Below are 143,684 nucleotides of genomic sequence, written 5' to 3'. Positions count from 1 at the left end.
AGATGCTGACTATTCTCTCTGATACATACTGAAGTCTACCACCCATTCCATCTGTGGATGCAACACGCATCTCAAAGAAGAATGAGATGGTCAAAATCTGGGCTCCAATCCTGACACGTGACAGCTTGGCTCCCTTTGAGTTTTCTCCATTGTAAAGTGTGGATGGATGACTTGAGCCCTCCTCACCCTTGCTTTGAAAGAGTACACAAAGGCTTAGGAAGGCCCAAGAGCAAAGTAAGATTTTGCTCACTCTTTCTCCTTGCTCCAGACTTAGCCCAGCTCCTAGTCAATACAGTGCTATAAGCCCAAGCTCCTCCCATTCCTCTCTCTCCTCTCTCTCTCCCTCTCTCTCCTCTCTCTCTCTCCCTCTCTCTCCTCTCTCCTCTCTCCCTCTCTCTCTCCTCTCTCTCTCCTCTCTCTCTCTTCTCTCTCCCTCTCCTCTCTCTTTCTCTCTCTCCTCTCTCTCCCTCTCTCTCTCCTCTCTCTTTCTCTCTCTCTCTCCTCTCTCTTTCTCTCTCTCTTTCTCTCTCTCTTCTCTCTCCCTCTCTCTTCTCTCTTTCTCTCTCCCCCTCTCTCCTCTCTTTCTCTCTCTCTTTCTCTCTCTCTTCTCTCTCCCTCTCTCTCCTCTCTCTTTCTCTCTCTCTCTTCTCTCTCTCCCCCTCTCTCCTCTCTCTCTCTCTCTCTCTCTCTTCTCTCTCCCTCTCTCTCCTCTCTTTCTCTCTCTCTCTCCCTCTCTCTCTCCTCTCTCTCTCTCTCTCCTCTCTTTCTCTCTCTCTTCTCTCTCCCTCTCTCCTCTCTCTCTCTCTCTCCTCTCTTTCTCTCTCTCTTCTCTCTCCCTCTCTCCTCTCTTTCTCTCTCTCTCTTCTCTCTCTCTCCTCTCTTTCTCTCTTTCTCTCTTCTCTCTCCCTCTCTCCCCTCTCTTTCTCTCTCTTTCTCTCTCTTCTCTCTCTCCCTCTCTCTCCTCTCTCTTTCTCTCTCTCTTTCTCTCTCTCTTCTCTCTCCCTCTCTCTCTCCTCTCTCTTTCTCTCTCTTCTCTCTCCCTCTCTCCTCTTTCTCTCTCTCTCTTCTCTCTCCTCTCTTTCTCTCTCTTCTCTCTCTCCCTCTCTCTCCTCTTTCTTTCTCTCTTTCTCTCCCTCTCTCTCCTCTCTTTCTCTCCCTCTCTCTCCTCTCTCTCCTCTCTCCCTCTCTCTCCATATATATACATGCATGTATAAATAGATATATAGAAATATAAATGTATGTAGACAGATGTAGACATATTAGATATGTATTACATATCAGATATGTACTATATATTTTTTCATAGCTAGGCTAGACTTGAACCCTCTATCTTCCTACCAGAGCCTTGTGACAGCTGAGATTGGAGGTGTGTAGTACCACATCCATTTCCAAGTTTCTTATATGCCCTTAAATTTTTATTCAAAACAAATTTGTCTATAATCCATGAAGAGATATGAAAATTTATTACTTCCTGAAATGTAAATGCTGTCTTTGGGAGAAGAACAAGTATTACAGTTATGATCATGTTAACTTCTTATTAGGGGTAAAACATTGCTGTTTCACTGCTTAGAATGAGTAAATATATTAATAATTGTAAGCAATGATTGTTCATGTTAGGCAAATGTAAAAAGGGAAGAAATCTGTATTTCATATGGTTTATCATTATAAGAGGTTGTTAATAATTATGAAAAATGAACTGACTGTCGCTCCAGAATTTATAGAGGTGTAGCTGTTACAGACACAACTTGTTATAACTTATGGTTGACCGCAGAGCTTGAAGCAGACATTAAAGACTCATTCTTCTGAGAGACAGCTAATGGCGAGATGGTGGGTCGGTCCGTAAGGAAAAACCATTCTATTTCTCCTCTCAAAAGGAAAACCTTCAAAACATGTATTAAATAGTTGTCATGCGTGAGTGAACATTCTAGAAAATTCTAGACTTTAAATTGGTGGCTCTTAATTTGTGGGTTGTAACTCCTTCAGGGGTCAAATATCAGATATCCTGCATATCAGATATTCACATTATGATTCATAACAAATTATAGTTATGATGTAGCCACGATTATGTTTGGTGGTCATGACGACGGGAAGAACTGAAAGGGTCCCGGCATTAGAAGGGCTGAGAACAACTGTTGAAAATGTTTGTTGCCACCATGCTTTTAAATTTATAATTAAAGTAAATCGCCAAACAAATTCAATCCATATACTAATTACAATGATTCATTTACACAGATTTTGAGTTGAACAAAAGCTGCTCAATGAAGTGGTCCAACTCAGGAGAAACTGGAGCAGGAACGCGGCACGGATGATCTTCCTCCAGGGGCCTGGGCTAGAGCATGTGGACTATAAACTGGGAGCGTGAGCTGTAAACGAGTTCAAAGTTTTTTAATGTTAAATATTAGTTATTATAATTAAAAGAAATATTAATGATAAGCAGACTCATAAACTTTGTCTCATATGAGTATAACCCAAGGCCACAAAAAGAAAATCGTTTAAACCATCGCGAGGTACAAAGGCAACCACAACTCAAAAGCCTCTTGCTACCAATTCCCAACTCCCGTAATGGCATCTCTGGTCTCTCACCGAGTTCTCTCACGTAATTCTCGAAGTTTTCACTGGAGACCAGTTTCCAGGTGCCTAAGAAGGGCTCAATCATCGTGCACAGCTTTCTGGGCAGGTCAGGCACTACAACCGAAAACTAAAGAGCGTGGGCATCACTATGCCGCCAGCCCCTGCTTTTGAAGAACATCTTTGTCACGTGGCATTCCTGAAGCGGCCAATGAGCTGCCGGGAATCTGAGATTCCAGGCACCGGCGGTTGACCCATTCTGTATACCACCAACAGAAAACTAACCTGCAAAGCGTAATTCAGGGAGCCTCTCTAAGCTTCTGGCAACGGGATTTATACCCAGGAGTCACCTGATAAATCTTACTTGCCCATTGGAGGCAACCGTCAATGGAGCCCAGATTTTGTACACTAAATGCTGACTAACCCTAAGGGGATAGCTGACAAATATCTAAGGAACACCAAACCAGAGGTTTTCCTACCTCAAACAAGGAAGGACATCCTTGCTTGATCTGACTCAAATATTTTATTTTTTGTTTGTGCAGATCATGGTGTGAAAACTTCCCCTTCATTAAAAATCATTGTCCTTCCGTTGTTTACAGGGTTGATGTATTCATATTTTAACTCAATTTAAAATGCCTACAGTTGCTTGGAGTGAGGTTTACGTTGTTATTAACAGTATCATTTTTGTCCATCAAGGATAGGTGGGGACTGAGAAGAAAGGTGGCAATTATTACTGAGTAGAGCTTTATCATGTGAGCCTTAAAAAGGAGGGATCCAGTGAAGTCAGTGCCTAGAAAACTCATCCTTTATGTTTACAAAGTAAACTCCTCTCCCCTCTCCCTCTCCCTCTCCCTCTCCCTCTCCCTCTCCCTCTCCCTCTCCCTCTCCCTCTCCCTCTCCCTCCCCCTCTCCCTCTCTCCCTCTCTCCCTCTCTCCTCCCTCTCTCCTCCTCTCTCCCTCTCTCCCTCTCTCCCTCTCTCCCTCTCTCCTTCTCTCCCTCTCTCCTCCCTCTCTCCTCCCTCTCTCCTCCCTCTCTCCTCCCTCTCTCCTCCCTCTCTCCTCCCTCTCTCCTCCCTCTCTCCTCCCTCTCTCCTCCCTCTCTCCTCCCTCTCTCCCTCTCTCCTTCTCTCCCTCTCTCCTCCCTCTCTCCTCCCTCTCTCCTCCCTCTCTCCCTCTCTCCTTCTCTCCCTCTCTCCTCCCTCTCTCCTCCCTCTCTCCTCCCTCTCTCCTCCCTCTCTCCTCCCTCTCTCCTCCCTCTCTCCTCCTCTCTCCCTCTCTCCCTCTCTCCCTCTCTCCCTCTCTCCCTCTCTCCTCCCTCTCTCCTCCCTCTCTCCTCCCTGTCTCCCTCTCTCCTTCTCTCCCTCTCTCCTCCCTCTCTCCTCCCTCTCTCCTCCCTCTCTCCCTCTCTCCTTCTCTCCCTCTCTCCTCCCTCTCTCCTCCCTCTCTCCTCCCTCTCTCCTCCCTCTCTCCTCCCTCTCTCCTCCCTCTCTCCTCCCTCTCTCCTCCCTCTCTCCCTCTCTCTCTCCCTCTCTCCCTCTCTCCCTCTCTCCCTCTCTCCTCCCTCTCTCCCTCTCTCCCTCTCTCCCTCTCTCCTCCCTCTCTCCTCCCTCTCTCCTCCCTCTCTCCTCCCTCTCTCCTCCCTCTCTCCTCCCTCTCTCCTCCCTCTCTCCCTCTCTCCCTCTCTCCCTCTCTCCTCCCTCTCTCCCTCTCTCCCTCTCTCCCTCTCTCCTCCCTCTCTCCCTCTCTCCCTCTCTCCCTCTCTCCCTCTCTCCCTCTCTCCCTCTCTCCCTCTCTCCCTCTCTCCCTCTCTCCCTCTCTCCCTCTCTCCCTCTCTCCCTCTCTCCCTCTCTCCCTCTCTCCTCCCTCTCTCCTCCCTCTCTCCTCCCTCTCTCCTCCCTCTCTCCTCCCTCTCTCCTCCCTCTCTTCTCCCTCTCTCTCTCCCTCTCTCCCTCTCTCCCTCTCTCCCTCTCTCCTCCCTCTCTCCCTCTCTCCCTTTCTCCCTCTCTCCTCCCTCTCTCCTCCCTCCCTCTCTCCCTCTCTCCCTCTCTCCCTCTCTCCCTCTCTCCTCCCTCTCTCCTCCCTCTCTCTCTCCCTCTCTCCCTCTCTCCCTCTCTCCCTCTCTCCCTCTCTCCCTCTCTCCCTCTCTCCCTCTCTCCTCCCTCTCTCCTCCCTCTCTCCTCCCTCTCTCCTCCCTCTCTCCCTTTCTCCCTCTCCCCTTCTCTCCCTCTCTCCTCCCACACTCCTCCCTCTCTCCTCCCTCTCTCCCTCCCTCAATCTCTCCCTCTCTCCTCCCTCTCTCTCCTCTCTTTCTCTCCCTCTCTCCCTCTCTCCTTCTCTCCCTCTCTCCTCCCTCTCTCCTCCCTCCCTCTCTCCCTCTCTCCTTCTCTCCCTCTCTCCTCCCTCTCTCCCTCTCTCCCTCTCTCCTCCCTCTCTCCCTCTCTCCTCCCTCTCTCCCTCTCTCCCTCTCTCCCTCTCTCCCTCTCTCCCTCTCTCCCTCTCTCCCTCTCTCCCTCTCTCCCTCTCCTCCTCTCTCCTCTCCTCCTCTCCCCTCTCCTCCTCTCCCCTCTCCTCCTCTCCCCTCTCCTCCTCTACCCTCTCCTGCACTCTCCCTTACCCCTCCACCCCCCCTCCTCCACTCTCCCTTACCCCTCCACCCCCCATCTCTAGCTACCCTCAAATTAGCAATCCTCCTGCCTCAGCCTCCCAAAGAGCTAGGATTAGAGATGTGTTACACCATGGCTAGTTTTCAAAATCATTTTTCTATTAGAAGATGTAATTTAAGATGTTGCAGGAAAATTCTTGTAAAGTTTTAGGCCAGGGAAAGAATGATACCTGGCATCTATAGTCTAAACAGTAAAGGAGAACACCAGGAAGTTAAAGCTTGCCTCATGCTCTGCACTCCAAGCAAGTGAAGTAGGTTCACAGGTCCCAAGTTTTCTACAAAACATTAAGTGAATGGATTGATGTTGGAATTGTCTAACAATTCCAGCTGTTAGAGAGCTAGAAATTTAGATGGTCATGGACAAGAAAATGAGTATTAATTTTTTCATCTGTCCTATGTCAAATCACCCTTCGACTCTGAGAACTATGTCTTCATCCTGTGCATGAAGCCATCTCTTTACACACAAAACAAACAAGATACTGCTGTTTGAGCTCCAGAGAGATATGATAGTTTATGTGGGACCAAGAATTGCTTTTGAAGAAAAGTTATTCAGAAGGAGTGGGATGTGTGTTACATTTTTGTGAATTGAAAAATTGTGCAAGCAAAACCTCAGGAAAGATCATGCTAATAAGTGCCTCAAAGGTCAATGACACAATCAGATTCAAATACAGCGCGAGTCGCATGAGCCTGTCTTACAGCACAAGTCTGCTTTACTGCTTGCATCTGTGTTCTCCAATTAGAAGGCAAAAACCAACTATCTGTGCGTGTTGGCCAGTGGGGTGGTGGGACAAAGCCCCTGGGCAGCTGGTTTCGTTACTCTCCGAATATTGATTCAGAAATGAATAATGCAGTCCCTTTTAGAACTCATTCGGTGCGTGTGGCAAAAGGGACAAGTCAAATTTCTAGCTTCTGTAAAGTTCGCCAGTTCTGGGGGTGGGGGCAGTCAGAGGGAGAAATGGCCCAGAGTCTTCCTCCACACACTAAGGTTTCTCCTGTGATGTTACAGAATGATATCCATTGTGATGCAAATTGAAATTTGGAGCCAGAATCAAATTTGTAACCTCATGTTACCTCTGTTACATGAGGTCACAGTGCCACTGATACTTAACAGTCTCGTGCCTAAGATTTGCTGCTTTCTGCTGTTGACACGCCTTTGTAAATAACTTCATTAAATCGTTACTGTGGCCCTGGCCAATTACTTGTATTACAAGCAGCTAATTTCATGAACGCAATCTCCCCACCTTCACAGACCCAACTCTAGTATATGGTAATCTGGTTCAGAACGTTTCACCACCTATGATAGCACATTTAGACCACAGAAGGAAGTGTATTAGAGAACATAGCTTATAGAATTGCATTTCTATCAGATATCCGAGAGCAATTGTAAAGCTGAATCAAGAAAAGACAATACTTGAGACAGCACCTGGCTGTATATGATGCTATAGATATTAGGCAATACATTTACAAATGAGTAGCAAAAGAAACTGGGGTGACTTAGGACAGTTTTAGGACCTGGTGCTTCTCTGGCACTGGAATAAGCCTTTCTGGTTCTCATTGGATGGAGTGTTGATGCCACAGGACCACAATACCTGACAAAACGCAACTTAAGCAATGAGTGGTTTATTTTGGCTCTCAGTCTCAGAAGTTTTAGTCCATGCTGGAGAGGAAAGCACAGCATAGCTCACAGTGGTGGCAATGTACACACTGGTGGCAGTGTACACTGCTGCAGCAGTGGCTCAAGCACGTCTCAGTAGACCAGGAAGAAAAGAAAAACAGGAACTTGAAGCCAGGTTAATGGCCTTCACAAACCCATCCCTAGCTGCCTGCGTCTGCAGGCCAGGATGCACTTTCTGAAATCACACAGCCTCTCAAACAGCCTTGTGATGTTTGGGAACATTTCAATGCATGAGCCTGCAGAGGACATTTAAAAGTCAAACCAGAACATTTACACTTGGCTTCCAAAAGCTCATGGCTATCTCACAATGTACAATGCATTTAATCCAACATCAGAGAGCCTACAGCTTTTGTATGCTTCAGGATTCTGAAGTCCAAACTCTACTGAGACTGGAGATGATGTTTGGGTATAAGCCACTACCTACTTCCAGTATACACAGTATAAGGTAAGCATTGCTCCCAAAGGGGAGACATACAAAACAGACAAAAAAGGGAAAGATTGAACCAAAGCAAGGCCCTAAGTTCTATGTCCAGTAGGCTACGTCTAGGGCTCTGTGATATGAAGCCCAGCCGACTTAGGCAGCCCCACACGCATAGCCCGGCCACCTGTAGCACACATGGCCTGTTTTAGAGGCTATCTTCTCTGGTGGCTTGAAAGTTTCATCAGCAGGTACTCCACATTCCTGTATCTCCAAAACAATATGTCCTCCATTGTAACTGTAAGGATTACTGCTTTCGTGATTTTGACTATTTTAAGGACTCTCTCCCTCCCTCTCTCTCTCTTTCTCTCTCTCTCCCTCTCCCTCAACCTCTCTCTCCCTCTTTGTGTGTGTGTATGTGTGTGAGAGAGAAGTGTATACGTGTGTGAATGAGAAAGAGAGAGAGAGAAAGAGGGAGAGAAATCACACATTATAATTTTTATGCAGGCTTATCTTGCTTAGCCTATTATTAAAAGCCATCCATGGTTTTTTAGCCTGTCAAAATGTCCTTTTTTTTTTTTTTTTTTTTTAAATACGGTGGAGGAAGGAACTTAAGTATAACGGAGGGAATATAGGAAGGGTCAACTACCACTACAGGTCATTTGTAAAGCCATATAGAAACCTACTACTGTAGAAGCTTTCTACAATAAAACCTAAAGAAAAGGAATCTAAGTGGAGTTCCAAGTAAGAGGGAATGCGTTACATCTTGTTAGGCCAAAGGGACCCCATAAAAAAGTCTAAACATCACAGGCTGTTGTCAAGCCTATTAGTTGCACCCCCACAACCTGCTAGTGAGACTTTATTGCTGAAAACAACACTTGTTTATGTCATTGAAGTGGACAGGTTGAGCTGGTGCCTAACTCAAAGGTCCACCCCTCTTGGCTGGCGCGCACGGCTCTGGAAGGTGTTCTATATGTTACTAGAGGCTAAAGGTGATCATCAGTATCACCTAGCTACAAACCCTGAGATGTAGTGAAGACACATGGATGTAACAGCAGCACAATACCAACCATGTTTAAAATTGGATTTAAGGCCCACTCCATGAGATGGAATCTACACCTGACCCTGCTAAAATGGCCAAGAACTTGAAACTAGATAATTCATGGGACAAAGGAAAAAAACCTATTACTATTATTTTACATAACTCAAGAGCCTAGGGTAAAACCTACTATTATTAGTGTACTAAAGGAACTTATCAATAAAACGATTCATCATGACATTTGCTCATCAACAAAGCTTCCTCCTTGCAGTAGATGGGAACTAGCACAGAGACTAACGAATGGACAATGTTGAGAGACTGGAACACTCAGATCTAGGTGGGATGTCTTTGCCCAAGCCCTCCTCTCACAGCCAGGAATCTATGCAGAAGAGGCAGTAAGATTTCAAGAGAGGAAGTGATGGACAGTTCCAAGAGAACAGTGTCTTCCAGATACAACAGGACTAATATACATACAAACTCAGAGACTGTGGCAGCACGCACAAGACCTGCACAAGGTTCCATCACTGAGAAGAGAAACTGGACATGAGGTTCTACCCCTAACTAAGAAGCTATCTGCAGTTGATACCTACTGGCAAAATGAAAACACGTCCATAGTATTTGTGAAACAGGGTACTATGGCCCATCCTAGCTGTTTCAGGATTTCTGTAGATCACAAATCTACAGAGATTTGTGCACACTGGACTCCCGTGGACTGGCAAGTAGGACTGGTCCACTCCTCTGGGCGTCCCTCCATCACTATGTTACTCACCTAACAGATGCTCAAATGATGAATAGCTGGGGATTGTAAAGAGGACATGTAAGCACTGATATCAACACCAGTGTACATTTAATGCTCTATTAACATGCATCAATTAAACACTAATTACTCCTGTGTTAAGAGCTGACCAATATTGACCTTGGTCTATCATGTATATTCTATTGTGCCTTTTCAAACGTTGCAAGGAGTTCATTGGTGCCAGCATTTTAAAACAGTTATATTGGAAACATTCTTCCAAGGTAATTGGTGTCTACACATGGAGGCCAGTTACTGTGGCCACTCCTGGGCTATCTCCCCAGAGTCTACTTGAACTCTGTCTCTTCATGTTTTGTCATCACTGATGGCTTCTAGACCTGCGTTCTGCCAGGATAACTGCTGAACTTCATAATTCTACAGCCATGCTTTGTCTTAGTGCTCTGAACTCTGAGCCTCTGTTTTCTCATCTTGACAGAGACAGCTCCTCCCATCAGATCACTCTGGTGATCAGTAATACACAGCCTGCAAAATGCCTGACACCTGTAGTTTGTTCTTAAAAATCACTGGTTTGCCACGCCTTGCTCTAAGCAACCCTACACAGCTTAGTGAATCCAAATATTGGGTCTCACTATTTTTGTGATTAAAAAAAATATTCTCATGACCAGGAACCTTCCATGCTAGTCCCTTATGTGTTAAACCATAGTGCTACATATACAATAGTTGTGCAGAAAATGAACAGCTTATAGAAGTATGTTCCAAAGAAGATGTCACAAAGATAATGCTTGCAGCATGCATTCAATACAGTTTATGTATTTACTAACATGTATTAATTACACATATGGATTGAGGTCAGTGTGAGTTATTGTGATATTTGAACATATTCATACAGTGAGTTCTGATCCAATCCACATTTTCTCCTCACCCTGAACAATCTCTACCCAACATCCAGGTGGGACATGTGACACTTGTTTTTCTGTGTCTGGCTGATCTCAGTATGATTTCTGCACTATAGATCTCTTTACTCTACACTCTAAAGTATTTTTGTTTTACTACAAAATATAAACTCATAAATTAGGAATTTTACTCTATACATGCAAAACCTCACTGTAGAGGTGTTCATGCCTCCCACAAAAGAGGCATGCAATACAGACAAGTATATACACACGTCTACACACATACAGTGCCTGTGAAACCTGACTGGTGTGTGTGTGTGTGTTTGTGTGTGTGTGTGTGTGTGTGTGTGTGTGTGTTTCAAACCTATTTTATATTTATCTGAACATGAGTTTTAAACTTCATTGTTATTATATGTATGCATGCATACATTTCAAATGTCACTATCATCATACCTGTGCATGTGCACAAGTGTTTTGATATACAGATTTCATGGAGGTTTTAATTTGAGTAAAATGTACTGCTGATAATAATCATAGATGTTTAGAAACTACTGAAAAACATTGAATATTTATTCATGAACAGCCCTGTCACATGTGCCTAGTGTAAACATTATGACTGGCATGACATCTACAGGGCTCCTAGGTGCAGCATCCTGCTATGGTTTGGGTGCAGTGTTTCCTGAAAGTTCAAGTCCTGGAAGCCTGACCCCAGCGTACTGTGGTAATGTACTGGAACAACGGATGGACCTTACTGAAAGGTCGTTCGGTTAGCGTGGTTGAGCAGGGTGGGCTTGAGGTGGTGAGACTCTCCTCAGGTGAGACTAGAGGAACCGTTAGATCTCACAAGAACATGTTGTTACAGGTGACAGGAATGTTCCTCCCTGCTGCTTATCAGAGAGCTGTCCTTCTTATCATTTCCAGATGACACCATCTACCAGGAGCTCTGCCAAATCTCTGGGGTTGCACTCTCTTGAGCACTCAGCCTCCAAAACTGATAGCCAAGTAAATTTATTTTTTTATGAATCAACAGCGTTAGGATTTTGTTGTAGTAATGAAGGACTGACTAAAACACCTGTTTTAGACTAAAAATTTCAGACTCACTGAACATGGTGTTATATACCTATAATCCTAGTAGCACAAGAGGCTGAGGCAGAAAAATTGTAGTTCAAGACCAGCCTGGACTACTTAGTAAGAAACACACACACACACGCACACACACGCACGCACACACACACACACACACACACACACACACACACACACACACGCACACACACACACTGTGGAGACTGCAGCTCTTTTCTAAAGCATTGTATGCACTGCTGAATCACAAGGACCCAGGACAGGGTAGACACAAACCTGCATGCTTGCATCACACGGATATGGATAATTTCCAAGGTCTTGTGTGCTAGAGCAGGGCTTAGTATTCAGTCCTGCTAAGTTCGGGGACATTGGCTTTTCTATCATGCATTGTTATGAAAGATCATATTATTTGTATCAGAACCAAAAGTAACAGTAATGTAATTTTTCTATTGTCTTCTCTCACTTATGAGTGCAAAATTAGTCACACAATGAAAATATCATTACACAACTTTTTGAGTCTAAAAAGGTTTTATTTAACCGACATAACCATATCCAATAAAATCCAGCTTCAGAAAAAGTTAGTTGCTTGCTAATTAGTGGGAAATCATATCTTTAAAAAAAAAACAATAAATCCGACCAACTATTGTAGAGTTTGATGGAAATTTCAGTCCAGGGCCTCTTCCCTTGGCTCATGCCCTTTCATAAACTCTTGTAGAAGTCACACCTTTCATAACACATTCCTAGACACAAGCACAAAATTGACATAGTCAATCATAGAGATAACAGCATGAATTTAATATTTTTTATTTCTCGGTCTTGGAAAAGAAATGATATTCAACAACAATTTTAAAAAACATGTGTTCTAGAATCTTATCTTATATCGCACATCGGTCCCCAAGTATAGTAGGTTAGGGTGATACAAAGACCAGGAAGATACAGGTCCTCCTCTCAGGGAGCTGGAAAATCTCCATGGTAACTGAGTGCCATGAACAGAATACAGAATGCAGTTCCTTGAGGATGTTGCACTAGGTAGCCTGTGATGCCAGAGAGGAGGCAGGGACTGCTTTCTAGGTGGAAACCGTGCGTGGGTGGAGCCTGAGGCATGAGGGGGTGGAGCCTGACTGACTGCATGAGGGGGTGGAGGTGCAGCTCAGAGGGGTAGAGCACCTTAGGCAAGTGTGAGAACCAGCATTCAACCCTCAGCTCCAAATGAACAAATACGACAAATGAACCTTTTGTTCTACGCAGCAGGTCCATTTTCTAGAGTACAGTCATGGTCCTGAGGCCCAGAGAGTAGGGTGTACAGCTAAGTTTGCACATAACTCACCACCACCAGCTTGTCACCATCTCGTTTTCTCTTTATGGTGGTCGACTTTCCATCCCACTTCTGCACCTGTACCAGGGCCCCGTCATCTAGGGTTATGATGCTCTGTGGGCACAGTGAAAAGATTGCAATTGCACATGAAGGTCGAGACCGGAAACACGGAATCTGCCTTCAAAGGACTATTCTGAGGTCCTTTGTAATTCTACAGGACAAGAACATAGTCCAGCAAGAAAATAAAAAGAGAAACACATCTTTTAAAAAAAAAGTAGAACTCATATATCTGTATTATATATTCTGAATTGAAATAGAAAATAAAATTACATCTTGAAAAAAAGGATAGACTGTGAAAGAAATTAAATGACCAAACGTGTGTTGGTGCGGTGATATTACGGTGAGTTTTATTCTTTTAGTCTCCCTTTTATAAACTTCCTTTTATGTTTTACTGCTTAATTTACTTCACACACACTATTGTATAACTCATAAAACACGCGAATCATTGTTAACATCAGGACAACTTAGTAACAAGAGGAAATGCATCCTCTGCGCACTGATGGAGATCGGTAGGTCTAACAGCTCCGAGGCCGTCAGTCTACCAAGGGAAGCTTTCCGTCCGCTCGTCCTGAAATCATTTCTTGCAGGCTGTGGAGTTAGAAGCCAGGCCCCCCTCACTCTGCACCGGATCCTTGTCCTCACCTTCACTTTCCTGTCATCTGCGGTGATCTCATCGAATTCCACCCCCAGTTTGAAGGTAATCTCCGTGTTTTTAAAAGTGCTCTCTGACCGGATGGTGATCGAATCCCCATTTACACTGATGATCATGTTGGGCTTGGCCATACCGGCGACTTTCCTGGTGGCAAAGCCCACTCCTACCGGAGAAGGAGAAAGCACATAAAGCTTACATTTTTGTGTGCGCCATGAAGAAGACACCAGGGCGCTGGAGGCTCCTTTGAAACAGGCTTCGAAGCTAAGCATGTTGTGTTAATCGCTGAAGATATTCTCTCAAGCCTCACCATTCATCCAGATTCATTATTAGCATGTCCTTTGTCTGCTAAATACAGTCCCTCAGGAAAGTCGTTCTTAATTTCAGCAAGAATGTATAAAGAGAGTAAAACGTCATTCCTCGATGTCTATGTGTTTAATATCTATGAGTATATCTATAATATATTTATAGTAATATAATAACATATGTGTATGTGTACTATCTCTATTTTCTATTTGTGATTGAGGCAGTTTAGCCATTGTATTCTTTCTTAATTATTAAATGTGATATATATATATATATATATATATACACACACACATATATATATATATATATATTTTTTTTTTTTTAAAAATCTAAGTCAAAGACCAGTCCTGATGTAGAGTTATTGTGTTAAAAGGTCATCTATTTTGAGTGAACAAAAATCACATTTCACAACAATTGTTGCCAAGTTTAGTCTTCTAGGCTTCTTTCCCATATTACTCCCTCGTGAGATGAAGATATTTGATTGATTTCCCTAAAGTGAACAATGTTTTTTCTCACATATCATGTCATTTTAGAATGGCGATAGCATTCTCAACAGTAAGGAAAACCAAAAGGGCCTCAGTAAGTATCTTTGAACTCAAGAAATCAGAATTTCAATGTATAGAATAGTTTGGAAACTAACGCTCTGCATCTTGGTCACTAAAGTTGTGAGCTTTGTTTGCTTAGATGAAGGAAACGCTTCCCTGTGGAGGATGAACAACTTCCAGTCTCAGTTGCTCGCTCTACATATGTTACACAGAATCCTCCTGTCGCGGGTGTGCTGACTCCTTCAACGCAAATGCTTAAATAAAGGCTATGTCTTTGATGACAGGTGACCAAGGGCCAGAACTAAGGATGAACTGAGAGAGAACCACAGCACAAGACAAATGATGCAGAGGGTGAGACTTGGTTCTCTGTCTAAACAGTGAGGAAATGGCGTATCTCTGCCTTGAGTCGTCACTCTGCCACAAAGCACAGAAGTCGGTACTTCTGCAGGAAAGAGATGCAGTAATGGAAAATGATTCCAAGGAGACTGTGCTGGGGACAAATGACAGCTTCACTTGTGTCTTCATTTTTATTTGACTGCAGAAGCCAACATCTGACTATTCTGCCTTAATTACAGTTGCCAGTTCCATTCAGGAAATATCTTACTGCCTTTAATCATGGGTCTCTCACAAGTTAAATAGTGTTATTATAATTTAGATATGAATGTTACCAGTACAAAATGTTTCAGTCAAGTGCTAAAAGCGGCTCAAACCCTGTTGTTTCTGGTTCAGTGCATAGTAACTACCACAGTGAACAGTAAATAGTCCACGGGTTAAGAGGTCAGTCACGCTGAAACTCCTGATATTCTTATCTGCAAGCAAGACAACATTGACAGACAACCAAAAGTTCCCACAGTATAACTGAGTGAAGGTCAAGCCTTTGGAGGTTTGGAGGATTCTGTCCTAATGGAGCTGTGCTGTAACATGGAAAGGTCAGGAGAGAGGGGCTCAGTGCAGAAGCTCCCTGATAAAGTGCATCTGGCTGATGGCCCTTGTATATCGCCAGTGTTGTCTGGTGACCACTCACACAGCAACCTGTGGACAGTGCTCACAGAACCTAAACCATTGCGAGCCTCTGTTACTGAAAGGGCACGTTCTATATGTGCTTCACCCGCCTTGATTTCCTTTTGAATTACTCACAAATCATTCATATGACATCACATATCATTCTTAACCGACGAATGTTTAAAGTCCTTGAAGAAAAATATCTCTGGAAGCCAAGCTTTTGTCTACTGTAAAATAATCACACATTCTCATGCCTTGACACTGAGACAGAAAAGAATTTGCTAAAATATATTTTCCAACATGATTTTTTTCTAAGATAAGCAATATCATGGCTTCAGTTTTAAGTAAAAGTTACCCCCATGCTTTAAAAAATATATATTTTTCTTTTTAAGTTGTTGCAAATTTTTCATGTAAAAGAAGATGTTAAAAACAGGCAAAGAGCTGAGAGAAGCCCAGAGGCACGAGCTTGGCAACGAAGGCGACCTTGTGTACTACAGACAGTAAAAGAATTTCTTTTAGACTCTTCCCTGCTGGTTCACCTGGAGGGAGCACGAGGTCGAAGCTTTGATTGAGAAAACTTCTTGGACAGACTTTTTCTTGTGGCTTCTACACCATCCATGCAGACAGCAGAGTTTCCTCCCGTACAGATCCCTCCTGGGCTGAAAGCCAGCTACAAGCCCTGTCCCCAGCCGGGCGCCCCGTCACCCACAGACAAACCCTGCCCCAGCCAGGGGCCCCATCACCCACAACACTCACCCACTTCCTTCATGTAATCATCAAAGTTTTCACTGGAGACGAGTTTCCAGGTTCCCACAAAGGCATCACACATTTTGTAAACCTTCGAGGAGTTCCCTGCCAGGTGAGGAAGGACTGGAAGGTGCTGTGAGCCTCCTGAGTCCAGATACCTCTTTTAAAGATGCCCTGACCATGTGACTGCAGGACTGACCAATGGGGGATGACCCCGGATCATTTCCTTCATGACCAGACCCTGTATTTTTTTTTTTCCTCTGAGTCATGTTTTTAGTAGAAATTTCTCAACTTTGGTTCTCCCTGGCAATGATCAGGACTTAGAGTACAAATTATTTTTAACCATGAACAGAGTATTTTAAACGTTCCTGTTTTGACTGTTAAAATCTAATGCACTGAACTTCCCCCTATTATTCCATATGGATTTACCTCATTGTGGAGGAAACAATTACCTTGTGACACACTTCGACCTTCTTATCTTGAGTTTTATTTTACTAATACAGCAATAGTGTGTTTGGTTCTTTTGAATTTGAGAACATAAAGACTATCTTAGAGATTCTTAGTCTTAACGGCTCTTTTGTTAGGACAGTGTTATCTCAGAAATTGTAACAAAATAAATAGTGACTTTTAAAGTGGCCCAGATTGGGTTTTTTTTGTTTTTTTGTTTTTTTGTTTTTCTTTTTGAGACAGTGTCTCTCCACACAGCCCTGGTAGTCCTGGAACTCACTACCTAGACCAGGCTGGTCTCTAACTCACAGAGATCTTCCCACCCTGCCTCTGAATGCTGTCTATACTGGCCTAGATTTATAATTTCAAATATTTAATATATTTAAATGCATCCTGCCCATTGCTCAGGAATGAGTACACAGATTTAATTAAATTAAAGTTAAGCTCTATTGTCTCCACTCCTAAATAACCATGTAGTACTGATTTTTACAGACCCCTTAAAAGCGGGTCCCAATCCAAAATATGTCCCTCCTTCCATTTCAGAAATATATTGTAAGTTCTCACTTCTCAAAGATCTCAAGGTCGTGGGTTTATGTGAGTGATCAAAAGTAATGTGGTCAAGAGTTATCAAAACCTGTTTTCTTCTTTGACACAGTGACTAATCTGAGATAGCTTTTATAAAGTAGTCCTCATCCTCAGTCTCCTTGCCTCACACCAGAGTGATGGAAGACGTTCTCATGTACACGGATGCCTGCAAGCATACCCACATTTCAGGATATTGGAGAGAGAAGGATTGCTGTGCAGTGTCTTGCCGAGAAGTACCTGCTCCCAAGCCCCCCGGTGCCAGCCCCTAAAGTCTGGGGAAATAGGTACTGCAAACATGTTATTTTCTGTAGGAAAATGGGCTACTGTAAAGTTTGATAAGTTTAGCCTACAGTGACAACTTTTAATCACACCTGCTAATGGCAGGGACACAACGTTCACCCACTGTGGACTATGACTTGAACACAGTGCTGCCGTCTCAGAGTCATCTGTTTCCTACTGAATAAGATCCTTTGGCTTGAAACTCAAATAAAGTAAGGAATTCTAGTGCAGGAATAATTCTGATAATGTTCTAGCTTGTTTTATTTGGAAACATCTGCTGATGCCTAACTTAGGCATGGTCTCAAATGATTATACCACCGTGCTTACTGCATGTGGATTATAACTCTGTGGGTTAGACATGTTGCAGAGAAAGCCCATCCAGTTCATGTCTGCGTACTTACACAGAGGTCTTCTGCCTGTGCCTGGTGGCTACTATAACAATAAAGCTCAACTTTAAATGTTACTTAATTTCAATGAAAAGAAAAGCAATTATTCTCAATTTGCTGTTTATAAAAAAAAATTTACCTGTGAAAAATGTAAAAATAAAATGTGTAGAACAACTTGAATCCATCAACCTAAGTTTTTTAACTATAAGTTTTGTGAACTGTAAATAACGAACAGGTATTTTTTAAAAAATGAGTCTGAATCAGGATGTCTATTAGTGTACAATACACTAATAGTTTTATAACCACAGTTGAAGTTAATATAAAATCCAATATATAGTGAAAATTTCTTACACTGAACATATGTTGGAATAACTGTAGTTAAGGCTAGTTAAGTAAAATGCATTACTAAAAGTCACCTGTTTTTTACTTTTTACTTTTTTAATGTGGTTGCTATAAAGCTGTAATGTCACATGTGGCTTGTGCTGTTTCTCTTGGGAAGGGCTGTGTTACTGCAGCACAGTAATACCAAGCCCATCTGTTTATTCACATGTGACTCAGGCACTGTGCTGACCACTGGGCATCCAACAGTGAGCTGAGCTTGCTCTCACAGAGCAAGGAGCATGCTCCCCACACCGGGGAAGATGGTGGACAAGGGGACACTTAAGAAAGCCACTATGCACAGCATCCACTCATCATAAGCTTACATGATGACTAGTTTGGGGGTTGGTGACACCAGGAGGAACTGCCAGAACAAAAGAATTGTCAGCTGAAGACAGATGACAACCACTAGAAGACTGGGGAATGAGCGACTGCAAGATTCCTGGCTTAGCACCATGTTAATGTCACTCACATATGTCCACGGAGGGTATCCGTAAATCAGGACAAATGTGTGAGTTTGTTCTTAGTAAGCAATGACCAACTGTGAGGCAGTGACTTTTATCCAGATTCATTCCCTGTGAGAGACCATCAGATATCCCATAAAACACACCAAGGGAATCTTAATTGACCAGGTTCCTGAGAGTCCACTATTCTCCTGTTAAAGCAAAAATTCCAAAAGCAAAACAAAAACAAAGAAACAAAGAACTACCACAGGAGGCTGAGACACCTAGGTTCACGGGCTGCCTGAGCCACAGAGTGAGTTCAAGGCCACTCTAGTCAATTTTACAATGAGTGTGACTCGAAATTAAAAGCTAACAAAGAACCAGGGGTGCACAGCAACCACAACAAAGACGCAGCAGGCTGAATACTTCTCAGAGCTGTGGGGAAGGGTCTGCAATGGGAACGGCCTGGCTTTGCCTGGGGATGTGGGGCTGGCTCACATCTCAGAGTCTCAGGGCTGACAGGGCCTGCTCTCTGGTCCAGGCTGTTTGCCTTGCACTTTGCTCCTCAATGGGCAGCTTCTGTGGAATGCATCCTCCTAACCTTTGCCTGTGGTTTTTTTTTTTTTTTTTTTTTTTTTTTTTTTTTTTTTTTTTTTTTTTTTTTTTTTTTTTTGAGGAAATGAGAATATTATTTCTGACAATTTTTAATTAATGAGGAAACAGACTCCTCTCTGGATAATAAAGAGTAACGACAAAGCCTTGGTGTTAGGGTGAGCTTTCAGTTTGTCCAGACCAGCTAAGGTGAGGGTTCATGCCCAGGCTCCCCTTTTATTGGAAGCAAACTTCCCTTGTTAATGCCCAGTTTCTAAGTGTGTTTGGTGTTTGTTAGCAATTGTCAGATGAGTCCTTAACAGAAAATGTAGGTACATTTTCTTTTCTTTTTCTCACTGATGGGATCACTTACCATGAGAGCTATTCTGGGTCCCCTATCCAGCTAGACCAGTATGTTCTTCATTACATGTATGGTTACAATGACTGAGTATTGACTCTTTGACCTCAAAATGGCAACAGTTTTGCCGAGAGTGAGTAAGCCATAGGCTCTGCCTCCGGTAAAGTGCAGTGACTAAAGACAGACTGTGAGCGCCTTGAAGGCTCTTAGGTAACTTCTTCATTTACCTTCTTGCTCATAAAAGAAACTCTTCACACACAGTTCAGGATGTGCAAGCAGGGACCCACGGTGGGGGAGGGGCATGGCAAAGTGCTTTCTGCATATGAACTGTGACCTACTTGGTCTTCATGTCACAAAGCAAACCCCATCAGGAACTAACTGGAAGCAAAGGTGAAAGTCTACCAGAAAAGGCAGAAAAAACTTACCAACAGTCCAGCTACACCATAAGAAGTAATCCCCCGCCAATATACATACATACATATATCTCCATGAGGGCAGATACACAAGCATGCACAAGCACACATGCACAAGCATAAACACACGTGTATGTACCCACCCCCCTCCCACACACTTCACATCTGTTCTCCTTGTGTTTGTGTCTTATTACCTTCACCAATCTCAACTGCTTGCATTTTATATATTTTAAAGCCTGCATACAAATATAATTTACTTTCTGGAGCTAAATGAAAAGAAGATATTAAATCCCTAATAAGTGCCAGTTGTGCCTGGTACATGGTGATGATGTTCTGATACAAGAAAGATGTTCTGTGTTAAAAATTTAAAAAGAGCCACACAAACAAACAAACAAATAAATCCAAACACAAAACAAAAAGAACAAACAAAAAAACCAGACACAGCAGGCTGAATATTTCCTCACAGCCGTGGAGAAGGGGCCTGCAATGGGAGCGGTCTGGCTTTGCTTTAGGGATGTGGCTTGAGGACAGATCTCAGAATCTCAGAGCTGAGCCAGGGCAGGCTTGGCAGGCTTGATATTTGAAGATATTTAATATCTTAAATATATCTAAGACAGGAGAGTCAGGACTGCAGAGATCACTGTCAGGTCATAAAGATCTTAAGAACCAGTTGGAAGGTAGTGGTGCATTTGAGACAGGTGGATGTAGATTTAGAGGCCAGCCTAGTCTACAGAGTTCCAAGACAGCCAGAGAAACCCTGTCTTAATAAAAACCGAAATCAAAACAAAGCAGAAAAGATCTTAAGAGCCACAGGGTGCAGTGGGAAAGCAGCTCACATAGCCTTTACCGGGGAGCGTTCAGTTCAGCAAGGGGTGACGCACATGAACAGCTTTCAGGGTTCTGTATGTAGAATTCAGGCCACCGCTGTGTGAACGGTGATATTCTAGTAGGAGAAACAGCTTTTGTGGGCTTCCAGAGAAAGCCTAGAAACAGACATTGGAGCAGTTCTGCCAGTAATCTTAGGAGTCATCTTAAGAGTCCCCCCCACTTGTCTTTAACCTGAGCCCCTGCTTTCAGAAAAGGGAACTTAATACAGAAAATGCATTTAATCACCAGCCTTACAGGGTGTAGACTAGGACTGAACTTATAGACCATGGGGTTTCAGTTCATTTATTTTGTCCATTATGGCTGTGGGTGGGTGGCTATGGTTCTGACTCCAGCCTGAACTTATAGAAGGAGGAACCCAGGGGCTTCTGGCAAATCATGGGACTAGCTCACAGTAGATGATTCAGAAATGAAACCTGAGAGAGCAAAAGGAAGTAGGTTTAGCAAGAGAAGAGACAAAAAAGAAAAACTCATAAAGGAGGGTAGGGAGGGAAAAGAAGGGAGCTCTGGTACTCGGCTGCCCAGGGCTGCAGAAAACATGAAGCCACAGAAAGCAAGCCATAGAAGGCGGCTCAGGCCAGTGGGCTCCAACCCTGCCAGAGACAGAGCGCGGAGTGGCTTGACTGTTACAAGGCGAGGAAGGGCTGAGCTTTGGGGGAGCATCTGGGCTGTGACACTTCCACTAGTGAACTCTGATCCAGTGAGAGAGCACAAACGCCAGGCATCTGGGACCTCTATTTGCTCTCTGGGTGGTAACTTCCCTCTTGACTACAATCCCTTCTATCTGGGTGAAATGTGCGTTTTTGTATCTGCCGTAAGGCTTGCCAAGAATCCGAATGGCTCTATGTGATTTTTCCAGCTACATGATCCTCGCTGGGAATTCTGTGTTCTAAAGATACCAACACTTTAGAACTGTCATTGAATTCACATTGATATTCAGTGGGTGATCATATGTTTGTGGCATTTTTTGTTATTGTCTTATAAATTACATCCCAGACTAGAAAGACCCTCAAGCCTTGGAGTTAGACAAGCTGAAATTGTATGTCCACTGCTCATGAGTTTGCACCCTTTAGCTGGCTGATTGGCTCTGATGACACTCCCCTGTTCTCAACTGTGGAACTGGAAAGCTGAATTTGATGGCTATCATTTAAATTAGTGATCTGAATGGTCAAGTTCATTAGCAGATTGCTGGCTCAACCTCACTTTATATGTAGCAAGCTGCATGGTCTAGTAGGCTCATCAACCCAGAAGAAAACTCTCACCCTTGGGAAGCCTGGTCTGGGAAGAATTGAAAAATTTCCCCAACCCAAAATATCCTTGCTCAGAAAACAATCTCTGTAGTGTTGGAACTTTCAGAGGACTTAGCTCTCTGCACTGGTGACTAAAGTGCGAGGGGAAATTCTTCAGACCTTGAAAACAATTTCAAGAAATTCATGAAATGGAAGATAAATTGTCTTGATATACATGAGTCAGAATAAGAGTTATTTTCCCCCAAGTTTGAAGATGTTATTCAGAGGTTGTTCATTTGCTGAGCCATGCTCAAGACTAAGTCAGTCTCTACCATTGGAAGAAGAAAAAACATTTGTCCCAAGAGACAACATAGCCTCATCCTGGGTAGTGGGAAAAAAATACAGACATGTAGATATACTGACACTTCAGTAAGGTACATTAGCTGTAATGACTGAGCTGGGGGCCCTGCACTGGCTGAGCAAATACTTCACCATTTAGCTACATCTCTAGGACCAAACAGGAACCCTTGGAATGCTTTAGAAAACAGTGAAGTCTCTAGTGAGGACCGCATGTGTAAGCCCCTTAGGGCATGATGGGACAGGTCCCACCCCTAGGCCACTGTAATGGATGTAATGGTGGTTTGCATACCCTCAAGAGGCAGGCTCAAGCCACAAAATCCCACCAGTTCCTGAGCTTGCTCCAAGATCAGGCCAAAACTGCACCAATCCTGGGCTTCCTTTATGACACCCCGTTTTTATGCTGTGCACACAAAGACGCCTCCTCTCCAAGACTGGCAGTGCATGTTTTCCCTTTCTAGAGGCTTCAGGCATTCCCCAAAGACCTATCAAGAAACAATCGAAAACAATGTCAACCGTCTTTGGTAATCTCTATTAAAAACTGCTCTCATATGCTGAGGTTCTCTATTCTCAAATTTGAACATTTAAAATACTACACAAATCCAAAGCTTTCTGAGTGCCAACATGATTCCACAGGGAGAAAATGCCACCTTGTGTAACAGCTTACACAGCCGGAATGCTGGTGCCTTCAAACTATCCTACAAAGTTACCTTCGGGTTCTGTGCAGGGGATACACATGGACTGGGAGTGAACTTTCTGTTTAGTCCTGCATTCCACTCTCCTGAGAGCTCATTGTTTACCCACCCCCCACTCTGCCAAGATCCAACTTCTGAAGTACTTCTGATTCTAGAAATTTTATTTATTAATTTATTTTGTGTCTTTCAAGACAGAGTTTCAGTATCCTGCTCTGGCTATTCTAAAACTCACTATATAGACAGGCTAGCCTTGAACTTACAAAGACTAGCCTGCCTCTGCCTCCTGAGGGCTGGGATCAAAGGCATTCACCACTACACCCACACATGTTAGATAAAATAAGATTTAGATAAGATGTAGTCAACGTCTAATGTTACATACTAATGACAAAAATCTCCAGGGTGTCTCATCTGAGGCAAAAGCAGCCTGCCTCTTTATTACATCTGAGTCAATCAACTGTCCATTGTCTAATGTGTGCTAAGAGCTAGGCATCATTTGCCGTAAGTTAATTAGGAATTTTGTTTATCCCACCTTTCTGTCTGAAAAAAACTCATGTAATGCTTTTAGTTAAAAAAAAAATACAGTTTGCAAACTCATTTGTGTATTGGAGGCTGTGTTTTTCAAATACTTGTTGATGTTTAACTATATTTTTTATGCTTATATTGTTTTAAACTTTTCTTTAGCATATATTTACATTAGACTGGGAGGGGGCTAGTGGTCCCACTGTATTGCCCTACTATGTAGCATTTTCTTAAGTTCTCAAAGGGAAGAGTGCCAGCCCAAGGAACACGTCCTCTGTGCGGCTGTTCCTTACCCTCTGCTACAGAGTAAGTGGTTTTATAAAAGGGTTTTGTTTCCTCTCTTGGGTGAGTCAAGGAAAGAATCAGCATCCTTTCACAGCGTTATCAGACAGGCCTATGGGCATTGCCTGAGATGCCGCCGAAGCAGTTTCCACACATCTAGAAGCCATCACCCACCCCGTCCCCCATCTTCCCTCCCTTCCCCCCCCCCCCCACACACACACAGCTTCTGATGACTGGTTTCCTTAGAACACAGAAGCTGTTGTCCCAGCACCCGCTCTTTTCCCCAGTTGCCTTGCCAAGCTATGCAAATAGCATTCTTGCTTTCTCATAAATCATTCCCAGGAACACTGTCTTCAGGAGGTGACAGATGACTTTCTTTCTTTCTTCTTTTTTTTTTCCTGTGTCCTTTGACATACTTCTGAGTTCCTCTTAAGTACAAAACCAGGGACTATTTTAAATCCAGTCAGTGAGACAGTCCTCAGTCCCCTTCTTCATGTTTTGTATTCAAGTTTATGGATTGTCTTTATTTAAAAATGTGTTTATAACAAAATAAGGCGCAACACTGGTGTTGGTAGCTGTTAATATACCAGAAACATCAAATCATAGTGAGTAGACATTCTTTTTCAAATGTACATTATTTTGATTAGTCAATAGCTGCCCAGAGCTATGATTTTAAAATGGAAGTTTAAAATTTATTAATTAGAAGGCATATGGAGTTGTATGGGTAACATATAAACTATGTCATTGTTCTAAAAAAAAAAAAAAGTCATCATTCCCTCATGGGATATAAAGTATATTGTTGCTAATAAATTTATTACTCTGTTTTTCTTTGTTATACTCCTTTAATTACTTCAATTTTACAGTGACATTTAGAAAATAATTAGAAGACATAGGTTATATTGAACTTATAAAATCATCATATAAGCTCTGTAATATACACATGTGTATATTACTTTAATGTCTTTTTTCTGTGTTTTCTATTGAGGTGTAGAAATTCGGTTAAACTTAAAAATTAACTACCCCAGCACACATTCCAGGAGGAGCACATTCCTTAGTCAGAGGACACCTGCCAGACTAACATTCAGAGGAAGGGAGAGGCTGACTAACATTCCTCAGACCACAGGGAAGGGAACCCACCTGCGAGTGGGGAAGGCCCAGAGCACATAGACATATTCCAGGAGAGAGGCCCAGGATGGGGGGGGGGGGCTGGTCAGGAAGCTGGGCCCTTTATGTGGTAAATGGAAGACACTCATTGTCATAAAATAATGTGTGAATCTGAGTCACCAAGAGACCGGACCTGGAAAGGTCAGCCTTTGTGGTTGCCCTCGAACACTCTGTATAAAAACTGCTCCCAGCTTTGGCTCAGGGTTCCTCTTGTTTGTGTACAAGGAAGCCCCAGTGTACTGGTTATTATCATTAAACCTCATGTTTTTGCAGCGAATCCCCCGTCTGTGAGTATTTCTGCGGGAGTGCATTCCCACCCCCACCCCCCACTTTGGATCTTTGGGTCCAACAGAGGCTTATAATGGGAGAACTACTTTCAAACAGTTCAAATCTTCTCTCTTCCTCCCTCCCCCACCTCTACCATTGAAAATCCTGCCCCGAGTACCTGAAGACAATGTTATGAGTCACAACAGTCAAAATTATTTAATTTTCTCAAAGATCCATCATTATGTATTACCATTCATTCATTCTTAACAAGTATTTAGGAAGTGCCTCTGCCTTGTATAAAGCACCTGTGAGATGGGACTCTCTCCTCTTCTCACATCGGACAGCTGTTTTTCATAAGCACAGATGCGTTAGTGCATATTCAGTGAATTAATGCATATATACCATAAAGCAGAGTACCTTCTCATGACATAGCATGGCTACCACTGTGACCTTTACTCTTGATGATATTAGGGATAATAACAAAACGTGGTGCTCCTGTGCTGTGGAGGATAAACTTTAAATAGTCAGATGTACGATAAAGTAATATTCTCAGTACCCAAGAGTTAGGGGACTGACACTCCTACTAGAGAGGGTGGGCAATGGAGAGGATGCAAAGGATGTTGCACCTTAGGGTAAAGTTGAGAGTTGAGTTTATATGTTACCCATACAACTTCATATGCCTTCTAATTAATAAATTTTAAACTCCCACTTTAAAATCATAGTGTACAATAGTCATTGAGAGGATGCTGCAGGCAGAGGCGTTTCCTCATGCTGCCCTCTGATCATCCATGAGTCAGCACAGAAGGCAGGGCTGCACTGATAAAGTCTACACATCCTGGGCTCCTGTTTGCAAGCACAACACAGCATCAGCAATGGTGTTAGGGTTTGGTGCCTGCACATGGGATGGATCACATTGGGCCCGTCACTGAATGGCCTTTCCTTCAGTCTCTGCTGCATTTTTGTCCCTGCATTTTCTTTAAATAGAAACAATTCTGGGTCAAAAGTCCTGAAGATGGGTGGGTGGCTCCATTCCTATGGAAGAGTTAGGGGAAGGACTGAAGGAGCTGAAAGGGATTGCAACCCCATAGGAAGAACAACTGTATCAATTAGCCAAACCCCTCAGAGCTCCCAGAGACCAAGCCACCAATCAAAGAGCATACATAGGCTCATCTGTGGTCCCTGGCGTGTGTGTAGCTAGGACTGTCTTGTCTGACCTCAGTGGGAGAGGATGCGCCTAATCCTGTAGAGACTTGATGCCTCAGGGAAGAGGGATGTGGGGCATGGGGTAAGGTGGGGGAGTAGGTACATGAGGGGAGTGGGTGGGTGGGTATATGGGAAGCACCCTCTCAGAGGCAAAGAAAAGGGGGGAATGGGGTGAAAAACTCTGAGAGGTGGGACTGGAAAGGGGGTCAACATTCACAATGTAAATAATTTAATAAAAAGGAAGGAAGGAAGGAAGGAAGGAAGGAAGGAAGGAAGGAAGGAAGGAATTCTTCACATTCTTTGCACAATAATCATGTGCTGGGGACAGCATACAATGACAGGGACTGCCAGAGGCAGTGCAGAATGGAGACATCTCAGAAGCCCATGGCAGAGGATGGTGTCTGGGACCCTAAGATGCAGGACACATATCCCTCCAGGGGCCCTGCCATCTGAAATAATGGACTGCCTGCAGTAGGCTGGGATGGAGACATCTCAGTAGTCTGCAACAGCTCTTTGTAAAAAAACCAGTTGTTCCCACTTCTCCTAACCTTAGCTCTGGACTATGGCTATATAGATCTCATTTGTGTGTGACTGCTTTTTAGTTGGCCTTGGAGCACATAATTATTCTATTATATCTGACTTTCCTACTCTCTTCTCCTGCTCTGGTGAATTCTGTGAAACTAGATGTTCCTTGATGTAATAATTTTTAAACAATTAAAAATTGAGGCACAGGGCCCAGCACAGCACAGTACTAATGGCCCAGGTGGGTGCTGTGTGTTTTCATCTTGGAAACAACGTAATATCTGCACAGTGGTAGTTCCAGATTACTGTTTGGTTTGCAAAAAAAAAAAAGTCTGAATAAATCATGTTTAGAAATATTAAAAAATTAAACAGTGCCATGTACTGCTAAAGCCAAACAGGGTCCATTACCAGAAAGTGAAGGAACTTATAGAAAATTTGAAAAGGCGTTAGTACAGGAGACACAATCATGAAATAAGGGAATACAAACACAGGATACTTTAATTCAGAAAGGATAAAACTGTTGAAGTTATAAAATGAGTTTTGTACAACATTTGAGAGTAATTCCTAGTCTCCTTTGGATATGTATAGATAAGAATGCATAAAATCATATATTACTAAAACTAAGTCAAAACACTGGGACTCTTAGGAGAGTCATTGTGTACAATGTGCAGAAGCAGAAGGTAGTGAACTAATGAGTTAAGGGTTAACTTGACTCTTTCTGGCCACTGCCTGGCAGCTTTGCCCATCTCATTTATCATTAGAGCTTCACAGGAAAATGCAAGTAGCTGACCTCAAAGCTCGGAGCTGTGGAATATAATAAGTTAAAAGTTAAAATTTAAATAATGATAAGTTTGCAATTATGAAACTTGGGAATAAGGGAAGCTTGAAGCCTTGGGGAACAATTCTAATTCTTGATTCTTTGTGGGATGTGGTTATTCTTTTGAATTTGATTTGACAATGATCATACAATATCTTTTTTTTCTACATGCTTTTGGAGTATCAATAAAAGATTGGGGAAAATTAAAGGTGAGAGGGATTATGGAGTGGAGAGAGAGAGTGGGGAGAAAGAGTGTGAGGTGTATGTGTGAGTGAAAGGAGAACACAGGAGAGGAGTGTGTAAGAGAATGGGAGGAGAGAGAATGTGAGGAAAGAAAGAATGTGAGGAACAGATGTGAGGAGAGCAAATGTAAGAAGAGAGAGAATGTGAGAAGAGAGAGAATGTGAGAAGAGAAAGAATGTGAGGAGAGAGAGAATGTGAGAAGAGAGAAAATGTGAGGAGAGAGAATGTGAGAAGAAAGAGAATGTGAGAAGAGAGAGAGTGTGAGAAGAGAGAGAGTGTGAGGTGTGCATGGAGAGTGAATGTGGAATGAGGAGAGTGTGAGGTGTGTGTGGAAGAAGAATGCATGGAGTGAGTGTGTGAGTGTGAGAAAGGGAGCAAATGAGAGAGCACAACCTTCAGCCTGAGGAGGGAGTGAAAGTGTGTGCTGCTGAGAGAGAGAGAGAGAGAGAGAGAGAGAGAGAGACAGAGAGAGACACAGAGACACAGAGACAGAGAGACAGAGACAGAGAGACAGAGAGTAGCTTAAATCCTTAAAAAATTGCCTGTCAGTTTGTTCTGAAAATTTGTCTGTGTGTGTTTATTATGCGCCTTCCAAATATCTCTGCTTCCAGTTGAGAACCCAAATCCTGTGTCGAGGCTGGACCCAGACAATCTTGGTTTGGCATGAGAAAATTATAGTGCATTCTTGAAAATAGTGCATAGTAGAAAAGCAGAAACTCATCATGTAAAAATAACCCCAGCAAAAATATAAAAATTGGAGCTAACAGCACAAGTCAGAACTAACATAGAAGCAGAGAAGGCACAGGGTCATGAGAGGCAGGAAGGTCACAGGGATGTCTGATGGGAAAGCACAGCAACTTGAAGGTGCAGCATCAGAGTCACTTTGAGACAGGTGACAGATGAGCCGGTAAATGGCCTGTGTTCCTTTCCCCCTTCCTCTCCTTTCTGCCACACAGAGCAGTGTGGTGCTCTGGCCACCTGCCCAGCAGCACCTTGTGGGTCATTAGGAATGTCCACTCTGGGACCTTAGCCAGCAATCAGAATCCCCTGGAGCTGGACATGAACGTGCATTTCTACACCCTCCCCACAGTGGGAGACTTTGAGAACTCCACAAGAGGCCATTAACTGGTTCTTACTCAGAACTCATCCCTTAACTAGCTTTGGAACTTTTTAAAAATAGTCTTGGAGGCTCCATCCCTCTGCAGATGTGACAACCCACAGTTGGGCAGAGGCCTGACAGAGCAAGGGCACCCTCAGGGTCTGGACGCTCACTCAGATTTAGAAACCATTGCCTAAGATTGTCTTCCTGGTGAATTATGCTGCTGCTGCTTGAATAAATGACATAATTAGTGCTCTGACCTTTCCTAGCGTAATTATACAGGGATGGCGAGGTTGTAATTTCACGTCATGAACCACAGAAAGATCTAAGATGAAAGATGGTTCCTCTCATCCTTTGGTGCCAGTAACGATGGCCTTGAGACAGAACGGTCAAGGTGACCACAACACTTAACTGGGTGTCTAACAAGGGAGACATTATGCAGAGAACCTCCTGACACAGGACAAAGAATTGCCTTTGATCTAATCAATTGCATCAGAATTCTTTTCTCTCTCTTCCCTCATTGGCTCCAGAAATTCAGGGAACTCCCTTTGTCCAGGTAATGCCTGTGTTTCCAGTTTAGAAAAGAAATATCATCATTTCCACTGCTCATCTGCCAGGCTGACTAAATCTGAGAAGAATGTCATCTATAAGAACTGGGGGGGAGGGTGTGGGAGGAGAGTTCGGGCAGAAGAAAAATTCCCAACGAAGCAGGTTAAACAGGTGAGAGCTTTCATTGTCTGGCACTCTTTCCTAAGGCTCCCTCTGTATCAGCAATATTTTCAAAAATTCGAACAAGAACAAAGTCAGGGTGGGGCGTGAAGCTCAACTGTGAGTGCTTGCCCCCAAAATGTGTGTGATTCTGGGTTTGATCCTCAGCATACGTGCAGGCACACTCACACACATACATGAAGCCAGTAACAGAAGAAACTTTTTGTCCATGGTATTAGGATCTAATGAGGCCTTGTAGCTCATGGTGGAGACACTGGTCCTTAGGAATGTCACAAGATCGTAGTTTATAGGACTCCCTATGAAACAGAAGCATGACCATGGAAACAAAACAAGAATGAACATCGTTCCACTAGGTATTGCCCCTCAAGCAGCTCTGACCCCTCCTTTTTGGGGAGCAACTGTGCCTTTTAGATCATTTTTCTATTAGATATATTGGGTGAGGAAGGGTTCTTGGCTTCTAAATGGAGATGATGGAAGAAAATTTCTTGCTGGAAGTTTTTCAAGGAAGCACTGGCTACAGCTCAGTTTTGGCTTCATTCATCCTGGAGGAAGAAGTCCACAGGCCTCTAGTAAGAGAGTTTTCGAGAACTTGCAAGGAAGAAGGGAATGGCTCTTTCTGCAGGAGAACCTCAGTCTTGCTTGTCTCCTAGTCACAAAGTTTGAGAAACCGCCACCCAAGCCCCTCCACCACTTGCATTACCCTTGTTTTATTTATCTAATTTTAAAAATTACATTTATAGTAATTTTTAAAATTATAGTAAATTACATTTACTATATTTAAAAATATTTAAAAATATTTACTGGGGTATGCCACAGAGCACGCAGCATGTGGAGATCAGAGGAAAACTGTGGGCATCGCTTTTAACCTTCTGCCGTGGGGGTCCCAGGTATCCAGGTATGGAATTCTGTGACTCATTTTACCAAAACTACCACTACTACTACTACTACAAAAAAAAAAAAAAAAAAAAAAAAAGTGCCAAAGTCAAAGCACTGACCCTGGCCACATCAGAGGTCCTCAACTTGTATTCCTTTGGGTTTTTCTTACCCTATTTTCTTCATTGTCTTTTTTTTTTTTTTTTAATAGTTTCAACACTGAAGCAGGAGGATTGCTACCCTGGGCTATATATGTTCTTAAAAACAAAGCAAAACATGGCAGCATCCAGTCTCACATTTTCAAGTCTCTCACTCACCACACCTAAACATGGACTGTTGACAAGATTTTTCATTAGGTTTCCCTCTATTGTGCAGCCTCTAAATTTGGATGAACTGAACCTGATTATGATGCCTCCTGCACCCAAACTCAGTCCGAAGGCACTGGATTTCAAGTCAGTGTTCACAATGTTTCGCACTACCAAGTCTTCCCTGGGATTCACTATTACAAGAGCTGTAGGTGAGGGGTCTGGAGTCAGGGAGATGGACCCAGCAAATTCCAGGAGAGCAAACCTCGATTTTCTGGCTCTGGTTCTGGAAACCAGCGAGGTGGGCAAGGAACACCGATGATGAGATAAAATAAATATTTGTCTGTCTACCCAGAGTTAAAGAAAAGTTGAGAAGGTTTTTTTTTTCCTAACATAGGAATGTCGAGGGGTCTGTTCATGGGTGACCTGGGGGTGGTCTGTTCATGGGTGACCTGTTTTAAACCACCAGCTCCCAAATGAGATTCTTCACTTGAAGACTGTCTGAAAAGCCTATAGAAAATGCAAACCCCAGGTTTTGTCCCCAGCTGCTGAGATGAATTTTCTAGGATGTGAGCTCAAAATCCTCCTTAAAAAAAATGTTCGTATTTAGGGTATGGAGAGATGGCTTCTGAGTAAGAGTGAATACATTTCTTGGTTCCCAGCACCCAGATCAGATAGTTCACTGCCACCTATAACTTCAGCTCTAGGGGATCCAGAGTCCTTGTCTGGCTTCCATGAGCTGTTATTCACAATCTGTTCCACCAACCCATATTCAAAATCACATTGATAGGACCTATAGTCCTAGCACTTGGGAGGCAGGAAGACTGCGAGTCTCCCAGGACTACATAGTGAGATCTTGAGTTTAAAAATTACCATAAAGAATCGCCTATGTAATGAAAAATGCACGCCAGACTAAGGGCTTGTCATCCAATTTTGTCTCCCTGGGGATTTTGATCTTAGTTACTTTATCTCTCTAGAGAAATGACCTTCCTAGATCTCGAAAGTTGGATCTGGTTATCTAGTTATTATTTGAAAACCAACCTTTCTAGAGCCGACCATTTGATTATATATTTTTAATTATAAAGTTTCCCATGAATCCTTTCTGAGGACTTATTCCTGCTTTGTAGTATTTATACAAATTCCTTCCCCAGAATGTAATTTAAAATCTATGTCTCTGTGGAGCTGACCCTGCTTAGACTTTACCTTCTCTGCCATCCATTAGCGATGTACCCTGAGACAGCAATGGCTTTGTGATGATCAAATTTGCTAACACTACAGTATGACACATACTGAGAGCAGGGACTGGTTTTGTTGATGAAACTGACACAAAAAAGTCATGCAAATTATCATTTAACCTAGTTTTACCCTAGTGTGGTCCTCACTCCCCCTTAATGAGCAATTTCATAGAGACTGAAAGTCAAGTGCGGACAGAGTGAAATCCCAGTGTCTCTCTGGAAGTCCAGTGTGCTGTGTGCACTGTGAGAAACAAAGGCGACAGGCAGAAGGAACCCGTGCCTGCCAAAGTCCGTCCCCCATCTTGTCGGTGGTCTTCCATTATCTTAACTTCATTATTCTCCATAATTGCTCAGAAGATTGAATACTAAGACAATTTACAAGCACAGAGCTGTTTTTATCCCATAACCAGGTTTCTTGACCACCCACTTGACATTGTTGGCGTGTTCCAGAATGTGCCGGTAAGAAACGGAAACAGGAAAGGGTGGGGATTGGGGAGAAGGAGCTAAGAAAGCCAGGACGTGAAAATATTCTGTTTGTCATGACCAATCAAGTAACTAGAAAACAAAGAAAGGATACATCCTGCAGCATTATTATTCTAAAGACTTTACTAGAACTGCATAACATCTTAAAAGTATTAGAACCAAAGGTTCAGTAATAGGAGAATCAATTGGCAAATATATTGGCAGTTTCTAGGTCAATAAAGCATTATAATTGTAATGGGACTAAACAATTTTTGCCTTCATAGGTTCCTTCTACCATGATAATATTAATATTAAAAACTGCTTTGGATATAACTTTAAACGTTCAATTTTTTTTTCAATTATTTGAAAATTTTAATAGACTGTGTTAGAAGCCCCAAAATTTTACATTTTTCTGGGAGAATGTTCCAAGAGAGAATACTAGAAACACTCTTCACAAAGTTTAATTTTTAGTTTTTATTTTAAGACATTAAGATTCTCACAGATTTCAAAATGTCCATTAAGCTGTACACATTGTTACTGTACCTAATGAAGACACTAGCACTGTGGGGAGCTATCTCCCATCTCATGGAGTAAAGACAGAGATGTCTTTCTGAGCTTCACCTGTTAACAGAACCAGAAGTCAGATCAGAAGTCAGAGTAAGACCTGAACACTGAGCAGATCCCAGGCAGCAGCTCTGCCCCCAATCTCTAAGAACCCAGAGGAAGCTGGGCTCCCAGAGAATCTAACCTGGGCAGTATCTTAGGTAAGCAGACAGCAACAGGTGCCCCAAACAGGGAATAACTGGGACCCACAAGGACCCAGGAAGTCACTCCCGGCCCAGAGCACTGGTTCCTTCTGGTCTGGGCCAGAGCACTGAGCAGATCTTGGGTGGCAGCTCTGCCCCCAATCTCTAAGAACCCAGAGGAAACGGGGCTCCAAGAGCTCTAACCTGAGCAGTATCCTGACTGCACTTGAGCACTGAGCAGATTTTGGGCCCCAGCTCTTACCCCAGTAGTTACACCCACTCCACAAAGTTCTGATACAACCAAGATAATAGGAAAGACAGGCTCCTGTCAGGGACAGGGCAGGTAGCACTAAGGAGATACAGATGACAAAAGGCAAGTGCAAGAACATAAGCATCAGCAACCCAGGGTATTTGGCCTCATTAGAACCTAGTTCTCCCACAATAGGAAGTCCTGAATTCCCCATATCACTAGGAAAGCAAGATTCAGATTTAAAATCACTTCTAATGATGATGATAAAGGACTTTAAGAAGGACATTAACACTCTCAAAGAATTTGAGGAGAACACAGGTAAACAGGTAGAAGCCTTTAAAGTGGAAACACAAAAATCCCTTAAAGAATTACAAGAGAACACAACCAAAAAGGTGAAGGAATTGAACAAAACCATCCAGGACATAAAAATGGAAGTAGAAACAATCAAGAAATCACAAAGGGAGACTACACTGGAGATAGAAAACCTAGGAAAGAAATCAGGAGTCATAGACACAAGCATCACCAACAGAATACAAGAGATAGAAGAGAGAATTTCAGGTGCAGAAGATACCATAGAAAATATTGACACAACTGTCAAAGAAAACGTAAAATGAAAAAAGTTCTTAACACAAAATATCCAGGAAATACAGGACACAAGGAGGAGACCAAACCTAAGGATAATAGGTATAGATGAGAGTGAAGATTCCCAACTTAAAGGGCTAATAAATATCTTCAACAAAATTATAGAAGAAAACTTCCCTAATCTAAAGAACGAGATGCCCATAAACATACAAGAAGCCTATAGAACGCCAAATAGACTAGACCAGAAAAGAAATACCTCCTGTCACATAATAATCAAAACACCAAGTGCACAAAACAAAGAAAGAATATTAAAGGCAGTAAGGGAGAAAGGCCAAGTAACATATAAAGGCAGACCTATCAGAATAACAGCAGACTTCTCACCAGAGACTATAAAAGCCAGAAGATGCTGGACAGATGTCATACAGACCCTAAGAGAACACAAATGCCAGCCCAGGCTACTATACCCAGCAAAACTCTCAATTACCATAGATGGAGAAACCAAGATATTCCATGACAAAACCAAATTTACACAATATCTTTCCACAAACCCAGCATTACAAAGGATAATAGCAGGAAAGCTCCAATACAAGGAGGGAAATTACACCCTAGAAAGAGCAAGAAAGTAATCCTCTTCCAACAAATCCAACAGAAGATAGCTACACAAAGATAACTTCACCTCTAATAACAAAAATAACAGGAAGTAACAATCACTGTTCCTTAATATCTCTTAACATCAGTGGACTCAATTCCCCAATTAAAAGACATAGGCTAATGGACTGGATACATAAACGAGACCCAGCATTTTGCTACATACAGGTTGGGTATTAGGTTACACTTCTGATTGATATTGAGCATTACCAAATGTATAAAGCCTTTGGTTAACATTTTAAAAAAAATTGTATAAAAGCAAAAAGGAGAAGGGGGTATAGGATAGGGGTTTTCTAGGGAGGGGAAATGGGGAAAGGGGATGGCATCTGAAATGTAAATAAAATATTCAATAAAAAAAAAAAGAAGTCAGAGTAAACCTCTTCTTCAACCTTCCTTCTCTTACCACCTTTAAGTGGTAGAGAGCCTGGAATCCATTCACTAACTAGATTACGGCTTATCATGGGAAGCTGTATTTATAGCAACGACTGTGACTTCCCAGTGTTCTCTCTTCAGCTAGCTTCTGAGCTCTCATTGTACTTGACCAGCGCTTTGCTTACGCCTCAGAGGAACCTAATGAGAACTGTCAGGGACTAAGATGAATGAAGACACTGAGTGACTACGTAAGAATTGATGATGATGGTGACTGCAGTGGCCGTTATACTTTCTTACACTTGTTTATTCATTAAAAAGAAAATACAAGCATATGAATTTTCAGCCATATCCCTGATCAATATACTTAACATTGCCTATGAGTTATTTAACAATGTTATTTTTATTCTCGAAAGAAAATAGTAATTGTAAATGTTTTATAGTTTCATGAAATGCTGTAAATTGGTTTTAAAATAATAAAATAATTACACTCGGAATTAAATTTAAATAAAAAGAAAATATGGCATAATGGTCAGTGGTAACCTGGGGCTTTTAGTCTCTTCTGCTGATAATACTGTAGCAATGAGGAAAACTGATCAAAGAAATTACAGGAAATAGACAAGGCTATTTAATGCTGCAGTTATATAAAAGTAATACCAAATATATCATTAAAAATATTATATAAATCATAAAAAATTTATTTCAACACTATGCTTTGGCATATACGTCTAAATGACAGATTCTTCTGAAAATTATGGGTCTGAAGACTCAGTTGTTGCCCTAAGTCTCTCCTACTTCAGTAGTTCTAATGTTGGCAAGCATCCCAGAATTGGAAACATGAATTAAGTAATAGAAACATTGTGTTTCCATTTTGTGAAAGGTCTAAACTGTGCCCTAACTAACAAAGATCATATTGGAAGAGTTAATTACATTGGGCCTGGGATTATGGCTCAGTCAGAGTGTTTGCCTAGCCTGCATGAAGGTAGGAAGTTCAATTCCTACCATTCTATTAGCCAGGCATGGTAGCCACACCTGCAATCTTAATGCTCAAGAGAAAAAGAAAGGAAGATCGGGAGTTCAAGGTCAGCCTTGACTATATAGTGAGTTTGAAACCAGCCTGGAGTATGTGAGAATCTATGAGAAGAGGAAGGGAAGGGAGGGAGAAGGGAAGAAGGGAGGAAAAGGTGGGGAGAGTACTTAACCATAGAACACAGAAAAGGGCCAAGGGCATGAGCAAAATGAAGCAAAGTCCCGGGACAGAGGCAGAAGAATGTTCATAAAAATAAGGAATAGGGGCAGGGAAAATAGCTCAGTTGGAAAAGAGAATGCCTTGGAAGTATGAGGATCCAAGTTCAATCCCCCAGAACCCACACAAACATGGGTGTTGCTGGAGAGTGGTGGTGCACACCTTTGATCCCAGCACTTAGGAGGCAATGGCCGTGGATCTCTGAGTTCAAGGCCAGCCTGGTCTACAGAGTATGTTCCAGGACAGCCAGGGCTACACAGGTAGAAACTATTTCCAGTTCAAAATTAGGTATATAAAGTAATTTTAAGGTAGGAGAGATTTTAATTTCATCAGTTTTAGTTTGGAGTATTCACTCACTTTGTTTCTGTGTTTCCATTAGAGCCAAGAAGTAGTAAGTCATAGCTGCTGTCTAGTAATAGCTATACGTCAAGTGAACATGGTGTGTCCTGTGTACCGGAACACATTCTAAGTGTGTTAATATCTTAATCTTCTCAAGAACCCTGTGACCCATAATTGTCATTGCAGTTTTACTGAGGCGTAGACATGTTTGCTGATTTGATTCAGGTGACTCAGGGATATCAAGAGTTTCTCTGCTTACTCCCAAGTGTCAGTGGCAAATATTTCTCTAGTTTGCAAGGAACAGAAAATTCCTTTGTGGACTGAGTACCTGGTATTTTGGTGCCCCGGCCCTTGGGGATTGGACGAGACTTTAGGGAAAGGGGCGAACGAATGAAAGGACAAGAGACACAAAGAATGAGAGCAAGTCTGGGTTCTGATCAAGCTCTGAAACTTTAATTTTGGGGGCAGGTTATAAAGACAGAGCAAACCGGGAAGTTTGGAGGAGGGTCATTGTTTAGGGCTATCCTACTATGGAATCCTTATCGACTTAGACCATCCCACTGTCATAATCTTATCACCCTAGACCAACCCTCAGCTCCAAGGAAATGCCAGACGTTCTTTAAGTTCCTGGGACCTGAGACCCGTGAACGTCCTTTCTTAACCTTGTACTGACTAGACTTTCTAAAACAGCAGGTAATTTCCTGGGTTTGGCTCCCGGCATTTTGGTCCCTCAGAGACTACATAAAATACCCTGAGGCCAAAAAAAGGTCATTGTCAATGACATTTGACATAGTCTGAGCTGAGTCTGTCTGAGATCCACATGCCCACTCCCAGCTGGAGCTGTGTGTAATGCTCTCAGTGAGGGCCCCATTGACAGCCCTTCTGGGTCTGCTGCAAAATGGCTTCTTTAGGGGCAGGAAGCCATAGCTTTAAGTGGTGAAAGGCTCCTTTCTTTATGCTTGCTGTTGTTATTCTTCCAATACACCTCTAACATGGACCACCTTTGATCCATAAGGCAGTTAATGTTCTCCTGCTTCTTAGTAGAATTTCATTTGTTCATAGCCCAAATTTTATCCAAGTGCTTCCTGAATCTGAATCCATGTTAACTCCTCAATTTGAATATTAGCCAAAGAGAAGATAAAACATCAGTTCTCAACCAGTGGCTCACAGCCACTGTGGGGTTGCATATCAGATATCCTGCATATTAGATATTTACATTATGGTTCATAATAGTAGCAAGATTATAGTTATAAAGCCGCAACAAAAACAATTTCATGGTTGGGAGTCACCACAACAGGAGGAACTGTATTAAAGGGTCACAGCATTAGGAAGGTTGAGAACCACCACAATAGAATAAATTATTTACAACCTAGGGACAGGGAATGGTATCTAAGGAATCAACTGAATATACTTTTTTCCCTTTAAATTTTAATATTTTTAATTTAAATATTTTTAATATTTATGGACATCTGGGAACCTGCCCACCACCATGCCACACAGTGGCACAGGTGGGGCATGGACACACAAAGGCTCCCCCTACAACCACACCACAATGCTCTGGTAGGAGGAGGATACCGAGAGACCTGCCCGCTGCCCTGCCATGAGGTGTGGGCAGGTGAAGACAACCAGAGGCCCACCAACCATGTGGCCTGTCCACAGCAGGAGCTGCTACCATGTGTGAGAGTGTAGTGGACAGGTGAGAGAGGGAAAGAAGCAGAGCAGCTGAAGCATTGTGGAGAGACGGAACTGGAGACTCGAGGGTGGGGAGGAGGAGCCTGTTGTGGGTGGCCTGTACTGCCACGCAAGGTCTGAAGTCTCAGCTCTGTGTCTGGGCCCATGGCCATTCAGCAGAGGTCTGTGTCAATGTCTGTGGCTCATATTACCACTAAAGACCATGTGGACATCCCCGGTCTGGGCTGCTGCCTGAGATCATGGTGATGTCCAAGGGCTGTGCAGAGCTGACCCTGTCTCTTACTTGCTGTGACACTCTGGTGAGCTGGTCCTACTTCTCACTCAGAAGAGTGGGCCCTGTATTTCTCCTGGGCAGTACAGTAGAGCTGGCCATGGTGTGGAGATGGGACTTAAGCAGGCCCTGAGGATATGAGTGAGGGAGGGCTGGCCCTGCCACTTGCCTGCTGTGAGGTAGTATGGGCACAGGGAAGATGACCCCCAACACCACCTGAGGCAGTTAGGAGAGCTGGCCCTAATGGTGAAGGCTCCAGTGAGTCTGCCCCACGGGCATGAGAGCAAAAGAGCTTGACCCTGCTGCAGCATTGGGTGAGCTGGCCTGAGCAGTGCTGGAGAGCTCACCCTGGTGGTGTGGGTGTGGGAGAGCTGGCAGGCTGAACAACTTAGCTACAACACAAACCTAGATCCAGGATTTTGAGTTGGGCCACCCCAAAATCTCACCTCATCTAGGAACTGCTGGAGCACATGAAGAGGCCAACCCTGCAGGTCCAAAGCTGCAGGGTCTCCATGACACAGGGCAACAGCAGAAGACAGGAGAGGAGTCCCAGTGAGGATCCAGTATTGATAGTGTAGCAGAAGCCAGAGGCTTGAACCAGACCAATGATTCAGTGCAATGAACATTACAAGTAAAGCTGTGTGCACAAAAGGACTGTGGGACACGCTGTGACACACTGCAGCTACCACGACAAGAGGTTTTCTATGCTTTGTTTTGTTTTGTTTTGTTTATTTTTTAAAGTTTCTTTGTGGGGGAAGTTACAAGGGCAGAGGTCAGATAGAAGAGGGAGGTGAGTGGGATTGGGGTGCATGATGTGAAACTCACAAAGAATGAATACAAAGTTAAAAGATATTTACTCCGTGAGCACAGAGTTGACAAATGCTGCCTTAGTCTGTCATAGTCAATATACTTATTTTATATTTGTGTTAATTTCTTCATGGATGGAAAATTGTGTAGACTTGGGAGTTTGAAAATGCAAAGGCCTTGTCTGGCAGTCTCTTTAAAGTGGAACAGTACTGTTCCCGCTGAATGTTTGAATTTAAGAATAACCTGAACAGTTTTATAAGAGGGCAGAGAAGAGAGAAAATCCTCCCAGGGTGCCAGTTGTAATAATAGCCCCACCCACCCCACCTCCACTGCACCCCCACCCCACCTCCATTCTGTCACAGCTGTCTACACGCCATCCCCCAGGACCTGTGGAGCCTGGGCTCAGCCAGTATTGGGGAATTACTGAGATTAACCTAGTCCTTTTCCCAGCAATATCTTGCTTTCAAAGATACACAGAAGACAGAAAGCCTTTTGAAGAGCCAGAGAAAACAGTGTCATTTGAGGACTCCTGATAGCCGCTGTCAGGGAGAGGGGAGAATGAGGAAAGGCTTGCACTAAAAGCATAAACCTTACAGTGGGAGTAAACTTTTGGAAAACAAGTAACTACGATTTTACTCCATGCACTCCATAGAAAACCAATTTTTTTTTTCCTCACTGACTTGTTTTTTGCCTTTATATATAAACCTCCTAAGTTTGGGGGAATTTGTAAAACACTGAAAAATATATCAAAACCTAAGAAGTTGGTATGTCCGGACACCTATCAGAACAGATCAGAGTTCAGACAGTTCCATCTGCTGGCAAGGAGGTGATAAAACGGACATTTCACGCAGTGCTGCAGTGCTGACGGGTGCCTGAGAGCACATTTTTAACATCAAGTGTATGTTTACCATATACCCAGCCATTCCGGGTTCACATATTTACCCAAGAGAAATGAGATGCAGAATGTGTCTAGTATAGCCAATAATCAGGACTCAATCCTAACATGGGGTGGGGGCAAGAACATGACAGATTCAAAAGGAAAAAAAAAAAAAAAAGATGGGAAAGTTCTTTAAAGCCTTGAAGGATAAAAGAAAAATGGTTCCTATGTCAAGGCTGTGTTGAGTGACACAGGTGACCCTTACTACTGTACATAGCGCCACCTTGAGGAAACCTGTGGGAAATGCTACTTCGTGTTTAAGGAAGCCCAAGAGAAGTTTCTTGATTCACTTGCCCAGCACTTCCAGGGAGGCAAAGCCTTGTTCTGCCTCCTGGAAGCACAGTGAACCCAAAACAAAACCAAATGACCTCCTCCTCCTTGGAATTTATCGATGAGGAATGTCAGTTTTGTTTTTAAATAACATAAGGTCATGTGCAAATTGATTTGTAAAATATCTATAAATGTAGAGAAACATTTAGCCGGGCGGTGGTGGCGCACGCCTTTAATCCCAGCACTTGGGAGGCAGAGACAGGCGGATTTCTGAGTTCAAGGCCAGCCTGGTCTACAGAGTGAGTTCCAGGATAGCCTGGACTACACAGAGAAACCCTGTCTCAAAAAAAACAAAAAAAAAAAAAAGAAAAAAAAAAAAGAAACATTTAAGAAACCTTTTCTGAATCATAGATAGTAAAACCAAATGGTCACACATTTTTTTTTTCTTTTCTAATGAGTTTTGCAGAAGAGATTTGTATAAATCAACATTTCTTTGAATCATTAAATTTGGATTATTCCAAGAAGAGTTTTTGGTGGCTGGTGTGGTACACTACCTAATATACCATCACTTTCAGGGGCTCCTGAGGACTTAGGGCTGCAGCCCCACCCTGGAAGGAGGGCTCAGCAAATTGTCATTGGCTGTGGCTTCCAGGAAAATCCTTACATCTGAATAAGGGGCTCTCTTTAGCTCAAAGCACTGGCCAGTCTTTATATCAGTCTGTGGGCCAGCCTCGGGAGAGTCTTCTGCTGTGTCTTCAGACCTGCTAACTTCTTTCCTAGGGGGCTAACCATTTTTAACCTATGTTGCAAGGGCTTCTTTCTAATATTCCGTTGGCTTTAGCTCGATGTTTTATCATCTTCCACTAATCTCATTATGCTTAAGTTCACTAAATCTGCCAGTGTTCGAGAATATTTATTTATAACTTAAAGTCTGTGTCTGCTAACTCCATCATTGCTGTCATTTCTGGATCTGTTCCAAAGTAAGATGGTTTTCCATTTATAGACTCTGTTTGCCTGCGTCTTGTCTTTTGTAACAGTTTTGGATTGGTGCATGGATACAAATGTAATCTTATTGAGTGCCTGCTACAGTCTTCATTTAAGGAGTGTGGCTCACTGTTCCTTTTTCTTTATTCTTTTTAAAGTTATTTTAATATAATCTTTTAGCTATTAGACTTTCGTAAAAGCATGGAACGTATTTACATCATATTTAACTCTTCCAGCACTGCTTACCTCCCTCTTTTTGGGCCTTAGGTTTAATGAAGCTGGCTCTGGCATAGCTTTTACTCTAGGAACAGGGTAGCTCTATTGCCAAGGCAAGTCACTTCTGGCTCGCTTCCAAACGCTGAGTGTGCAGACTGTCTGCTCTACCTAGCCTCTGCTTTATTTCTTGCCCTCTTTGGGATCTGTTGAGGGCCCATTCCATAGCAGCTTGGCCATGTGTTCCCTGGCCTTGCTGAAGTTTTCACTGTGTATATACACACACAAGGCACCCTAACCACTGACTGGGGCTTTCCACTTTCTGTAGCCACCCTGCTTTCCAGAAGCCTTCCCCCCCTCTCCCAGATGCCTTAAAATTCTATTCAAAATGCCATGGGTCTCAGTACCATCTTAATGCCCTGGCTAAGCAAAAAGCTGTGTCTGTGGTGGGGTCCATTTCAAATGTTTTCTTCTCCTAAGGCATCAAGGTCTTGGACATCCTATGTTCTAATCTTCAAAGACATCTGCTTCAAATACTTTCACCCATGCTGTAGCTGTTTATGACACAAGAGCAACCCTGACCCTTGTGACCGCAAGGGCACTGGAAACAAGTCTCCAACCCCTAAAGCTCTCATCTGCGCATCCTGCACATTACTGACTGGTACAACCCCTGGAGCCCTCATCTGTGTGGGGGGCACATCACTGGTACAAGCTCACGTCAGGGATTTGAGGCTTCCTGTTTATGACAGCCTGAGGATGCTTTGTTTACTTGGTACTAGGGGTCAAATCCAAGGCCACGAACGTGCTGGGCAAGTGCTCTTACACTGAGCTGTTTCCAGCCTAAATCTTCTGTATTAAGATGTATTTGAGAGCTAACACTGGATGGGAGTGGGGAACATAATGTTTAACTATCTGGGAAGTCACAGATGTGCGAGGCAATGTTGCAGAGGAAGAGAGCGCCACATGTAACTCTTGCTGGGCTGTTCTGAAGTAACCAAGTGTTTGCAGTTCAGGGCGTATCAGAAGCTCATGGTTTTGAAACATACTTTAGTCACTCTGTAAAGGAGTAAACAATGCAAAGACTGTCAAGCACAATACAGTCTTTCACAGGTATTCCACCTCTGACAACTGGGTGCTCGGTGTTCAAGAACCACAAAATCTATTACTCTAAATCAAGAAAAGCAATACACACTTGATTCATAGTAATACAGGTTTCTGCAGGCAGAGGAGGTGTGATAATAGCGTTTTACAAGTAGATTATGATTGACAGTTTTATAACTATGTGAAGTATTCCATTAGCTGTGTGCTTTAACAAGTGACCTTTAGTGGGTGTGAACTGCATCTTGGTAAAGATTTTTTCTTAAAAAAAAAAAAAAAAGACCCACCTTTATGTTACGTTGTTTTTATGTCATTACTTCACCATAACTTTATTCAATGACTGTATCTTCTTCCGTGTCACTCTGCATTACTGTTACAGCAATGGGGTGCAGAGTGTCTAATTCCTGGCCACAACTGTGGCAGGTAAATCACAGTCTGAAAAGGCTGGGGGTATAGCCAACAGACAGTGAGGACTATTGAACAGGAAGTGTAGAAAGGTAATTTTCAAGGTGTTCTCTGGAGCCTGCCCTGGCAATGAAGCATGCAGCACAAAGTTCTGCTTGGGTTTTGTTGTTTGATTTGATTTGGTTTTTGTTTGTTTGTTTGTTTGGCATCTGTACCTTATACAGTGGAAGAAAGGTCCATTGCTAGAAAGGTGATTATTGTTAGTAATTAAAATTAAGCGGTAAGTTTTAGGCAAAGAAGCCCCATCTCCTGAGTAACGAGATCCAGCTCTTTTGCCATAAAGCTTAAATGAGTCCCTGACAGCAAGACTCATGTTTGTATGTAACTTTAGACAATTATTTATATAATTGTCTCATTAATGATTCTAGTCAAGGCAGTGTGTACCAGCTTCTCAAGAGACTGAGACAGGAGGATGGCTCGATTCAGAAATTCAGGGCCAGCATGAACAATATACTGAGATTCCACCTCCAAACGCCCCCAAATCTAGCCAGCTGTGCTGGTCACATTTGTAGTCCTCACATACATGAGGCTTGGGGAGGAGGATTCTGAGAGTTTTAGGCTAGCCCAAGCTACGTAGAAAGACCCTGTCAAAAAAAATAATAATAAAATTAAAAAAATACAAAATAAACAAACAAAACCCAATTCTGCTTAAAGTCGTCTAGAGCTCTGACTGTCTTTCTTTGCTTTTGTCATAAGGATGAGACATGGCTGACAGCATTTGCTAAGAGGAGATCACACAAGACAAAAGGAATCCTGGCACCTCCCTTTCTAGGACACCTCAGCTCTCTACTCTGTTGAATAAAGAATTCTACTCTGGGATTGAAGAGGAAAAATTCACCAGACCCCTTCCCTCCTGGAAAAGAAAAGTCATAGAAAGCTTAGGCACCCCTCCCCTCCAGAAGGCAGAGGCTAATTAACATTCCTCAGACCACAGGGGGTGGGGACTGAACTGCGGGTGGGGAGGGGGCCCAGAGCACAGGGACAGTGCACCATTGGCTGCACACAGACAAGGGAGGTCCTTGCCACCCCATTCCCTAAAGACCAATCAGTTTAAAAATTCACTGTTCTGCCAATCACAAGCCAAGCCTCTGCTTGCTAGAGTCTTACAGGATCTCCAGAGTGTATTTCCAAGTCATGCCACACTCTGTCAGTGTGAAACACTTTCTAAATCTATAATATCCACAACACCCAACAGTCTTCAAGAGACAAAGCACTAAACTATGGCTGCTAATCTGATGCCTAGGAGATCTCTCTCTCTCTCTCTCTCTCTCTCTCTCTCTCTCTCTCTCTCTCTCTCTCGTTTCACCACATCTGACTTCATGCCTCATGCTCTGAGATTCGATTGTTTGTGTGAGGTGGATTGAGCAACAACTCCTGGAAGCTGTCTCACACAGGTGACTGATGAGTCAAGGCTTGGTCGTCTGGGTTGCTGGGTTGTCTCCTCTACTCCTGTATCTACAGCTGAGGCAGATAGTTTTCCTGATCCCTCCAGGACATGAGAGTTTTGGTTAGGGTAGATTTCTCAGGCATTACAAGTCCAAGTTAATACTTTCATGTTTTAAAATGTTTCCTTACAATTATTTATTCTGTATGTCTGTGTGTGCACCCACATGCATGCACTATAACAAGCATGTGTGTGGAGGTCAGAGGAAAACTTCCAGAGATCCCTTGTCCCCTTTTACTATGCAGATCCTAAGGATGGAACTTGGGTCATTAGGCTTGGTGGCCAAGTGCCTTTACCTGCTGAACTGCCTTGCCAGCAGCATTCATAGTTTGCACTTTATTATTGCTATTACACACAAAAACACCCAAAGAAACTCTAATAATTATTACTTTTGTTTCTGGGGAAGCGTCTCACATCACTGCTGAAGAACATGAATTTTCAGGTAGCAAGCTTAGTTTGTAACAGCCCTGGTGTTGATCAGCTGAGGATGTTTATACCAAATATTTCAGCTCTCTCTTAGTCCATGTCTTTATAAATGTGCCACAGAGAAGGTGAACTTACTCAGGGGAAATGTCTAGCATGGTAACCATTGCTGACCTCAGCTCCCGTGCTAGGGCGTGGGTTGTGAAGTAGGTCCAAACTCTCATGTGAATATGGTGGCTCGGTCTCCAAGCTATAGAGCCATCAGGAAAGGGTGGGATAGGGTCCAGCTGGAGGCGTTAGGTCACTGGGGGCTTGCTCTTCAAGAGAGTTGAGCCCCTTGATTCCCCCCTTTCTCCCCTTGCTTTTTTGCCCATGAGAATAGCTTTACTTCACCACGCACTCCTTTCCTCAGTGCCCCACCTTGCCCCAGGCCTAAAAGCAAAAGAACCATTCAGTCACGGACTGAAGCCTCCGAGACCATGAACCAGACAAATTGATGAGCACAGTCTATCATCTGTATTGACATGTATTTTTCGTTTCAGGCTATTATCAACCCAATTATTCAAGTAGGACATTACTTTCTCAAAGATCCACTAGATAGAAAATATTCAACATTAGTTAAATTATTTAAACTTTCTATTCATTCATTTATTTATTATGGTTTAATGAGATGGAGTCTTGCGATGTAGTCTAAATTTATAGTCTCAGTACTTCTGCTTCCTGAGCAACACCAGTGTGTGTGACCACGCCTACATCTGTCTGGTTTTAATGAGAGCATTTTTTCTTATCTTTTCTAGTAATATCTTGAGAGCATCTAACTTACACAATATGATCTAAAAAGAGAAAGCAAACCATCCAGATTATAAAGAGCTGGTTATGTCTCCTTTAGATAATTCTATATCACTTAAATATTCTAAATAATGATTATCAACATAAGCTAGGTCCTATACATTGTATCAAGGCGTGGTGGGGGAAGATGGCTTCACTAAATGTTGAGAAGAGAAGAAAGAACTGAACCTTTGCTTCTCTTCCCAGACAAAAGCCTTTGTCACTGATTCAAATGCAACTTTTGTCACTAACCACAAAATTAATTCACAAAAGTGATGTCAGAGTATTCCATCCAGGAGTTACAAACATGTGTTTTGCAACCTTTTGCTTATGAATTCCCCAAGATTAGAGTGGACAATGAGCTGATTAGGACCTTTTTAGTCCATCTACAAAGTTAGGTGTCAGATCAATGTGGCGTCTAACATGAGGCCGGCTGTGGAGACGGCAGACTGCAGTCCATCATGGCTGCTTCCCCAAATGTCGCTACACTTGCAAAGCTCTCTGTGGCAGAGTTGAACATTTCATCAGAGTGTCCCTTAGTTCTAAATGTGTCTTTCCTGTTCAACCTCAGCAGAAAACTATGCCCTCAGTCAAGATTACATTTAATTAGGATAGATATACTATGCTTATTGAGAGGATAAAATTGAGCATTCACCCTCTGAACTGTGAGGTTAGCTGTGCAGTGTGCCGACGAGGCTATCCCTCTCACAGTTTCCGTTTCTAGACTCTCTCACACAGCCACAACTTAAGAGGTGAGCCACACATTGATATTTTTGCAAGCATTCAAAGTTATTTCTTGGGAGTTTTATTCGAACAACGTCATTAGTTTGGATGACAATTTGAGAGCACCAAGACCTTGAGATGGAGTGTTCTTAAACTCTCTCGTATGTTCGGGTACAGGTGACATTATTCACTGCACTTTCCTAGGGGATAGAAGATGGAAATATTTCAGTAAAGCTGATCAAATTGACACCTAGAAAATATTAACTAAATATCGTCCACATAAGACAATTCTGGTGAGTTTGGAAAGAGATCTTTATTAGATTATTCAAAGACTGCTCATATATGGTTATGCATATTGGGCCTATATATATATGGAGTTTGCAATTGTATTTTCAAAGATAAGAAAAGAGAAGAAAATACAGTTTGCAATCTGAAGCTTTTATTTAAGTATTTTAAGGCTCTACATTGAAGCATCTTTGCAATCTTACATACTGCCTGGTTTTTAAGTAAGTATACTAACTTACACAAATGTAACATTGCATGGTTTTCAAAGAACAGGCAAACTCACATGGTGTTTGGTTCTTTCAGGAAGCCTTCTGAGAAGGTACTGTCTACCACTGAAGGAATCTGGAGTCATAGGGAGGTGAAAGGACTTGCCTACAGTTTTGATTTATGTGCTAAAACCTTGGAGTCCAGCGCTCTTCTCAGTGAACTGCACATTAGTTGTTACTATTGAACCACCATTTGCCTATTGGCTAATGTCATTATAAAAAGGTATAGACTCATTCTTAATCCTGCCCTTTCAGTAAAAGAATTAAATTTTTACAAATACAAAAATTCAACCTTCCTTAGAGAAAGAAAAATGTTGTGTCTTGAGAGTGAGGAGAGCACTCTTTGTTTTCCTTGGTGCAGAGTTTGCATCTTTCCGTTGAACTACGTCAGAGATTGCCAGAGATAGCTTTTTTCCTTTTTTTTTTTTTTTTTTTTTTTTTTTTTTTTTTTTTTTTTCATTTTGGTGCTGGTAGAGTCTGGGATAATGATCAATGCCTGGCTTCTGCCCCCTCTCTAGAAGTGGGAAGGGTGACCTGGAAAGCCTTCCTGAGGGGAGGAGAAGGGATTAAAAAGGCAGCAGGAGATGGGATGGGGTGGGGTGGGGTAGGGTGGGGTGGGTGGGGTGGGTGGGGCGGGTGGTAAATTGGCACTCAGTGATGGAGCTCTAATCCCAACACTCCTCCCAACACTCGACACTTTGTAGCTTTCTCTGTATAAGTAAGTCAGTGTATGAATCTGTTTCCTGGACTCTTAGATGGGACAGTGTACCTTACCTCAGGGGATTAGCATGAGGGTTACGTCAATAATAACGTGGGATTGTGTAGAAATATATCCTTGTCCTTACTTGCTTGCACTCACCCATACACTGAGAACCATCTCAACACTTTGGCTTCTCATCTTTCTAACTTAAAACTTTCTTTTCTGCACAATGACAATTTCAGAGTAACAACCTTCTGTCAGTGTTGAAACCCTAATTGCACAACTCTGCTCTCGCTTTCATTCATGGGCAGTCAGGGAATACACTATTTGTTAAATTCTTTTTAGAGCTTCAACTTCTCAACCCATACGAATTTCAAATTCTTAAGAAGATATGGTTATCTGTGACTGTTTCCTTCCAACTCTTGTAAGAGAAGAGAAGCCAGGCTCGTTTGTCTGGCTTGAGTCAGGTACAGGGCTGCTTTTCTGGTACATGTTTCAGGAGTCAAGGAAAGGCCAGAACACTTACCACCACCATTTTCCCATCCACCAGCCTCCTGCGGATCATGGCTTCTTTGCCACCCCAGTCTTGAACTTGAACCAAGGAGTCGTTATCTAAAATTACTGTACTCTGTAAAACAGACCAAAGTTAGGTCCGCCCATACGAGCCGTTATCTTAGAAGTGCTAAATTCCAAGGTGGATTTAAGATGGCATTACAACTGTTTTGTGTTGTTTCAAAACCTTCCCAGCAGCACTTTGGTTGGATGATTCCTCTGGGGAGAGGAAGTTTTATAAGAATAAGAAGTGAAACTTTATCTTTTACAGTCTAGAGAAGGTCTTATTCTTATGGATTGCAAGTAAGTGTCCATTTCAACAACAGGAGACTAGTTCTCTGTCCCAGTGATGCTTAAGAGAGAAAAGCCTCTCTCTCTCTCTCTCTCTCTCTCTCTCTCTCTCTCTCTCTCTCTCTCTCTCTCTCTCTCTCTCATTCTTCCCCGCATTCCCCAAGGTTTCATTGTCTGTGCTAACTGCTCTTGCTTCTTTAGTTTCTCTTTACAATTTTATCTGAGATGCCTTTATTGTTTCAGTCAAAATTCTTTCAATTTACATGTACTGGCATTTGAAGTCTCATGTTTATTAACCCTCTGTCCAAAGGGCATAATAATTCCTTTTATCAGAATATTACCCTTAGCAGAGATCAACTGAGGTTATTAACAAAAAAAAAAAAAAAAAAAAAAAAAATTGTTGATAAACTATTGTATAGCAACCACTGGGTGCTGGGAAATGGATGACAAGCTCCACTGTGAGATGTATAATCTGCTCTCTGGAAACTGATAACACAATTAATAAAATATTGGTAACTATTGGTAACGTATATATTATAAATAAATGCTGCATTTCAATTGGAGGTATGAGGTACAAGGAAAAATTATGTGTGTCATGTTCTGGCTATAAATGAAGAGTCTGGAGTCTCTTTCTTTACCTTGTTCACTTAGGAGACCATGGTTGTAATGGTGCAGTTGCAAGAACAAGGTGTTTAAACCTCCTTTAGCCTGGGTCCCTGGACATTAAAAGCCACAAAACACACTCACAAACTCTCTCTCTCTCTCTCTCTCTCTCTCTCTCTCTCTCTCTCTCTCTCTCTCTCTCTCTCTCCCACACACACACACACACACACAACCTCCTCATCTCCACCCCAACACTTCATATCCATTCGGAGTCACCAATGATTCTCTTTGTTTTTAGCCATTAAGAACCTTAGGCTCACTTGTTAAAATGGTCATCACCTCATCGATATCAGCTAATACAAACTGAGTCCATTGTACAATTCCATGTGCGAAACCCACAGAATGGCAGGGAGCACTTTTGTTGCTGAGAGGGTTCAATACCAGTTTGGGTCGGTTGCTCTCCAAATGTGCAGCGCCAGTGCCAGACTCAGTGTCTTGTGTGTATTCTCAGGAGAATTTTATTCTCCCACCCAGGGGCAAATGTACTGGCCAACTTCAAAGGACCTAAAGCCACCTGGGAAGAATCTTAAGGAGGAATTGTCTCGATCAGGTTGGCCTGTTGTATGTGTGGGACATTGACCTGATGATGTAGGAAGAAGCGCCAGCCTCCCCATCCTTGTATGGTACCATCCTTCATCCTCGGTGCTGAGAGATACCTGGGTGGGGGAGGCTGAACAGTAGAAGGAAGAAGAAAACCTGCTACAGAAAAAAGCAGGTCAGGGTCTGTTTGTTTTCTCTCTGTTCTTGACTGTGGCTGTGATGTGACCAGCTGTTTGACTTCCTGCCTTGATGTCCCTGAAATGATGGACCATGGACTGGAATTGCAGTAAAATAAACCCTTCCCTCTCTAAGTTTCTTCCTGTCAGAATGTTTAGCTCATCGGTAGAAATTAAACTAGAACAAGTAATAAAATACATCTCAAACTTCCAAGGGATAAAATGCAAGAATCCAAAGGGGTCATAGGTATATTTGCTTTCAAGATCTTCAGGCTTAGTGTTTAGGCAAAGGTTTGTCTAGAAGCCTCTTGAAATGTATGTTGGCTGCCGAATCCTAATACAGTGTCTCCAGTTAAAATCCAATATGCAAGTTCTCTGAAGGTCTCTGAAGGTGTAGGCCTCACCTTGCTTTTTCGGCCACTTGGTGTGATTTCCTCAAATTCCTCTCCCAGCTTGAATGAAATCTCCTTGTTTTTAAAGATGCTTTTGGTTTTGATGGTGATCAGATCTCCATCTGTGCTGATGGTCACGGTGGGCTTTGCCAGACAGCCCAGTTTCCTGCTGGCTCTTCCTACTCCTGGGAGGAAAGTAATGGACAAATAGTTACCTCTGTTGTTGATGTCAAGGACTCCTATTTGCACAGTTCTTTCCCAAGGAGAAGGTTTCTGCAGTAAGCAGGCTTCATGCTGTATGAATTCAAATATCTATTTTTTCTGTTGTTTACTTATTTGTGTGTGTTGTGTGTGGGTTCGTATGTTTGGGTTGCCAACAGCCATCAGAGGCGAGAAAACAAAAGTCCCTAAATATTAGAGCCAGGGTCTGTAAAAACAGTTACTATTTTAAAGTATGTCTTTAGCATAAGTTATTTACTAAAATAGTTTTCTGTTTTATAAATGGTCTATATGCATTTAGTTTCTGTGGGACCGTGGAGATTATACTAATCTCAATCTAGTTTATACAGAACTACATTTTGGTGGTGCATCAACAGGTTTTTTTCTATGTAAAAAATTAAGGGACCAGATGACTTTCATTTCACACACATGTCATTTGTCTCCAACGTGTCTTTCATGCTAGATATAATATAAACATAAACATGGCTCATGCTACATATAACACACACATAAACATAGCTCATGCTGGGTATAATGTACACATAAATATGGCTTACCCAATTCCTTCATGTAGTTTTCAAAGTTTTCACAAGAAACAGATTTCCATGTTCCTTGAAGCTGGTCCACCATTGCGTCTCAGTGAAAACTGCTTCATATGGATGTGTGCACTGGTGTTCCCTGAAATGGGTTTGGAACATGTTTTCAATACAACCCTGAATACAGAAAACAGGCTAGGAGGAAAATTATTTTATACCACAAGACTCCTGTGCCCAGGTCTTCATCTCTCCAGAGGTGATTTGTAAAAAGCCACCAGGCTGGCTGACTAGTGATTTTATATTCTTTTATATTCTTCTTGATACTTTGAACTAAAAGCCAGAGAGTACGAATACATAAAACCTAACATTTGAAACTTTTGTAGTCAGGGGCCAGGCAGTGATGGCACACAGCTTTAGTCCCAGCACTTGGAAAGTACAGGCAGGAAGATCTCTGAGTTTCAGGATAGCCAGGGCTATACAGAAAAACCCTGTCTTTAAAAAACCTTCTCCAAAACAAACAAACAAACAAACAAACAAACAAACAAAGTAGTCAGGGTCAGAACCACCATTATGTGCTGGTGAGCAAAGCACTACCAAACATGAGAGGAAAGAGCCTGCTCCCATCAGCTGGTCTTGTTCTAACAGCACCAGACACTGTTAACACACTCCTGAGTTTAGAGAGGCGTCTCCTGTTTTCAACCTTGTCTGTAACACTCTGCTATCTACAAGTACTTGCACTAGCTCAAAATATGTGACCAGAAGCAGGACGGCAAACACAGCAACTAGAGAGCAGGGCTCCAGACAGCAATGTGAAGGACAAACTCATCCTTCTGTGCCACCAGCCTCTGTGGACTTTAAGGTGGGCTCTAAGCAGTGCTTGTTGTCTAGTGTTGGAGTATGGCCATTAAGAAACGTGGCTGTTACAAAATTCCTTAAGACAGGAAAGGTGCCACAGCTTCTGTTATTCCCATTAAAATATTCAGTTTCCAAAACCCTCATCAACTGTGGAGACAACCAGGTCAACTGTTTTCTAACAATTATTCAACAAACCTAGATGGAGTAACTAATGCCTAAGAAGACCAAGATACTTTATGTACACTACTGACTAAATATCCCAGATATTGTGGTAAAGAGACAATAATATTTTGGTTCTTCTTTCTGAAGCTAGGCAACCTGATATTATGGTTTATTTATGTTGATAATATAATATAATATTGTAAGTTTAGACCCACTCTATATAGTACCCATGAGTAAGAAATGACCTAGTGGTTCTCAAATAGATGGCATTAAAATTCCCATGAAGAGCATGCTACTACCCATGTTAGGTGCATATTGTCCTTCCACCATTGGGCATAGTTCCTTGTGTGCTGAAACCTCCCTGAACAAGACACCACAGGGGAACAATGCTGCTCTGTGGCTGGTAACTTAAGCTTTCAGAAGACTGAACCATGATCCAGAGTTCAGGCTAACTTCTGTCTCTAGCACCTGACTCCTGTATTCATGAAGCAGCACCTCACGTTCATGCAGGAGCTAACCCTCACAGGCAAGGTTGTTTAGTTGCTTGGTTGTTCAGGTGATGGATACTTTCTGATGTTCATTAACAAGAGTCAAGCATCTCTGTTCCATTCTGCACCAGCCATGCCTGTCTGCAAATCTCCAATCCATCTTAAAAGATTCCCAAATAGCCTATGCTATTATTCTACCTGGTACTGTATCAGTATTCCTGTCCCGAGCCACTGCTCCTTCCACATGAAATAGATGACAGATAAACCACTTTGTCCATGGAAACAATTTCCCTCCCTACTTCTTAAGCCCCTCTCCACTACTAAAGTAATAAACTATTGGCCATTACAATTCACCCCAACACTGAGCTGACTAACACATGAAGTATGTTCACACACACACACACACACACACACACACACACACACACACACACACACCCTTTAATTGGCTTATACCTGTCTCCATATTTTCCTAACTACCATCTGAGGGTGGGGGCTTTTGGTATTGTGATAGATGACATAGGAGTCAGGGATACTTGTTTATGAGATTACCTTGTGACTTTTGAAGTTACTAAACTTGATGCAGTTAACTTATGGTGGACTGCAGCACAGGTAACTCTTATGGAGAACTTCTGCTGGGCCTGGGTGGGGTGGTGACACTGTGCATCTAGAGAACTCAGTTCATAATGGACAGTTCCATCCCTGTGGACTCCTCTACTTCAGAATTCCATTGCTATTTGGCTCTGTAACCCAGGAATTTTTTTTTTTTATTAAAAGGCACATAATGTATGTCTCTCTTGCTAATGTGTGACCTTGCCTTGAAACATCAGAAGTCTACCTTGTAATGTCCCATATACATACTGGGCAATACTGGTTTGTTTTGTTTTGTTTTGTCACTATAATTCAGCATCAGAGGGATTGTTAATCATGGCTCAGGTTGTTACTGTATCTCCAACTTTCTGCAGATTCTCTTCATGAATGCTGCTCCACTCAAAGCAAGAAGACTTCCATCTGCAACATAGTCTGGGGAATATTATTTGATTATATCAATACCTTGAGCCAAAAGTTTTTATAAATATGTTAGTAGTAGAGACAAAATACAGTAATTTATATTTTGGAGAGATGACCTTAAGTGGCCTTGACTAAGCTTGACATCTCAGTCTACAAAAGTAGAAGTATCCTCAATAATGACCATTTTAACTATGTGTGTGTGTGTGTGTGTGTGTGTGTGTGTGTGTGTGTGTGTGTGTGTGTGTCCATGCGTGGCTAAGCGCACAGCAGTGCAGGTGCCCTCCGAGGCCAGAGTTGCTGGTTCTCTCTGGAGGCTGAGTAGTTGTGAGCCACCTGGCATAGGTGCTAAGAACCAAAGTCAGATCCTTTAACCACTGAGCCATCTCTCAAGCCTCAGAATTACGTTTCTTGTTTGTTTTTCTTTGATGAGGGTTTGCTTTTGTTTTTGTTTGATACACAGTCTCACTATGTAACCCCGTTGGTCTGAAAACACCTATATAGACCAGACAGGCCTTGAATGCACAGAAATCCCACTGGGATTCAAGGATATGCCACCACACCCAGCTCATCACCAATGTTAACCCCCACACTCTGAGTTGCACATGTCTTATCAATGCCTTCAGCATGTGAGTTTCTCCTTGCTCATTTCTATATTTGAAACATAAGTTCATTCAACAAAACGTTGCATTTGGATTCTTTCTTTTAAACATTTATGAGATGGAATTAAGAGCAAAATATCAGTTTATTATATTCCAGAGGATGTAAGACTCCCAAACCATATGCATTTTCAGACACAATAAATAACATCAAAACTGTACAGGAGCAGGGAGGAAAAAAGAATTAGAGAAAAATATAATTTTCTTCCTCTTGCTGGGAGTAGATGTCTATTTAGTAAGACAGGAATCTCATGTGATACCTGCAAGGTCTATCGGCAGTGAGTAGTATTTGGAAAATTATGATTATTTATTCTACATCAGATTTCTACATTTTCACTGCCATTTCTATAAAAATGTACTGTTGTTCTTTAAATTATGGGGGGGGCGTGTTATAATTACATCATTTCCCTCTTTTATTCCTCTTTTCAAACCTTCTTATGTTCCCTCCCTTCCTCTTTATTCGTTCATCGTTGTTACAAATGTATGTGTGCATGTTCCTAAATACATAAATGTCATCTGCTCAGTCTATGTGATGCTATGTGTGAATGTTTTCAAGGCTGGCCTGGCCTGTTGACATAAGATAACCAGTTGGTATGCTCTTCCTTAGGGAGGACGTCTCCTCCCTTTAGCATTCCTTACGTGTCTATAATTTTTGTGTGAAGGGTTGAGGCCTCACGAGCTTTCCCCCATCCATGTTAGCAAGTTTATTCATGTTGTGCTTGTTCAGGTCCTGTTTACACAGCCATGTCGGTGAGACTATGGGTGTAACTTCTGCCATTTCACAGAGACACCGTTTCATAGCAAATCCTCCAGCTCCTCCAGCTCCTCCAGTCTTTCTTCCCCCTCCACAGCGAGCCCTGAGCCTTAGGAGAGGAGTTGTGTGGTTTATTTATCAGTTGGGACTGAACTCCACAACTCTGCATTTTGGTTGGTTTTGGGTTTCGGCAATGATCTGCAAAGAGATGTTTCCTTGGTGAGAGGTGAGGACTACATTTAATCTATGGCTATAGGGACAAATATTTAGATTGTAGTTAGGGATTGTGCTGATTACATGTAAAGTGGCAATTGTAAGTTCTCCTCCTAGATCCATGACTTCACAACCCTTGGTGGATGGCTCGGTGTCCAGTGCCAGGCGTGGTCTGTTTCTGCCTGAATAAATCTAAGTAGAGAGCTGTTGGTTATTGCTGAGGCATGTGGGCCAGAAGGCCTGGTGCTGTCCTGCTACTTGTGGGCTGTAGGCGTCATAACAAGGTAGGGCTGTTGGTTGCTTCCTCCCTTTGGAAGCTTGCATGGCACCCTCTGTTACCATGAAAGATAGTCCTTGGGGAGGAGGCTTTCAAGTCAGTTCCAGCTCAGGGGCCTACATCTGATGTATATGGTGCCTTCAGAAAACCTTCCACATCTGGAGGAATCCAAGGGAAATAGCAACAACTTGCAATGTTGGGGGAAACTTTGTACAACCATAACAAACAACTCAAAGGGAGGGCTTCTCAAGTCTGGTATTAGGGTTTTTGTTAAATGATCTATGGTCCTTGTGGGGAACACTGTTAGCCCAGATTAAGTAGGCATTTTTTAAGAAGATGCTGGCAAACTGAACCAAGTGAAATCCACCCAATAAATTAAGCCTGTGGAGGCTGGTAAACTGTATTGGGCTGTGATTTCCTTCTGTCACAGGCTGTCTGCTACTACAGGCTGATACTGGAATTGGCTGCCTGGTGCTGGGTGCCTCTAGGAAATCACAGACAAAGCACAGGGAAGTGGAGGCTCCTGCTGGGATGAACAAAGGACTGACCGTCTGAGCCTGAGGCTTGGGGTTCAGATCTGCTGGGCTCCCATGCTTGCTGCCCTGGGTTCCAGGAGCAGAAGCTGCTGGAACCCAGCTGCTACCTAAGCACACTCCACAGGCCTGCACCAAGTGACTCCTCACCAACTGCTGTGGGATAGCAGTGGCTCTAGGGCTTCCCCAGCATGGCCTGCGTTAATGAACATGCCAACTCTCTGAGCCACCCTGTCTTCTTAATCATAATTTAGGGTTAGGCTTGGGAATGTACATTATATTTCTAGAGTTTCTCCCAGATATGTCTCTAGTGTCTCTCTTGAGATGACTCAGGTCTAAGGCCCAGCAATTAAACAACTGCTCTAGACTATGGGTTATGGGGTGTGAATGTGTCTAAGGGCTTTAAGGGTGTGACCCTGGTGATTAGTTTAATTGTCATTTGAGAACTAAGATCACCTGGGGTCTCTGGGCATGCCTGTGGGGGATTATTATCTTAATGTGGTCACTGGTGTGGGAATCTCTGTCTTACCTGGGCAAACGAACCTGGGCTGCAAGAAATGAGGGAGGCATCAAACAGGCATCTGTAGCTCTGTGCCACTGTGCCTTGCTCTCATGATGGACTGAAATTAAAGCTGTGAGCTAAATGAAACTTCTCTTTTTCAAGTGGCTTTTATCAAGGTATTTTGTCAGGGTACCTTTCCTCAAGTGGCTTTTTTAGTAAGACAAACATTCAGGCAGTGGTCTACAGGTCCAACAGCAACATACCTACAAAGACAAAGACCCTACTATGACCTGGTAAATCAGAAACTCTGGGGAAAGGGCCTCAAATCTGGTATTCTTCTCTAGTTTTCTGGGTAATGCTGATGCATACCCTGACAAAGATACCCTGACAAAAGAATGAAGTTTGAGATCCCATCCCCACCATACTTAGACTCATTTACAAAGAGAAAACTAGTGACTTTAGAAACTGAGCAGACATCCATCACTTTACCATGTGACCCATCCCTGGCACCAATTGACCTGATACACAGAGGTGCCATGAGAAGCGCTTGGTCTCCGGGTCTTCCTGCTGATTACCCAGAACCCAAACTGAGTCATAATGTAATAGCTGACACATAAAGACAAAAGAGGGACTTTCCACACGAGCCTCTGCAAAGTGCCAGTGCTGTGACAAAGAAAATCAGAGAAATTGTCACAAAATGGAGGAAACCAAAAAGATGTCACCAAATGAGGCCTATTTGCCAGCCAGACAAGTAAGTGCCCTGTCAATCATGAAAAGGGGGCGGGAGTTGAGAAAGTCTATTCATGAGTTCACAAAATGTGGCTGGGAGCTGTAAGTCTCAAATCTACCTCTCAAGTTGAGGCCGAGGGGTTTGGTAGGGTAAAGAGGCAGAGTGGTGTGAGACTTGAAAAGTGTTGGAGGTGAAGGGTGTTAGGAACATGTGCCATCTTTCTTTCTTGGATGAATGTTCAGAAGATGGCAATGTTAACACTCCCTGGGGATGGAGAGTTGGGCCTCTTACTTTGAAAGGTCATCTATCAGACACTTGCTCGAGTGAAAGCTTTTGCCAATTTGAGCTCCCTCCAACTTTCTCAAAAACAGAGAACACAATCGCACAGGCACCCACTAACATTATGACCAGAACCTCAGCAAAGTTGGTGTAACTCACGGTCTCTAAACCATGGCAAGGCAAAAGCTAGAGGGTGTATTTGGTTTTTTTCCTTTGTTTCAAAGGCTGTTCAAAGCAGGGTCCTGACTTAAGACCTAGAATAGGAAACAGTGTGAATGGAAAACCAACAGAAACAACAACAACAACAGCAACAGAGTAGTCTGGGAAGCCTATACTCGTGTAAGTGCTATGTGGCCTCCTTCATCTTGACAAATCTACACTAAAATGTAAACTGTGAGCAAAACAAGCCACTGCAGGGAGGCTACATGGAAACCTCGGATTGTGTTTGCAAGTTCCCTGTAAATCCAAACTCATTCCAATATTTAAAAATTTAAAAAGCAACATGGCAAAAGTTAAAAATAAAATGGAAATTTTATTTTGGCAATACTGGTGTTCCCCAGAAGCTGTTGGCACAGCAGGTGATCAGAACTAACCCCCAGTTTTCTAAGAATGTGCTGCCCGCATGAGTCACGTATGATAGAAATTAAAAAGTTCACTCTTTACCATAAACCAGAATTTAGCACAGCTCGGACTGTGAGCACTTGGAGTGAGCATCCATTTTGGTTACTGACCGTTGCAAACTCCCTCGGTTCACCAAACTCTGTACCTCCCTCTGGCTCCCATCCTTGCACCGTATCCCTTCTGACGCAGCTCAGATTATATCTTGTGTTTATAAGACATTTTCTTCTCTAAAATCCTGAATTTGGGAAGCACACACCTGAAATCCCAGCAGTCACAAGGCAAAGGCAGAAGGATCCAGGGTTTAAGACCTTCCTAAATTATACTGTCAGCCCCTATCAAAAATGGTAGAATGCTTGCCTAGAAAAAATTCACACAAGAAGTGTTCAGTAGAAAACTGGAAAAATAAATCTGGAGCATAGGAAACAAATATCCAGATTTTTGAAAAGTGAGCTCTAGTGGTCTGGAATAAATGAGAGTCACCTATGGTGTGAAGCAGGACGTAGGCTGGGTCCAAACCCATGTACACATGGGCAACACTATTTGGACTCAGTGTGTGTGCGCATGTGTGCGTGGGCGTGTATATGTACATGTGTGTGAGTGCATGACTGTGATATACATCATAGAAGAAAGAGACAGGAATCTGAGAAGTGGCAGGGTTAGGGGATCATGGAAGGAGTTGGAGGGGGTAAAGGGGGTGGAAGTACTGTAATATTGTTACTTGTGTGTGTAATTCTCAAAAGAAATTGATGCATGAATAGAAAGAAATGAGCAAATAAACATCACTGTAAGAAAGAAAGCAGGCACACAAGTCTGGGAAAGCCTGTCAGCACACACACAGGGAGGCAGAAGAACCTAGAGAGCAGGCTGAGACGGAAGTTCACTTACTTCTTGGGATTGCTGTGACGAGTTTATCCAGTGTGGCGGCTTCTTACATCAGGTAGCTTTCAGTTTGAGACTCTAGAAATCCCAAACAGGTGTCATTAGGGACATTTTTGAGGATTTAAGGGAGAATCCTCTGTGGTAGTCTTAATAGAAGTGGCCCCCTGTAGGCTCATGTGTTTGAATGCTCAGTCATCAGGGAGGAGTGGCACCATCATAGAGGGTTAGAAAGTGTGGCCTTGTTAGAAGTGTGTCACTGGGGGGGGTGGAGGGGGGCGGTGGACTTTGAGGTTTCAAAAGCTCAAGCCAGGCCCAGTGTCACTCTCTCTTCCTGCTGCCTTCAGATTCAGATGTAGAACTCACAGCTCCTTCTCCAGCACCATGTCTGCCTGCACACAGCCATGTTTCCCCGCCATGATGATAATTGACTGAACCTCTGAACCTGTAAGCCAACTCCAGACCCCAGTTAAATGTTTTCCTTTATATAAGAGTTGCCGTGGTCACGGTGTGTCTTCACGGGAATAAAACAGTTAGAAACCTTCTTTCCTTTTTCAGATTCTAGTTTGCCTTGATTGGTGACTATTTCCCTCCCAGATCTATCTGCTCACCTTCACGGGGACTTTTCTTTGTGTGTGTGATTCATTATAAGAAATCTCATTCTATTCTTAATGAGAGCATTCATTTATTGACCATTTGTTTACTAATTGAGAGCTTCACATGATCTACTTTTATTGTATTTTTTTCCCATGCCCCAACTTCTCCCAGATCTCCCTTAATTCTGGTTCATCCAAGTTTAAGTTTTCTCTCTTTAAAAAGAAAAATGTCCTTTTCCTGTAAGCAGCGAAAGGTGACCCGTGAAGATGGTTCGCTACTCTCTTGACCCAGAAAATCCCACGAAATCTTGTAAATCGCGAGTCTCAAACCTTCGTGTTCACTTTAAGAACACGCGGGAAACTGCTCAGGCCATCAAGGGCATGCACATCTGAAAAGCTACCAAGTACCTGAAGGATGTCACTTTAAAAAAGCAACGTGTGCCCTTCCGTCGGTATAATGGTGGAGTTGGTAGGTGCGCCCAGGCGAAACAGTGGGGCTGGACACAGGGACGGTGGACAAAGAAGAGTGCAGAGTTTTTGCTGCACATGCTTAAAAACGCAGAGAGTAATGCTGAGCTTAAGGGTTTAGATATAAATTCTCTAGTCATTGAACATATCCAGGTGAACAAGGCACCTAAGATGTGCCTACGAACCTACAGAGCTCATGGCCGGATTAACCCGTACGTGAGCTCCTCCTGCCATATTGAGATGATCCTCACTGAGAAGGAGCAGAGAGTTCCACAGCCAGAAGAGGAGGTTGCACAGAAGAAAAATATATCCCAGAAGAAACTGAAGAAACAAAAGCTCATGGCACGGGAATAAATTCAGCATAAAATAAATGCAGATAAAAGTAAAAATAAATAAATAAATAAATAAATAAATAAATAAATAAATAAATGTATTAAAAATCACGAAATTATCCAGGCATGGTGGTGCACACCCTTAATCCCAACCTCATTCAGACAAGCTTCTTTGTACAGTCACATCAGTTAATGCGTAGCCAGCCTCAGTGTTGAGACTATGTCGGCTGAGCGCTCCTTCCTAAACAGAACACCTACATCACACACAAAGCTCAGACACACAGTGAAACCCTGCCTCAAAAACAAACAAACAAGCAAGCAAACAAACCCCAAGGCATATACTCTATATCCTACTACAGAGATATCTATGCATCCAGATTCTATTTATACTAGTGAGGGAATATAATCTGTATAGCTGTCCATCAACTAATGAACGGATAATAAAAAACATGGTTTATATACACAACAGAATTACTTTCATCTATAAAAATGAGATTATGAAGTTTGGAGGAAAGTGGATGAAGCTGAAAACTATTCTATTGACAGACATAACCCGGACACTGAGTGACGTAACCCCAGCACAGAACGATGACATATTCTATGTCACTGGTGGATCCTAACTTCAAGTTTTTAAATTTTTGTGTTTAATTTGACATGTCTTATAGAGACTAGGAAGCTAAAAGAGACCCCTAGAGGGAGAAGGAGAAGAAACCTTAAGAAGAGTAGAGAGGATATAAGAACATGTGCAATAGGAAAGCAAAGGGAGGCATACAGAGAGTGGAAAGGGGCTGAGGGGATTTGGTGGGATCAGGGGCTCACAGGGGATGGAGGCTGCAGATGGGGAAATGGAGTAGTCAGGCCAAACTAAGAATGTACACACTAGAGTATATGAGATCAGGATTGTGCAAGTTAGATTTTTTTTTATATTTTATTTTTAAAAAGGAGATTGCGGGCTGGAGAGATGGCTCAGCAGTTAACAGCACTGGCTGCTCTTGCAGAGGTCCTAAGTTCAGTTCCCAGCAATGCACATGGTGGCTCACATCCGTCTGGAATAGAATCCGATGCCCCCTTCTGGTGTGTCTGAAGATAGCTACAGTGTACTCACATATATAAAATAAATAAATAAATAAATCTTTAAAAGAGAGAGAGATTGAACTGAGGTGCCCAGCACTGGCTATGATGACGCACACAGAAACTGTAGGTTATAAAGCCCAAATCCCTGTTCCTGGTGTGGGATACTTCCTCATGAATAGGAAATAGGGCCAGGGAGGCCCCCTATGCTGTCAAACAGGCTGTGGTGATCACTTCAGGTAAGACCGGATTGCTAAAAATACCATACAGTTTTATCACAGAACGTAAAGCAGAGTGAAACACACTGGAAGCTTCCTCCCTGCTGGCTAGCCTCCATCACCGCTGAAGGTGTTATCTAGGTCACCAGATGAGAAAAGTCATTAGTGAACTGTGTGCTATAACACGACCTGGTGAGCAAGATGTGCTCGTTGGCGCAGTGGTGGCAAGACTGTTGTGAGGGTAACACAACATTTTCTGACTGGTTGTGAGGCCCATGACACAGCATGTCCACGCCTGGTGCTGTAAAGCAGGTCAAAAGAGCCAGCGGCTCAGGAGGTCATGGCTCTAGGGAAGGGGACTTTCTACTGCTGAGTGACTATGCTGTCAAACTGTCTTTTAAAACACTTGAGTTTGTATTCGTACATTACTGCTGCTCTCAGCCTCGGTCAGACAAGCTTCTTTGTACAGTCTCATCGGTTAATGCATAGCCAACCTAAGTGTTGAGACTATGTCAGCTGAGCGCTCCTTCCCAGACAGAACACCTACATCACACACAAAACTCAGAGATGATCACAGAGGAGAAGAAAGATGGTAAGAGCCAGGAGAGGTGGCCAGGCGGTGGTGGTGCATGCCTTTAATCCCAGCACTTGGGAGGCAGAGGCAGGCAGATTTCTGAGTTCGAGGCCAGCCTGGTCTACAGAGTGAGTTCCAGGACAGCCAGGGCTACACAGAGAAACCCTGTCTCGAAAAAACAACAACAACAACAACAACAACAACAACAACAACAAAAAAGCTAGGAGAGGCATGGAGTGAGTGCTGCATTCTGAACACAGCATGGCTGCTGCACTCATGGACTCCCAGTGCCTGTGCTCAGCTGAGGAAGACTTGCACAAGGCTGAGCATGTCACATTTCCAACGTGACCGGGGTAGGGACTTATGAGGCCCTACCCCTAGTTGAGGAGTTATTAGCAGTTGATGGTTACTGTTGGCAGGGGGTGTTGGGGGGCGGGTGAGAGTTATTTCTCTTTAGTAATGAGGCCCATTCGACTGATAAATTGCCCGGTTTTCAGTAAAGAATCCCACACTTGTGCTCATGGAAGCAATTCTCATTAAACTCAGAGAGCAACTTCTGTTTTTAAAAAAAAAAAAGTCATGAAAGGAGAAGATTTGTTGGGAGTAGAAAGAGGGGGATGAGGGAAGGTCACAGAGGAAATAAGCAAAATGCATTATATACATCTATGAAACTGTCAAAGAATGAGTAGAAGAGATGTGGAGTAAATAAAAGTGGAGCTTCTAAACCCGTTTTGTTTACTTGTAAAATCACTGTTACAGAAAACAGCATTAGTTTAACTTCTACCCTGTTACAGGAATGTTGACCATTGTGTTTGCACGTTTAGAATGTGCACATTCAATTAACGTTGCAGAGTGCTTAAAACATCTTGAGAAAAGCCTTTGGAAGTCTCATAGTCTTGCCATGCAGGCTTGCATAGATTCCGGTGCCCTGCTTTTACTACACTCATCCCATTTGAAGCTTCAAGGACTTTGGAAGGGCCAGCCAGCCCGCCTAGAACTCTTTCCACATTAGGAGGTTCAGGAATTACACGTAAGCAGTGCATACCAAACCCCTAGTCACTTTCAAAAGCAACGCCTGGTTTTATGTTCTTGGCACACAATGCTAAGGTTTGGCAACTTAGTAACAGGCACCTCCCTATTCCACACAAGAGCATAAACTCTATGAAACAAAGTGTCACAAAAATCATGATTTACATCTCGTAGGTTGCAGGTACTCCACAAGATATTTGTTAGCCAGACATAATGACATATACCTGTAATCACACCATTCAGAAAACTAAAGCAGGAAAACCATGAGTTCCACATTAGCCTGGGATATACAAAGATTTCTAGGCCAGCGAGAACTACATAAGGAATTCTAGGTCATCCTGGGCTACATAAGGAATTCTAGAACAGGTTGGGCTACATAAGGAGACCCAACCTAACAAGAGCAACATTGTACAAGTTTTCACGTGGGATCGGACTCTAGACTTGGCTTCTCAGTTTCTGCAGCTGTAGTGTACTTTGGTCAAGTGATAGTAACTAAATGAATCTTATAAAATCTGTATTTATCTTCCTCAACTTAATCCTCTTTGGTTTTTGTCTGCAGAATTATAAAATGTAAAAATTAAAGGTCTAATTAATCATTTCACTTGATGTTCCTTTCATTTTTTTTTTTTTTTGGGGGGGGGGTCAAGGGGCAGGTTTTGACCAGGTGGTCACAGGCAGTCACAGGCAGTCATGTAGCCCAGCATGTGGACTTCTTCCCCATGTGTTCACCCTCCAGTTCCATCCCACTCCTCGAGGCTCACACAGTCCCTGTCCACATGAAATAAAGAACAGAATCCACTTCACCAAGGATTGTCTGAAACTGTTTTTACTGAGCCATAACACTTGGGGAAAGTCTCTTCTCCAAAGCACCCATCGTTAGATCCTGGACCCGCCCTCCTGGCCAGGCCCTCATAGCCTGCGAAGGCTTGCCTGGGAACTCCAGCACTGGAACCTCTTTCGTCTTTTTCTAAGAGCTGTAATACTATTTTGGCATTCCCAACATGACCAGAGTCCTGCAGACCCCATTCATCCAGGACTTGGCTACACACACACACACACACACACACACACACACACACACGGCCTATGCAGTAGCGACAGATTTTTTTCAAAGGGAAAATCTGGACCATGGACTTCACCCCTTCTGGTCCCCTCTGAGCCAGTGTAATGGTGGCATTCAGACACCCCAGAGGAAAGGTAGAACCCAGAACCACAAATTATGTGACTAACTGTCATAAGGCATAACAATATTGTTTCATATTTAAAATAAAATCAACCAAATTCATTGAACCTTGATCATATACTGTATGGATTTTAGAAACAAAAAGGTAAAGAAATGGATTGTATCCCCAAGGAGCAGAAGATTAGTTAGTGCTAAGCTATATGGAACTCATCATAATTGCTCTGGGGGGCTGTTAATGGAAGATTGCTGTGTCTGCCTCTGCAATAGGTGGGAGCTGCTCACTGTGGAAAGATAAACTTTTTGTTTTTGTTTGTTTGTTTCGTTTTGTTTTCAAGTGATTGTGGTGTGGAGATCCCCGTTCAGCAGCCAGAAACCATGCAAGGGAAAACTCAAATGTTCACAGGTTCTCAGATTGAAAATAGAGAACTGTTGGAAAATACTGTTGTTCAGTGCTGTCAAATTTGAGAACTCAAGCCTTTAGGAATTGAGACCGAGCCAGGGTGAGCAGAGGATAGGGAGCATTGTGTCGACCCTGCTGTACCTCCCACACCTTTGCTCTGTGATATCTAGGTCCTGTTCATTCTGACCGCCTCAAAAACAACTTTCAAACTGAACTCACTATAGGAGAGGTGGGGGGGGGGTCCATTTAAAACAGGGACCAGACACAGGGAGGGCTGTCAGAATGAAGGTGGGAAGACCAGGGAGGGTTTGTCTATAGACAATATGTGAGACAAAGAAAGTTGTTCTAGAAGAAGAAAGAAGCAAAGATGTCCCCTCCCTGTGAACTTGGGAGAATGAACCAGGCGTGGTACAGAGATGACTCTCAAAAGGAACCAACAACAGAACACTACAGATAAATGCAAGGCTCACACTTCTCTGAGGAAATAGCTTGACTACAAGATGTTGTCCCGAGCAGGACATGGTGATTTGTGCCCCTTACTCCAGTCCTCGGAAAGCAGAGGCCAAGGGGAACAACAGGTACAGGTCAGCACGTGTTATGTAAAGACCCTGTGTCTATAAGAAAAGACCCTTTCTCTAAAATAAAATGAAGTTTAAAATACCCAAAGCAGAGACCCAGTTGCTTCCACAACACACGGCATATGTCCTAGATTATCCTTCTCAGGCATGGGGGAAAAAAAACAACTGTGTAAATTCATGTTTTTCTGAGTTCCTCGTTTCACACTTTGGAAGAAGTCACTTGGGCCTGTAATGAGCTCAGTTTGAAAACTGCATTTGAGGTGAGAATGACCTGGAGCTGTCTAGGGCAGAGATCACAGATGTGAAAAAGACTCTTTCAGTGAACACAAATAATGTATATAGCATAGTGCACAGGTTGCAAGACGATGTCAAAATAATCCAGACACCAATTCTCACACCACCCAGGTTTAGACCATGTCCACAATAAGACAACTGCTTAAGATCCAGCACATTAACAGTTAAGCCACCAGATTTCCTGACATCGCTTTTCACTCACTTTTCACCTCTGAGAAAATCAAGCACAGAGCCTCCCATCCTCTACTCCTTGTGATTGATGTTCTCACCTCTTAGCTGTTGAATGAACCCCACCCCCACCCCCTCACCCCCGCCCCATGGACAGCTGCCTGTCTCCACATGCCCTCCTTGAGTCACAGAACACCAAGGCTTCCTTTGAAGCAAGACCACAGAGCACAGCATTTTCCCTCTGGGGAATTGCTTGTTCAAACAGATGTGTGAGTGCCCATCGGAGAAACTCACTTGTTCCTTTTGTGTTCATTTTCTGAATATGATGAGGGAGAATAAAAGGGGGTAATCAGAGTTTTCCAGGTTTCTTAGCAAGGCAGAAGAAAACTAAAATTGAATATTAGCAATAATGTAGAATTAGAAGTAGCTTTTCACTTGCAAAGAGTCCTATCATGTGGATTGGGTTTTCTTTAACATCACAAGTGTGACAGAGCATGTTACCAAAGTGTGTGTGTGTTTGTGTGTGTGTGTGTGTGTAACACATGCACTCCATAGACAAATATAGATGTCATATTCCATAGCTAACTGAAAGGACTATTTGTGTGTGTGTGTCTATGTCTCTGTGTGTGTGTGTAACACATGTACTCCATAGACAAATATAGATGTCATACTCCATAGCTAACTGAAAGGAGTATTTGTGTGTATCTTTCTCTCCCTTCCCATTTAGTCCCTGCCTTACACACTGAACTCTGTGTCCCTGATGTCAATGAAAATCAAGCATGCTCTTGCAAGCAAGGCTTAAACCAAGCCAGTTCCTCTAACCCGAACCGTTCCAGCTTCTTAATTACTATGTGTTCATTTTAACAGGAGAGGTTACTGTTCTTGTTTAATCCAGCAGGTTCTGGCAGAAACCTGTTTTAAGAAATCTGATTGCAACACTTCCTGTAATCAACAGTTACTGTTGTACCTGTGCCTCAGAGTGGGATAGTAGACCCTGAAAGCCAGTGGCTAAGACAGAAACTGTCCGGTTTTACTCATTGCATTCCCTCACTACTGTGTCCATTGGTCAGTTGTCCATAAATCCTGGGATCACTGGAGACAGGTTTCAGACATGCTTTGAGTCTTGTGCACCTAACTGAAGCCAAAGTTTGGAATGGGAAGGTTTTTACTTTTATGAGCATCTACTGTGTGCTTCCCCCCCCCCCATTTCATGTATTATTCAAAACTACCCCCATTAATAGGTTTATTGTTGCCTATATTTTATAAATCTGGAAAGTGAGATTAGTGAAGAAAGTGAACCTTCCAAGAAGCCCATAGAGCACAAAGTAGAGAAATGCTTGATGCACTCAGATATTCGTGGGTCATCTGCATGCCTCACTTGGTACCTGGGATACGCCATGGCACAAAAAGAGGCAAAGAGCTATTCTTTCATTTCTTTCTCTGTGAACACAGTCCATAGCCCTGGCAGAGAACATGTTAGAATCACCTGAAGACCTTTTCAAACACATGAGTGACCATTATTCACCATGGCAATTAAATCAGACTGAAAGCAAGGCTTGAGCCTGAGTCTGAGCCTGAGCCTGAGTCTTAAAAGTTTCACAGTCATTCCACGGAGCACACAGGAGTATTTTTCTCACTAAATTACATGTGTGAGCGTTAGAGAAAATAAAAGTACTCTTTGGTGGCATTAACAATTAAATGAATGGACTTTGCATAAGTCAGATTACTTTTCCTGGACTTCATGTAATCATTTGATGGACCAAGGGATAACATTGATTTCCTCTGCCAAGCAAGGAGGAATTCTGGCTATCAGGCAACCTTCTGATCTCAGAGGCAGGTTCCATTGTTGTTATTGCTGCTGCTGCTGAGTTTTTTTGGCTGGTTGGTTGGTTGGTTGGTTTGGTTTGGTTTGGTTTGGTTTTTGTTTTATTTGATTTATTTTTGTTTCAGTTTGTTCTGAGTATCTAGCTTGCTGACTTAACGCTGCAAATTTTAGTCTTACACATTCATAATTCTGTGAATGAACTCTTCTCCATAATATAGAGAAATTTAAAAAATAGAAAAAAGATATGTTAAGAAGATGACCAAATACATGGAAGGAAAACCTGATGGGAAAGCTTAGTCTTTATCTACTGGGAACTGTAGATGTTTTCAGATAAACCAAAAAAAGGGCTTACCCTACAAGGAAAAGGAGGAGGAGGAGGAAGAGGAGGAGGAGGAGGAAGAAGAAGAAGAAGGAGAAGGAGAAGGAGGAGGAGGAGGAGGAGGAGGAGGAGGAGGAGGAGGAGGAGAAGAAGAAGGAGAAGAAGAAGTAGTGGTGTATGCTGGGAGCTCCCCTATGGTCCTTTTCCCTTAAGCTGGTATCCCCTACCCCAAGAAGCAGCTATTGAAGAACATGTAACTAGTTGGAATTGAAAGTGTGCCTAAGTGCGGTTACCTCATTGTTATAACAAGATCCACCAAATTATCCTGGGATGAAGACCAAGAAAAGGTGTAATACTGTGCTGAGTAATGGGGCCGTGGATGCCAGACCTTCACACAGGCACCTGCGTGTTCTAATACTGTGGTAGACTTTGGATCTGTCTTCTGGTGTAATAATCATAAAAGAAAAGTCCAGGATTTTAGATTTCAGGATTAAAACAGCAGGGCGGGGCTGGACAGAGGCTCGGTGCCTGAGCTCTTACTGCATCTACCTCGTGGCAGTGGCTCACAACTGCCTGGAATTCCACTTCTCCCTCCAGGGACTTCTGAAATACACTTGATACACATAGCTTCACACAGGCACATACTTATACAGATGAAAACACTAAATAAGTAACTCTGTAAAACAGAAGGGAAACAGAGAAAGGATAACAGGACAGCTATGATAGGAGAGCAGAGAGAAAAATAACTGGGGGACTGAAGGGGACCAGCTACAGAGTGGGAGAAGCCAGCGAGGAAGGGGAAGCAATAAAAGTAAACTGTGTGAGTTTGTATGCACGTGTGCGCATGTGCGAGTGTGTGTATGTGAAAATACCACAATGAAACCTGTTACTTTGTATGACAATCCAAAGGCTAATAAGATGAGGTTATATAAATAAAATAATAACCAAAGTAGTGGTGTTTAATAATAATAAAAAGGGTTAAAACAAACAAACAAACAAACAGAAAACCAGCAAGAAGCTGAGCATAATCATGTGTTCCTGAAATCCCAGCACAGTAGCCTAAGGCAGGAAGATTGTATACCAGAGGTTCTATTTATAAAAAAGATTCAGAAGAGGGGGAGAGGGAGGCTGAGAGGAGAAACGGGGCTATAGTTATAACCTACAGTCTTAAGTTGGCTTTTAAAGACTCTGCTCATAGCTGAGACGGGCTGAGCAATGGCTCAGATGTTACCAGAAGGAGAAGCTGCCGACCACAACTTTGTTTCAAAAGTGGTTTTGCAATGATGTGTGTTTATTGCACTGTCTGGTGGCCCTCCTGCTGGTCGCAAATTGTGTCTGCCTTCAAGATGTCCAGCTTCCCTTCTTAGCTTGTCTGCAGTCTGTCGGTTTTTCTTCTGCACGCTCTTCCTTCTGCTGAGTTCAGTCTCCTCCGAAGCCCCACACTGCGGGGGATGTTTGGAGTGCAGTGGTGAGCACAAGATCGACTCTTGTTCTCATAATTTGTGAAATACTCCAACAGTGAAAGGGGGTTAAAAGGGGAGATGGTCCAGAATGACTGAGCCCACCTCTGATGAGACTGCATTGGCCTCGCTAACACTCTGCAAGTCTTCTGCATTACGGCAAATTTCTAGAAGCTTCATGGGAGTAGAACTTCCATGAGTATAGATTTTATAAAATAATTTTATTAATTCTTCAAGAATTTCATGTGATTTATTTTAATCATATTCTCCCCCAGTCCTCTCCTAATTCCTCCAAGATCTGCCCTCATACCTTCCCTAACTTTGTGTCTTTTTTTTTTTTTTTTTAAATGGATAACCCATCACTGCCCATTCGTGCCACCCATGTACTCTCTCTGAGTGTGAGGCCATCTACTGGAGCACGGTCAACTTAGCAGGAGCCACATTCTCAAAGAAAACAAACTCCCTGTCTCTCAGAGCCACAGAGTGTTCATAGCTCTTCAGTTTGAGTGAGGGCTCTTGAATTTTTTTCTTCTCCATGCTAGAATGTTGACTGGCTTGATCTTGGGCAGGTCTTATGCAGGAGCCCCAGCTGCCGTGAGTTTATGAATACAGTGGTCCTGTCATGCCCAGAAGACCAGTCCAGCCCTCCTTCACCTCTGGTTCCGACAATATTTCCACCCCTTCTTCTGAGATGGTCTCCTCATCACTGGAGAGACAAGATGATAGAGATGCCCCATTTGTAGCTGAGCAATAAATGGAGATTCTTACAGACAGGAGATATGCAATGTGAAATGGTTCGGAGCTCCACTTCCCCCAACTTCCTCGATGTCTCCTCCACTTCCTCCTGGCTTCCTCCTCTCTTCCTCCCTGCCCCCTCCACTTCCTCTCTGCCTCCTCACTTCCTCCCTGTCTCCTCTTTTCTACTTAACAGTACATTTGAATTTCAGATGTGCTTAAGGACAAGCTATGCGTGAAATCAGAGTGTGTGCACTCCTACAGGTGATGTAGAGCAAAGGGGTAAGAACCACACAAATCCACACCATGCCTAACTTCAGCCAGGACAATGAAAGAAAGACACACACTGAAAGAACAGGGGAAGCCCACACAATCTGGAGACTCCAGGGAGCCACCAACCACAAGTACTTTTACTCCATTTACAGGAAATCATGCAGTTGCTCCATCAGTCTCTGCCAATATTAGGAATATTGTGATTCTGTCCCCCAAGATGCTTCATAAACTGTCTCCCATTTCCATCTCCAAGAGAGGCTGATTTTCTGATTTGTGTGTCTGACTACTTAGTGGTTGTGAACAGATTGTCATCCCTTTCTGTGGGATCTGCCACAAAGGAGCTGTGCTGTTTGGCTATGCCATGAGTTTACCTTAAAGGCTGGAGTGGAGACTCCCATGGGGATCAGTAGAGAGCATAAATACTGATCCTAAGTCCCATTCCAAGAGAATCTGGTTCATTTGAGGTTTGAAACACCCTGGCAGATTTTCAAGGGCATGGATAACTGAGGACATCAGGCAGGAGTGATTTGGGAAAGACAACTGGTTTCACATCTGACCCCGACCCATAGCTTTTGTTGTGTGGAGTTGTAGTGCCTGTTTTTATGAAGGATGTACACTTTGCAAATTGCATTCTGCCAAGAGTGGCCCCAGCTTTCTCTGAATTTGAGACCCTCTACAGCACGCATATGTTATTTACCATGAATGGTTAAGCATATTTCAAGGATTATAACTTTTTTCAATGTTCTGAGGGGCAGATTCTGGGATGTACAATTAAATATTGGAGTTGGGTTTCCGGAGGACCAAACGCCTGAATCTTCCAGCTCAGTCTGGGGTGATAGAGGAAGCATGATTAGCCAACAAACAGAGAACAAAATAAAAGTGTGTAGTTACAGCGAGTACGAATTTGGGACTATAATATTGAAAACTTAAGATTTTACTCAAGTTCAACTTCAGTAGGCTGCAGCTGTGACCCATCAAGGTGCATAGTCCTCAGTGGGATGGTCAAGAAATCCTAAAGTCAATATCATCTCATGAAATACAAAGGAAAAGGCCACTATCTTAGAAATGCACATGCACACAAGTACCTTCAGCGACAAAGTGAGCACTTGCACTTACATAAGCCACAGAGTTGAGCTGAGAGACATGAGTATGTGGGCTTGACAAAGTGTGTGGGGACAGAGGTCAGGCCAGGCTGTGGCAGCATCCAGGCCTCAGTGCCTTAGAGAGAAAGCACAGAAGGGAGGGTTATCCAAAGGAGAGAGGATGAAGAAAGAGTATGAGGAAACTGGTGTAGAGTTGGCAGTGAGCAAAAGGGTTAAGAAACAGGGAGGAAGCTGGCCAGCTGGGATTTAGAAGCAGTAGTGTAAGTCCCGGGAAAGCACTCTGCATGGATACGGTGGGACCATTCATTATCTACCCACTCACACGGGACAATGAGCTGTCTCCCCTGTCTAGGAAACGTTTAAGTTGCAGGTGAAGAGTGTTTTAATTTCTAAAAGTGGGAAGGCACCGAGTTCCTCAGCAGGGCACTGGAAAGGAGTATTTTGTGAAGCTCTGCTTCTTGGAAAATGCAAGCTGGAAGCAGAAGACAGAAGCTCAGACACAGGTGCAGAGCACTGGGGAGTTTCGCAACGACTGACTCGAAGCTTAGAAGCCCAGAACCGATGACTCTGCAAAAGGAACAAGGGACTCATGTGTGAGAGAAGCATGTTGAAATAAGGATCTACAGAAACTTGTCATTCTCTATTAATTATGTAGGTGGTAAAGAAGAAAAAGATGAGTCAACATTATTCCTGGGCAGTAAGCCTCCGGGATTTACACACCACACCGTGAAAACTTGAGAAACCTGTGGGATGCTAAGATCCCGTTCAACACGGAGATGATCAATAACTAACTTTACATGCTGTCCCTGCGGAAGGATCCGGCTGCATCTGTGCATTCACCTGAGTGTGGTTTTCTAACACATACTTGGAACCAGCAGGACAAGTACTCCCTGACCACCCCCACAGGGAAAGACACCCATGGCAAAATGCACTGATACCCCATCCCATAGTTCAGTTTGGAGAAAATAGAAGCTACGGACTGACCTAGTATGATTTCACTTATTAGCTTGCTAAATCTCTGTAACAAAGTTCTGCACGCTGGCTAGCTTAAAGAACAAAAGGCATTTCTTTCTCACAATTCTGGAGGCCAAAATTTTAGAGTCAAATTTGGGTTCCCCTGAGCCCTGACTCCTTGGCTTGCAGGTCGAATTTTCTCATTTGTCCTTGAATGGTCAGGTGGTAGATCCCTGCCACCAGCTCTGTCCTGTTATAGTGACACTATCACATTGGATTACGCTCCCCAGAATGGCCTCATTGGGGCATCCTTTACCTCTTTAATGGCCTTGTCTATGAATGCCATCACACACTCTGAGGCCCTAGGCACAGGAATTCAATGTGTGAGTGCTGGGGAAAGATAATTCACTTCATAACACTCAGTGTGTGTTTTCTCGCTGTTCTTTTGGAAATACCCAATATTTGGGAATCAGAAACTTAAGAGAAAACATTGCTAAGAAGCCTAGCAAGACAGTTCAGTAGATGATGGCACGTGCCACCAAGCCTGAATGACCAGAGGTCAATTCTAGGAACCTGCATACATGTGAAAGGGGAAAACCTACCCCTGCAAGTTGTCCTCTGACCTCTATGTACACTGGTGTGCACACGCATGTGCACACAAATACCTGCATGCACATACACACAAAATGAAATTTAAAATTTTAAAGGCTACTGAAAGGTGGTTTCTCCTTCCAAAAAAGAAAAGAAATTTAATTTATCGTGGACATCCTAGGAAATGAGGTAAAAACATAATAGGCAACTAAATTTTTATTCTTTAGTCCCACAGTTACTTTTAATTTGTGAGGAGGTGGGAAAGGGCGTTTCCTCTCAGCATCTTTGAAGCTCCCACTTCCACAGTGGCGTGTGGCTCGTGTCTCTCCAAACATTCACTTCACCCACGTGTCCATGTTCCGGTGCCTTCCTTTATAGAGCATGGTACAGCAGAAAATAAGGCAATCGGGTCCCCTGACACCACTTTTGTAATGCAGTTTAAAGCTCAGACAAGCAAATGCACCATCATAGTGATATGTGACAAAGGTCAGATGAAGTTTGGCTCGGGATGCCAGAGAGGGTCAAACGCAGCGGTCCTTGCCCAATCTCTGGGACTTACAAAAGGCTTACATGAGAGCATGACATTTCAATAGCTACTCAGAGAATGAGGCAAGCATATTCCGATCAGAAAGTGACTATCGCAGTTCCAGGCGTGAGGGAGTGAGCCAGCTCCCTCGGGGCAGTTGGAAGAACTTCAGTACACTGGGGAGTGTTTTAAGAGGTCATCAGAAGGATGAGAAGGCCGTGCACAGGTGTGCATTAGAGAGTTCCTGAGCTCCTCTGGCGTGGGGAGCTGAGGCAGAGGAAAAAGAAGGCACTTGTTAGCTTGTTGGAAGAGTTAAGAGTAGATGATATTGGAAGTAGGGTCATGACAATAAGGAAAGGCGAGCCGGGTGGCTTCCAGTGCTACAGTCAGACTCCACAAAGCACAGTAGAGGTTTCTACTCTATTTTGTTCCCTAGTGTGTCATAAGTGCCTTAAGTATTGCCTGGCACAGAGTAGAAGACCAATAAATACAAATTAGATAGATATTCACTTATTTTAGGTATTCATCTTATGGAATAGTCAGATAAACGGAGAGGGGGGAGGGGTGGCAGAGTGCCACACAGCCCAGGCTGGTCTCAAACTTACTATATAGCCAAAGATGGCCTTGAATTCCTAGCAATCCTACCTCCACCACCATGTCTGCTTTAGAAACACATTTTTTCCCCAAATATTTTTAACTCATGGCTTGTTGCCTCTGTGGATGTGGTACATGATATGATTTGAAAGCACTGGCCAGACTTAGATTCAGGAGGCTGTGATGCTGTGTCTGAGATAAGAAACACAGAGAGAAAAAGCACTAGCTTCTACAGCCTTCCCAAATGTCTCAATGGAAATGTAATGGAGTTGGGAAAAACTCATAAGCAATTCCTGGTTTAGGAATCTATGAATCTTTAGTTTAATTTTCACATGACCCATGTTCATTGTGATCATGGCTGAAAGCATGTAAGGCTATCAGCGGGTCAGTAAAAGGGTCTGGAATGTACCCTATAGACCTGGTTCATACTCTCTTTCTCTCTTCTCTCTTCTCTCTTCTCTCCTCTTCTCTCTCTCTCTCTCTCTCTCTCTCTCTCTCTCTCTCTCTCTCTCTCACCATTATCATCATCATCATGTCTCTCTCTCAGTCTGACCTCACATTCACGACTCCTGTGCTTCAACCTCCAAAGTGCTTGGATCACACACCTTATCACACTTGACACTGCCAATATTTTTTTAGTATCAACTTGATTTAACTACAACAACATCATATTCTATGGTTAAATTGTAGCTTTTCTATTACTGTTTACCTTAAAACAAAATTTATATTGTATGTTGCATCTTACTTAGACATTTGTATATGTATCTTAGTTAGGATTTCTATTGCTCTGATGAGACACCATGACCGACAAGCAAGCTGGAGAGGAGAAGGGTTATTTGGCTTGTACTTCCATATCACTGTTCATCATCAAAGGAAGTCAGGGCAGGAACTCAAACAGGAATCTGGGTTGGCAGGAGCTGATGCAGAGGCCATGGAGAGGTGTTCCTTACTGGCTTGCTTCGTCCTCTTTCTTATAGAAGCCAGAATCACCCGCTGGGGATTGGTTCTGATGCTTTATCTTAGTTTGGCTCCCAAAATCACATAGGAATCTGCATGTCCAGATGCTGAGGGTCCCCGTCCCCAATTGGTTTTGGATTAATCAAAAAAGAGCCAACAGCCAATGGCTTGGCAGGGTAAAAGAGGCAGGACTTTTAGGATCCCAGGCAAGAAACTTGGGAGAGAGAAAGAAGGGAGTCTGCCATGAGAGGGGTTCCGGACTCACCACGCCTGAAAGACAGGGGGGTGGGATGGCTGAAATGTAGGTATAAATGGAAAGTGGCCCCATGGGAAAGCTGCTCAGAAGGATACAGGGCAGCAAAGATAAAATGTAGATTTAAAAAGTGTTAACTCAGGAATGCCATAAGGGAGAGTATGCTAGCCTCTGGAAAGTTTGGACGTGCCCAACCATTGAGCTAGTAAAGCAAGTTAAAAATATCATTTTGTGTGCATGTGTGCATGTGTGTGTGTGTGCGTGTGTGTGTGTGTGTGTGTGTGTGTGTGTGTGTGTGTTTCATTCATGAATCCAGAGCTCTTGGGTGAATGCAAAGCACTCTTGACCTGCCTGAAGCTCCAAGTGGATTAACTATTCAGCTTTATAACTGGCCAGCCCAGGTTTTGTTCCACCACAATGGGTTGGGTCCTCCCCCATCAATCACTAATTAAGAAAATGTCCCACAGATGGAAATTATGGAGGCACTTTTTCAGTTACAATTTCCTCTTTTCAGATAACTCTAGTTTGTGTCAATTTGACATAGGACTAGACAAAACAGTGTGTTTAGTATCCATTTGGAGACCAAACAACAATCATGGGTGTCATTTTTCAGGCATGGTCTACCTTGGTTTTGCAGACAAGGTTTTTCATTGGACTGGCTTGCCAAGTAGGCTATCCTGGATGGCCAGTGAGCCACAGGGATCTTTCTCTACCCTCCAAATGCCAGGATTACAAGTATATGCCAACACACCCAATTTTTAAATGTGAGTTCCAAGGACTGAATCAGGTCCCCATGACTACCAGTAAGCACCTATACAACTGAGCTATCTCCTTCGTCCTTGAGTCACATTTCAATAGAATTTAAAAAAAAAAAATAGAACAATGAGAAAAATTAAAAATAGAGCAATGAGCCTGATGATGGTCTCATTTTGTTTTTTAATAACGTAAGTTTGAATTGTGGAAATAGTTGCAATGAGAGGGGTGTGGTGGTGCATGCTCATCTAAATGTATATTTATCACTGCTGTTAACAAGTTTCCTTGCCCTTTCACAAGGACTGATTAGTGTTGAGTGGAAAACAGTAGGAATGCTTTGTGCCTTTCTCGTTCTCTCTGCCCTCTCTGGTCAAGCTGAATAAAGGTATGGGAAATGGGTAATTAATTATTGCACGGGTATGCAGTAGACCGGGTGTGAGTGGTTAGTCACGCCTGTCATCTCAGCTGGGAAGAGTGCTGTGAGTTAAAAGTCAACCTGAGCTACACAGCCAGTTCCAGGCCATCCTAGGCTACAGAGAAAGATCCTGCCTCAAAAGAAATGAATTGAAAGAATAATCAATCAATCAATCAGTTAAAATAGGTAAATGAACAGATGTGCAGAAAGTGAAGCAAAAGCTAAGATGTTTGAAAAGAATATTTAGCTTTAAAATATCTGGTTAAAGTCAGGTGTGACTGACACCCACCCATAGTCCCAATACTTGGAAGACTGAGGCATGAGGATCTTGTACTCAAAACCACCTTGGGCTACACAGTGACACCTTCCCTCATAAATCCAAGAGGGAATAAATGATCTTGATTTTTTTTTTCAGAACAGTTACAATTAATGAAAACATAAAATTTTAGAGTTAAAAAAAAATCCAAGGGGGGGAAATAGAACTTTCCTCTTCAGAGCCAAAGATTCCAGAAAACATCTCAGCACCTGGCTATTGAGCCTTTTCTCAACCTTAAAAAATACTGCCTCTAATTTACATATACAATCAGTCTTTATTGACCACACAACTTCAAGCATAGGAAATTCACTCCTCTTGCAGACACCTCTTCTGTTTAGGGGATTCAGTGTACTTATATCAATTTTTTTTTAACTCTCCCTTTATTGGACATTGTTGTGCTTTTCTGATGTGAACAAGATGCCATTAGTCGTCTTGCAAATATTTTAAGACAGATAATATTTATACTTCAAGTATTTGGGCTCTTGTTTGGTCTTCCAGATGGAAGGAAACTAAGACCCAAACCTCCTTCTCATCACTTGGCTTCCTCTTCACTTGGCTATTCTCACAAGTTCCTCCTTCTGTTTTGATGCCCTGAACTAAACAGATCCCCAGACAGAAGTCAAGGCACCGGTAAAGTGCTGCTGTAAGGATGGATTACTGCTCTCAGGAGGAGGCCTGTAACCCATGGCTCTGTCAGAGCATGCTGAAAAGGGCTAGATGGCTTAAACCACGGGGTTTCAGTCTCTTCCGTGTTGAATATGTTAATTAAAAAAGATTATAGCTTTTTGTTTTCTATAGGAAGTCTTTTTGTTAATCAGCAGGAAGACAGAAAGTGAAGCATTTACTGTAAGTTAAAGTTGTGTCCTAGAATTATTTAACATGGTCTTAAAATCCTGATTAGGGTGGAGCAGATGAAAACTAGTGGACACCCAGTGGCCTTGGGCCTCCCTGGGCAGGGGGCCTGTGGAGGTGAGGTGGGCACATTGGTAAGAGAAGTCTGAGAAGCCAGTTAGGTCAGGAAGATGAGGTTGCACAAGTTTCCCTCTGGGCCAAACGGACACAAGAATTGCACGGGCATTATTATTCTTGGCTAAGAGAGAACTGGTTTCCATGGCAGGCTCTTTTCTATGGTGTCTTGGGTTCTGAAAAAAGGAGAAATGCTAGATTCTTCCCAGAAGAGAACCGTGGGGGAACAAAAAATCCTGAGCCATAAAGTCCGGGAGGACACAGCTCTCCAGACCTCTCACACACTGGTAAGTCAGAGGGAGTCTTGCACACACCTTGGAGGCTACAGAGAGATTGGAGTCAGAGTTCTGCCGGTTCCCACTATAGTAACTCGGGAGTTTATGTTGTTTACCACTCTGGGAAGGTGACAGCAGATTGGTGTGTGTGTTCCACGCTGAGTTGGGCCTGTCTTCTCGAGCTCCCCTTTGGTTACCCTGTGCCTGCTCTGAGTCAAGTCAGCCACAGCCTCAGTGATCACAAGGCTGAAGTACCTGAAGCCTGGAGCGTGTGAGTTAGAAAAGCGCTTCCAAATAGAAGACCCTGGATAGTACGAGGATGACTCTGCTGTCCTGATGATTTCATTGACTGGAAATTTGCACCATCCACTCAACAAAACACCTATTAACGTAAGAAGCCTCTTCCTCTCTAGAAGGCCAACAAGCATGCTAGCCTCGGCAGCACATATACTAAAATTGGAAGAAGGCCAATAAGCAAATATATCTTGTTCTTTTAACATTCTCTTTTGGGTTCTTACCCCAAATTTCATCCTTTCCAGGCCCCAAATATTTTAAAACCATGCTTTATTATTATTATTATTATTATTATTATTATTATTATTATTATTATTATATTGGTTTTTCAAGACAGCATTTCTCTGTGCAGCCCTGGTTGTCCTGGAACTCACTCTGTAGACCAGGCTGGCCTCGAACTCAGAAATCTACCTGCCTCTGCCTCCCAAGTGCTGGGATTAAAGGCCTGTGTCACCACTGCCCGGTTTGCCTTGCTTTATTATTATGTATTGCACTACAATTTGCATAACAATACTATAATAGGGTTATTTGGTATAATTTTATATGAAAGCAAAGGGGGCATTTTTCAAGTTATAAAGCCCTTCTTCCAAGAACAAATTTTAAAAACACTTTTTCTAAGTGGTTGATACATACATTCAGCGACTAGTCATGTCTGATTTCTACTGAACTAACGGTCAATGGAATTAAAAGGCAAGCCCAACTTTGTGCCTCAGGAATAGCACATGTTGGATTCTTTAGGAATGTAAAGTATTTTCTACTTCAATACACAGAGAATTGAATTTACATGTCCATCATGTTAAAAAATAATACAACAAACTGAAACTAATTAATTTTATTAGATATCTCTCAGGACACTTTGCAATTCTTCCCTGGGAAGGAAGTTTACTGGTTCATTTGCTGGTTTGTGTCCAGGTTTCCTAAAGTGGCCAAGCTTGGGTTTCTTATGGATGTAGGCCCTGCTTCCTTTCCTCAGCCAAGATGCTAGGAGGAAGGTTGGATGGCTGGATGGAGACTACGGGAACATGACAGAATGTACCTCCATGAGGCTCCTTTCCTTTTGCCAGGAACCTTGATTTCTGTGCATACAGTGGGTGTGGGTGAAGGGGCCTTAACCAGAGTTTCTTGAGTTGACATAGAGTTCTTCCTGCTGACAGGGCCCATCCTCTTAGACAGTGCAGTGCCTGCTGCGGGGCTGCTGAGAGTTCCAGACATGCAGCACAAGACTGTCACTGCTTCCTACACGGGACAAGGAGAAGGGTACTCCTAAAGGCCACTCCAGGAGGAAGGCTTTCATTTCTAGATGGCCCAACAATACCTAGCGAGCAAAATGGAGTCCTGCAGAGCTCCGACAGCTGTTGGAGCGCTTTGCTCAGGCACTACTATATGGGAAAATAATATGCTTGTGTGCTTTCCCATCCCTCCATCCTCATTCCTGGCCAAACTGTAGTCTATTTTTTTCCTCCATTTGAGAGACTCAATTTCTCATTTTGAGAAAAAAAAAAATTGTGGAAGATATTTTCCCAGTCAAATAGTTTCACACCACATCCCCAGCTGTATTTATATACGGTTGTAGCAATGGTCTGCTAGATCAAATAAAGACTGAAAATGCCCCCTCCCCCTGTTCTGTCCCTTGCCTGTTCTCTGCTGCTTCCCTTCTGCCCTTTAGGAACAGGGTTTGGGAAGACACATCCCACATCTACATTCATCAGAAGATGCCAGGGGCAAAGCCCCAATCTTAAAAATTCTAAGAAAAAAATGAAAGATGCCTCTCTTACATCCTACCCAAGGTACTCCGGAAAGTTATGTTACATCTGGGTCCTCCCTCTGTCAGCCAAACAAAACACATCTGTGTGTGGGCAGTCCTCTTCACTCCGAGCTTCTCCCACTTCCCATCTCTTCCTCGTTCCTCTGGAGCTCCACAGGAGGCCCTGTACTGGGCCTCAAGGTTAGCCTCAACAATGTAACAAAGAACCATTTTCTCCATTTTACAGAAAGGCAGACTTAGACTACGTCAGTTTCCACAGGAGCAACGGCTGAAAAGGACAAAGGGCTCCAAGAGCAGGACATTGTGACATTCAAGTCCATGGTCAACTCCTACCTGTTCCCTGCAACAGTAACCTTCCAGGTCATCTGCATGGCCTGGTGAAGCCAAGTTCCCTTGCAGTGACCCTGGGCCAAGATGGCAAAGGAGATGGCCACACGTCTCATCACAGGGGGTCCCTCACCTCACCCTCTGTCTTTTCTGAGAACTATTATCTTTCAGGAGACTCTGCAAGCCACGGAATTTAGTAGAGTTTTACAGATTTCTTTTTTTCCTCTTAAGTCCCAATCTATTTTCATTATTTGTCTTTGGCAAATCATAATTTTTCTGAATTCCCAAGCTCTAAAGTAGAGTGATTATTTCTCTTTCTGAACTTTCTCTGAAAGTAATTCAGAGCTGGGTAAATACTGAGATGCTCTGTTGCTCTGTGCTCGCCTGGGCTTGAGCTTTGGCAGAGCTACTGACAAAAAGGAAAGATTGAGGAAATGAATCTTTCCCTCTCCTGGTACTTACTGTAGATAAGACTCTAAAGTATACTGGTATTTAAAATGCTGACTTAATTAAAAAAAAAAAAAAAAAAAAAAAAAAAAAGAGCCTTTGAGTAGCACCTACAATGGTTGTCGAGCAGGTTTTTTTCACCCTGTGGTTTATGGTGAGGCTCTGTAGTGCAGCCAGATTCAAAAGTGGTGAGGTTAATGCTGTTTTAAGCCCGAAGGCACAGGAGCTGGCACCTACAGCAGCAAACCATGTGGCTCCGCCATGTTCTGGAGAGAGCAGATGACTGGGCAGTTCGGGCCTTCACTTACTTCCTCTGGATTGTGAAGGAGAAGACAAAAGTGATGCTGGCAGCTCCTATCTGTGTCTGGACAGAGCAAGGCTGGAGGAACCAGGCAGGCTTTTCCTGACTTCTGGGCAGCAGTTCCAGACTACCAGCTCACTCTGAGGGCTGTGGTCACTTGCGATTTTCTTTATTTGGGAGATCTGGTGTTTAGAGGCAGTCTTGTGTATCCTGGGAGGGTCAAGAACTCTCTGAACATTCAGGGATAAGCTTGAACTCCTGAACTCCTGTCTCTACCTTCTAACTACTGGGCTTCGTGGAAGTATACCAGCACACTTATTTCAAGGAGTTCTGGAAATTAAATGGGTTCTTTTAACCCTTGATTTTTGAAACAAATTACAGCCCATTGTTAGTCTCAGAACTATCAAGACTCTCTCTGGCTAGTTATAGTCTTTTAATTCACCATTGCGAACTATCTTCAAAGAGCCTATCCTATTTTGGGAGGCATGAAGAAACTTAGTTTCAAAGAGGAAAGGCCACGTAGCTGGAAATGGCTAAGCTTGGCACCAAACTTTGGTCCTTGCAAATATCATCAATAACTCAGGGTCACTTCAAGTCACTGCTTTGTATGCAAAGAAACAACTAACAAACCCAAGGCTGTGTGGATAACTTGCACTAGGCTTTATAGATGGACCGTAACTTAAAGTTGACTCCCTGTTCTCTCCCAACAATTCTGAGACTATTGACAATTTACTTCTTGCTATTGCCTAACAATTCCCAAATCTGTCATAATGGATTTTCAAAAAATCTGCTCACTAGTCTGATTTTGGGGGCTGGAGGGAGGAAATCTCTATGTGATACTGAATATTTGCCCAATTTTGCTTTGTGTTGATTGAGTCAAGGTCTCCATATGTAGCCCAGGCTGGCCATCAACCCATGATCCCTGTACCTCTGTCTCCCAAGTGCTAGGATTGTTTATGTGTACCAGCTTACTTAATCTGATACTGTCTGGTTTGGTCTGGCTTTCTTGAGACAGGATCTCAAGGAGTAATGTGGTGTAATTTTGGTTTGACTACATGGATTCTGCAGGAGTTCTTGGCCATTCGCCACTTTAGTGTGGTGTTCACACACATTCTTTCAGGAGTCTATGGAAGATAAAGTTGATACATCCTCTGAGATCTCTGAGATGGAGAAGGGACTGGGAGTGGTCACCACATTTTGGGTTTAGTTCTAAGTCTAATTATTTTTAAATTATTTAAAATTATTTTTAAATTTTGTCAAATCAGAATCTCAGTCCAGGATGTTGCAACTGAGGACTCATCGTATCAGAGATGCCTTTCTCTCTCATTATTTTTATTAAATTTGCTAATAGTCCAATGAAAAAATTATTCCTGTTATACCAAAATACGATTCAGTGAGCTAATTAGACTGGGAGCCGTCAGACTAAGCAAAGCTCACTCTTTTTGCTCTTACTTCTGGAGACACGCTAAGGGAGTGAGTATACTACCTCTAATCTATATATACATCACTGGCACAAAGGTAACCTTGTAACAAAAAGCATTTCGCAGCTGGTTTGGTTTCAGGGTCGTGTCCTCACAGGCTCATATGTGTGGGAAGGAACCTTTGTATATTAGACTGCACTGGCAGACATTCAGTCATAGAGTCAGGGGTTGGCCCAGGCCCTCTGCTTACTGTCTGTCAATCCAACGTAACCAGTCACCTCACATCCCCTCTGCTGTGAGCTAAGCACAGGCAACTCACACAGGCGTTTGTAGGCATAATGTTTCTGTGCACTGTGTGATGGTTCAAATGCTGGTTTTGCCGCCCCCTCTCCCCCTGTATCTGGTTGCAATCCTTATTCAGAGAGAATCTCCTCTCTCAATGTTGTGTGAACACCAGATCCTGAATTGGTCCCTGATGTGTCAATAAAGAGAGCTTAACAGCCAATGACTGAGCAGAGGAGAGAATAGGGATGGACTTCCTGCCAGCCCGGGGAGGGGGGTGGAAGAGAGAGGAAGTAGGGGATTCAGCCACTGAGAGAATCCAGAAGATACCTTGAGAAAACTGCTCCAGAAAGCCATACAATGCAAATATCTCAGGAATTTTGACTGGGTGGTGGCCAGATTAGTTTAGAAGATAAGAATAGAGAATAACTGCTCTGCATTGTGCCTTAAACTTGTTCAATAAATAACACAGTTATTTGGAAGCTAGCTGGGTAAGAGGAAAACTGTAATACCCTTATTTAAAAGGCCCTAACAGGCATGCCTTCTCCTCCACGGTGGACTGCATCCTCTAAGCCATGGGACAAAATCAATCTTTCTTCCTTTAAGTTGTTTGAGTCAGCTGTTCTGTCACAGTAATGAAAACAGTAACTAGCACTGTGCTGGATGGTTTTATGTCAACTCGACACGCGTGAAAGTCACTGAGAGGAGGAAACCTCAATAAAGAAATGGCTCCACAGCTCCTCGGGAGCCCCCACGGCTCCTCAGGCTCCTCCTGCTTGCCGCCACAGAACATCAGGCACAGCTGCCTTTACCCTGCCCGTGTGACCTGTGGCTCCCTTCTGGCCTGCCTTACCCACTCACGGCTGCATCCCTGCCTCCAATATCAGCAGGACGTCCCTGTGAACACACTAGTAAAACAGGCAACAGGCAGCCATCATCCTCTCTGAAAATCCAGAGAGGAAACAGGAACCAAGGAGCAAACCAGCCGCGTAACAAAGACAAACCCAGAAATTAGCACCTAGACATAGAATGTCTAAGCCAAGTGTCTAGACACCAGCATAAGAACACAGTCAATGACTCAAGGAAATATGTCACCAGAGCCCAGCTATTCTAGCTGAAGCACAAGAAAGAACCTTAAACCCAACTATACGAAGGTGATAGAGATTCTTAAGGAGGAAATAAATAACCCCCTTAACTCAACAGTTCTCAACCTGTGTCTATGGTGCCTTTTGGGGTATCAAGATATATCATATCAAATACATGATATGCATATCATATATTTACATTACAATTCATAACAATACCAAAATTACAGTTATGAAGTTGCAATGAAACTCTCTCTCTCTCTCTCTCTCTCTCTCTCTCTCTCTCTCTCTCTCTCTGTCTCTGTGTGTGTGTGTGTGTGTGTGTGTGTGTACATACATATATAATATGACTGGACCTCGCTGTTCCTTACCTAGATGAATTAAAGCAGGGGATTGGTTTGGAATGTCCAATAAACACATGGAATGATAAGCAGACATGGCCAGGTTGAAGCTCCAGGAATAATCAGCCTCACTGTCTGTCCAGAGTTCTGTGGGACTGACAGACTCTTCCTCTGTACCTCAGACCCTCAACTCTAGATGTGTTAAGGAGGAGCACCAAGCTTGTGAGTGGTAGGGGGAGGACATAATTCAACTCCAGGTTGCTAGGTGATAGCCCTTTACAACAGCCTGAGACAATGGCCTAAGTTTCCAATTAGTCTTAACATCTCTGACAAAGAACAACATCATATCCATTTAGTTTAGAGATCTTGATTGGTTTTATTTTTAGTTGTTGAATCAGATGTTTCACACCCTGAAGTAAAATAATCACTCTAATAGGACGGGCAGAAGTGAGCATTGACAGAGAAGAAAAAGCCAAAACAAGTGAAAAAAAAAAAAAAAAAAAAAAGGCAAAGTTGTCATTTCAAAGTTACTTTCCCTGTTAGAGGGAAACAAGGAACCAAACCGTTGGGTAATAACTGGCTGCAGCCAGGCTGCTCTTGTAGATAAACATACAGGACACACACCATGACAATGGAAACCCATCTGTTTGGGAAACTGGGCTGCTATTCCTCTAAACCTCACTCCTCAGAAACTCAGACAAGCAGCCTAGTTTCAGGCTGAAGGTTTACAGCCTTAACCCCCACTTGAGTTTGGACCCGGTGTATCAGGACCTCCTGAGTTAGTCCAAATCAGTGGCTGCTTGTGATTTTTATTTGACATCTAGAAAGGTGACATTCACAGACATTTCAAATGCCTGAATCGTTTTTGTGATAGTTAAAGAAACTCCATTTTGTGCTAGGCATCCATCTTGTGCCTAATAGTCATTTTTCTCTGACTCAAATCCCCGGAATGTAAGTTTTCATCCCTGACTTGTTGACCCCCAAGCCCTCCAGAACTCTGCAGCTATGATCAGCTTGCTATGCTATGACTGATGGCTGCCTTTGGCCTCTGTAACTTGCTTATGCAGATATTCAAGGACAATTTGGGGGGTCACCTTGAGCATCTAATCTTGGCAGAGCTAAACAGGTCTTACGGTTTTAGCCTTTAAAAGTCCTTTCTTCACTGGCTCCTGGATGACACATTCCTGATTTGGGTGAGAGACTGTGTCCCTGCTAGCTGCTTTAATAAATTAGCCTAATTCTAGTCTAAGTAGAGTCTGGGATTCTTCCCAGTATTCTTGAAATCCATACCAATTTCATCCTACAGATTCTTAAGCATCAACCATATGCAAGGCTAGACTCGGGGACCACAGCCAAGTGAAGAACTGCCTCGAGGGGCTCCAGAGTGAGTGGAGTCGAGTGTGGCAAAGCATACATCCCAGTGCTGGGAGACAATACAAAACAGTGCATTCTGGGATACATGGAGAGACTGTCTCAAATATTTTGATTAATTAATTAAATAAAAAGGTTGCAATTCATCCAACACAATGAAAATGTCCTAAACTAAAAGACAGTGTTATGAAGAATGACTGAGAGCCTCTGTGACTGTGTAGGATCGTCACTGCTATAGTGTATATGAAAAAACTGGAGTCCAGACAAGCTTTAAATAACAACTTTCCAAGGTCGTAGCTCAGACTGCTGTGGACGCGGTGATTCTCCTGCCTCTGCTTCCTGCATACTAGGATTACAGGGCTCCACCACCACACCTGGAATCCAACAAAAAGCTCTTGATTTTTTTTCCCTCTTGAGCTTTCTACTTACTGGAAAGGCAGAAATAGATCAAGTTATCAATTTCAAAAGCAAAGTCATTTTCCTCTTTTATTTTCCAAAGATAAACAAATGATTGGACTTAGGAAGAAAACCTTACAAAAATTTAAATGCGTAATTTTAGTGACCAGAAGATGTGTAAAGTTTCCATGTTTTCTCCCATAAGCATTTTCCTTGTGTTTATAATTAGAATGTAATGCTATTCTCAATGGGTTTTATTTAGAATATATACAGACTTTCTTAGACAGCTCCCATGCATGCAGCTGGTAGGTTATCTGTGCAGAATAATAGCAATACTTCAAATAGCTATTTGCTATTAACCTCTGTACCCGACCCAACCTCCTCTCAGTTTTCCTATAAGGTTCCCAGAAGACATCTCTAAACTTGACTCACCTAGCCTTTGTCAAACCTGCAGAAGGTGACAGAGAGGACCTCTAATCCCAAAGATTTTCTACCTTGATGTGAACACTCGTGATGAGCCACCTATATATTCATGCACACTGATTCCTTGCTTCCTGTTCTGTCCATACCGAGCTTGTGGTACCTTCTCCATGAAGAGACCAGGCACACAAGGTAATTTAAATCCATGTTTACAGGCTGCCGTCACTTATGCTTGGCTCGGAATGAACCTTTACTTCCTGAAAGCAGAGTACTTTATGCTAATCTATAGCCACGATCCCCTTCCCCTTTACAAACAATTCTTCCCTTAATTGACTTTACCACATATATGGATCTCTGAGTTCAAGCCTAGCTTGGTTTACAGAGCAAGTTCCAAGACTACACAGAAAACTTTGTCTTGGAAAAAAAAATGGAAACATAACAAACAAAAAATTGTAAATGTTTTGGAACCAGGGAAGGAACGAAGAATTACTGTCCAGAGGAGACTGGAATAAAGCCTGTGACTTTACTTCTGGTTTCCTGCTGAAGCTACCACATGTCACCAAATAGCAAAGAAAACAATGTCAGGTGAGAGTTGGTGGAGGAACTAGAAACCCTGTAAGCCTCGTGAGAACAGTAGCACACTGCTTAAAACAGTCACTTATAAGTGTGTCGCCTTGTGAAGAGGTTATTTCTTGGATCTACCTGTGCCCTGTGCCCCATCAGCCCTCAGGCACTTAGCGGTCTAGTATTTCTTACTCATATTTACTCCACGTGGGGCTTTAGAAGTAGCTGTGTGCTGGCTCACCACAGACATGCACTATGAGCAGGGCAGCCCATTTATAACCAGAACTTTAGGCTGAACTGTGCTTGTTTTGGCACTCATTACACAGTTGCCTTTTGGTGTAGGTTGGGTCTTTTATCGTCTCAATATGCCTGAAGCCATACTGCAGAGTTCTTGGCTACCGGTTCTTTTTACAGACTTTTGAAACAAGCTTTCACTTTGTGGCCCAGTGTAGACTCCAAGTGATGATTCTCTTGCCTCTGTTTCCCAGTATAGACATGCACCACCATACTGGGTCTATTTCTGCAATTTTAATACAATTCAGTACTTTTCACCTGGCTTGGCAGATGAACAGCTTCTGAATGAGGTTAGAGAAATCCTGTTTGACAGGCAATCGTTCCCTCCCTGTAAGATAAGAAAGGCTGTTTACTGGAGGGGGCCCAGCCTGGTGTGGATGCTGCTGGGACCCTGCCGGTGTGGATGTTGTGCACGAGAGAATCTCACAGATCAAGGGTCCAGCACCCAAAAAGAGTCACTCAAGACACAAAGGGACACTTGGAGCAGGCTCTCTCTGAGCTAATAATTTTTGCTTGGTTTTCCGGTTTGCGAGTAAGCAGCTGTCACAAGTTTGATCTGAAACCTCTCCACAGGCTCAAGTTTTAAACTCTGTTCCTTATCTGGTGTCACTATTTTTGGAGGCAATGAAACCTTCAGGAGGCAGAACCTAGCTGCCTTGGGTGGGTCACTGAAGGTTACACCCTGGGCCCTGGGCCCTCCACCATACCCTCCCCACTCACTAAGCCCACCGTGTCTTCCTCGACTTGGTGGATGAAAAGCCAAATTCAACTAGACCTGTCCTCCCTTACGTTGTTTCTTTTTGTTTGTTTGTTTTGTTTTTGGTTTTGTTTTTTTGAGACAGGGTTTCTCTGTGTAGCCCTGGCTGTCCTGGAACTCACTCTGTAGACCAGGCTGGCCTGGAACTCTGAGATCCGCCTGTCTCTGCCTCCCAAGTGTTGGGATCAAAGGCGTGCGCCACCACCGCCCAACCCTTAGGTTGTTTCTGTTAAGTATTTTGGGCAAACAATGCAACGGTAATTAGTCCTACAATGAAATACGTGGTGAATTCGGGGTCACAGAGGGAACAGCAACTCAGGGGAAGAGATGTGAGGGGCATGTCCACAGGCCTGTGGTGAGGGGCAGAGCACACAAGGGGTCTGAGCCATTGTAGTGTATAAACACGTCAAGTCTTAGTCAATAGGACAGTCACTACAGGCAAACAATGTTTCTCTAGACACAGACACAGAGAGAGATACAGACACACACACACACACACAGACACACACAGACACAACACAGACACACACAGACACCACACAGACACACACAGACACACACAGACAGACACACACAGACACACACAGACACACACAGACACACACAGACACACACAGACACACACAGACACAACACAGACACACACAGACACACACAGACACAACACAGACACACACAGACACACACAGACACAACACAGACACACACAGACACACACAGACACACACAGACACACACAGACACACACAGACACACACAGACACAACACAGACACACACAGACACACACAGACACAACACAGACACACACAGACACAACACAGACACACACAGACACACACAGACACAACACAGACACACACAGACACACACAGACACACAGACACAACACACACACACACAGACACACACAGACACACACAGACACACACAGACACACACAGACACACACAGACACAACACAGACACACACAGACACAACACAGACACACACACACACACACACACCACAGGGTTCAGGAGAATAAGCTGTTATTAAGTGAGGTAAGGTCACTCCGAGGTTTTCTGAGCTGCACTAAAGGTCATCACAAGCCCCCTTTAAGAGACAGATGGAGGGAGAGTTTCACAGAACAGAGAAGAGCATGTGAACACAGGCTGAGCTAATGAGCCCAAAGCCAAGGAGTACAGGCAGAGGCCGCTGGAAGTGGGAAGAGGCAAGAGAGCAGCTTCTCATGGAGCCCCACTGAGAACGCAGCCACCCTGACTCCTGTTTTAACTTAGAGTCTCATGATAAGAATAGATAGGAACTTTCTGCTGTTTGAGTCAACAGTTTAATAGAATTTTCTACAGGAGCCACAAGTGACTAAAACAGATTATCTAATGTTTGTTAAAACCTGTACACACACACACACACAGACCCACACATACACCACACAAACAGACAGGCACACAGACACACACAAAGAGACACACACAGAGACAGACACAGAGACACACACATGGAAACACACCACACAGACACACACACACACACACATCACACACAGACACACACAGAGACAGACACAGATATACACATCACACACAGAGACACACCCCACACACACAGACACACACAGAGATACCCCCTCCACAGACACACACACAGACAGGCACACACACACACACACACACCACACACAGACATACACACAGACACACATACACCACACACACAGACAGGCACACAGACACACACAAAGAGACACATACAGAGACAGACACACACCCCACACAGACACACACACATAGAAACACACCACACAGACACACACACACACCACACACACAGACACACACAGAGACACACACAGATATACACATCACACACAGAGAGACACACCACACACACAGACACACACACAGACACCCCCCCACACACACAGACACACACAGACACACACAGAGACAGAGACACAGCCCCTCACACACATAGACACACAGACACACACAGATGCACACATAGAGACACACACAGATATACACATCACACACACAGAGACACACACCCCCACACACAGACACACACAGAGACACCCCCTCCACAGACACACACACAGACAGGCACACACACACACACACACACCACACAGACATACACACAGACACACATACACCACACACACAGACAGGCACACAGACACACACAAAGAGACACATACAGAGACAGACACACACCCCACACAGACACACACACACATAGAAACACACCACACAGACACACACACCACACAGACATACACACACAGACACACACAGAGACACACACAGATATACACATCACACACACAGAGACACACACACAGATATACACATCACACACACAGAGACACACACAGATATACAGATCACACACACAGAGACACACCACACACAGACACACACAGAGACAGAGGCACCGCCCCCACACACACACAGACACACAGACACACAGACACACAGACACACACAGATGCACACACAGAGACAGACACACTTCAGTGGGATCTAAGAGAAGAAAGTGTACAGAAGGCTTAGTGGAAAGAGAAGCAGTGCATGCCTTTGTAAACTACGTAGCTAAAAGAAGCCCTAAGATAAGTGGTGTACACAGCGAATCTCAGAGTGAGCTGTTTGAGTCTCCTGAAAACAAGCCAAGCTTAACACATGTGTTGTTTGTGTTAACTAGGGGATTACAAACTATTCTATTAGAGGCGCCAAGCAACCAGAGTGAAGAGCCCAGAGAGAGGCCAGAGGTCAGAGGTCAGAGGTCGGGTTAAGGGCAACTCTCAGAAAACTTGGTCCATATGTTCAAGGAAAACGATGTCACGACAGATGTGCTAAGTTGGCCAAACTGTCCATCTGACAAACTCATGGTTGCCTTAAATAAGTACACATGATAACAATGAATTATGGAAAAATAGACGCTTCATGTACAAACTGAAATATTATATTATAAAAAAAAAAAAGCAACCATTTGTTTCAAAGTTATTCTCGAGGTTTGGTGTGATCCTGGCACTCGGGAAGTTAGCGCCTTCAATTTGAACCATAGCACGACTACAGTAGATTGTTGAGTTTCAGAAAACCTGCAAACTTGGACTCCATATGACTTCCTCCCTCCCTCCCTCTGTCATTTCTCCCTCCCTCTGTCTTTAGTCTTTTTTCTCCCCCTTCTTCCTCCCTCTCCCTCCCCACTCTTCCTTTCTTTTTCTTTCTTTTTGAGATAGAATATCATTCTGTAACCCAGGCTGGCCTAGAGCTAGCTATGTGGCACAGGCCGACTTCAAACTCAATATCCTGCTGCTTCAGCCTCCGGAGTGTTGGGTACAGGCTTCTGCTACTGCACCCACTCTGCCATTTCTATATAGTCAACTTGACAGGCATTTCAACAATTGTTCTCATGATGATAAAGTAATCTATCTGCATTTAGGCACACGTGTCTCATACCTGAGAGTCCCAGGAAGGCGCACCCAGTCTCCTGAGGAAGGACCCTGGGTCCCAGTGTCTCCTGCTGCAGAGGCAGCCCGGGGCGCACCAGGGTTAGAGGATTTCCATGCTCTGTGAGAGGATTACTGCCCAGCTTCTGCCTGCCAGCTCCTCATCGCAACAGGCGTGCCACAGCTTACACTGTGACCAAGTATACTTTACACACCACAAACAGAAATATTCAACAAAGTGAGTCAGAGTGAACACTAAACACTGCTCTTCACCCAGGGCTACACATCGTGCCCCTCACGCAAGGTCACGCACTATGCCCTTCACGCAGTGTCACCAAGCTAAGTGACCGCTGGCTAAAGATGTCTAAGATAGGGGAAGTGTCAACACTTTTATATGATTCCCAGTATCTCATAATCTGAGGGCAAAGGGATTAAAATCCACAGATGCCTGTTTGTGACATATGTTACTCTTTTTGCTTTTGATAAAATCCAAACAAATTCATTCCTTGGATTTGATTCTTGTGTTACAAAGTTTGGTTACTATAAGAATCATCTGTTGGGGGCTGGAGAGATGGCTCAGTGGTTAAGAGCACTGACTGCTCTTCCAGAGATCCTGAGTTCAATTCCTGGCAACCACATGGTGGCTCACAACCATCTGTCATGAGAACTGATGCCCTCTTCTGGTGTGTCTGAAGACAGCTACAGTGTACTCATATAAGTAAAATAAATAAATCTTAAAAAAAAAAAAAAAAAAAAGAATCATCTGTGGATCACTTCTTTTGTCGACTGCCTAATGAAACCTGACCCGCTCCAATGATTTAAACTGTCTAAGAAAAGCTTTTCAGGGTAGGTAATGTACTCTAGGTCTTTGGCCATTCTGTTTGGTTTTAGAGCCTTACACTGGAGCCCAGATTGGCCTGGAACTCAGGGCTTCTGCTTCAGTTTCCCTTTTGCTGGCATTTTTCAGAAGTCGGTCACCATACCCAGCTCCCATTGGTTCAAAGGAGCTTAGAGATGCTTGAGAAAAGCTGACATGTCAGTAACATGCTCCCTCTCCCTGAGAAAGTAGCAGCACGGCATTCCTGACTCCTCCTCTGAGGATAGAACTGTAACTTCAGAGCTCTGACTGCTTCACAGTTTAGATTCTTGTAAAAAGTCGCTTTGTTGTATTTAATTTTCTGAGGTCCTATCAGCTTGTGAATTTTCTGTGACTTAATTTTACCTGCATTATTGCCCTTTTCTAAGATGGCTCCTTGTCTTTAAAGTTTTTAGTTCTGTCTCTAATGACGTTCTGCCCTGTGCTAGTAAGCACCAGAGATGCACGTGAAGAAAAACAATTTTGAACCCTATTCTAGGGACCCTGAAACATCAGAAGACCTTATTCTCTCTTGATACCAGCCACACTGTGAAGTCACTGGTTACTGTTGAAGCAAATCCACCAACACTAGGCAGAAAACAGCCAGGAATGTGCTGAAGATCACCTCGCCCGCCGGGCAGAGAAAGACAAAAAGCCCTCAGGAGCTTCCCCTAGAGTTACTTGGTCAAAAAGACTGCCGGAGCCCTGAGCTCGGGGCCCTGCTCTGACCATCTCCTTCAGTTTTAATGAGAAGGGGCAGCTGGCTTGTCAGCTCCACTGCACCAGCAGCCAAAGCCCACACTGTCATCTCTCATCTCTCCAGAAGCTCACCACCCCCTGTCCCCCCAAGTGACCTTAGATAATAAAGTAAATGATCGCCGAGCTAAATGCAGGTGTATTTGACTCCAAAGTCCTCGGTGCTTTGGAAATCAAGAAAAAAAAAAAAAAAAAAAAAAAAAAAGAAGCAGGCTTTGAAATGTCAGCTGTTGAAAGCCATCATTTTTAGAGATGTGAGACTCTCCCATTTTCAGAACGAGAAGGATGCATGTAAAGGAAACAACCTGGTTCCTCTGAAAAATCAAATCCTTTCAGCGTGTCAAATCCTTTCATTTGCTGTCACTCCTGAATTCCTTGGGTTTCCCTCATAGTGCATTGGTACTGTGGGGTGACAGTGGGGACCACAGACCTCAGCTGCCTGAACTTTGGCACCCAGAAACCTATTTGAGTGATTCCAGGGCTGGTAAAAGCAGTCTCCACAAAATTGTCCCTGTTGGATGGATGCTAGTTTCTTCCCTGTCGTGGAATCCCTACACCTTTAACTTGCTACCAGCCAGGAGACCCAAGAGCGCTGGCTGCAGGTGTCCCTCACATCTTCTATTTGAAACACTCTAGCCCAGTTTGCCAGTGGTGGAATAGTTCTTACTGAAGGAGTAATGTTGCCATTTGAAATGCTTCTGGCTGGAACAAATGTTTGCCCAGGTTGTAGCTCTGCCCTAGAACGATCAGGAAGGTGTGGCAGGCTCACCAGCACAGGACCTCTGGAAAGTGACTAGGCTCAAGAATGGGTTTATAGCCGAGCTCTCTCAATCCACCCTGTATATATGATACCTAACGTGTCCAACTTATTACCTCTGTCGAGAGAGGAAGAAAGATGGGGGGAGGGAGGGAGAGAGATAAAGATAGAGATAGATAGATAGATAGATAGATAGATAGATAGATAGATAGATAGATAGATAGAATAAAAATTCAGGATACCAGTTTTTACATAAAAGTTCCATGTTCTAGGAAGTGACAAGGAGAAGCTTGTGAATACAGTAGACACTCAAGCAGAGATTCAGGGATGTACAGATGGCTGGATCTGCAGATGGCTGGATACACCAACCTTCAGGTCAGGCTTTCAGGCTGTCATGTGCTTTGTGGAGGTGGTGAAAGTGAGGCAAACTATAATAACAGTCTCCAGGATCTTGCTTTCCGAGTTTGTCCTGAGCTAGGACCGGAAGAGATCCTGCCTGTCTTTATGTCAAACAGAGAGTGAGGAGGTTCTTGGTAAATAGGTCAGCAAAACATCCAGGCTTCGGAGGATTAGCTGGGTGTTCTGGAGGGATGTAATCCAGTTTAATCTTATCTTCAAAGTGTATTCTTCCTCCTACCTTGAGCTGCAGGGAGGAATCAGGAGCAGGATGGGATGGGGTTTATGCAAACTGCTCCCTGGGAGGATCAAAGACTGAGTTTAAGGGTCCTGTTCACCCAAAGTTCTCCATGTAGTGAAATTCTCAGTATCTATGAATGTTTCACACAGTATCACATCGTTTGGTTCAGTTTGGGGGCAGAAGAGAAAGTTTATTATAGTTTTCACGCCTCATGCGTCTCACTTTGAATCTGAAGCGATCTGCAGGGCTCTGGGGTTTTCCATAAAGTTTCATTGGTTTTGGAATTTTTACACATCGAGTACTAAATGTTGTCGGGGTCCGTAGTGTTTCTGGGAGAAGGACGATTTGGAATTCCAGGCAAACTTCAGTTTGATGGCTGCTTAAAGTTTCTGATCTCAGATCTTAGTATGAGTGGCATAAGAGGAGCCATTAGAGGCTGAAGCTCTTCCTTCCTGGCCAACAAATACTGATAGGTTTAGTATTTTCCAAGAACTGTGCTTAGATGAAAAGAATGCAAATGAGCCACTGGGATGGTGTAAGCAGGCACAAATCAGAGACAATTAGAATCATGGCAGCGCAGTGAGCATTATACTAGGGCTTCCTCCCTCCCTCCCTCCCTCCCTCCCTCCCTCCCTTCCTCCCTCCCTCCCTCCCTTCTGAGACAGGGTTTTCTATAGCTCAAGGTGGTCCCGCACTTGCTACATACATATATGGTAAAGGATGACCTTGAATCTTTGCTCCTCCTGCCTCTGCCTCCTCACAGCTGGGATTACACACATACACACCATGTTTGACTGTTCTTTCTGCTTCTGGGGATTGAACCCTGGGCCTTGTGTGGGCTCAGCACATACTGTACCGCGGATCTCACTACTAGCCAAGTACTACGTTATGAACGAAGCTAGGTAAGGCATCCTAGAGGAAGTCACAGGTAAGCTAAGATGGGCAGATGTACGCAGAAGTTAGACATGGGGAAATCAGTTGAATCTGAGTTCATGTGGGACTCACAATGAAAAGTGAGGGTTAGAATTAACAAAATAAAAATAAGCCCCAACACAGCTTACAAGAGAAAAATAGAGTATGCTGCTAAAGCTTAAAATCATCCAGCCCACCTCTGTCTGGTGTAGGTACCATCCGCAATGGCCTTACAGTCCAGGTTAGTAAGTTTAGACTGTATTTTAGGAGAATGTGGGACTTCACCTATCCTCATGAGAAAGTTCTCATTCATGTATAATGAGAAAACAGGAGACAGTTCAGAAAGGCGGAAGGAGGGGCACTTCCCCTGCTTTTAGAAGAGCCACAGCCCCCCCCCGCCCCCCCCAACCCTCCCCCCCCCCCAGTGAGCCCCAGGCACAGCACATCCTGCCTGTCCTAACTACAGCTAGTGTGGCTCAGCAAGCTGCAGCCATCTGGAGGTGTGGGACCTGAGGGTGCCTGGATGTTGTGAGACTATAGAAATGATGATGGTTGTTACTACAGTGTAGGATTCCTTGTATTCCCCGCCGCAGTCTTCCAGGAAGCTAGCTACCTTAAGTGGTAGCGAGTGGTGCATTAGCGCCCTCTGCTGTATACTTCTGGGGCTGCCATAAGCGGCCCAAGAAAAGAAAGCAAACCGTGTAAACAGTTCCTAAGTGGGTCAATTACTTAAGAGGGATATTAAAATAGATTATTGAGAAAAGCATTCTCAAACACGACAACAAATGACAAGTGTTGAATTTTGTATATGCTTATGGAAAATTTACTACCTTAAAAACTGAATAAGCTCTGGGTAAGGGGATGTGAACGCAATTCAGAAAGATTTCCCCTGTGTTATTTACTTGTTTTGTTTTGCTTTGTTTTGTATTTGTTTTATTTTATTGTACAGGGATGAAGGATGAAACCCAGTGCTTCACCTTTGCTGGCACGCATACTGCCAGCACTATACCCACCAGCACCTCTGGCTTGAATACTGTATTAATGTCAAAGGTTGGCTTGTTACTATTTGAATGAGATTTAAAACAGTTCGGAAATAAGCATGCTGGAACAATACCATGATTCTCTGTGAGTTGTTCGCCATCTAGTGTTCATTTTTGGAACTTAAGTTAATTAGATTTCTCTTCCCCAAGCAAAGGGCTGACCCAGCGACATTTCTACAGGAAGGTTCCAAAGGGCACCACAAAACTCTTGGTTTGTGGAGGAGGGCGAGTCCGGGGTGGTACATAATCTAGCTACTTGTAAGAAATCAGTTGTTTCTGAGAAACAAAATGTTTATCTTAGCTAGCTGGCAGCATTATTTGGAAAAATGAAAATACAGATGGTCCAGACCATTCTGGCCTAGAAAATCAGATTCACTGGCTCGGACCTCATCATGTTCAAAGCTCTCATGATCCTCAGAGGTGTAGCCAGGGTTCTCCTCAGGTGCTCATGGCTTGGCTGGGCTGTCTGCGCAGGGAAATTCTGCTGATGGAAAAGCATCTGCTTCCATGGAGATCACAGCCTCCCTTAGAATTACTGTTTGTTGTGACTGTTGTCATTTATTGAGATGGGTCCTGCTCTGGTGGCCTTGGCTGGGTGGGTATTCATTATTTATCCTAGCCTGGCCTCAAACTCATGGCAATTCTTCTACCTCTCAAATGTTGGGGTTACAAGTGGACACCACCAGCAGTCCTGGCATTTTCTGAGTAATAAGTAGGCTGACCGTGCAGCGCTCTGCATGATGCATGATACAACGTGCAAGCCTTTAGAGACAAGCTTTCTCCAGGAAGCCCAAGCTAGCCTAGATTACTCTAGCCTAGAATATAAGCAAAGAGTAGGCTTGAACCCAGGACACTCTTGCTTCAATAAACATTATTAATAACACTATCAGTGAAAATACTTTGAAAGGCTTCTGGACTTGAAACTCCCTGGGCCCCTGGCTGTTTTTTTTTTTTTTTTTTTTCCCACACCCACTATCTGCAGTGAAACCACAGGCAAGATGCAGATTTCATTCAGAAAGACCCACACTGAGAAGAGCTTCATACTCAGTGTTGAACATCCAGATACTATAGGAAATGTAAAGACAAGATCCGAGATAAGGAAGGGACTCCTCCTTGTCATATCAGCTGATAAGCTGCTGGGAGAAGCTGTACTTTGTCTGACTACAGCATCCCATCTTTATCGAGGGTTGAGACTTCATGGTGTTCTTGAGGAAGAATGTACCACAGTGTCCTTAAATACTCCAAGGAGCGTGAAAATGGCCAAATTAGCTCCCTCCCAGTGAGTGTGACGTTAGAGCTTCTATGGGCAGCCACTTTGCCAGACATTGAAGCAAATTTATTATCTGACTTACTGTTTCAACACACTGGAAAACAAGTACTTGTGTGTGAATTAATAAAAAGGGGCTGAAAAGATTTGAAAAGGTAAAGTACGTAAGACAAGCGGACATGTATGTAACAGTGGAAGTAGAGCCTCTTAAAGCCACTGTGACGGTTTCTATACGCTCAGCCCAGGGAGTGGCAAGATTAGAAGCTGTGGCCCTGTTGGAGTGGGTGTGTCACCGTGGGTGTGTCACCGTGGGTGTGTCACTGTGGGTGTGGGTTATGAGTCTCTCATCCTGGCTGCCTCAAAGTTTTCAGCCTTCAGATGATGATGTAGAACTCTCGGCTCATCCTGTACCATGCCTGCCTGAATGTTGCCATGTTCCATTGTGATGATGATGGACTGAACCTCTGAACCTGTAAGCAAGCTCCAGTTAAATGTTGTCCTTATAAGAGTTGCCTTAGTCATGGTGTCTGCTCACAGCAGTAAAACACTAAGACAATGTTGTTCCCCCTAAACCAGTAGTTCTCAACCTATGTATGGACTGTGACCCCTTTATGGGAGATGAAAGAACTTTTTACAGGAGTCATCTAAGACCACTAGAAAACACAAATATTTATGTAATGATTCCTAACAGTAGCAAAATTACAATTTTATGAAGTAACAACAAAATTAATTTTTAAAATTTCATTTTGAAGACAGAGTTTCTCTGTGTAGCCCTGGCTGTCCTAGAACTCACCCTATAGACTAGGCTAGCCTTGAACTCAGAGATATCCCTGCCCCTCCCTTCCCAAAGTTGGGTTTAAAGGTGTGTGCCAACAAAAATAATTTTATGGTTGGGGTCACCAGAAAATGAGGGACCGTACTAAAGACTGCAGCATCAGGAAGGTTGAGAACCACTGTTAAACAGACTGACTGGTGAGACTGAATGCTCAGACCCAAGCCAAGACGATGGCTGCCACTTCTGAGAAGCAGTTTTTTCCACTTTGTTGGTAGTGTGAGCTAAGTCTTCTGATGTTGCCCCTACCAGCCCAGAAATTGACATGCCCCTGCCTGGGTGCTCTATGTGCTAGGATCACACCCAAGTATGTGACCCAGTGAGTTTGTGACTTAGCTGCATTCAGTCATTCCTAATCTTCCAATTCCTGTGCAAATTATATTTATCCTACCTGGGTCTGCTGTTCAATGACTTCTTGCAGACAGATGCACTACCTACCAGTGGGAAATACAGGCACAGCCTGCGTGCTAGGGTAGTGCCCAGAAGAAAAAGAACCACTGTGGTGTACAGGTGTCTTTACAGTCATGAAAGACTGGTTTGGACAGCCGGAATGATGTGTGGCTGTCAAGTTTGATGAGAATTTCCATGGACTTGTGCTATGAGACACCTGCCAAGGACAGCTGGAAAGTAGACTTTGAAAAAGTAAAGATTGAATAAACTGGTTCCAGTCTCAAAGTGGGGAGAACATATAGCCTAGCATGAAACTGAGAAAACCCAGCAGTTTGGCAAAAAAGGAACAACTAAAACAGAGGACTGAAGGGGCATCCAGGAGGGAACTGGCTGTGCACCCAGGTGACCTTTCACCTGGTCAAGACTCAAGAGTCCATAGTAAGGGTGTGGTCAAATTGACAGACACCCATGACTCCCTTGGGTGGAAACAAGAAGACTGAGGGTGCACCCTTGGGGTGGTATCATGCCATCCTAAGAAAGGGGAAAAGGAAACAGAGAAGTGGACAGTAAACTTTCAAGGTGACTCTAAAAACAAGGGGCAGAATGCAGATCACTCTAAAAGCAGCAGTAATTTTCCTTCTTTAAATTAGGTAATCACTGGTGATTTCAGGAAGGGCATGCCTTTGAGAAGCAGTGGCTGAGCCAGGCTCGGAATCATGACGTTTTTTCTGTGTAACTATCACTGCCACACATCCCCCACCCGCTCCCCTGCTCTGCTCTTTTTTCAGTGCTGTACTCACAACGGACTCTTCTACCCCTTTTAAAGCCATTCTTGACTCTCAAGACTGTTTTATATGTAAAGCAACTTTCGCCATGCAGGGTGGATATTTGAGATGTGTGTGTGTGTGTGTGTGTGTGTGTGTGTGTGTGTGTGTGTGTGTGTGTGTGTGTTATGTACCAAGGACTGGAGGCTGGGCCCTGGGACAGCCAGTCTCCTAACTGGATACTTCCTGAAGGACCGACCTATGCTGCCTTCCAGGTGACTTTTGGAGTTTGCCAGTTCTGGGCTTCAGTTTTAGCTATTCTGGGGTTGGGGTGTTATTTTCATGTCATTTCTTGAGTGAATGACTGTACCAAGTAGGTTATGGTTGCTCGTTAAGGACGTAATTGCTTACATTTGCAAATGCACTGTCCTGTGTGTGAGCTTTATACAGACCGTTTCCAACGTACAGGCACCTGCAGACTTCATGAGCGTCTCCTTCTTTATTCTTTTCTGAAACCAGTGGTCCTCCTGTCTGCATCTCCTGCGTGCCGGGGTATAGTGCCATTGATGCCCTGCCTTCTGAAATTGTGATGTTTTCATGATAAAGTTATTAATGTAGTTCAGTTTGTCCATCTTTCTTGAGGTGAAGTGAATGTGCACGACTGACCAAGTTTTTTGACCCAAGTGATAAAAACCCACTATCTTTCAGAAACTTTTACTTCTTAAAATAACATGGGGGAGGGGTTCCACAAGTCATGGTACACGTTTAGACCAGTGGACAACATCCAGCAGTCAGGGTTCCCCTTCTACCTTGTAAACCCCTGGGATCAAACTTGCGTGGTCTTGGGCCAACACCACTGCTTTAATTCTGGCACCGTGTCATAGCTGTGAACAGTCAGATGCTAACTTGGCCTTCTGTTTTCTGATGGTTTCAGCTACTTAGGGCTCTCTGTGACCCTGTGTTAATTGTTCATTTCTAGCTTTACTTTTATAGTTAGAAAGCTGACTGACTCCCAAAGGCCCATGTGGTAAAGGGCTGGCCCAACCACTGTGGTAGTACACGCCCACACTGCAAGCAGTGCAGACGCAGATATTGGAAGACTGTGATGTCTAGGCCAGCCTGAACTACATAGCAAAAACATGACCAAAACAACAACAACAACAAAACCCCTAAATAATCAAAAAGGCTTTAGGGTGATAGTTTGGGGAGAGTCCTTAAGCCATCCCCTCAAGGGCAACTGTGGTACCCTTCCCCCTTCTTCCAGACCATGAGTAAGTGCTATCATCAGAACAGATAAGGCAGCCATGATGCACAGTCTTGGACAGGACAAAGCCACAGGGCCAAGCAATCAGACTGTAACTTCAAGGTGAACCAAAGCAACCCTTTTCTTATTAATCACCTCAGACAAACCATCAACGGGACAGAAAGCCAGTCTCTCCCTCCTCTAAATACCATCAGGATTTTGATCAGGAGGGTATTGTAACTAGATACCATCTGGAAGAATTCACATCTGAACAATACCAAGGGTTCCAAAGCGTGAGCAGACATTACATTTATAAGATCTTCAAGTTGGTGGTATAGCTTGGTGGGAAAGCCTGCTCCAAGCCTCATAACCGTCAGCTTCAGTTGCCCTGACAGCCACAGGCACACTGATGTGTGCATGCACTTGACCCTACACACGTACAGATGTAACTGTCTTCTCATTAACACTTCAGAGCTGTTCTGTGCCTAGTTCTTACACAGCTTCCTGTATCCAACCACTCTTTATGTTCACAGGTGACACGTGCTCAGAGCTATCCTGCACAGTGCTGCTTACACACGGGCATCAACCTTGCCTCCAGAGATGATATAGTTTTAGTGGTTCTTCTGCTGATTCCTTTGCATTTTCTAATCACAAGAACATGAATTGGACTTAGTCCCACAACCAATGGCTTGCACTTAGGGTTACAGATCTCCTCACCTCACACGCAGCCTTAAGCTGCGTCACAAAAACATTAACATATTTCCAAAACAAAGGATCATCAATGGGAGACCAGAGAAAGAACCCTCTGAAAATGACAGCAGGAGAAGGTAAATGCTGGGATACAGTAAATTGAGCGTAAGAGATTCTGTTACAGAAAAAAAGGTTTTCTAATTATTTTGGGTTAATTTACTTTTTGATCATCTTGTTTCCATGTCTAAGTAATGTTTAGCCAGATATTCAATTGCACTTAGAATAAAAAGATACAAACAGTTAGACATAGGGAAAGTATTAAGTGTTTATGTATATTGGGAAAATCTATATGCAAAAAGTGAAAATACACAACCAATATTAGTTTCAAGTATCTGTAACTAAACTCAAAACTCCTAAAAAGAGCTGAGACTATTAACTTTGACAAAATATCATTAATTGCACATTTAATTCAAAATGTATGCATGGGCAGGAGTGTAGCTGGGCAGCACAGTGCTTAAGCTAACACGTATGTGACCCTGTGCTCAGTCCTCATACCACATGACCTGCTTGTCATAGCCCATGGCCATCTCTGCATCTCAGAACTTAAGGCAGTCAGGCAGGACCATCAGAAGTTCAAGTTCATTCTCAGCTATTCAATAATTCTGAGGCCAGCCTAGTGTATACAAATAAACACAATGAAATAAGATGTTATTCATAAGTCTTAATTAAAATAAATTTAATTGCAAAGCCAACCTGTCTTGTAATAAAATTTACATGGTACGTGATGTTTTAAATGCATGTAATTAACAGCATAAATACAGTAATTACAGTGCCCAAATTAGAGTATTATATAGATTTAATATATTAAATCACCCAAAACCAAGATAACTGCCTTTAAACTTACAAAAACACTTCATTTTATCAAATGCAAGGTTCAAACATACTAAGAACAAAAAGTCTGTTCATGGCAACAGTCAAGGCTAGACAATAAGTTAATCATTTAAAAAGGAACAGGACCCATTACATTTTCTTGAGTTTGAGAAGCCCAAGACCTTACTGAGTATCTAGAGACAGCAGTGATGGAAAGAAATCAAAAAGTGCACCGTTAACGCCACAATACATATCAGCAGAGCCAACACCAGAGTATGGATCTGAATGCAAATACTGCATTTTATAAAACATTATACTGCACTAACTACACCAGGTACACGGGAGACATCTGTGAATGTTTCTCTCTAGTCCGGGGATTTAAGCAGAACCTACAACATACAGTAGTAGCATACTAACTGCAGAATGCCCACGAGAAGCAGCCTTCTCGAGCAGTGAGGTCCTGTGAAATGGCACAGCAATATGAAATATAAGAAGGAGCTTCCAAACAGGACCAACAGTAGAATCTTACCACGACACACTGCGCGCACTCACTGCGAGGTGTCGACTTGAGGCTGCCCATGTCTGACAGGTACTGTGCCAGGTGCTATAGTACAGTGATTAATGAAACACAGAGGCCCTCTGCACAGGGACAGCCTTACAGACATAATCAAATATGGCTTTTGAAACAAAGAGAAAACCGCTTACAAACAGAGAACTTTCTAACTGAGAACTGTGCATTAAACAGTATATGAAGTTGAAGGTGAGCATACGGACTGGGGACTATTCAATGGCTACTTCATTAAGTATCCTTCCTGTATATTTTCCCCAAAATACTAATACATGCAAATTTTCTTTCAATAATCAAATATTTCATCTAATTTTGAGTATATTATCTGTAAAAAAAAGTTCCCATTTTAAAATCAGGACCTCAAAGTTAAATTTAAATCAGTGACATCATACAACTTAAACATTTCAGGGACAGCATGAATGACAGAGCTAGACACTGTTCTGTGTGACTAACTTTCGTCGTCTCTTTGTAAAGGTATTATCTCAATTTCTTTGGCTATTCTTTCGGCTAATGCTAGATTATTTGCAGCAATTATTCTCCGAGACATCAGATCGAATGGTTCACCTGAAATCAAATCAAATATGGAAAAGGTTATACATGAACAAAAACAATTACGAGAAAAGATAGCACACAGCTCCATCCTCTGACAATGCTAATATTTTAATATGCTCAAATTTTCTTTAAAAAAAATGCATCACCCTATATCATCTCCTCAGCCTCAAGGATGGCAGCTTCTAGGCATCTTTTCTGAGTAAATACCAGCGCAAGGGATTCACCACTGACACTCGGGTCCTCTCTCTGCTTCCCATGGGCACGCTTCCTCTGTGTCTGTCTCTGTCTGACAGGCACCTCAGCCCACACTGTCACATGTGTGAGGACAGGCACACTCACACCCACGCACTGTCACATGTGTAAGGACAGGCACACTCAGCCCACACTGTCACATGTGTGAGGACAGGCACACTCAGCCCACACACTGTTACATGTGAGGTCTGAAGACAGGCACACTCACACCCACGCACTGTCATATGTGTGAGGTCTGAGGACAGGCACACTCACCCCACACACTGTCACATGTGTGAGGTCTGAAGACAGGCAGACTCACACCCATGCACTGTCACATGTGTGAGGTCTGAGGTCAGGCACACTCACACCCATGCACTGTCACATGTGTGAGGTCTGAGGACAGGCAGACTCACACCCATGCACTGTCACATGTGTGAGGTCTGAGGTCAGGCACACTCACACCTATGCACTGTCACATGTGTGAGGTCTGAGGACAGGCAGACTCACACCCACACACTGTCACATGTGTGAGGTCTGACAGGCACAGTCACACCCACACACTATCACATTGCTTTCTTCCCACTTCCTGTTTCAGCATGCTATATCTCATGGTCACTGTTGAACTCTTTGAATCCAGGCTTATTCTCCTCAATTTCACCTTCTGCTCAGAGTTAATATTTAACTGAGCCAGGCAGTAAAATAGGTGGAAAGACAGAGCCCACTGTCCACTATCACTATGGTTCTGCCAAAGTTCACAGTCCAAGCCTCAAATGAGGCGCAGACCTCTCCAGGGCCCTTGGGAGCTCTTGCAGTTCACAGAGAAGAGTTGCAATCGCTCCTCACTACGTATTCCCACTAGCGACACCACTGTTTCCGTCTGCTAATATCTGATTTTACAGAGACTCATATAGCTTTATTTTTCTATTAGGACATGTACAGCCATTTTTAAAAGTACCTACACAGCAAGGAAAGTCTCACATGCATTAGGGGTGCCATGACTTCACCTGTTACATCCAACAGCACGCCGCCTGCTTCAGTGACAATGACGCCAGCTCCGGCCATGTCCCAGCAGTGAATCCCCATTTCGTAATAGGCATCTGCTCCTCCAGTTGCCACAAGGCACATATTAACAGCAGCTGTTCCAACACTCCGGATTCTGACATGACAAACAACATGGAGGAATAAAACAACTCTCAAAAAAAGTATTTCTCCCTCTATAAGGTCGTTTCATTTCCAACTGAGCACCAACTGAGACTGCCTGCCTTCATCTGGAGAATAACCAAGGATAAACCTGTTCTCTAATTTTAAAATAAAGTATATAATGTTTAATGATCAGGGCTGGTTAAGAGCACTTGCTGCTCTTGCAAGGGTATGATAGGTCACATGATACGGTCCCAGGGGATCTGATGCCCTCTTCAAGCTTCTGCAGATGCTGTACTTATGTGGTGTGCACATATGTGCAAGAAAGCATTCATATACATAAAATATAAATACATTTTTAAAATATCTATCATTATATACTATGTAAATCATGAATTTTTCACAAAGCAATCATTTAATAAGAAACATTATAATAAAGACTTTAAGAGAAATTAAATAAAACACACCAAAGCAAGTTAAATGTGGTTACATACTCCTGTAACCACAGTACTTGAGACATGGAAGCACAAGGATGGTAGGTTCAAGGCCAGTCTAGAGTACACTGCATCATTGTTGTCTCAAACAAGAACAACAACAACAAGAACAACAACAAAACAACAGCAACAACAAAAACCCGGTTCTTGTGCCTGGACCCCAGAACTTCAGTGTCTTTGTTTTACATAGACAGTACTGTGTGAGTAGTCTCCAGGGTGTATAAAACTACGTTACTTACTGGTCAGTGGTTGGAAAGCCCCATGCTTGAAGCCACACAGTCTGCTTGGGTTCTGCATAAACATTTGGTCTTTAATTTTTAAAAATGTCATTGCTTTCTACAATTAATAGGAGCTTTAAAATGATCAAAAATGTCAAGTGCATAACAAAAATAAAAGACTCTAAAGCCATCCCAGAGGACGTGGCAGAGTGAGGACAGTCAAGCCGTGGAGAGCCACACGGATGTTAGTCTCAGCAATTGGAGGCCAGAGCAGGAGGCTCATGCATTCAAGACAATACAGAGAAACCATGGGCACTCGTGTTGAATGTGGTTATGTTAACCCCACACTTGAAAGGCCAGTCAAGAGGACCAAGAGCTGGGCAGAATTAGACCTTGCCTCAAAATCAAACACATGGCAGCAACTACAACAAAAAGGAGCCAAGGGGCAGGAGAACATAATGTCTGTAAGTTACTTTCAAATGATGTACTCAAATTTCCTTTAAAATTTGTATTTATTTGTTTACTTGTCTTTTTATTGTTGTTTCTGAAACAAGGTTTCACTAAATGCTCCAGACTGGGCTAGAGCTTTCTGCCTTCCTATTTCAGCCCCTCTAATGCTGAAGCTACAGTGGGTACCGCTGTACCTGCTCTAAACTCCTTCAGTAATAAATATTTAAACCTCTAGTAATAAGGCAGAGATCCATTCCCTCAAAATATATTTTTGAAAATTATAAAAAATTAATGAATTGTATGTTTTTTCCCTGTATCTAAAAAACAAAGACTGGACAACATCTTTCACAAAGCCAACTTAAAAAAGCAGCTGACACTGGTCAGCTTCAAAGGGTACCCCTCTTTCCCCCAAAAGGGCAAACACACTGATGCCAAAACTAAGCATAGGACCAGCTTTGTATTGGTATATTTTCCCCTGCAAGTTGTGAGGCGCTAAAGAGGGAGGAGTAAGGAGAGGAAGAGGAGAAGGAAGAGGAGTAAGCATAGGCCCAGCTTTCTAGCGGTATATTTCCCCCGCAAGTTGTGAGGCGCTAAAGTGGGAGGAGTAAGGAGAGGAAGAGGAGAAGGAAGAGGAGGAGCTGGGGAAGCAGAGATGTGGACGCCGTGGAGGACTATGAATGGATGGAGAGCAGTCCCGGGTAACAACTTATATCCAGGCTAGTTAACTGTAAAACACCTCCAGTTGTGTGGGCATCTTGTTAATTTGAGCATTACCAAACTTATAAAGCCTTTGGTTAATCTTTAAGCATTAGAGTCTCATTTCTACCGGGTACCGCATGGATGGTGCTATGGTCTGGGTGGGTGGCAGGGCCTGTTTTTAGGTGCCACTGTTTTAAGTATCTCCTGCAACACAGCTTAACAGCTCAACCTGGACTACAACAGGAACTCTGGTGGTTAGACAAAAGCCAACATTCCTCAGGAACTTGTAAAATTAGTTCCCATCTGCCGAAAGGAGTCAGTTCCCTTACCTCTGACAGAAGAGGTGTGCGGCTCCACTGACCCATACCTGTGGCTATGTCTATCAGAGCCTGGGCCAGTTTCAGGATCCCTCAGACTCCACTAAAGTACTTGTTAGATATACATTTCAAAGCCTTCACACCAGATTCCTGGTCTCCCCCCCCCCCGCCCCCACGGCCTCCACTATTCACCCTCCTCCTCTGTATTCTCACTCTGTGCCCTCACCACTGCCCCACCACTACCCTGCTATCTTCCTGCTCCCACTAAGATCTGTTCTCCATGTCTCCTATCTCACTGTTGACCCTGGCTTCCCAGCCCTGGCCACACTCCATCTACTTCTTTTTCTGTCTGGACTCCTCCAACGCCCTTGGCTGTTCTTTCTCTCATATCAACAACGGAAACCTTCACTATACAATAGAGATCATGTCAGCACTTCCTTTACTCACCCCACCCCCAGCCCTACATACCACCTTTGATTGGAAGTGTGTTTTACTACCTATATTTTTGCTTCATATCAAATGTAATGAAGAACTAGCAAGAACAGTCCATCTAATTACACATGACAAGTTTTAGCTTCTGAAGAAAGGTGCAGTGAGCAGGACAGTAATGCTTAAAATCCCAGAATTCAGCAGGCTCAGGCACAACTGTAGATCTGACAATATCCTGGGCTACACAGTAAGACCCTGCCTGAAAGGAAGCAAACTGAAACCAAAACCCAAGAAGGTCTGTCTCCCTGTTTCTTCTGTGAGATACAGGACATGGAGACTGAGAGCTCAAGTTCTAGAAAGAATGTACTGAGACTGCTCACAAGTGAGTTCTTGTGCTCTGCTGCTCAGAATACTTCAGTCATCTCCACAGGGAAACTTCTGCTGCCCTCTGGGGAACATCCAGAGCTCTCTCTTAGGCAGGGGTTCGCCGTCAGTAAGATCTTGTTCTTCTAGAAACAAACCCTTAAGGATTAGACAAAACACTACTCTGCTAGCAAGCCATGACAGCAGGGACCCAGACTCTGAACTGGATCTTCATCTGATCCTTCTGGGGTCCAAGTGTGCCCGAGAGCAACGAGAGCTGGCACTGCATTAAAAGATCTGGGTCTGTTTTCTGGTTAGCCTGGCTCCTGCTTTCTCCAAACGTTCACGTTGAGGAAAGTGAAGGGCGCCTTACCGTAGACCACAATGCTTACGAATGACATTAGTAAAAAGGGTCATGTTTATCATAAACCTGTTCTTTACTAGGCCTGTTCTATTTGAATTTATACAAAACTATAGACTTAACAAAAACATTATGAGACTGCATGTGATTATTTTGTAACTTGGGTATGCAGTTCTCAAGTATGAACCGAGAAGGTTCAATCTCAGAACGTTGGACACCTCTGCATTAATTCTCCCAAATTATGCAACTGGTTCATCATTACTGACTTTGTCTTGTGCCTGCTGTCTCACGGTGTTCTGTGTGAGCAATTCTGAAATCTCGGTGACAGCTCAAACCACTGTCTGAGTACAACAGCACTTAGGCTTGGGAACATTTTCTTCTTTCAACCACTGGGGGGAAAAAAAAACCACTATTTTTTCCTTCAGCTAAGAGCAAAATAAAAGGCTGAAGTATAAACTGCTTGAAGCTGTTTTACAGCCATTTTACTGGCCATGGTTAAATTTCAAACTTTATATAGCCAACTGCAACAGCAATGTGTAAGAAGCACCTTGTTCTTGCCTCAAGGACAGCACTCCCTGGGCCTCAAGTGCTCCACGTTCCGGGAGGTTCAGCGGCTAGGTGACAGAACCTCTCGTTCACCTCACTCACTACTGCGTATATGCACAATCATAGTTTGTACCACAGTCAAATATTCTTGGAATGTCTTAACTCTTAAAAGGGAAGTTAAATATTAAAGGATGAGAATGATCTGGAAGCCAGGGCTCTGGTTGTATCTCCATCAGAGATCATCTCCTGGAGCCACTCCACGTGTCTGAACCTCTGACACAGCCTACATTAGACGATCCTTGGAACATTATCAAACTCTATCCCTGATGATAATTTGCAAGAGAAAAAAAGGTAGCGACAATTGGCAATAAGAGAAAATCATGAAATTCTATTGTTATTTATGAGCTCTCACTGTGTAACCCAGGCTGTCCAAACCTCCAGCCGTTCCTGCCTCAGCTTGCTCAGTACTGGGATGACAGACAAGTGTTCCAGAGCCTGGCTTCCTCGTGGCTTCGTGTTCATTTGAGACGGTTCTTCTTGTGAAGTCAGGTTGTCTTTGAACTATTCTCTACAATCCTCTTGTTCAGCCTCCTACAGGCCAAGGTTACAAGGTTACAGGTACGCTCTACCATGCCTTGCTTCAGTGGCTTTTTAAAGGATTACTGTTACTAAAACAACTATAATAAAGGTCAGAAAATGCTACTTGTGTAACCAATACCTGCATTACACTTAGGAACATCAAATTGCTAGCTTTCCAAAAACCTTTAGGATATGTACTTGCTTCAAAAACAAAACTTTTTCAGCTAGGGTCTTACCATGTTTTCCAGACTAAACCCTAACTTCTGGAATCAAGCAATCCTCCTGCCTCAGCATCCTAAAGAAGCTAGTACTAACACGGTCCACCAGTCCCAGCTCTCACTTCTGGTGCATCTACGCATGTGTCCTGTCATTACTGAAGGACTCTGAGGCTGGAGAGCAGTGTTGCAGGTGTAAAATATATAACACTAGCAGTCAACAGGCTAAGGCAGGAGAATCTCAAGTTCCAGGCCAGCCTATGCCACAGTGACATCCTATCTCCACAAAAACAAAGAAAAGAAAAAGAAAAAAAATATATATGTTGGGAGCCGCAGTGAGCGTGTCAGCATTCGCCATTACAAGATGGCGCGGGCATCCTGTCCTCCCACTAGTAAACAACTGACTGTGCAGGTGCAAAAGGCAGAAAGCGCGCCAAAGTCACTGCCCATCCCGGGGTGTAATATGGGGTGATAAGTGAACAGCCAATCAGAAGTGCACACGCCACTCTAGGATACATATAGCAGTGCCTTTCCCGGGCTTTGGGTCTTTCCGCTTCTGCTTATACGAATAAAGCCTCGCTGTGGTAACCACCCGAACACTGCCTCACGGTCTCTCTTCCACGGGTGAAGGGGACATGGGAGGTGCGCGGAACAAATATATATATATATATATATATATATATATATATATATATATATGTATTAATATTATTCAGAACACTATAGAAAGATTTAATGAAAGAAATCTGCCAAATTATAAGCATTTATAAACACAAAAATTCAAAAATAAAGAACTCATGAAATAAACAGTAACTACAGATAATACAGATAGAAATCATCGCACAAGATTATTGTACTGTGATACAGAACAGCAGTATCAAAATACTAATAATTTGTCTATTAAGAAATCTTTATAAATTGACTTATAAATTGATACTGTATTCAATGTTTTATACAAGAGACATACTTAAAATAAAACTAACAAGGTTAGGAATTGTGGTACACACCTCTAAGCCTTCCACTGAGGAGGCTGAGGCAGGGGGACACTGAGGCATGGGGGAGGCAACACAGCAGTTCTGTGAACCTGAGGCCCTCCTGAGATACACAGCACAACCCTGCTGTAATAATCAAAAACAAAATTCATCTCAAACCAAGATTCCCATGGTCACCTCTAGCCTACACACACACACACACACACACACACACACCACCACCACCACCACCACCACCACCACCACCACCACCACCACCACCACACATACTCCTCCTCCCCCCACAGGAAAAATAAAAATTAATTCCTTTAAAGTTAAATTCTCTGGAAGTTTGGATGGGAATGAGAAGGCTTACCCATGGACAGGAATGGAGCAAAGCTTCTCCATGTTGGAGAGGATAATCCGTAAGGTCTCTGGCTTTCTGGATGAGCCCAACTCGGTCACCAAGAGTGATTTGGTAATGTCTGAAAAAAGAAGCTATTTCAAATAAACTGCTAGCTCTCACTAAGCAAAACTCTAGAACAGCAAATCTGACACAATTCAGAATGAAATGGGACATTTAAATCCTTTTTCCTAGTTTATCTAACTTTTTTCCAAGCTTCAGGTGTTAAAACACTTATAAAAGAGGTGTGGTGTTTGACACAAGTCTGCAATTAAAACATAATAATAAATTATTTTGAAAAAAATAAACAATAAAAGGAAATGAACAAAAACTATGCCCTCAAATGAAGCCTTTAATAGAAAGGTTAGGGCTGGGCAAAGTGCTGTGCATCTTGAATCTATGTACTCAGGAGACAGAGGCAGGGGGATCTCTTAGTTCAAGGCCACGCTGGTCTACATAGCTAGTTCCAGGAAAGAGCTACAGTGAGACCTTGATTAAAAACAAAACCAGAGAGAAACAATGGAAGGAAGGAAGTGAGGAAAGAAGGGAGGGAGGAAGAGAGGGAAGGAGGCAGGGAGGTAAAGAAGAAGAGAGGGAGGGATGGAGGGAGGGAAGGAAGGAAAGAGAGAGGGAGGGAGGGAAGGAGGGAGGAAGAAAGGTTGATTGGTAGGTTGGCTAGTTTATGAAAGTCTGCAAAGATTCCAAAATCAAGACTGTTTGCAAGTTTAAAGTTCTTATTACACTGAAAGGATCTTAAGGTACAAACTTGAAAATATGATAAAAAGGTGACTCAAAAGCCAATCAACTATCATACTGAAACAATTCATTGTGTTTGTATGTATGTATGTATACACGTATGCACACACACACATATACTTACACACGTAAACTAGTTTCATACAGACAAGATTCAAGTTCACAGACTCAACTCCTCACTCCTCTCAGATGGCACCCCGATGCCCCACCCAAAGAAACCTTTTATCTTTTATCTTTACTGAATATGGAGACTTCCCCTCCATTATCTACCGAGGCCACAGAGTTTAACAATAATTTATACAGCATCAATACTATATCTGTAACTAACCTAGAGACGGAGAAAGCAAGGGTATGTGGGCAGGTTATATGCAATACATCATTTTATATAAGGGACTTGACCCTCAAATAGAGACTGAAAAACCACTGTGTATCCTTCTTAAAGATTCTCAGGTGGTTTTGTTTGTTAGGAGTGTAGATTGCCCGAACTTGCTTTACCCAGGCTGGCCTCAAACTCCTGATCCTTCCACGTCCACCTTCTGATTGTTGGGATTCCAGGAAGATGCCACCATGTTCAACTGATCTCAGCTTTAATATGCATTATGATTCACTGACCAATAATGGGGTGAGTGACATCACATCAAATCAAGAAATCCTAACAAGTATGAGACGGTGTTACTAAACCGTGAGCTCTCAGAACAGAAGCCCTGATGCCCACAGCCACACCCACTGGGGTGCACATGCTCAGTGACTTCTGTTTTTCTGCCCCAACTACCATGCTAAAGACTGGGGTCAGAAGGGGAAAGGAAGAAATCATACAATCTCCAGTTAGCTAATACTTGCTAACACAAAGGTCACTACAGAAATATGGAGAACACAAGCACCCTTCGCGGAGGGTGCCAGCACTGGAAGACAAACCCACCTTCCTGCTTTGAGACCTGAAGCTTCTGACCGTTACAGAAGGCGCCTTTCCCTTTCCTGCCAGTGTACATCTTGTCTTCCACACAGCTGTACACAACTCCAAACTCCATCTGCACAGGGAAGCAAGGCGCTTTTAGCAAACCTGGGTATTTTCCCATTAACTGCTATCATTTTGTGAATAAAGCAGCAAGAAAATCTAGTACATTAATAAAATATATTCCAACAGCTGAACTGTGGGGAAGCATTGCCTAGTCAGTCATCAGAGCTCCAACCTTAACTCCCACTCAAGTCTAGATACAGAGCATGCTGTCCCTCTCCTAGCTCAGACAGGAATTTTTGTGTTTTCTATAATGAACACTGTCTTCTCCTGTGTCAAGATTCCTGCACATTCATTTGCACAAAGATCCTTCTCTTCTGGTAGCTTCTCGTTGCCTGAGTGCAGCAAACTAAGGATTCAAAGGCAGAGAGCACTCGACTGCTCAGGCTGACGACCTTAAAGGCTTACGTAGGATCAGGTGGTGTGCCAAGTGACCAGGACAGCCTGTGACCAAGAGTTCATACATAGTGGCTTAGGTCTCAAATGCCTGTGTGTTGCTAGGGATTCAACTGAGAGGTTTGTATATGCTGGGCAAGCACGCTACCACTTAGCCTTGGGCTGTTATTTCAGACCTTCCTTAAGTGTTGTGTTCCTGCTGATGAAACACGGTGCTTAGGCTCCTCAAATACAGCAGCCTCGTAGCCCAACAGCAGGGTACGGACCAAAGGGCCCACAGTGGCTACAGCTCTCACTCTGCTGGCGTTCGTATACGTACGTATTCACTCACTCATGTGCCCAAACCGCATTTCCAGCCATCCATCGTCCCCTGGCGCATGAAGCCAGGCTTAGAAATGTCCCACTTCATCTGAGGCACTGTAAAGCCACATTAACTCGTGACACTGTGTGTGTCAGGAGTATGATGGCCATCTGCCTCCGTCCCTCTGTTCACGTTCTCTTTCCAACACTGGCTTCTCGGGAGACGAGCCTCATCTGCTGGGAATGTGTGTGAACACGGCCCCAGTCTTGTAGCTCATGTTTACAGGTGGCACAAACCAAAGATGAAAGATTTAGCTTTTCTCAGAAAAGGAAAGCAAAACCATACATTTAAGACATACCTCTTTATTTACAACGAAGCCAATCGAAACAGCTACAAAGGGAAACCTTAAAAAAAAAGAGACAAAACCCACAAATTAAACAAGACAATTTAATTTCAACAAGTATGTATACAATTGTTTTCAAATAATTCTCATAACCCCTGAAGTAAGATGGAATATGGATGGGAGGAAGGGGCATGGTCAACACATGCACGCACGCACGCACGCACGCACGTGGTGGCTCTACAGACATTAGCTAAGCTCCTTAACATTGGTCACAGTTGAAAAAAAAAAAAGATTCCTTTCATTTTCCTCATCAGCAGTTAAACAGAGAAAAAACTGTCTCTATTCTGATGTGAAACTTGGGGCTGGATGACAGAAAGATTTTAAACTGTGAGCCACAGTGATTTTTATGGCTTCCAGTTTGCACACAGACCTTCTCACACACGAGAAAATCGGAATTTTTTTTTAAAAGTTCAGCAAAATAGGTTTAAACATAACTGAAATAAGCTTAAATACTAGACTGAAAATAAGCTTAAGTATTTAACGTGGAGTTCTTATTCTAATAAAAATGCACCATTTTTTTACACCATGTATCTCGAGCAGAAAAATCACACCGTGAACACACAGCAGAATTACAGTAACATGCATACCGGTGCACAAAGTTAGTCGTCCCATCAATGGGGTCAATGATCCACGTGGGCTGCTCTGTGAAGACGGTCTTTTCCCCAGCTGCCACAGATTCTTCACCAATGAAACTGGAAGCAAGAAACACAAACTCCTAGCATCTAAACTGGATTCAGTGCTTTAAGTTTCAAGGGTCTGATATGAAGCACAAGCCAAGTCCACACTACTGTTCTATTATATTGTTGCTCTATTAGAAAGAAAGAAAGAAAGAAAGAAAGAAAGAGAGAGAGAGAGAGAGAGAGAAAGAAAGAGAGAGAGAAAGAGGGAGCAGATGAAGGAGGGAGTAGATGAGGGAGGGAGAGAGATGATAATAATAATAAACACGAAGAAGCCCTGTCTTCCCTGAGCAAAGGCGTGTGAAACAGTACAGAGTCCTAAATTCTAAATGCAACGTTGGCATAAATCCAGGGAAAAACACACACTTCTGAAAAGGTCACCCTTAGAATGAGAAATTAAGAAAACACAGCGATCGTAAAAGCAAGAGCACAGGAGCGTGTGGCAGCGCGTGCCATAATCCCAGCACGCAGGAGGTACAGGAGGCGAGAGTCAGGGGTTCCTGGATAGCCTATGCAAGAGCTGCCTTAAAACCAAACCGAAAGAAATACTAAAAGACCACATATTCTCTAGATCCTAGCAAGATGCAGAGCTCAGACATCACTTCCTTGAGTGTGACCTGACTTCTAATCCAAAGAATACAGCAGGGCTGAGTTGTACGGCTTCGTTACTGGCCTGGGAATTTCAAATGTTCACACTGTTTCTCCCTCCGATCCTAGAAGAGCTTCCAAGTAGCTCTGAGAACCGCCAGCAGACAGCCCGCAGGGGCGGGGACTGCCAGCAGACAGCCCGCAGGGGCGGGGACTGCCAGCAGACAGCCCGCAGGGGCGGGGACTGCCAGCAGCAAGCACAGATGTAAAGGGTCCCTCAGTCCTACTGGGGCCTTGGTGACCCACTGATGGAAACTCTCAAGAGACCACAGCCAGGGCCATGCTGCCAAGCTACTCCCTACCCTGGCCAAACTGTGAAGCACTATGTCTGTCATTTAGAAGACTTTAGAGAAGCGACACATAACAGAGAACAGTCGGTAAGTCAATGAGAACGTAAAGCGCCTCCCGAAATGACTGTGTGCAACTGTTAAGTCGATTTGATAAATGGTGAATGAGTTCACTGTTTTTTTTTTCTCCTCTTCTCTTTTTTCTATTTTTTATCCCTTGACATTCAACTGTTTTAATACATATTTGTCCTCTTTTTCCCTTTTCTCTTATTTCTAAGCCTTTTTATTGGAAGGAAGTATGTTCAGTCACAACTTTAAATATTTTTCCAGTGACTAAAAGACTGACAACGGCCAATGTCACAAGGAGGAAGACCTAACAGCACTGTAACATAAAACCTTCAGAGGATGGCTTTTAATTTCTTAGAGTTCTGAGGACTTGCACCTGCAAACAGTGCCACTGCTGACCTTGTTTCTGGCCTGCTGTTTCCTGAGATGGTCTCACTGTGAGCCCTGGCTGGCTACACCTTCCCATGCCTCTTACCTCCTTCTCCTGAGTGCTAGAATTAGGGACATCTGCCATCTTTGCTGGCTGACAACAATGTTTTTGGTAAATTTGGGTCTGATTTAGAGATTTCTATGGAACTTCCTAATCTGGCATTTCTCTCACATATACGGAACTTTGTAATGCAGGGAGTTTAACCGAACTTTCCAGATGTGCCTAAGGCAGCAGACAATTGCTTGCACCGTGCACACATTCCTCCCGTCAAAGATCCCCTCTCCTGACCCTAGAACCACAGGACAGGCAGTCAAACTAACTCACGGCCCTGCGGCTCCTGCTCAGGATTTGGAATCTTAACCAGTGAGGTAAAAATATATAAAAGATTAGTCAGAAACCAAAGTCAAAACCAAAACCACACCCACACCCATATCCCCACACCCACCCACCCACACCCACACCCACACCCACCCACACCCCCACACACACACACACACACCCACACACCATCCAAAGCACCGGCCCAGACATCGCCACAGGGGTCTTCCTCCCATCACTCTGGCCTGAACAGCCCCATACCCTCAAACTCAGCTTCTTTTCAAGTCAAAGTCACCTACTACAACTCTGTATCTAGAAATATCTGCCTCATGCATAGACAATCTTATCACTATAAAGTGGCAGAAGAGATACCTGTGACACGGGTACTTTTCCTTTATAGAAGACATGAGCATTTTTTCAACTTTCTGGTCAGTAACTGTAACCAAGTCGGCTGGAGAACTTTTAATCATGACATTCATCTCATTTTTTAGAGCTTCACGAATCATCTAAAAAGAAGTTTTGGGTAAGCAAGTAAAAAAAGATGTAAGTAATTTAAAACCAAACAAGGACATAAATCACAAAAATAACTTCAAGCATTCAACCAGTCTTAACATGTTCTTAAACGTTTTCTTTCAGAACTGTCTATGAAACAAGACACTTAAGAGTTAGGACCTTCTGGGTAAAATAATATGTAATTTCATATCTTATTTTAGATTCATGACTATTCTTGCAAAAGCTTAACTCTACAAAGTGAAAAATCCAGCTAGAGATGCCATGCAGTGTCCGTAATGATTAACATCAACACAGGCCTAGGCTCCACCCGCAGGCCACACACACACCTGTACACACTCTCTCTCTCTCTCTCTCTCTCTCTCTCTCTCTCTCTCTCTCTCTCTCAATCAATCTTCACACGCTCTATTGAACAAGACTGTGCTGTAACATCTACACGCCACACACTGTGGCGCCCAGTGTTGTTCATACCTCTCCAGCTTGTCTTGCGAGGGTCACTGCATAATCCATGCACTCCTGCCAAGGGTCTGCCATTATCTAGACAGTCAACACAGATCAGCAAGAGCAGTTACCAACTGTGCAGGCAGTCACTTACACAAGCATTTCAATTAGCAACACTCTGATTTTGATTCACCCCTTCCCTGGTTTATAGCTCAATTTTCCCCCACACATAGTCCCAGTAAAAATCATTTTGAAATATTACACATTTCACCTCGTAGTAAAACCTTTGTGTTACTGTTGCTGTTTTGAGTCAGTGTTTCATAGTCCAGGCTGGTCTCAGAGCTAAGGATGACCGTGCGCTCCTCATCTCCTGCCTGTACATCCCAAGGACTGGGGCACAGGCCAGAGCTATTATACTAACAGAAGTATTATCAAACCAAACAATGTTCTATGAAGTTGTCGCCCCAAGTGTCCACACAGTATCACATTCTGGGGTGTAGCTATCCACATCATATTGTGGGGGGCGGTGGGGACCCCTGAAGCTTAGGTAGAGGAGGGCAAGGCAGTCTAAAGGTCAGGTGTGGGAGTGGCTGGGGAACGAGAACACAGGGAAGGCTGGAATAAAAACACTTGTAAAGACAAAGGGACAGAGGCTGGCTGTGTTAACTCAACTCCAGGGAGCTGAGTGCTTCACAGATGGAATTTTTTAAAAAAATAATAAGGCAAAGGTGAAGAATTTAAGGTTCACAGATTAGAAATACTTTGCCTCACATTATATGGACATTTTACAGAATGTATGCTCAATTCTGATTTGAAAGTTCTCTGCTTTCCCTCAGAGCATTCTGAGAGAAGAAAACTCTAGGTCTAAAAATGCAATTATAAAAGCAAAGGTGCCATTTACCTTCTGGACTTCAGGGACAGGAAGCGTAACCATGTGACTTGCCAACTTTTGGCTTCTAGAGACTCACCACAGACTTGACTATGCACTAACGTGAACTTAGACACTCACCACAGGCTTGACCATGCACTAACGTGAACTCCTAGCACATGGAAGCTGTCATGCCCAGAAAGCGTGGCTGCCTTTACAAAGCCATGCTTTGCCTACTTCCCAGCTGAGGACAAGTTACATACTGTGCTTCCTCCTTAAGAGCATCTGAAATCTCTACTCTGTGGCACAGGAGAGAAGCACAGGGGACATAGAGCAGATGGACCAGCTGCTGCTGGTTACTGCTTCACTTCCCTTTTTATTTGATATAAGGTTGGCTTCGAGCTCTTGACCACCCTGGCCTCAGTCTTCAGAATGCTGGCTGGGACATATGCCATCATGCCTAAACACCTGTTCCTGTGATACAAGCATTCAGGCAAGCATATACCTTCTGAGTTATAGAATAAACTCCTCCGAGCACTTTAAGAATGGTTTCCAAACATGATCATTTGTGTTCTTACTGCATCCTTCTGATCTGTCACAACTGGACATTCTCGGGCTGGGCTTGCTTCCTCACCAGAAACTGCTCCAGCCACTTCACCTTGTGACAACATGCACAGAACACCTCTCCACTCCCCATGACTTTTTCCAAAGCTATCCATTGAATCTTCAACCCAACATACATCAACCAATAGGCACTTGCAGAAAAACTGTTGTTCCTATGCAGTATTTGGTCATTTGTGTGCATGCTACATCTTCTCAATCCGTTCTAATAGTCCTTGAGGAAAGGAGGCTGATAAATGAAAACTCTGAGGTACCCTAAAATGTCGAGGTCCAGGAGAGGGAAGAGATAAGGGAAGTCAATTAGGTAACGGTTCTCTGGGATTTGTTCTTTTTTGTGGGTAGGGTGGGGGCCAAGAATGCTGGAAAAAAAAAAAAAAGCCTATGCCTTGACATCCAAATATAGCGCTAGCTCTGGATCTCAGAGGCACTTTTCAGCTTTGTTGCTGGTAGTTTACAAACTGCGCCTCAAGTCTTGGTCCTATTCCTAGCTGGTATAAATAAATGGCTCAATAAACTCTTTCATTTCAGAGACCTTTGCTTCAAGTCTTGTTTTCACGGGGGTCATATTCTATCACCCTTTACTTTGCGAACAAAGGCATGCAGACTTAAAACTGCTTCTAGCCTGCACAGCCAAGCCACCCGCGCCATTTGTCCCAGCTTCTGACATCACCGGACCTGGTCCTGTTCATCCCTAACCCTGTAAATTCCTGAGCCAGGGGACTTGCCGTGTAGAGCCCTGAGGGCTTGGGCAGAGTCGGGCTCGTTCTGCGACAAAGAACCTCAGAAGACCGCTTGGCGAACCCGCTCGGCTGTTTCCGGAGCACTACGGAGAGCACTGCCGGGAGGAGCGCCCGGCAGCCACCCCGGCCCAACATGGGGAGAGCTTGTCTGCAGCCCGTCAGAAACCCACGCCTCGGCCACGGAATAAAGCTGCGAGGAACGCAGTGACAGAACCGACTCACCTTGCGCGAGCTCACGGCGACCGATGCTCAACCGCCGGCGTCCGAGGACTCGGTTCTTCTGCTCTTCCGGAGGTAACGGGGATTGCTCCGACAGGAAGTCCCGCCCCATTAAAACCTAAGAGCAGCGACAGGATGCCTCGAAACCCCGCCTTCAGCCTTCGTCTTCGCTCTGCCTGGAGCTGGTAGCCAGGCGGAACTTGCCTTTGGTCCGGTTAAGTTTGTGTTCTGGCATTTTCCTGCGTATGCTTTCTTCTTTAAGAATCCCCTCTCTGTTTTGCAAATCTCCACTTCTGTCTTTACTATTTCATATTTTCTCATTTCCCTTTCTCCCATTGTGCTCTTCGGTCACAGATAAATTGGAGTTGTGACTGCCATTGTGCGTCTCTCATTTGTTAAATCCGTAAGGCTAAAGGAGACTTTTATTTTTATTTTTTGATAATCGTCAGCACCAACTCTCTTCTCAGTAATCCATTAAGATACAGGTTGTTTGTTGTGGACTTGACTGCTGCAGGCAGTTGCTCTCCCCACCTCCAACCCTCAGGATGAAGCCCAGAGCTTTGTAAATAATATACAAGCGCTCTATCGTCGAGCCACTTTCTGAGCGATTGATTTTTAAGTGTCTCATTATGTATCGTAGGTTGGCTTCTGAAGTCTTTGAGCATCATGCCTTCACTTCTGGTTTACAGGCATGCGCCACCACACCAGACAGCGGTTGTGCCCTTACATGCTCAAAACATAAGTGTTACAACAATTTCTTGAAGATTCCTTTCATTATACTGATAAGCTTGGAGAAGTTAGGGGATTTGTCCCAAACTCACACAACAAGAGCATAGCACCCTGACTCCAAAATCCACATACAGAATATACATGGCTCAACCAGATTGCTCTGGATGACCAACAAAGGCTAGTTTATGGTTCTTAACATGTTTCCTCACATGGAACAGTACCATGGTAGGTATATTACTCTTAAGTGGAAAACTCTACACCAGATGACCCACCTATAAGAGGACCACAAAGTCCTTGCATTATTACTTGTGAAGTGATTGGTTCTCAGCAATCAAGACAAGAAATTATTAGCAATATGTAACATGTCCCAGAGATGAGTGGCAGGGATGGAGAATCTAATTTGTAAAACCACAAAGAGCCAAGGTGTGTCTGCTCTTCTGAAGACTGCTGACTTAAGACACAGATATGGGCATCTATCACATACTCGTGGTTGTTTGGTTTTTCACAAAAGGCTTTCAAGAACTTGATTTTGGGGTCCTCTATTATCAGTTATTTGAAAATAAAAATTGTATCAAATGCATGCTGACAGGCATGAATATTTGACCAAATGGAATTATCTAGGCATTTAAAGAAACATCATCTTTAAGCCTTTTATGAGTGAAGTGTTTCCACTGACAAAGCAGTGAGCATTGAGAGATGAGGGAAGCAGGAGACATGGGGGAACAGATATCAGATGTTTTTACATTAAAACTGTTGCTAGCTTCTTCCATCAGATGAGCAGGTCTCCAGGGATTTATTGCAGCCTCTGCTGCTTCTTTAGGTAACTCAGGTTTTTCAGCACAGTCCATTCTCCTGCCAAGTGCACAAAGGAGTCTGATGTTCTGATTCCGTTAAAGGAGCCCTGCAAGCTGGTGTCATAAACTTTGTTGCTGAGTGTGTGGAGGCTGGTTCTGATGGCTGTAGAAACCCGCATACATGACAAGAAGAAAACTCTGAGATGACAGAAAAATGTTAAGCACACACAGTATGTACACAGACAAACACACATACACACAGACACTGGGGCAGGAGGGGCTCTGTTCTACTGACTTAAGCAAATGCTAAAACCTGTGTGGTCTCTCAAAGCCCACTGAAGAATTAATTATTGACTAAGATTAAAATGATAAGAGTCTACACAAATCAGGTGAGCTACTCAGGAGTAGAGTCTATCTCCATGCTATTCAATATGATTTCATGATTGATGGAACATAGGTAGGAGTTGCAAACACTGGTCAAAATAGTTAACATTCTCTGTAGTGTTAACAGGTTCTGGGTCATAAGAATATATATTATCACAGGATTGTTATTCTGTGAATAGCAGAGTGGACTTATCACTCCTAAGACCTACAAACTTAAAACTAAAAACAAGATTTAAAACCTAGCCCATCAGTTCATTCGTTCTTTCTTTTCTTCTCTCTCTCTCTCTCTCTCTCTCTCTCTCTCTCTCTCTCTCTCTTTCTTTCTTTCTTTCTTTATTACTTGATTAATTGAGGTAGGCTGTCCTGGAACTCACTTACTACACTAGGCTAGGTTCAAACTCATGGCAATCCCTCTGCCTGGCATCCCTCTTGCTCTTAAAAGCAAGGTATGTGGATAACTTTAATCCTTATTTGATTTAATACATTTTAATGATGCATAAATCTATCCCACAAAGCCTCTGTGGAACTCTGTGTTGTACAGATTTGAAAGCTGACCTGACACATTCTCAGTTGCCATAAAGCACAACTAGAAAGGGAGATGCCTGTCTTTCGATTGGCAAATTATGTTCATTAAGAATTCCTCAATATGTTTGTATTATGTAAGTGTGCTTATATTTTGAGCCTCTGAATGGGCATTTCTGTTTAAAGGAGTCAAATGTTCCAGGGAGGCAACCATTGCTTTTCTGTCAGGATAGACATCCACCAGCACTGCATCAGGTCTTTTATAAATCATGGTTTTGTACACTGGACTTAGTGACATGAGAAAGAACAGATTTGGATGTTTTATATCAGCCTGAAACTCTATAGGCAAGAACATTGGCAGAAATACGTTAAACCTTTAGGTTTAGGCTCCAAACATAGCTTGGAGTTGATATTTCAGACCACCAGCATGTATCTGTCAGTGTTGACAGCTTAAACTTGGACAAAGCAATAATAAGAGTCAACTCTGTACTCTGATATGCAAGCACAGCGGATGTATGGTTTATGTGATTCCCAGGGCAATCTAATGGAGTTGACATTATCTCCATCTTTTAAAATAAGGGAACTGGACTGTGGGAAAATTATTTTGTCTCCAACAACAGGGAACTAGGCAAATAGGGAAAGGCATATCCTTAAGAATGGGGTCTTTTGGGCTTTGTTTTTGTTTGTTTGTTTGTTTGTTTGTTAGGCTTAATAGCCACATTGTCTTTGGACAAGAATACAGACTGGACTTAGGCACTAAAAAAATGTATGAAATTTTTCAGTTATACATTTTTGACGATGTAAAAATATATCCAGTGAAGCACATATGGAGGGTTTTGTTTGTTTGTTTTGTTTTAATGCATGATTTAGTTTTGCAGTGTTAGAATCCAACCTACAACACACCAGACAAGCACTCTATTACTGAACTACACGCTCCTGGCCAAAGAATAATCAATTGTGTTGAAGCACAGTCTTCATTTGGGTCCTAGCTTGAGCTGTAAAAACCTGTTTGAATAAGCATATGGAATGCTGGCATGATAGAAAAAGTAAAAATGGGTTTCATGTTTAAAGATGAGGAAGGAGAGTAAAAGAACAGAAACTGCTGTAAAGCTGTCAGGCTGGCCTACACAGGTGTATCCAAGAGGCAGTGCAACTGCTCCACACAGAAGCAGAGACCTGAACAATACAAAAAATAATAATACAAAAAATATAATCCTGTGCCTTAGGCCAAGCCAAAATGTGAGTCAAAAGAAAACCATAAAACGGCAAGCAAAGACTTAAATGTCAAGAAGTGGTAGGAAACAAACTAGAAAACTGTATTAAACTCACAGCAGAGGCTCATAAATGCTTTACCAATGCTTTACCAATGCTTTCTGGACATAGCAAACAGGCTTCTTTGCAGGGAAATTATGGAATCCAAGTTAGACTGTTATAAGATTAATATGACTGACCAGAGCTAGAAGAAGCCGAGGCTGGTTTGGAAAGGTTTGGGGAAGCAGCAATACCAACTCAATAGTAGTGGGAATGGGGAGGAGGCTGGTGCAGACATCAGAGAAAACTGCAATAATGGTTTAAAGAAAGGATGGGTGGGGGAGGAGAGGTGTCTCTTCCCCTGAGTGCCAGTGCCTTTGGGGAGGGGTGGGGTGGAGTGGAGGGGGTACAGAAGTCAGAAGCACATGCGGCTGTGTAAACAGAGCTTCTGTGTTTACTCAAGACACACTGCTTCTGATGAGCTAGTGGTTATGAATCTGCATGCCCATTCACTGAGTCAGCATTTACAGCTCCTTTGTAAGGACACTCTTTCCTTAGAGACTTAAGGATGTAAAGATTCACTGCTTATCCCCATTGGTGTCCCTCATTATAAAATCATTACCAAACTAAGACACTGCAAAGGTATCTTAATCCCCCTTCTCAATGTATACTGTGTCAGTTATAAGGTGCTTAGTATGGGTAATGTATAACACACACACACGTGTGCACATATGTAACATGTTATACACATCTATATATTACACACACATACACACACGCACACACATATTAACACCATGTCAAGCTTTTAGCCAGCTTGAAGGTAACTTTAGTGCATGTGTAGTTTGAAGCTCTCACAGTACTTCAGCCAGGTCAAGAATTAAGAGTGCTGTAGTTTTAAACTAGAGGAGTTTTTTCATTTTCTGTACTAAGGAATGGCCTTCTCTTAACCTTGTAGACCAGAACAAGCAGTAACATTTCACAGCCAGAACACATGGCTACTGTAAATGGAGCTACAGAGGCTTCATAAGCCTTGGGCTGGGAAAAGGAAAGCTGAATGATGGCCAGCGCTAAGAAACTATTCAACATCCCACTTTCGATAGCCACCGTTTTGCAAACAGGAAGAGGCAGCAGGTAGACTTTAGCAAAGGAATAGCCAAACAAAAAGCCCAGTGCAGGAACCAGAAGCCCCAGAAGAAACACCTCTAGGTTAGCCATTCTCAGAAATACAAGTCCCATCCTGAAAGCCAAGTAGACCCCTAAGAACATTAAAGTCAAACTCAGAGGCCTCACTACTCTCTGTAAATAAACTGCTTTTTCAGGCATTCTGTGCTTAATGACTACACCAATTGATACTGGCATAAGTATGAAAAGAAGAGTAGATACAGTCTTTAAGACAGGAACATGAAATACACCTGCTAACCCCAGGAGCTGACTGTATAAGTGTGAGTTGACAGGCATCATGATGAGGGCCAGGGATGTTGACATGCAAGTCATCAAAATAGCCAAAGTGACATCCCCTTCCAGAAGGAAAGCAAAGACATAGCCCCCACCTCCTCCTGGGCACGTACAGGTCATTACAAATCCAAAAGCTTGTGCCTTAGACAAGCTCAAAATCTGAGACAAGAGAAAGCCACAGAATGGCATAAGAAAAAACTGTATAGCCACCCCAAGAAGTATTGGCAGAGGTCTCTTCCACACGGTTTGAAGCACCTGAAATTCAATCTTGCAGCCAAAGGCACATTTATTTAAAAGGATCATCGATAAGACAAGCAGGAAGATGTAGCTATTGACATGGATTGGTGCCTGAAAGAGGCTGTCCTTCGTCTGTCTGAACACTCTCACTCTGACATTCTTTATCTCTTCAATGAGTGTTGCTTGCCTACCTTTAGACTCCCAGAGCTGCACAGTCAGATTTGTCTCTCCTGGGAAAGTCTTCAGGTTGATGGTAAAGTCTGTGACACCCAGGGAGGTCTTGGTCACATTCACCACCTGCAGCACTTTCGGATCCTCTGACTTCACAAGGAGGTAGCTGGAGTGAGGCCGTTTATCTTTATAGCTGGACCTTACAATGACAGTTTCTTCTGCCTCTGTCAACGACAGCACTTCTGTATTTTGTATATTCAGAAAACTGAGAAATGACATCCTCGCTTTGCCTGGGGTCACCAACAAAAGTAGAATCATAAAAAGTTTGCCAGACATTTTGAAAGTTTAAACAAACCATGTGTGCTAAACCAGTGTTATTAAAAAGCAAAAGAGCATTCTTCCTACAGTCTTCAGTCACTGACGGCCTAAATGTAAGTTAGGTAACAGTTGGGTTTGGTTGGTCAAGGTCCAGAAGGAGGGACTGTTGTACTTCAACCAGTATAAAGCTACCCAGTGAGCAAGCGCCACAACCAGTTTAACTTGTAGTTAAGAAAACATAAAAATAAGCCCTTGCATTTAACAGGTGTCACTTATCACAAACAGAAACCTAATCTCTCTTCCTGAGTTCCTTATTACCTGGGGATAAACACTTGGAATTATTACTTTTTGGGTGTCTTTGGTCCTCAGGAAAATAATAAAATAAAAGCAGCCAGGGGGAACAAAACGAACAAACAAAACTCCTACGACAGATACCATAACTTGGGGATCAGTATGACTATTCCATCAAGTCAGAGTCAAATGGCCTAACTACATGTTGGTGTGACAGGAGAGTGTGTGGTGGGGAGAGAGGAAAAGGAGGAGGTGGGAAGGAGGACAGGGAGAGGGAAGGGTGTGAGGAGAGGGAGCAAGGAAAACAGAAGTAGTGTGAATTGGCACATGAAAGAAGCCAGTTAGCTGAAAGACTGGAAGCCCCTTCCTACCAAGGCAAACAACCAACAAATAAATGTGTCCCCCTCCCCACCACATTCTACACATTCTCTCCTGTCACATCAGCACAAGGTTAGGCCGTTTTGACTCTGGTCTGATGGAAGTTATACTGTAGTGACAAATGTGCCAATCTGCTCTGAACACGCACCACTGAACTTCTAACCTTTCTCTTGGTCCACTTCCACCTTGGGAAACAACTTCTTAATAAACTATCTTTTCCTGTCAGCATCCCTGTGTCCATTCCTAGTCCAATTCCTTGTTCAGCAACACAAAAAAATCAGAAATTGAAGCAGGTGCCCTTTGTACCCTAATCACTCCTATAACACTGGGCCTCTAAAGTCAGAGCCACAGTGACCCAGGTTAGTCATGTGGCTGCCGTCATTAGCTGTGCTGGCTGGCCTTGAGAGAACCCTTGATGCTAACAATTCTAGGGTTCTGGAGCAATTCTACTGGGCAAAACAAACAGACTATCCTTGGTGTCTGTAAGTAGGAAAATGTCATGTAGGGTTACCAGGTAACTTGAGAACATAAGGTGGTCAAAGATATAGCCCAGTAAGTGGCTGCTGTGACTGGGCAATTGGAATTTGATGGTGGAAAGGTACTGACCTTAATTTGAATGTAACATGACTCACTATGCACAGCTGGGGTCATGGGCAAGTGGTTAACTGACCCAACTGTGTCTCAGCTTCCATGGATGAGGGAAAGCAACCTACAGACTCAATTTCCCAAATGAGAGGATGCCAGACAATAAAAACTAAAACAAATAAACCCTCCACTACCACTACTACAAATGGCTATTCTAGTTTTGTCTGTGTGTATATGTGTCTGGGTGTGTATGTGTGTCTTTGTCTGTGTGTATGTCTGTGTATGTGTGTCTGTGTGTGTGTGTGTATATGTGTGTCTGTGTGTGTGTCTGTATGTGTGTGTCTGTGTGTGTGTCTGTATATGTGTGTCTGTGTATGTGTGTCTGTATGTGTGTGTCTGTGTGTCTGTGTGTGTGTCTGTATGTGTGTGTCTGTGTGTGTGTCTGTATGTGTGTGTCTGTGTGTGTGTCTGTGTATGTGTGTCTGTGTATGTGTGTCTGTGTGTGTGTCTCTGTGTGTGTCTGTATGTGTGTGTCTGTATATGTGTGTCTGTGTATGTGTGTCTGTATATGTGTGTCTGTGTATGTGTGTCTGTGTGTGTGTCTGTATGTGTGTGTCTGTATATGTGTGTCTGTGTATGTGTGTCTGTGTGTGTGTCTGTATATGTGTGTCTGTATATGTGTGTCTGTGTGTGTGTCTCTGTGTGTGTCTGTATGTGTGTGTCTGTGTGTGTGTCTGTGTATGTGTGTCTGTGTATGTGTGTCTGTATATGTGTGTCTGTGTGTGTGTCTGTGTATGTGTGTCTGTGTATGTGTGTCTGTGTGTCTGTATGTGTGTGTCTGTGTGTGTGTCTGTATGTGTGTGTCTGTGTGTGTGTCTGTATGTGTGTGTCTCTGTGTGTGTCTGTATATGTGTGTCTGTGTGTCTGTCTGTATGTGTGTGTCTGTATATGTGTGTCTGTGTGTCTGTGTGTGTGTCTGTATGTGTGTGTCTGTATATGTGTGTCTGTGTGTGTGTCTGTATATGTGTGTCTGTGTCTGTGTGTCTGTGTGTGTGTCTGTATGTGTGTCTGTGTGTCTGTGTGTGTGTCTGTATGTGTGTGTCTGTGTGTGTGTGTGTGTCTGTGTGTCTGTGTGTGTGTCTGTGTGTGTGTCTGTGTGTGTGTGTGTGTGTCTGTGTGTGTGTCTGTGTGTGTGTCTGTGTGTGTGTCTGTGTGTGTGTCTGTGTGTCTGTGTGTGTGTGTCTGTGTGTGTGTCTGTATGTGTGTGTCTGTGTGTGTGTCTGTATGTGTGTGTGTCTGTGTGTGTGTCTGTGTGTGTGTCTGTGTGTCTGTGTGTGTGTGTCTGTGTGTCTGTGTGTGTCTGTGTGTCTGTGTGTGTCTGTGTGTCTGTGTGTGTATCCGGGTGTTATAGTACAACATAACGAGCTTCATCATGGTGTTTTCACAATTGGACAGATTTTTTTTTAAGGCTGTTCTTGTAGGTTAATTTTTCAAATATGGTAGGTAGATTCAGTATCATGAATTTATTTCCATGTAGGACATTAAGACACATTAATCAGTGGTGAGAACAGGGAATTGGACTACTTTGCTCAGTGACACCAGTTAAATCCCAAGGAACCCGCCCACCCCGCTTAGACGGAGTCTAACTGTAAGGCCCTGGCTGTCCTGGATCTCACTTTGTAGATTCAGTTGGTTCTGAACTCAAGCTCCACCTGCTTCTGCCCCTAGTGTGCCACCACAGTCTGCTTCCCAAAAAACTTTAAAGTGACAAAACATCTGAGTCTGGGAAGGCTAAGCTGGAATGTCACATGGTTAAGGCCAGCCTGGGGTACATAGTACATGCTTGTTAAAGGCCAGCCTGGGGTACATAGTATATGCTTGTTAAAGGCCAGACTGGGGTACATAGTACATGCTTGTTAAAGGCCAGCCTGGGGTACATAGTATATGCTTGTCGAATGAATAAAGAGCCAAGTGAGAAAGTGAGATATCCCAATGGGTAAGGGCACCTGCTGCCAAGGTGAACATTTGACTTTGATCCCCAGAACACATAGTAGGAAAGAACCAACTCCCACAAGTTGTCCTCTGACCACACACACACCAAAACTAAATAATGTAACTGAAAAAAATAAAACAGTGTATGCTTTTCTCCCAAGCACTTTATCTAGAGTTTTTGTTTGTTTATTGTTTTTCTCTTTCAGGTTCTCCTAACCCATTGTCTTAGTTAGGGTTTTACTGTTGTGAAGACACCATGACCAAGGCAAGTCTTATAAGGACAACATTTAATTGGGGCTGGCTTACAGGTTCAGAGGTTCAGTCCATTATCATCAAGGCAGGAACATGGCAGCATCCAGGCAGACATGGTGCAGGAGGAGCTGAGGGTTCTACAGGTTCATCTGAAGGTTGCTAGCAGAATACTGGTTTCCAGGCAGCTAGGATGAGGGTCTTAATGTACACACCCACAGTGACACATCTACTCCAACAAGGCCACACCTCCTAATAGTGCCGCTCCCGGGGCCAAGCTTATACAAATCATCACACCTATCTTCTGAGAACTTCAGAACAAAACCCTAATAAATGTAGCTAGGACAAATCCTATTATCCAGTTTTCTCATGTATTTCCTTGTTTAGATTGGTGCTTGTTAGTATCAAAGTATTATTTCAATGGTTCATCCACATTCCTCTCCTATGCTTTGTAGTTTCACATGCATCAAGTGACACCACCAGGTAGGGTGGGGACAGTGTGACCCTACCATTTCATTAGGCACACTTAACTGGAGACCTGAGATTGCTGCTTTCAGAGTATTTATTTGGACACAGGGAGTTAGAGGTGGACTGAGATTCCACCCACACCTTGTTCTCTTTAGGTTATACATGCCTTAGCTGCCAGTCCTCAGTACCAAGGGTGTTCATCCTGGCATCCTCCAGCCCTGTGGGCTCCATCACCTAGAACCTGGGCTAGCTTATGGATGGTGTACCCACTATGGTAGATTCCTCTCTGGATTGCCTTGTCTTTTTTGTCTGATCACTGAGAGAAGACATTTTTCAACCTTCCTGGGTGTCACCTGCCATCTTCTCAGGAGGTATTATTTTTCTGGCATATTTAATTTTCATTCAATTATATGTGATGGCCACCTACTCTGTCCCAGAATTGTGACACCTGGTTGGTATTAAAACTTTAGGTATCTCAAAAAAACAAAACAAAACAACAACAACAAAACAAAAAACAAAACAAATCTGGTATATGGGCTTTTAAAAGCCTCTGACTCCGGTTTGACAATCTTCAGTGAACAGCGATTGGAGCACAGCTCTGCTCATTCGTTCACTCGCAACTCGACTTACAACTCATCCGTCAGTTCCGAGTTTATCTGCTACCTAAGTGTTCTTCTTGTTCCCACACTGGCAATCAGACACTGATGTTTCAAGTAGGTACACAGGTAACTACAATGGAATGAATTTAGAGACCGATAAAAGCAAGAAACTCTGATAAAAGCAAGTTTACTCTTTAATTAACCCACTACTGTGAAAATTGGTACAGAAAGGGGCAGGGTTACAGCTTTCCTTCCCCAGTGTGTATAGTCAGTCCTTCATCCAGTATAGACAGAAAACGTTCATTCTCCTCAGGTATAGACAGAAAGCATTCCCCAAGAGGACTTATTTCAATTTATAGATAAAATGCAATAATTGTCTGTAGCAGGATTCACAGTGGAGCTCAGTGATTAGGCAGTAGAAGAGGAGGTGGAGCTGGGAGAAAAAGAAAGGAAGGGGAGGGGAGGAAAAAAGGAAGGGGAGGAGAAGGAGGCTATGGACCATGAAGAAAGCTGTCCCGGGTAGCAACTTCTATCAAAAGGTTAGATATTGGGTAACAACTCTAATTGTGTGGGCATCTTGTTGATTGAGCATTTCTAAATATATAAATCCTTTAGATAACCATTAAGCTTTAAGAGTCTCATTTCTACCAGGTACTGCAAGGATGGTGGGTATTGTCTGGGGGTTCAGGTGAGCTTTGTGGATGCAGTGTGGTAGATTGGCAGTGCCATCCTACATGCTGGTGTCTCATGGGTGCCAGGGCCTGTGCATCTAGCTAGCCAGAGCCCCAGTCAGAGCCGAGGAGCAGTGGGAACATGGTGGCTGCCCGGGAACAAGCTGGACTGGGTGCCATTTTTTAAATATCATCCCTACAATTGTCTTGCTTTGGTACAGCAAGCCAGACTGTAACAAAGTCAGTCTATTCCTTTGCTGTTCTCATCTGTAATACATTCATGCCAACAAAAAGATTAATCCTACTGGAGAAAATTCCTTACCAGAAATATATCCAGTACAATTACATGATACCAAAAAAATAACTTTCCCTTCTTAGGTATATGGTGTCTCATCCAATGCCTGGACGACTGAGTGAGAGGATTTGCAAGATTCTGCAATCCATACATCACGATTTAGGTATACGGTAAGGCTATGTGTTCTGGCCCCATAATATTAAGCTTCATCATAGGACTTGCTTTAAACAATGATGGCAAGTACCACTTGTAAGACCCCATCAAGAGTCTGCTATAATCTGCCATCTGTGTCTTCCTCTGCCGTAGAATGCAATAGAAATCACAAAAAAGTGGGTGTTGTGTGAGTGGGATCTCAGAGTAAAGGTACAGAACATGACACAGCAGCCAGTCAACGGCTGGCATTAGTCTAACAGGAAAGACACTTTTGCTGACATTTCTACAGCCTAACCCAGAAACATAAAAATACTAATAATAATACTTTGCTAATAACTATCAATACATAGTTAAACTTTAAAACACAAAACATGGAACTTAGTAGAAAAACTACTGCTGTAAATTATGACCTAATGGAAACAAATTTTAAGACAGCAACTTTGAGATTTTTTAGAAAGTATCTGTAGTAAAAGAAACTGTCTGTCTATTTGGAATGATTTCTGCTTGTAAGGATGGTGCTGGCTTGGATCCTTGAATGACTATTCTAAGTAGGAGTCAACATTTTTTAAGAACTGTTCTTCATCATTAAGGTATTCCAAAATCACATCTCCTCCGTTATATAAGGGGCACTCTTCCTTCGTGATCCACCTCTCCAATGTGTGATCCAAAGGCAAGGCTTCTCCGGAAGGGACATGACACAGCCTCAGCTTCTGGTGAGGAAACAAGGCACACAGGGTAAAGGACACACTTGCTGACATATCCCAAAACTTGAAGGAAAAGCCGTCACCGGACATTACCTTCGCTGTCAGCCTGTTGTTTTCGTTCCTGAGATTAGCTAGAGAAGCTGCGACATCTACGACCTTCCCAATGCTCCACCGCAGGCAGAAGAACATGGCTTTGCTCTTCTCTCTGCTCCCCTTTGGTAAGTATACCTGGAAGTATGTTCTTTCTGTCTGTGTAAGCAAGAGTACCACATAGATCAGACACACGAGGAGGCATTCCTTATTGAGCTAATGGTGCCTTGACTCTTCTTTTGGTCAACGTAGACTAACCCTATGACATCAGTTTTAGTGAGAAAAACCTATCATGTAGCCCACCTAACTGCATGTTCCAAAGACTCAAGACCCTAGCCAGGTCATCTGTGTGACCAGGCCGCACGGCCCTTTTATGCTCAGGGACTGGGTGCACAGCACCTCCTCCATCTCTGTGTTGAGTTGCAGAGATTCAGACCTGGACTGTCGGCTTCCCTCGTATCTCCCACCCACTTCCGAGTTAAGAGTAAGTTCAACACGAACAGAGAGAAATCAAGAAGACTGATGATGGCTCACTTAACAACACCAGAACCCCTAAACATGCTCCCTCTGTTTTGTTCTGTAAGGAAACAAACTTGTTTCAACTGTACTCCTTGGAATCAAGGTCCTGTCACTTTCGAGACAAGGCTTCTTGATGCAAAACACTTGTTTTTATGTGAAAGACATAAAAGACGTATCAGAAGTATCAAGATTTTTGAGACCAAAGAAAGTGAAAAACTAAGTACAAAAAAGCCCCAGAAAGATAGTTTATCAATACAACAGGGTTTCAGAAACAGCTTCTGTAGCACAAGCTGAGCCTTACCTGTCGTCTTCAGTTGCATTTTCTTATCTAATTATCTTTATTAAAAAATAAGTGGGACTAGAATAATCCCTGATTCCTAAACACTGCATTAGGGAGGCATCTTCACAGGTCAAGTCCTGAACAATAAGAATGCTCTAAGTGAAGTGTCTCTAATGGAAATGTCACAAAATAATCGAAGTTATCTTAAGAAATAATACAGTCAAAACAATTCCTGTCTGATCAGAAAGGAATTTAGATTTGCTGAGGGTCAGTGAGATATATCATAGCTAAAAAGCATTCAAAGAAAAAGAGAAGCAGTGCAAACCTAAGCTTTGGTTCATGTCTGAAACCTGCAGTCCCTGTTCCAAAAGGAAAGAAATAGGAACAGGCTGGAAGAGAAAACTAAAACTCCCAGACTCTAAAAATATGTCTAGGATCAAAAACGGACCAACAGGAGGAGGCTGAGGCAGGAGGTTTCTGAGTTTGTAAATATAAAAACAGCCTTGGAGACCCGGTTTCTAAATAGTAAATAACAACAAAAAGTTATATATATATTTATTAGAGAGAGAGTGAGAAAGAGGGGGAAGAGAGAGAGAGAGAGAGAGAGAGAGAGAGAGAGAGAGAGAGCGCGCTTGAATGGCAGCTGAGTTGAAGTCAACAAGGCCAGGGCTGCTGGGGACACGGCCTCCAAGGAGAGGCTGGCATGGGGCTTGGGCACCATATCCTACCAGCCGCTTTACATTTTATTTTTTCTTAAGTACCGATTTTAGGGAGACTAGGGTCTACAGATTCTGGCCAAGGAACTGAGTGTGGAGCGCTGGCCTGGAAACTGCTCAAACACATCAGTACAGAGAAAGGCACAGAAGCACAGCGAGCTCGTCCAGCTCCATGGCTGCGACTGCAGCAGCCTCAGGCCTCCCTAGCACATAGCTCACTCAGCTCCTTTGGATGGATGGTGCTCTGGGTGAGAACGGAGGGAAAAACTGGGAAGTCAGGACCCAGAAAAACACAAGAACCCCTGTAGGATGGTTCTGATGCTTTGATTGGGAATCTGTGTGCAAACCCTGAAGGTCCTGTTCCTCAATTGGCTCTTGGTCGATCAATAAAGATGCTAGTGGCCAATGGATGAGCAGAAGAGGCGGGACTTCCATGTTCCTGCAGGCTAGGAGACAGGAGGAAGAAAGAAATCTGCCATGCTCCAGAGGGAGAGAGAGCCACTGGCCAGGTGAGATGGGGGGTAGTGGGGGTGGGGGGCATTGGCCACTTCCCTGACTGGGCCTGGAGTAACAAGCGGGAGATTAGAAACGAAACTAAGATGAGGGCAGATTTAGGGTGCTGAGCAAGGAGAAGGTAACTGGGCAACTAATTTGAGGGCAGATTTAGAGGTTGGAGGGAAGGTTAGCTGCGGGAGGCTTAGAAGTGCCCAACCATTGAGCTAAAAAGCATATTAAAAATAAGCTCTGTGTGCGTGTGTGCGTGTGTGTGTGTGTGTGTGTGTGTGTGTGTGTGTGTGTGTGTGTTCCATCCATGGATCCAAGAAGGGAACTGCGGGGAAGCAGAAGCTAAGCTACTCAAAGCCAAGATGAAGTCGTAGAATCAGTACACTAAAAATTTGAAGCAACTAAAAAAGAAGCAATGAACAGAACAGAAATATAAAGACACAAAGTTGTTGGGATGCACCGTGAGATACATTATGTGATATTACCTACAAAAGAAACGTGTTATAAAACAAATGGAAATAAAAGAAGATGCAAATATCCAAGAAGAAATATAAAAGCTAAAAATATGACTTCTAAAATAAGAAACTCAAATCAGATAAATTCCTATCATCCTCAATAGAAAGGCTTAATTAATGACTATGGATTTGAGAGTCATCTAGAGGGCAGCGTAAAGCAGAACAGAGAGGAACTATAGACTCCTGGGACAGCCTGAACTACACAAGAACCTATCTGAAAGAAAACAATCCAACACCACAATGGCCCTAAGAGGAGACAGAATCAACATTCATCATAGGAAAACCGCAAACATCACATATTCCCTGGAATATGATGCTCACTTCAAAGGACATGTCAGCAGTACAGGTATTCTTGAGGGTCTTTTCTATTTAACAATTGGAGATAAGCCACATAGACACTTGAGGGTCTTTTCTATTAAGCAATGGGACATAAACCACATAGATAGCAACATAATCTACCTGAAACCCATTTTACTTCATTTATAGCCCTGACCACTAGACATTTTTAAATATATGTATATGTATATGCACACACACATACATATATAAGACAGAATATAACATATTGTGCTGGTTAGTTTTTTGTTGACTTTACAGTAACTAGAGACACCTGGAAAAAAGCCTCAACTGAGAACTGCATCGATCAGACTGGCCTGTTGGCATGTCTGTATAGCGTTTTCTAGATTGCTGACTGACGGAGAAGGACCTAGCCCCATATGGGCACGTCATTCCTAAGCAGGGAGCTGTTCTGAGCTGTGTAAGAAATCAGGCTGAGCAAGGCAGGTGCAGAGCAAGGCAGGGGCAGCAAGCCGATGAGCAGTGTTCCTCTATGGTTCCCCCTGAGTTCACGCCCCGACTTCCCTCAATGATGGACTGTAAAGCAGAAGCTGAAATAAACCTTCCTCCTCCCCAGTTGGTTTTGGTCATTGTTTTATCACAGCAACAGAGAAGCAAACTGGGACACATACAATGGCTAAAAGTTAATTAGTGAATCTGTAGTAAGGCAGGTAACTAAGTATGCTTGTACATTCTGAGTTTTTTCCAGGCTACCTGGTGCTCACTCTGTTGCTCAGTTGACCTTGAACTCCTGATCTCCTATGTCAGTCTCCTGAGTGTCGAATTCTAAAGATACTGAGTTGAGAAGCTCTCCTCCTTAAACACAAGCACCTTCACAGGAGAAACATTTGTTAAAAACAATGCACTGAATAATCTGGGATTATTTAGAAAAATAAAGTAGGCTATAGAAAAAATGTATATTCTGAATGAACTAAAGCATACAGAAAAATCTTAACACAGAAAAATATTAAAACCATGATGCAAAGTGGGGGAAATGGTGACGAAGGACATTCATGGCTCACCGCATCTCTATAAAGTGGAAAAGTGCATGCAGGAGGATGATACAGATGAGACAGCACGTGATCTTTCGCAGTATGAGGGTTAAGTGGTACTCAGTAAAAGAGAGGAAGAGACAGGAGAACGCAGGGACATTGAACACATTTGCCCTTTCACCTGAGGCAGAGACTTGTCCCCGTCAGCATGCATCTTTAGCTTCATCAGCGCCACCTTGGCGGCTGTTCCGCTGCTTTTCGCGACTTTCCGTCCCTTACTTGCTGCCCCTCCTGTCTTGGCATCTAAGGAAAAAGTATAAACAAGTAAGACTTTCCTGATACAGTTTCCAGATTTTGTTTCCTTCCTTCCTTCCTTTTCCTCTTTTTTTCTCATTTTGAGACAAGGCCTCCTGATATAACATTGGTACTGAGCCCCACCGGGCTCCAGTGGGCTGAAAGAAGTACAGCACCAAGCCCGGCTTAACCATTATGGCCTTCAGCATACACAGATTACACAGTAGTATATTTACATCATTGATGGTCGTCGATCTTAACAACTTCTACCTCACAGAGTCCACAGGCACATGCTTCTTTCTGGCTTGTCCTGTTTAATCTAAAGCAACCATTGACCCTTTTATGTAACACTTTAGGTTTGAACAAGGGCACCACCCTTAATATGGAATAAAAAAGTTCTACTAAACTAATGCATTGCCAGAGAAGCTACGCTAAATCACAGCCGAGCTCTGTCTCGGTCAGCAGCATTCACAAAACAACTTAGTAGAACGTATTCTGTAGACAAAGCAGTCCACCATGCCAGCCTCATCAACATACCTACTACAACTGTTAACACTCAATCAACACATCTCTGCTCCCAACAAATGAGACTACTCCATGGGAACCTTACCATGTCCGGATTTTCACTGGTCAGGAAGGCTTTGTACAAAATACTTTAACAAGAATTCATCAAAATGCAAGTTCTTGGGAGTGTAGAGATGGTTCAGCTGTTAAGAGTACTGACTGCTTTTCCAGAGGACCTGAGTTCAACTCCTAGCACTAACATGGCTTACAGCTGTATGTAACTGCAGTCCCGGGGCATCTGACACCCTCTTTGGCTTCCAAGGGCAGCAGGCATGCAAGTGGTGCACAGCCATACACACAGGCAAAACACCATCCACAGAATTTAAAGATAAATAAATAGTAACATTTTAGAACAGAATGCAAGTTCTTACACTGGGGCCGTGAGCAAAGCCTCTATATTGGGGATGAGATGTGAGGGGCAGGAGTTGGAGAGTGACCAATGTGCTCCAGGAAGAAAAGCAGCCATGGAAGCTTGTGGGACTCACCAACAATGTCTCTGACAAGTTTCTGTGTGGCAGCCATTCGGGGCTTTGGGATCTCCAGCTTTACACACTCGTGATCCGACTGATGACGGTGTCTACAAGGATCAGAGAGCTGGCTCTGGTTCATGAATTATATACAGCTAAACAGATACACGAAGCTTGCATGGCTTAGTGATTACCTTAGGCAAAAGTTCTTCTCACAGTAAGGACAGATGACTGCCACAAGCTCTACTTCTGTACAGTCCTTGAACGAGCATGAGTAAGATTTGTGTTCATCTGTCTTCGGTCTCTCCTTAATTACATTGACCTAGAACCACAAGAGGGGGAAGTGGCGCTATGGTTCCTATGTAAAACAGCACAAAAGCCAGTGATAGAAGGCAGCATCCATAGCATTCCAGTTCAAGTTCATTAACTTCTCTAATGTGTTCTAATTATGTCTTCAGTTAAAGTAGAATGATTATCCTCCCTCCCTCCCCCTCCCCCGTCCTTACTTTGTAATACCTCAGGGGCTCTGAATTTGCAGTCTTTCTATTCTGCCTCTTGAGAGCTAGGATGACAAGGATGAACCACTGCGCCCAGTTTATTGCCTAAAGTTTTACTCTCTGGTTTGTAACAGCAGCACACAGAGATGCCTCTATAGAAATATGTCCACATAGTTAACTCATCAACCCTCAAATGGGGAGCTATACCTACTTCTTATGCCAGTTTTAGGAAATAAAGACCTATTTAGGAGACAGAACCCTTAAAAATCACATATGTATCATGAAGCAGTTTTCAAAATTGTAAACTATTTCTCATGCTACATAGAAATTTTTATTATCACAAAATGTTACATCAGAACACAAGGGTTTTTTTTTTTTTTTTTTTTTTGAAGGGGAAAAAATAAACAGATTATCCATATTATTGAGCATGGAATAAGTAGATTCTTAGAGTTAAGAAGATCTAAGAAAATGATTACTTAAAATCTGTAACCACAGGAAAATCCTTCACATAATAAATAGCAGGAGCATCTATTATAACTCAAAACTTAAATTTTCTTCCAAATTTGCAATAATGACTTAAAGGTAAAATTATATTTTATTTTGTTGGATTAAGGATTTGCTTGTGGTGGTCTAAGACTGACAGGTCTGAAAACTTTACTGCCACAGAATTCTATCCCCAGACACCAGTGAAAACGAGCCCTACACCGATGGGGCAGTGAGCTGTAAGGACAGTCTGACGTCCACAGTGAGGACAGCGTGTGTCATAAACACATAGCTTAGCGTGGTGAGGAGTGTTAGGAATGGAAATTATGAGGATAAACATGTAAATACCAAGGAGAGCAAATTTTCCTTAAACTAAAAAAAAAAAAATTAGCAAAAGATTCTGAACGTCATGTCTAGTGTACTAAGTAGCTTTAAATCTAATCAAATTTTAAAACAAAGTTCATGAATACAAATATGTAAATTATGTCAGATAAGAGAAAATAAACGTACCTCGGGACAACCATGAGAGTCCTTGCTTCTGTGTTCAAGGCTTAAATAATTAAAAAAAAAATGTTTGTTTAAATGTAATCAGCTAATATATTTAATGATAAGTGAAGTAAGTCAGGCTGTTTTAACCTCTCACATCCTTCAGGTGCATCATGCACACTACATTAGTGACTTCTGTTTAAGAACAAGCTGAAACCACAGAAGGGGCATCTACAGTCTCAGATGTTTTAACCATAAGTGCTCACCTGCAATTGAGTATAAGCAATGCACCGTTCTAGTTTATGGAGTTCTGGGAGTGCTTTAAAGTGCATGCAAACGAGGGATCTCACAGTTTCTCCGGAAAGGAATCAGTTAATGAAGGGATGTAAAGTCAAGGCATGACCTTCCCAAATCCTCTAGTGGAACCCAGGTCATATTTGCAAGTTCTGTGTTCAAATAACATGGACTATCTATTTTTAGAACATTAGAGGTTGGACACTTAACGTATGTTTACAAAAATACAAAGAATAATCATGGTTGGATTTTTAGAAGCTATATTCTTTAAATTATGGGTATTATCCTCACTGTAATTATGACACAAAATCTTAAAATCCACATTTATGAATTCATCTCTGGAAACTTAATGCTTAAAGACATACATGTGTAGCCAATTAGAGCCTGTGACTGGTCAGCCCGCCTTTCCCACAAATGATTACAACACTGAATATTAGCTGTCAATGGCTAAAGTTACAACTCTCTTTAAATCATAATTCTCAGAATTAACTCCATATTGACAAACACCAAAATTATTTTCAAATCCTACATAAAAATGTAACTTACCAAAATATTCCTGAACAACCATCACACACAAATGGAAGAAAATCTAAAATTGGAGGAAAATATGGTAGGTACTGGTTAGTATCTGATCTTTAGTTTTCTTAAGCAAAAAAATCTACTGACCAACTCTAAGAAAATTTTTCTTTCTAATGTCCCTGTGTATCAAGTTACTGTGTAATCCTTATTAAACAAAAACTACCCAATCTTCAATTCTAAGTGGCTAAATCAATGAGAGGTAGATGTTACTCAGTAACTTTGGTTTTTTTTTTTTTTTTTTAAAAAGGTGGCATTTTTCTCTGTTGTTTTGTTTCCAAGATTTACTAGGTGTTGCCTTTTACAACAGTATGCTGCAGAAGGTCTGCATGTGGTATCAAAATTCTGCGTTTTAATTCTGACTCCATTTAACATCAATCTAGCAATAGTAAGTAGATTACCTAATGATAAAGCCACAGATACACATGGAGCACATGCTGTATGTATGTTTATGGCTCTCACACATAGATATATGTGTATATATCAATCTCATTTATATCTGTAATTCCTTATTAGTTCATCCTAATGCTGTCTATTACATATACGTTGGAAAGTTCACACGAGAATCAATCCTCAGTTATAGGAATTAATTATTAAAAACAATCACTTATTTTTTGTGTTATTTTCTGTTTGACACAGGTCTCATATGACCAAGGCTGGCCTCTAAACTGCTGATGCCCTGGTCCCCCCCCCCCCTTTTCAAACTCAAGAGTGCTGGAAATACAGTGTGAGCCCCCATACCTGACTCAACCACTTTCTAACTGACTTCAATACATCTCATATATAAATTGCAGCAAGTTAGCCACATGAAGCTAGGTATACCCACTCATACTACTTTCACAGTGAAAACCAGAAGGTACTGCTCAGTCCTTTACAGAAAACTATAATAGTCTAGAAAAGATGTTGCCCTGTAGGTGTCTTAATCCAAAATGCAAAGAGGTTGTACATAAACAAGAGGGACGCCCTAGGTAATCATGTAATCATGCTTGCTGACTAAGGGCCCAAATAATGTTTCCCTCAAGTAAGAAGTGCCTACTAAACTATCACTATCATTATTAAACGAAGCATAATACTGTGAGCTTCAGTTTCATACTAAGAAATTAGATATATGCGTCAATATGCAAACTCAAACACATAATCTGCAGAATTCTTATATTTTTTAGACTTATTTTTATTATTGTGTGTTGTGTATATATACATATACATATATATATAATATATAATATATATAATATATATAATATATAATATATATAATATATATAATATATAATATATATAATATAATATATATAATATATATAATATATATAATATATATAATATATATAATATATATAATATATATAATATATATAATATATATATATAGTCCTGTCTTGCTTTTGCTTACTACAGGCATCACTTACTGCAGAAATCCAGGCCAAACTAGGAACTGACTGCAGCAGAATGAAACCTCTATACACATCTGGAGTGCAATCCAGGAGGCAAAGACTGAGCAGTCTGTGAGTCTAACACCCTGAAGCTTGATGCATACCACCAGGGTCTATGTTTACGACAAGGTCTCTGTTCAGTGGAGGGACCATCACCAGAATATTTATTAAACCTTCCTAATAAGCGGTTTACTAATCTGCCACTAGCAACTTAGGTGAATATTAAAAACCCCAAGACTTCTAAAAACCTGAGAACACATAGTTAAAAACCGAAGCTGTTCAACTCATTCGTCTGACAGAAAAATACAAAATAAAATGTAATGAAGAAAAAGCCTGGGACAGTGGATGCGCCACGGTCGCAGTGGTGAGGACCGAGGGGAACTGGAGTCCCGACCAAGGCTTCCTGAGCACGGCGCTTTGGGCACCCCGAGGAGTCTGCAGGGTGTGCTTACAGGATCTGCGTGGAAACCAAGGGGCCACAAGTGTCACCCCTCAACTGAGGCACAGCAAAGCACCGCCACCGTCACCCTGGAAGGCGGCTCGCGCCCCGCGTCCTCCCTCACCCGCCGCCACCGCCCCGGCCGTCAGAACCCGGCCCACGTCTCCCGCGGACGAAAATGGGGCGTCCAGCGTCACCTCGCTGCCGGCAGTGCTGCACCTGGCAGTGCTGCCCAATGTCCAACTCCGCCATCTTTCCAGCCGCAAGGGCAGGGGGTGGGGCAGCGCTGCTACGTCAGCCAGCCGGAGAAGGCGGGGCCCGGGGCGGGGCGTCCTGGTGAGGCGGGCGGAGCGTCCTGGTGGGTGGGCGGGGCCTTGGGTAGGGCGAGGCGGGGCGTTTGTGGGGCGGGACCCACGGTTTGGTGGGGCGGGACTCCCGGTGGGGCGAGGCGAGCAAGCAGGGCGGGGCCACGGGAGAGGCGGAGCCTAGGTGATGACCGGAATCGAAGATGCTAATGAGCTTCGTGGAGGGTGCAGAGCTCTCCAGAAAGGGAAGAGACTTTGTGGAACTCAGTTACTGTAGTTGAGGTTCCCGCTCTCAAGACTGAGAAAAACCCAGTTCCTGCACCCGTTGTTCTCTACACTGAGTCTCCGAAATTGAGATCGCCCTCACGAAGGTTTCTTGTTTTCTTAAGTAACTATAATCCCAGGAGCCAACACTGTAAGAGTCAAGTGACATACCTGGACACTGGTTACTATTGTCTTGATGACTTTGTTTGAAGTAAATGCCCTCCCAGTGAAAGCGTTAGGTTTTTGTTTTTTTATTGTAAAGGTTTCTTTTTCTTTTCTTATTTGTTACAGTTCTAGTAGGAAAAAAACACAGGTAACTAAAGTGCACAGGGCTCCTTGGTTTGGAGAGTGCATACTCATTTCACACTGCCAAGGCAAGCTCCTGGGACATGGATGAAGGATATGTGATGAGCCTCTTCACGGGATCTAAGGGGAGGCCTTGCCTTGTAGATGGGGTAGGAAGGGATGCCATTCCACTGGCAAGACACCGACACCATTCAGAGTGAAAGGGTGACAATCAACTTCACTCATGACTGGAACGTGAATAGCCTCCCGTGTGACTTAAGAGTCCCCAAATACTCTACTAGAAAGTAAAGTAGATATGATTGCCACACACCATACTTTTTCAGTGCATGCCGGATGTTTGAACATAGCCCCACATGCTTGGACAGCAAACACTTTTCTCACCGAGCTACCTCCCCAGCCCTTGCAATTTCTTGACTCTAAGAACTTAAGTTTTTTTAAATGTTGATGGAGTCAAGCAACAGCAGATATTCTGTTTTACCGTGATTGAATGCTCTAAATAGGTGGTAAATATTATCTCCTCTGTACAATCAGAACATTTTTTTTTCAGCTCTTGGAGCTCTCATAACAGCCTTATAACTTAAGGATTTTCCAGACCCTGCATCTGTCCTTCTACCTCCTGCTTCCCAGTCATCCTTTCCGGTGTCGTCTTCCTCCAGTCCTCCCTGTCTCTCTTCTCTCTCCAGCCTT

General features: G+C 43.2%; 6 protein-coding genes across 10 annotated transcripts in view; all 6 read right to left on the bottom strand.

The window, feature by feature from the left end:
* Window positions 1-2,751, bottom strand: part of LOC117718810 (fatty acid-binding protein 9) — a 4,455-nt gene extending 1,704 nt beyond the window's left edge. The window contains exon 1 of the mRNA XM_034516729.2: window positions 2,584-2,751. Within this exon, the coding sequence (XP_034372620.1) occupies window positions 2,584-2,656 (73 nt within the window). The 5' untranslated portion in view covers window positions 2,657-2,751. The remainder of the gene's footprint in view (window positions 1-2,583) is intronic.
* Window positions 2,752-11,601: 8,850 nt separating this feature from the next.
* On the bottom strand, window positions 11,602-15,900 carry Fabp4 (fatty acid binding protein 4). Its single transcript, XM_034516728.2, has 4 exons — window positions 15,729-15,900; window positions 13,110-13,282; window positions 12,420-12,521; window positions 11,602-11,832 (listed from the first exon to the last, which is right to left on the bottom strand). The coding sequence occupies exons 1-4, from the start codon at window positions 15,799-15,801 to the stop codon at window positions 11,782-11,784; spliced, it is 399 nt and encodes a 132-aa protein (XP_034372619.1). The 5' UTR covers window positions 15,802-15,900; the 3' UTR covers window positions 11,602-11,781.
* A 30,979-nt stretch (window positions 15,901-46,879) lies between these two features.
* Window positions 46,880-92,281, bottom strand: Fabp12 (fatty acid binding protein 12). 3 transcript variants are annotated; one of them, XM_034517172.2, is made up of 6 exons: window positions 92,150-92,281; window positions 59,407-59,478; window positions 51,462-51,582; window positions 50,698-50,870; window positions 48,598-48,699; window positions 46,880-47,020 (listed from the first exon to the last, which is right to left on the bottom strand). In XM_034517172.2, exons 3-6 carry the CDS (start codon window positions 51,532-51,534, stop codon window positions 46,970-46,972), a joined length of 399 nt encoding a protein of 132 aa, XP_034373063.1. In that variant the 5' UTR covers window positions 51,535-51,582; window positions 59,407-59,478; window positions 92,150-92,281; the 3' UTR covers window positions 46,880-46,969. The 3 variants fall into 3 exon arrangements, with proteins under 3 accessions (XP_034373063.1, XP_034373064.1, XP_076767335.1); XM_034517173.2 differs by lacking the exon at window positions 59,407-59,478 and having other exon boundaries at window positions 92,150-92,272; XM_076911220.1 differs by lacking the exons at window positions 59,407-59,478; window positions 92,150-92,281 and adding an exon at window positions 53,498-53,636.
* Window positions 92,282-103,002: 10,721 nt separating this feature from the next.
* Impa1 (inositol monophosphatase 1) lies at window positions 103,003-120,537 on the bottom strand. Its single transcript, XM_034517233.2, has 9 exons — window positions 120,392-120,537; window positions 117,971-118,036; window positions 117,362-117,495; window positions 115,151-115,255; window positions 114,519-114,564; window positions 113,368-113,476; window positions 111,666-111,774; window positions 105,512-105,663; window positions 103,003-104,285 (listed from the first exon to the last, which is right to left on the bottom strand). The coding sequence occupies exons 2-9, from the start codon at window positions 118,031-118,033 to the stop codon at window positions 104,170-104,172; spliced, it is 834 nt and encodes a 277-aa protein (XP_034373124.1). The 5' UTR covers window positions 118,034-118,036; window positions 120,392-120,537; the 3' UTR covers window positions 103,003-104,169.
* Window positions 120,538-124,820: 4,283 nt separating this feature from the next.
* On the bottom strand, window positions 124,821-126,391 carry Slc10a5 (solute carrier family 10 member 5). The gene has a single exon (XM_034515938.2). It carries the CDS (start codon window positions 126,268-126,270, stop codon window positions 124,966-124,968), a length of 1,305 nt encoding a protein of 434 aa, XP_034371829.1. The 5' UTR covers window positions 126,271-126,391; the 3' UTR covers window positions 124,821-124,965.
* A 4,599-nt stretch (window positions 126,392-130,990) lies between these two features.
* Window positions 130,991-142,419, bottom strand: Zfand1 (zinc finger AN1-type containing 1). 3 transcript variants are annotated; one of them, XM_034517520.2, is made up of 8 exons: window positions 142,342-142,419; window positions 140,221-140,263; window positions 139,405-139,444; window positions 138,109-138,236; window positions 137,933-138,024; window positions 136,771-136,892; window positions 132,731-132,886; window positions 130,991-132,643 (listed from the first exon to the last, which is right to left on the bottom strand). In XM_034517520.2, exons 5-8 carry the CDS (start codon window positions 137,967-137,969, stop codon window positions 132,473-132,475), a joined length of 486 nt encoding a protein of 161 aa, XP_034373411.1. In that variant the 5' UTR covers window positions 137,970-138,024; window positions 138,109-138,236; window positions 139,405-139,444; window positions 140,221-140,263; window positions 142,342-142,419; the 3' UTR covers window positions 130,991-132,472. The 3 variants fall into 3 exon arrangements, with proteins under 3 accessions (XP_034373411.1, XP_034373410.1, XP_076767334.1); XM_034517519.2 differs by having other exon boundaries at window positions 142,320-142,416; XM_076911219.1 differs by having other exon boundaries at window positions 142,247-142,386.
* Between the last annotated feature and the right edge of the window lie 1,265 nt (window positions 142,420-143,684).

This window comes from Arvicanthis niloticus, chromosome 13 (genome assembly GCF_011762505.2).
Source record: "Arvicanthis niloticus isolate mArvNil1 chromosome 13, mArvNil1.pat.X, whole genome shotgun sequence".
Taxonomy (NCBI): Eukaryota; Metazoa; Chordata; class Mammalia; order Rodentia; family Muridae; genus Arvicanthis; species Arvicanthis niloticus.
The sequence above is the reverse complement of the archived record's forward strand: the minus strand, read 5'-3'. Positions and strand labels throughout refer to the sequence as shown.

Bases quoted from the DNA above. Each gene is read 5' to 3' on its own strand.
- Fabp4 (XM_034516728.2), bottom strand. From the start codon at position 15,801: ATGTGTGATGCCTTTGTGGGAACCTGGAAACTCGTCTCCAGTGAAAAC. The intron at 13,283-15,728 runs GTGAGTGTTGTG...CTTCTCCGGTAG, and splicing joins TGATTACATGAAGGAAGTGG to GAGTGGGCTTTGCCACCAGG. The intron at 12,522-13,109 runs GTGAGGACAAGG...CTGTGCCCACAG, and splicing joins CAGATGACAGGAAAGTGAAG to AGCATCATAACCCTAGATGA.
- Fabp12 (XM_034517172.2), bottom strand. From the start codon at position 51,534: ATGGTGGACCAGCTTCAAGGAACATGGAAATCTGTTTCTTGTGAAAAC. The intron at 48,700-50,697 runs GTGAGGCCTACA...TCTGTTTTACAG, and splicing joins CAAGTGGCCGAAAAAGCAAG to AGTACAGTAATTTTAGATAA. The intron at 47,021-48,597 runs GTAAGTGTTCTG...TCTATCCCCTAG, and splicing joins TGGATGGGAAAATGGTGGTG to GAAAGTGCAGTGAATAATGT.
- Impa1 (XM_034517233.2), bottom strand. From the start codon at position 118,033: ATGGCAGACCCTTGGCAGGAGTGCATGGATTATGCAGTGACCCTCGCA. The intron at 113,477-114,518 runs GTATGTCTTAAA...TTCCCTGTGCAG, and splicing joins GCTTCGTTGTAAATAAAGAG to ATGGAGTTTGGAGTTGTGTA. The intron at 104,286-105,511 runs GTGAAGTCATGG...ATTTGATTTCAG, and splicing joins CGTGCTGTTGGATGTAACAG to GTGAACCATTCGATCTGATG.
- Slc10a5 (XM_034515938.2), bottom strand. From the start codon at position 126,270: ATGTCTGGCAAACTTTTTATGATTCTACTTTTGTTGGTGACCCCAGGC.
- Zfand1 (XM_034517519.2), bottom strand. From the start codon at position 142,374: ATGGCGGAGTTGGACATTGGGCAGCACTGCCAGGTGCAGCACTGCCGG. The intron at 139,445-140,220 runs GTAAGTTACATT...TAATTATTTAAG, and splicing joins GGTTGTTCAGGAATATTTTG to CCTTGAACACAGAAGCAAGG. The intron at 132,887-136,770 runs GTGAAAGGGCAA...TTGCTTACACAG, and splicing joins GGGACAAGTCTCTGCCTCAG to ACAGAAAGAACATACTTCCA.